General features: G+C 34.9%; 2 protein-coding genes across 3 annotated transcripts; one reads left to right on the plus strand and one right to left on the minus strand.

Moving 5' to 3' along the window:
- Window positions 1-21024: 21024 nt before the first annotated feature.
- CLN3_1 (G1/S-specific cyclin cln3) lies at window positions 21025-73095 on the minus strand. 2 transcript variants are annotated; one of them, XM_012937066.3, is made up of 17 exons: window positions 72785-73095; window positions 72678-72738; window positions 72552-72630; window positions 71637-71702; window positions 71523-71602; window positions 70804-70889; window positions 69985-70057; window positions 67967-68107; window positions 64870-65003; window positions 64351-64520; window positions 61054-61122; window positions 58512-58567; window positions 49424-49517; window positions 44036-44176; window positions 41538-41643; window positions 26884-28005; window positions 21025-21599 (listed from the first exon to the last, which is right to left on the minus strand). In XM_012937066.3, exons 1-16 carry the CDS (start codon window positions 72792-72794, stop codon window positions 27914-27916), a joined length of 1458 nt encoding a protein of 485 aa, XP_012792520.3. In that variant the 5' UTR covers window positions 72795-73095; the 3' UTR covers window positions 21025-21599; window positions 26884-27913. The 2 variants fall into 2 exon arrangements, with proteins under 2 accessions (XP_012792520.3, XP_051065373.1); XM_051216765.1 differs by lacking the exons at window positions 21025-21599; window positions 26884-28005 and having other exon boundaries at window positions 36126-41643; window positions 44036-49517; window positions 64351-64563; window positions 67967-71602; window positions 72552-73095.
- Window positions 73096-75906: 2811 nt separating this feature from the next.
- On the plus strand, window positions 75907-97914 carry MS3_00008423 (uncharacterized protein; the record flags this gene model as incomplete). The annotated part of the gene is made up of 5 exons (XM_012937062.2): window positions 75907-75990; window positions 84099-84497; window positions 87052-87227; window positions 90535-90798; window positions 95954-97914. The coding sequence occupies 5 exons, from the start codon at window positions 75907-75909 to the stop codon at window positions 96006-96008; spliced, it is 978 nt and encodes a 325-aa protein (XP_012792516.1). The 3' UTR covers window positions 96009-97914.
- Between the last annotated feature and the right edge of the window lie 7940 nt (window positions 97915-105854).

A 105854-nucleotide genomic window follows, 5' to 3' on the forward strand; every position in this document is an offset into this window, starting at 1 on the left:
CCTTCCAGATTTTCAATGGTGGTTTAACATTGATCGACCCATGATCTTAATCAAGCCCAACAATCTTCACAACCCTATACTGGTCATCATAATATTAACTAACTAATCAAATGATCCTTGATCCAATATGAAACTTGATATTTTGAAAACTATTCACACTACTTTGATATTATTGATTATGGTATGCATGATATCCTTTTATTCAAGTGATTTATTGCTTTTATTAAAAATTCTGAATCCTTATTATTATTTTTATTACAAGATATTGAATTCTATTGTTAAGTGAGCGAAATAAATATCAAATTACATCTATGCATGAATGAATTGAACTTGGATTTTTTGGTATAATGATGAATTTCTTTCCATGTATATAATCATAGTAACATAAGGATTTCCATTCGTGTGTAAGTTGTGATTTATTGTTGTTATCCGCATTTTCCTACAATGATAGTAATTCATGATGACAATTCCTGTTCAGGCAATTGAAGATATTTATATGTACAGAGTATTGAGTATTGAATTAAAAGTGCTTCGACAGGAAGTTGACTTATTCTTATTCATAATTTTGAAACCATGCTCATTGTTCAATATATATATATATATATATATATATATATATATTTCATGTCAGAAGGGGATTTTGTGGAGATTTTAGTCATTTCAATTGTTGAGATAATGAGTCAATCGAAGCTAGACCAACATGGAAAATCTGGAAGCATTGGACAGCCGTTTCGTCCTAATGTAGTACTCCTTAGCACTGCGCATCCACGACCCCGACTCGTGAGATTCCAACCCAGGACCTACTGGTCTCGCGCGCGAGCATTTAACCACTAGACCATTGAGTCGGCCGGCATCCAACGGTATTAATGTCTAACTTTAACTAATCCACGAAATTGAGCGACACATCCACCATTGTCCAGTGCTTCCAGCTTTACCATGGTGGTCTACCCTCAACTGACTCATGATCTCAACTATTAAATCACTAGAATCTCCACAAAATCCTCTTCTGATACTAAACAACATATTCTCACTAGTGACTGGCTTCAAGATGTATATCCTGAAGTTCTAGTGAGAAGCAGTGACCAGTGGAGCTCAACCTGGTCAGTTGTGAGATAGTAACTCACTGATGACAACGGTGGACGTGTCACTGAATTTTGTGGATTATTTGAAGTTAAACATTAACACCGGTGGATGCCGTCCGGCTTAGTGGTCCAGTTGGTTAAGCAACTGGCGCGAAACAGATAGGTATTGGGTTCGAATCTCGCGAGTCGGGGTACGTATATGCTTGGTGTTTTATATCTTGGATTGATTTTGGTTCAACTCCGCTGATCAAAATATTTAATATCATCTATATAACACTGAAAACAAGACAGAAGTATGTTTTATCCCATCAGTGAATGCATTGTTTACTGTACTGGGGCGTTGAACACTTTTATAATAATGAATGTAACGAATTCACTTATGAGAGTAAAATAAACCAGTGAGTTAGATGTTTATGACATGTTGTGTTTTTGTTTCTGGCTTCTGTCACATATAATTCAATAATATGAAAACCAGAACTTGTACAATTCTGCATACTTCATGTGGAAAGAAATTAAGCGCCTATACAAAGTGATCGGTATACAAATAACGCTACAGTAAGAAGTATTACAACATGAAAGTTGACTACACGTGGACAGTTAAATTACATTGTAGTTAATAAATATAAAGGAAAACTGATCATTTTCAAATGAATATATTTCTGTTTCAAAATAGGTCATTTTATTTATTTACAACTCATATAAATGTTAAATGGCAATTGGAAACGATTGCCCAGGATAGAGTTTGATAGAGAATGCTGGTGGGTGGTCTATGCTCCTCCATGAGGGGTAACAGGCGTAAGTAAGTATGTATGTATATACTTTATATCAAATTACATTAGTAGAAAAACGACAATAGTTATAGAGAGGATAAGGATTTCCATGGGACTAAATGCGAAAATTCTCATAGAAAAGCTTTAAAACACATCGAGATACGTTAGCAGAAGATGAATACATATGTCATAGCTATGTGGTGACAACGATATAAATTGGATAGATTAATAGAGTAAGGTGTGTAGGACTCAAAATAGAACCGAGAATGAAATTAAGGGAATGTGAAATAAGCTGTTATGTAACTGAATGATGAAGAATAGAAGTTCATGCCAAACCATTTACATTGGAAGAACAGAAATATGAGTTCTTGTTCTCATCTCAGAGCCCAATCTACAAAAATCGTGATTTTAAGGATAACTTATTTTCAACACTGAAATTGCTCGTAATCTGTTTATTATTGGATACATTGTTGTTATTTTAAAACCATTTAAAATAATCCATACTCAAATCACTTCGAATTTACTACGTTACACCGATGCCATTACTATTAAAACGTTGAAACTAAACCTATGTACCCATAACGATACAAGTTCAACAAAACAACTGATATTTAAATATTCTACATCTGTGAAGAAATGTTTCGAACTATAGAAAAACTTTTAAACAGATTAAACTAATTCACAGGTTGAAATCATGAGTCCATTGAAGCTAGACCACCATGGAAAACCTGGAAGCACTGAATGGCCGTTTCGTCCCAGTATGAGACTCCTTAGCAGTGAGCATCCACAATCCCGCCCCCCGAGAGATTCTGACCCAGGACCTATCAGTCTCACACCAGGCGCCTAACCAACTAGACTACTGAGCCAGCCGGCATCCAACGGTGTTAATATCTAACTTCAACCAATCCACGAAGTTGCGTCACCGTACACCATTGTCTTCAGTGAGCTTATATCTCACTCGGGTGCGGAATCGTGGATGCGCACTGCTGAGGAGTCCCAGAGTTGGACGAAACGGCCGTCCAGTGCTTCCAGGTTTTCTATGGTGGTCTAACTTCCATTGACTCATGATTTCAACCTGTGAAATTTCTAAAAATCTCCACAAAACTCATTCAGATTAAACTACTATCAGTGATTAAAAGTTTCAATCGTTTAAGAATGAAACTGAATATCCTGGATTCGTTCCCTAAAATAGTCCTATACGTGAACGAGACAACTATCAAGTACTTTTCAGTTTTCATTAGTATTCTAGCTAAGATCAACTAATGATTTAAACGATATAAATTCCATAATCTCTTGACCACCACCTCCTCCCTCTTCATTATTTTCATTCTTTCAATCTTCCATATATGGCATATGTATAATTCTAGTGTTCAAACATCAATTTTTATTATCATCTGGCGATGTATTACGGGATAGATTGACTAGAGCAGTAAAAAGAACGTTTAATGCTCCCAACCTCTGCCTATCGTATTCGACCCGATCGATGGTGATTCCGCAATTGAAGGATAAGTTACCTGGTTATGCCACTTCTATGTGTATCTACGAATTCAGCTGCTCCTGTGGAGGAAGTTATATTGGGCGCACTACCAGGCAACTGAACCAAAGAGTTAGTGAACACCTCCCTTCGTGATTAGGAGAAGGTTACGTCAAAACAATACGCAGCTCGGTTCTATCACACTTGATCGATAGCGGTCATATAGTGGACAGAAACAATATCATCTAACTGTTTATTTGTTTCTCTCAATGATTTCATTTTGTCTATGTAGATGACATAACAACATAAAAATCAATATCTAACATTCATAAAAAAAACAATTTCAATGGAATGAATAACCTTTAAGTATAAAGACAGAGATCGATAAGAGGAGATAGTTAGAGAATTTCACTTTCACAGTAAATGATAATCTATATTGTTTATTTTAGTGTGTACATACGTCTATGTCTATCTTTCCCCCCCCTCTCTCTCCCTATCTCCATAAATAAATATATATATATATCACCCATCAGTTTAATGTTATGGTAATAAATTGAATACATGAGTGAACAATGAAGGACTGATATATATATTTTATGAAAATAAGATTTTTTTTCCAGGGAAATTTTCCAAATGGTGAATAAGCAACTATTTTTTTGGTTGACAGAGTTTAAGTACTTTTATTGAAAATTAGATAGTTAAGTTGACAATAAAATAAATCAGACAATTATTAATATTTAGTTAGGGTATATGAATTTATTAGAAGGGGTTTTGTGAAATTTTTTAGAAATTTTAATAGTTGAAATCATGAGTCAATTGAAGGTAGACCATCATGGAAAAACTGGAAGCACTGAATGGTCGTAAACAGTGGTGTTCAATCAAGTATGTTGTAAGATATCAACTCACTGAAGACAATGATGTACGGTGGCGAAATTTCGTGGATTGATTGAAGTTAGACATTAACACCATTGGATGCCGGTCGACTCAGTGGTCCAGTAGATTAAGCGTTCGCGCGCGAGACTGAAGGCCCTGGGTTCGAAGCCCGCAAGCGCGATCGTGGATGCGCACTGTTGAGGAGTCCCACAACAGGACGAAACGGCCGTCCAGTACTTCCAGGTTTTCTATAGTGGTCTAACATCAATCGGTTCATGATCTCAACCAAAACTTAACAATCTCTACAACCCCCAAAACTGATAACATTAAAGTACACAAAAACAATGTGATTACCACTCTGGATATTAAATCAGTATTACCAGGGTAGGTTAAGTGTAAGCACAAATTGTTTTTGAACGCATAAGGGGGGTTTCAATTTCCGTATAGCCAATACTTCAATAAACCTTAGTATACATCCTTGAAGGCTTTTGTGTAACACTACAAATGCTGACTTGATTGTCAACCTTATGACTAGTCTCTACCAAATGTTTCGCAATAGAGGATGATGTCCGTCTATTCTATGATCTTATTTGACCATTGGAATCCATTTATTTCTGCAGCTATTTTCGGTATGTGTTCACCCATCAATTTCCTCAAGATTACCGATAACACCCTACTACTAATAAATTCCAACTAGCAAAAAACCTAGTCAGTCAGTCAGTAACAACGCGAAACTTTGTACGTACGTACATCAGTTCCAGTTACCATACCACATTAACACAGAGATGCAGTTGTCCATTCAAATCCCATAGTGGTAGAGGGGGTAAGAGTATAAACAGTAATCGGTTACTATCATCTCTCGGTCTTCAACCGCAAAAAAGCTAGATCAAATACGGTTTCTTATTGACTATCTACAACAGCATAACTTCGAAAGTTATTTGCTTATTAGTTACGATTTAAACCTGCTAATCCAATATGTATAATATCAAGTTCATTTAATTTTGTTATCTAATGAAAATATTTACACATTAATGGAAAATATTAAAGATGGAAGAAAATTAGTTTCTATTCTAAGAAAAAAATTGACAAAAGTAATTTACCATTAAAAGCTTTAAATTACTTGAGATCAATTTATAATATAATATATATAGTCAGATACTACTTATATAATATGAAATTTAACTGATGATTTGACATATTCTTTTTTAATATCAGATGGGTTTTGTGGATATTATAGTAATTTCAATGGTATAGAATCTCGCAGGGGGCGAGGTCGTGGATGCGCACTGCTGAGGAGTCACACAATAGGACGAAACGGCCATCCAGTGCTTTCAGGTTTTCCATGGTGGTTTAGCTTCAACTGACTCATGATCTTAACCACTGAGATATTTTTTTCGGTATTGCAATATTCAATTTAAAATTTATGAAATATAAGTACTTTGAAATATTTTATTGATTAATCTATAGTTTACGAGATATAACTTTAAATGACTTGTTTCTGTCCACTACATGACCGATACCGATCAAATGTGATAGAATCGAGCTACTTATTATCTTGACATTACCTTTACCTAATCAAGTAGGGAGGTATTCACTTAGTCGTTGATTCAATCCACAAGGTTTTCTGAAGAAAAAAAACATTTATGTGTAACAAATAATAAAATAGCGACATTAACGGCTAGTAAGAAACTTCTATTCTTGAAGCTGCCATTCAATGGAGATGTAGCTAGTGATGTATTACGTAACAGACTGACTAGAGCAGTGAAGTGAATGTTTAATACAGCCAACCTTTGTCTATCGTATTCGATCCAATCTATGGTGATTCCCCAACTAAAGGATAAATCACCTGGTTATATCACTTTTATGTGTATCTACGAATTCAGCTGCTCCTGTGTAGAAAGTTATATTGGGCTCACTACCAGGCAACTGAACCAACGAGTTAGTCAACACCTTCCTTTGTGGTTAGGATAAGGTTATGTCAAGATAATCCATAGTTTGTTGAAAACTCCATATTTTCACATATTCACTATGGAATGGGACAATATTGATTTGTTCCACTGGAAAATGTTCATAGTAGTTGTTAGATATAGACGAATAAGTGGAAAAAAACAATGTGAAACTTTGAAAATTTATTCTACATTAGATTATCTATATATAAAGCATTTATTAAAGAGTTGGCTTACAGTACATTTCTACTGCTTTACATGTAAGCTTTCACTGAATTCAAAAACTGTTTATATGTAGTTCACTAATTACAAATGGCAATTAACTAATTATGTTCAATGGTTACTTAGTTTCGAAGATGCAGATAACAGATGAGTTAGGTTTTTACTAACCAATGGGAATTTCTTTAACATTATGATAATCATAAATTTTCCTATCTACATAAAGATCACTTTTAGTTACTTTATGTAGAGAGTTAGTTTATCTCAATTGTAACTTATTGATTTTACTGAATATCAAACTTTTTCTGTGCTCTTTTCTTATATCTAAGTTTTATCACTTGATGATTGATGTCAAATTGTCAAATGCCGTATTGTCTAGTTTAGATTAGATCTTGCTTATATTAAAAGAATTTCACTGGTTGAAATCATGAGTCAATTGAAGCTAGACCACCATGGAAAACCTGGGAGCATTGGACGGCCGTTTCGTCCTAGTATGGGACTCCTCAACAGTGCGCATACATGATCCCGGCCCCCACGAGATTCAAACCCAGGACCTATCGGTATCGCGCCAGGCGCTTAACCTACTAGACCACTGAGTCGGCATTCAGTGGTGTTAATGTCTAACTTCAACCAATCCACGAAGTTGCGCCACCATACACCATTGTCTTCAGTGAGTTCCTATCTCACAACAGATCTGGTTGAACTCCACTGGTAACGACTTCTCACTAGAACTCCAGTGCTTCCAGGTTTTCCATGGTGGTCTAGCTTCAATTAACTCATGATTTCAACCAGTGAAATTTCTAAAAATCTCCACAAAACCCATTCTGATGATAAAAGAATTTGATTTATTCATAATTATCATTTACCTTAAGACAAAATGAATCCCATTATCGAGGCGAAGATCATTTTTTAACACAAATGACCTAATTAGGTACAAATTGTGATTTTCTATTTATGATGCAATGTGTTTTTGTTATTGATATATGTTATCATGTGAGCAACTTTATTTGTAATAATCAAGAGTAAATACATTTTCTGTTTCCATATTCTGGTTAGATAGTTTGGGCAAGTTTGATACAGACAATATTTTGATAGGCCAATAACTATCGACTCACTTAATCAATAACATTATTTGGTATAAAACCAAGCTTATCAATAATGGACTCAATAAATCAGTGATTCCTATTAAGTAGATATAAGAGAAATAGAGTTCATTAGATTGAGAATTAAAAAGAAAGTTGTCCGGAATGGAGGTTGGATGGCCTATTGAGTATTACTATTTGTCTTATAATACAATAATCTGAAATTATCATTTCTTCAAAGCTCAATGTACATAGTGTTATATCCAGACAAGAATAAATGAATGGTAACTGTTAGGAATCACTAATATGCGAATATTCTTTTTGTATAACTATTGAGTAACTAGATTATATGTATATTCATATTCCTTTCATTATAAGCTTTTATTTGACTTATTAACTATTATCATTCCATTTACTATTCTTGAAATATTTCCAATTTATTAGTGACAGTTTCTAATAATTACAGACACTTTCTGGCTTGATACTATACAAATGTTATTTTCTAATTTATGGTGTGATGTAATCGGATTTGTTTACATGTAAACCAATTCTGTTTGAAATATATGGTTGTCATAATGGAAGCTGATATTGGCATTAATGACTGAACAGGCACGGTTAGGCATGAAAATGACTAATTAGGACACTAGACTGCTCATACCGGTCAATAAGTCATTGTTGTAGTACAATGTTAAGATAGTATAAGTCATATCACGTGATAAATTAACAGGACAAAAGTCGCGACACTGACAGTTATGGGTAATTCCAAACACTGGAATTGAGAACTGCAGTGAAAATTACACGATGAAATGGACTGAAAGATGGTCTAAAATGGTTGATATAGTAACTTTATTGGAAACTGAAAACGTTGTGGTTATGGAAGTTTAAGATCATGGTATGTTTATGTAAACAAAACAATCTTATTTATTTGTTCATTGATAACAGATCGGCAAAGTAAGAGCAGCATATCTAGAACTGAAGAATATCTGGAACTCAAAACACGTGTCAACCAACACCAAAGTCAAAATTTTCAATACAAATGTCAAGATAGTTCTACTGTATGGAGCGGAAAATTGGAGAATTAAAAAAGCCATCATCCAGAAGATACAAGTATTTATTAACAGTTGTCTATGCAAAATACTTTGGATCCGTTGGCCGGAGACTATTAACAACAACCTACTGTGGGAGAGAACAAACCAGATCCCAGCGGAGGAAGGAATCAGGAAGAAGCGATGTTAGTGGATAGGACACATATTGAGGAAAGTACCCAACTGCGTTACAAGGTAAGCCCTCACGTGGAATCCTCAGTGTCAAAGGGGGACAGGAAGACCAAAGAACACATTACACCGAGAAACGGAGACAGACATGAGAAGAATGAACAAGAATTGGATAGAACTAGAAAGGTAGGCCTAGGACAGAATGGGTTAAAGAATGCTGGTAGGCGGTCTATGCTCCATTGGGAGTAAAGTAAGATAACGGTTAAAATGTAGAAACATGAAAATATGCTAACTTAAGTAACAGAGTGATTAATCATCTAATCAGAGTTTAACTTACAATCTAACAAGTTTTTTTTTTAGAAAAAAGTCTTCGTGGTGTATTTTGATTAGACAAATTATTCTCATCCTTTTTTTTTCTGGTTTCTGTTATTCTTACCAAGAAATTCTCATGGGATTCTAACAAAGAGAACAAAAATAAAAGTACAAAATGATAAGGAAATTAAGGAGTCAAACTGTAAGGTATAAATTTCCAATCTAATCTATCTCTATAAAAATGTTTCTGGCAAAACTTCATTAAGTATTGTTTTGTATTGCATGTTCGTCTATGTTTATTTTTAGACTCATCATTATTCATTATACCACGATCCGTAGAAGTAAATAAATTAATTTCATCAGGGCAGTAACACAACAACCCTACTAGAATGTTATGAATTCACTCATTTTGTGAACTATTGAAGTTTGGAAATGATATGAAGGTAGATTCTTAGGACATTTAATAAATATGAGAAAAGTACAAGACTAATCCATACGATCAGCTATTTATAACAGATGAGGTCGAGCCATTGCATGAAACTATTCCATCAGATTATTAATGTTGGCCCCAGCCGTATTAGTGGATGACATCCGTCTGAGGTTCATATTGATAACCGCAATCAGTGGTTTGAGATTTTAAGGAAATAGTTCAGAATTAGTAACACTGTGATAGATTTATTCATTCTTTATCTTCGTTTAAATGTTCAGCTTCACTATTACTATGTACTTTCTACTATTGGTATTCCCCCCTTATTATGGAATAGTACTTTTCAAAAGCTAATCTTTCCCACTATTATGTCTTACGGCCCTGTCAATTATCACGTGACAAAGTCGCCAGTCAGAACACTGACTTATATAACCTTGTCCCTGTACTAAACCAATGGCATGTCAACCAGAACGAACAGCTTTGAGTCAACTATAAGTCTTTATTGGTCTTCAAAATAGTAACTTCCCGCCTAGCCCAGTATGCTCATTCGTATATTTCAGACATACTTGGTTTATAATATAAACAGAACACACTGCATCACACCATAAAATGAAAAATAATAGTCATCCACCAACAGGCGAAAAGTGGCTACGAGTATGGTAAACTGGAACTAATATAATAGATTGGGAATAAATTAAGAATGGTAAATCGTATAACAGTAGCCAATAGATCAAACGAAAGCTTATGATCAAGGGAATGCAGATACATGCATAATCTAGTTACTAAATAGTTATCCAATAGGAATATATGTAGTGACAGTCCCTAAAGAAGCCCGTGCCTTTACCATCCACTTATTCTTCGTTCGGATATAATACTTACTATGATTGATACTAGTATTTTTTAGATTCTTTTATCATCCATCTTGTAAATTTCACTTCATTTTAGTGATATCATATGATAATTTGTGCTGAAGCTTAATTCCGCCAGACTCAATATTGATTGCGACCTACTGGCTAGAAAAAAATGGAATCGATTAGCACGCATAGATGTCCGCCCAGCATCCCCACGTCCCACCTCTCCTCTCCGTCAACATCACCCGCTACAGCCAATGCCGCTCCACCAGAACATTCCACTCGGAGTCACCCCTCAGCACCAGACAGCTCCAACCGACACTTGAGCACAAAATCACAGAATTACTTGGTAAAATAGAAAATCATACGATAAAACATAATTTGCAAAATGTTCAATAATTGTCTCGGATTTCATTGTTCTTGCATCTCCATACCAATTGCTTTCTATTCCCGTTTTTCCTTTGTTGATCTTCTCAGTCTTCTGCTGCCAGACACTACATTCAAGACTCGCGTTATATACTACTTGTGTCACTATAAGTAGCACACACACACACCACAATTAGACATTAACACCGTTGGTTGCCGACCGACTCAGTAGTCTAAAGGTTAAGCGTTCGAGCGCGAGACTTATAGGTCCTGGGTTCGAATCTCGCAAGACGGGATCGTGGATGTGCACTACTAAGGAATCTCATACTAGGATGAAATGGCTGTCTAACGCCTCCAGATTTTCCATGGTAGTCTAGTGAAATGAAATTAACGACAGTTTATTATTTTTTTTAATGAATAAAAAAATATATCATTCATTAGTCAACTAAATTCAATTTAAAATGACCATAAATAATCTTTTAAATAATTAATGAATGAAACTTTATTTTCTTTTTTAAATGTGAAGTGAAGATTCAATTTCCCCTGAAGTAATAAAGACTAATGAAGAAAAATAGTTGTAACCTTAATATTAGAGATTTAAATCGTTTAAAAAAAGAGCACATGAGTACGTTGAAACAATAAGCTTAATTCTATTGGTTACTTTTTGAACTGATTCAATTTACAATAATTAATGAATATAAGGTAATCTACATAAATTCGAGAGAATAGAATTCGAAGGTTTTAGCTCATTAAACTCTTCTTTGTTTATGAAATACATTTTAAGAAGTTTTAGTGGTGAGATTATAATTTATGGACGAATCAATCAGATACAAGATAATACGTTACGAACTTTGGCGTGAAATTCACTTATCCATTTGGTTAAATAGAGTTTCGGCATTATAGCTGATGTTAGTTCGTGATGAAAATCCTAAATCTATTTCTTAATCTTAATCATCAACTGTAAATCATAGTTTTAATTTCCCACACTAAGTTATAACCCTCATTTGGTTGTAGTTATTAGGCGAACACTCTCAAGGTCACTTTAGTGTGGCTTAAAGGTAGTCCATAAATTATAGTCTCACCATTTTAGTTGATTGGACTTGACTATAGATTTCAATTATCTAATATTAATATTAAATGGAATGCCCTGCATGAACTTACTCTGATCGCCAAATATACATAACATTTTTTTCTTTATAGACATATTTATTAAAAACAACCACTCCTGAACCTTTGTCAGGTCTAAGGATCACAATATCTGACCTGCTTTGGAGGCTTTTTTAAAGCGGTGAAATGGTTAGGAATCAAAATACTCCTGTGTCTGATTTGATAACCGTGAAAGTGGTGGGTAACATCAACAAATCTTCCTTGACTAGGGTGGTTGGAACAAGAGGGTCCAGCTGATCATAGAGATTTTTTAAATTGAACATCTATCGATAGATCAGAAATCTTGGCATGTTCAACAGAGAAATTAAACCCGAGAGATAGAGCTTCTTTTTCAAATACAGAAAGCTTAATAGATGATAAATTTGTTACATACTTATCAGGGTTAAATCGAAATTAATTTCGATCATTATCGTCAATAAGAGATTTCCTTAGCTTTTGTTTAGTAGTACAATTTGTTTTAGCAACCTTTGTACTGCAAAAGCTCATAAATTTAATATGACCTATTAGAGAAATATTCGACAATACACATGATGTATGAATATGAGGTTTATTTGCCCGCAAATGCTCTCACATTGTCACGCATATATAGGAACTGCTAGGGAAGTTCTACCCACTAAATTCTCGCGACACTATTGCTGTTTACGAAATTGAGAGGACGAAAATCGAATGCCCGGTGCTTTAATCTGGTTGGTGGATATAGTGGATTAACATAGGGACGTTGGAAAACCCTGATTCCAAACCAATGGTGTATATGGGCTCCAGGATTCTAAGAGAACAAATGGTGAATGAACCTTTTGTTTGTCACGGAGGTCGTATACTAAAGTTTACTGAAACCTTAGTCATACGAAAATTCAACCCCACATTGTGTATTTAGATAACTATTTGTTCTCTAAATTAAACCTACGTTGGTAATATTAACCTATAGTTATCCAGAGTGATGGGGTTTCAAATTGTTATCACATTATTCTTATATCTCACCCTCCAATTCTAGTCTAGTTGATCTTTTGTATTTTTATATATAAATGTTCTTAACAAGTATATTATGAGTGATCAGATTGTTCGAAATGTATTGCCTAATATATGTTATCACATAGTTCTGATAATCTTTGTCTTCTTGTTTATCAAATGGAACTAAATGCATTAATGAATAATTATTTCAATAGTTGAGATCATGAGTATAATGAAGCTAGACCACCATGGAAAGCCTGGAAGCATTGGACGGCCGTTTCGTCCTATTGTGGGACTCCTCAGAACTGCGCACCGACGATCGCACCTCGCGGGATTCAAACTCAGAACGTATCTGCCTCGCGCGCGAGCGTTTAACCTACTTGACCACTGAGCCGGCATTCAACCAAACGGCTGTCCAGTGCTTCCAGGTTTTCCATGTTGGTCTCGCTTCAATTGACTCATGATCTCAACTATTGAAATTACTACAATCTTCACAAAACTCCTTCTGATAATAACTATTTCATTTAGAGTAATGAACTGATTTTGACTTACAGAAAACTTAGAATCATCTACTTTTGTGAATTTTAAAAGAAGACAAACAATTGGATAATGAAATAATGACAGGATATTAAAACTTATAATTAATCGAAACAGATGATATCAGTTGAAAATTACATTAAAAACTAAATAGTTGTTTTATTGCGGTTTTAGACACCTTCAGCCTATTCTGTCATGTCCTAATGAGGAATTGAATTTGAGACTTTCAAGTCTTGCATATTATGTTTCAGATCATAATGTTGCAATCCAAAGATTTACTTGTTTATATTTAGAAATAAATTTTAAAAACAGGATATTTAGCTTTATAAACAAAGATGAATGATGGCTATTAGTGGAATCCAGTTGGATTTACCTGGATTTCTGTGTTATAATGCTTGTGATTTAATGCAATTACGAGGCAAACTGTACAGGATGTATATATATGCTAATAAGAGACTGGTCAATTGCAGTCCTAAATATCAATGAAAAGATTCAAACAACCAATACAAAAAAGGATATTTAGTTGATTATCCATCTATAATCTAATAACTCTTACGGCTCATTTTTAAAGTTAGTTATTCTACCCAGTTACCGAAATAGAAATAGACAGAATTAGTTTCAAACCTGTTTAGGTAATTGAATCTTATCATATACACTTTATGTTATTAACTATTATGCTTAGAATAGATAGATTACAACCGACAGTAAAATTCTGAATCCGTGTATCATCCTTATGTGTTTCATAGCTAATCAGCTTGTAGTATTGAAATATTAGTAGCAATATATCTATGGATAACGCTAATCTTATTAGACACCTTAAATAAAGATTTAATGCTAAATATATACCGTATGAATGTATATAAGTGACCTTTTGTTTTGATGTAAACAGATTGTCAGTAATTCCTTTTATCTATGGAGGAAACTAACAATAAAATCAGTCTGGTATTAAATTAAAAAAATTTCAAAAGTTAAATAATAAACTAACCAAATAAACAAATTACTTACTTACGCCTGCTAATCCCAATGGAGCATAGGCCGCCGACCAGCATTCTCCAACCAACTTTGTCCTGGGCCTTCTTTTCTAGTTCTATCCAGTTCTTGTACATTCTTCTCATGTTCGTCTCCATTTCTCGGTGTAATGTGTCCTTTGGTCTTCCTCTCCTCCTTTGGCCTTGAGGATTCCACGTGAGGGCTTACCTTGTAACGCAGTTGGGTGCTTTCCTCAATGTGTGTCCTATCCACTAACACTTCTTCCTGATTTCTTCTCCGCTGGGATCCGGTTTGTTCTCTCCCACAATAGGTTGAGTCTTATAATTTAATGTTAAATAATGAATAAGTTATTTAATCTGTGAGGACAGTCCACGGGTGAACTCAAGGAAGCTGTAAGAAGCTCAGAAAGGGCCGAAGATATTTCATCCAATCACCTTTTGCAAGAATATTCTAGAATCCCTACATGTAGCTTCCCGATTGGACAATACTAATAATCTCCTGTATGCGGATCGGAGGAGTGTAATGATGATTTCGTTTCTTACTAAAAACTATAAATACCTGACAATTTTTTTTACTATAATTGACACTGTGTGGAATAACATTTTTGTCACTAGTCTTCTATCTTCTCATTGTGATTGAGAAGAGTTCTAGAGTTCTAGTGCTCAAGTTATACAAAGTATATCAAGAATATAAGTTTTAGATATAACATAATCATTCACACATCAATGAAGGATAGGTCAACTTGAGAAAACCATTCAGGGCATCATTTAATCATTATTTATTGATTAAATTAATTAAAGCTTCAGAAATCGTTTTATTTTATTCATTAAAATCTTTTGTCAGTTTAATTTATTAAATAGTAATGGCTATAATTCATTAAAGAGACTAATTCTAGTCCGGATATTAAAGATAATATCAATGGATCTTAAGTGACTTTGGTCTACGCCTTTCTTGATTCTGTTTAGTTTATGTAAAATAATGTAAAATAGAATGAATAATGCCAATAAATACATACTGACCATGTTAATCTAATTAAAAATATAATTGTCTGAAAAATTGTGCATATTCTAGAAAATAGACATATATATATGATTCTATTGTTCATATAATAGAATAACTGTTTAGGCGCCTAATAGTTTTTATTTCTTGCTTCAATCAACTCGATATATTGTATGTTCACCTATCAATGCTAATGATGGGTAAATGCAAAATAGTTTAATTCCATTAGTCATATTTTCTTAATGACGCGAGACTGATAGGTCCTTGGTTCGAATCTCTCGGGGGGCGGGATCGTGAATGCGCACTGCTGAGGAGTCACACAATAGGACGAAACGGCCATCCAGTGCTTCCAGGTTTTCCATCGTGGTCTAGCTTCAATTGACTCATGGTTTCAACTATTGAAATTTTTAAAAATTCTCCACAAAACCCTTTCTAATGATAATCACCTGCTCACTAGTGACTAACTTCAGGAAAAACTCCCGAAGTTCTAGTGAGAAGCCGTTACCAGTGGAGTTCAACCAGATCTGTTGTGAGATAGGAACTCACCGAAGACAATGGTGTACGGTGGCGCAACTTCGTGGATTGGTTGAAGTTCAACATTAACACCATTGGATGCCGGCTCAGTGGTCTAATGGTTAAGCGCTTGCACACGAGACTGATATGTCCTGGGTTTGAATCTCGCGGGGGGTGCGGGATCGTGGATGCGCACTGTTGAGGTGTCCTATATCAGGACGGAACAGCCGTCCAGTGCTTCCAGGTTTTCCATGGTGGTGTAGCTTCAATTGACTCACGATTTCAACCAGTGAAATTTCTAAAAAATCTCCACGAAACCCATTCTGATAAAAATATTATTGTCTGAAAAATTATGGATATTCTAGGAATATATATATATATATATATATTGTTCATATAACAGAATAACTGTTTGGGCGCCTAATAGTTTATATTTCTTGCTTCAGTCAACTCGTGATGCGTAAATGCTTGTTATACAACATAGTTTAATTCCATTAGTCACATTTTGCTCAATGGAATTTCATCAATTATCTCTAAAAATTATCAATTGGTGAGACGATGAATACTATCCGTATATTAGTTTATAGGGATTTTTTTCTTACACTAAAGTGTGATCCCCATTGAAGTCGTGGATGAGCACTGTTAAGGGATATTATATTATGAAGAAATAGTTATTCAGTCCTTCTAGGTTTTTAATATTTGTCTAACTATGGATAATCTGTGTTGTAAATTATTTATTGATTATCAGTAGTTAGCATGATAGACTTTTATTTCATTTTAAATACTTGAATTTCAGTCTCTTACAGTTCATTCTAGTTTTTTTTTTTCTTTCACAAGTATCAATTTGAAGGTAAGTGAAGATATTGTGTATATACTAAATCAACGTTCTTGCATGAACGGACAGGATTTTTGTAAAAACTCATTGCTAAGGCTTAAAATGCACACAAATGCCCTGGTACGGCCGATGGTGAGGAGAGTCAGCTTTCTCTCTCGAAATGCTCTCAAATGGCATACAACCACTGCCACAGAAGTCCTACTCACTAAATTCTCTCCGCAGGGGTACTGTTCACGAAATTGAGATGACAAAAATCGAATGTTTGGTGCTCTAATCTGGTTGGTGGATATGGATGATCCACCTAGGGGAGTTGGAAAACTCTGATTCCAAAACAATGATGCACATGGGCTCGAGGATCCTGAAAGCACAAATGATGTATAAACCTTTTGTTTGTTACCGGCTACAATGGGACTGCATCTGCTTATGTTGATCCACTGCCTTATGGATCAGACCTTTATGTCAAAGGCTCCGGATGTGGCCCCTTAAGAGAACTAACTACTTCAGTTTGAGCACCCAAGAAGTATCACATCCCACACACAAATCAAGTGACTTATATGGCGCATATGCATTCGGTGCCTCTTTCTACCAATATTTATGTGTTCAAATAAATAAATAAAAACGTAAAATTTGCCCTAAACATACTCAAACCAGTTTGTTGTACAAAAATTTAAAATGATCAAATCTTAAATCATTTAGATTATTTGAAATATAATTTTGAACCTCATGTTTGTTATATCTAGAAGGTTGTTCTTGATATGCCGCGTATAACGTGAGCACTAGAACGCCAGAACACTTCTAAGTCACAATGAGAAGATAGAAGACTAATGAAAAGAATATTATTCCTAGACAGTGTCAATTATAGTTAAAAAAATTGTCAGGTATTTATGGTTTTTAATAAGAAGCGAAATCATCATTACACTCCTACAATCCGCATACAAGGGGTTATTAGCATTGTCCAATCGGGAAGCTACATGTAGGGATTCTAGAACATTCTTGCTAAAGGTGATTGGATGGAATATCTTCGGCTCCTTCTGAGCCTCCTACAACTTCCTCGAGTTCACCCGTGGTCTGTCGTCACAATGTTATCTTATTCTTTATAACTTCCTTTTTCAAATGTACATTAAGCTACTTGATTCAAAACAAAATACTTTCTACGATTAAAACATTGTATATTCATCTTATTTCTCTTTTTAATAAAGAATACAAATTCTTTCTTTTTTGTTTGTTAGAAACAAATGGAATTTTATGCAGAAATATCTGAAATGGGGTAGAAGATAATAATAATAAGACTTAATTAAGTTGATATTTAGCGACTGTATAACATTGGAATCTGTCTTGGGAATAAAATCATTCATTTATTTGTAAACTATTTCAGTTAACTAAAAAAGAAACAAAAACAACAACAACAACAAACCCAAAAAGAACATTAGTGAAAGAATATTTCGAAGAAAAAAGAAGACAAGCGAACGGTGATGAAACATAGGAATTGAAGGCTAATATTTCAATGAAGAATATTCTTTTCGAGAAATTCTATTCAAGTTCTATAATTCATATATATCGAAATTAATAATCCGAAAAAATGGTCAGGTAAAAGGGCATAGTACATCGTTTAAAGCATGTGAATTTAGGATTGTTAAATAAAATACAATAAAACAGTTAATTCACTTGGTGGTGTTTTACTTGTATCTTCCTATTGTTATCTAGGGTTGCAATTGATCAGTCTCATGTTGACATATGAGCATCCTTTGAGGATTGTCTTGATATAACCTTAAGTCACAAGCTTTTTAAGCGAAGATAGATAGTGGCTATCAATTGAATGGAGGACGTGCGTTTCGTCTTATTTGGGACTTGTCAGCTAATGTACCTGCATCGCAGAGTTGATATTCACTCCGGGACGCGATGGCATTTGAAGCAAACGGTACTGGGTTCGAGTCTCGAAGTGAACATTAACTCTGAGATGCAGGTACATCCAGATGACGAGTCCTAACTAGGACGAAACGCGCGTCATCCATTCCACTGCTAGCCACTATCCATCTTTGCTTAAAATTGTTAACATTGATATGATTCATATGGAGTGTTAACTTGAATTTGCATATATGTCAAGTGAAATTTATGATTCATAATCAGATAGGATGAGTGAATTAATAGTGCAATTACAATTCGATCAAATGTTTAGTGGAAACACAATTGTATGAACGAAGAATATTCTTTTCAATAATTTCTCATCAGGTTCTACAATTATAAATCCAAATTAAAAATCCATAAAATTGGCCAGATTTAAGGCAGAGTACATCATTTGGAAATCGTTATATGTGAATCAAGAATTGTTGATTGTCATATATAAAATCAATTCAGATCGTTAATCTTGGGGCTGTTTAATATAAAGTGTTAACTTGAATCAGTTTATAAGCGAAATTTAACTTATATTTAAGGCTCACAGAGAGTGTTTCTGTTAAAGTTCATATAAAAGAATATGAATAAAAAACCCTCTTATGTAATTAATATCCAAAATATATGGTAAATCAATGTTGAATTCACTAGTCGAACTAAGCTAGACGATTACTGAAAACCTGAAAGCACTGAATGGCCGTTTCGTTTTAGTATGGGAGACAGCTATCCACCTTAAACAATAGATGAAGAGTTGAACAAGATCATGGATCGACTGAGATTAGACATTAACACCGTTGGATGCGGGCTCAGTGGTCTAGTGTGTTATAACTGGTGGCCTGTGTGCCCCGTTAATGTATAACGTAACGATACCGCCAATTAGAGAGTAGTGAATTATCGATCGAATCAATGACGCATAAAACACATACGAGCAGTCGAGTCGTGATTGGTCCTACTTCCTGCCTAGCCCAGCCAGTTAAGTCCAGAACACCAATCTCAGCCTCTGCAACATGAATCATTTATTTCAAGCACACTGGGTTTATATACCAACCAAACAGACCACATCGTGCCATAAAATAGGAAACAATATTTGTACAATAGTTAGCCAAATGTGGCTGTGAATATGGGAGATAGTAATTGATAAACAGGGAATAAATCGAGAATGGTAAGTCGTATAATAACAGTTCATAGGTCAAAATAAAGCTCATAATAAATGGGACATGAATATGAATAGTTTAGTCACATAACAATTATACGACAAAAATATACGCATAATATCGGTCCATAAATGGATCCCCAAAGTTACCATTCATTATGCTTATCGGGACGTAACATAGTGGTTGAACATTTGCACGAGAGACCGAAGATTCTAGATTCGATTCTCAAGTGCAGGATTGTGCATGCATATTGTTTAATGACCCCATACTAAGACAAAACGACTATTTAATGTTTCTAGGCTTTCAATAGTGGATTAGCTTACATCAGCTCATAAATTCAACTGTTACAATAACTACAATCTCTACAAATCCCTGTACTAATACTATTAATCTTTGGAAAAAACTTTATTCATTATTTTATAGAACAGTTTGTAAGGTGTTGTCGATAAACGAACTCACCAATGATAAAGTGAAACACCCACCACCATATTACCTTCCTTTGACCTTGTATGACTATATCTTGTTTACTCACCAACCACAATTTTATGCTCACTATAAAACAATATTTGCCTTGTTGATTCATTTTTTCCTATCCTCTAGCTACTGTTCGGTATGTTATTTATGTCTCTGTGTTTTTCCTTTGGTTAATAGACTGTATTGTTTATTTTGTCTACTAACAGTGTTAATTTATTTTGATGGAGTTTTGTTCTCTGAGGTGGATGGTTTGGTCGTGGAGCTTTCATCGTTCTTCTGAACGACATCATCAACACAAACTTCAGGTAGAAGTTAATTTGTGTTTTAGAAACAGATAAAGTAGTTTATCAAGCCAAATAGCTTACTTGTTCTGACTTTGGTTAAACCAAGACTCTGTACTCGACATACTAGAGAATAGTTTAGAGTTTACACCTGTAGGAAATTGCTACCTACACAATTATTATAAAACAGACATCTGTTAGACAGCCAAAAATAAACGAATCCATTAATGAATCATTTCATTTATGATGATGGATAGTTAATTGGAACTAGGAAAAACAAAACACTTGCAATCATGACATTATGTATCTTAACTACATTGTCTGTTGTTGATTTGTTTAACTTGGATAACGAATATCAGTTAAAATGACATAATATAATGATTACATAATAATAGTGTTGATTGTCGAAATTCAGGACACATATGTTTATGTTATCTGGAATTCATTCATTGAATTCAATAAATCGCTTTATATACAGATGTTAATATAGTTAAATTATTTACAAATGAGAATCAGAAAGTAATAATTTAAAGATAAAATGAATTAAAATAAATAAGAATTTATTGAATGCTTTATATTGATTCATAGATAATGAGACTATAATTTATAGACAATATTTGAGCAATGTTAAAGTGATCCCGACAGTGTCCGCCTAATAACTAAAAGCAAATGAGGGTTATAAACCATCTTGAAGAATAAGGATTATGATGCCCTGGTACGGCCGAGAGTAGGGAGAGTCCACTCTCCCTGTCGAAATACTCTTAAATGACCACACGTATAAAGCCTCTGCCAGGGTAGTCCTACTCACTAAATTCTCGTGGCATTTCTGTTGTTTACAAAATTGAGAAGACGAAAGGCGAGTGTACGGCGCTTTGACCGGGTTGGTGGACATGGAGAGTCCACATAGGGGAGTTGGAAAACCCTGGTTCCAAACCAATGATACACATGGGCTCCAGTACCCTGAGGGAACAAATGGCGTGTGAACCAACTGTTGGTCACCGGCTACCATGGGACTGCATCTCTTGTAGTTGCTCCACTGCCTTGTGAGTCAAACCTTCAGGTCGAAGTCTCCGGGACTGGCCCCCAAGAAAACCACCTACTTCGGCTTGGGCACCCAGGCAATATCACAGCTCTCACACATATCAAATGAGATTTGTGTGGCGCATATGTATTTGGTGCCTCCCTGCACCAATATCTATGTGTGAAAATAAAATAAAATAATAAATGATGGTTAAGGTTAGGAATTAGATTTAAGATTTTCAACATGAACTAATAGTAGTTATAATGCCGAAACTCTATTTATCCAAATGGATAAGTGAACTTTGCGTCAAAATTTGAGACCTGTTATTTTTATATCTGATTGATTCGTCCATAAATTATAGTCACGCCAGTTTTGTTTTCATCCCTGTTTATTTTATTTGTTTTTTTTTTAGCTGATAAATAACTTACATTTATAGTATTTCTATTCAGTATGACCGGTCAAGGTTATACATAATGTTTTCAGTATTCGATAACTATATTGTATCCAACCAACAATCTTCATTATTTTCCTATTCAGTCGTTTAAGAATTAATGTACATTGATGTGTTATTATCAATGAAGATTTCATTACAAGTTCTAACTAACACTGTATTAGATTGTGTTATTCAGTATCTTAAACTATAGTAAATAAATATGCTGAAAACTGATTGTTATTAACCGGGTGAAGATCAAATTATGGGTAATTTCTGAGAATTATATATATATATATATATATATATATATATATATATATATATATATTCTTAATGTATAACCATTAAGTAACTAGATTATATGTATATTCATATTCCTTTCATACAATCATCTGAACATATCATTTCTTCAAAGTTCAATGTACATAGTGTTATATCCAGACAAGAATAAATGAATGGTAACTGTTAGGAAGCACTAACATACGAATATTCTTATTGTATGACTATTGAGTAACTAGATTATATGTATATTCATATTCCTTTCATCATAAGCTTTTATTTGACTTATTAACTATTATCATTCCATTTACTATTCTTGAAATATTTCCAATTTATTAGTGACAGTTTCTGGCTTGATACTATACAAATGTTAATTTATAATTTATGGTGTGATGTAATCTGATTTGTTTACATGTAAACCAATTCTGTTTGAAATATAGGATAGGCATGATGGAAGCTGATATTGGCATTAATGACTGAATAAGCACGGTTAGGCATGAAAAGGACCAATTAGGACACGGCTGCTCATACCGGTCAATAAGTCATTGTTGTAATACAGTGTATAGTATAATTATAAGTCATATCACGTGATAAATCAACAGGACAAAAGTCGCGACACTGACAGTTATGGGTAATTCCAAACACTGGAATTGAGAACTGCAGTGAAAATTACACAATGAAATGAACTGAGAAATGATTTGAAATGGTGGATATAGTAATTTTATTGGAGACTGAAAACCTTGTGGTCATTTAGTAACATTTAAAATTACATTTGATAAGTGAGTTCTTGAATGCATAGCCTGAAATCATTTCTACACCTTATCAGATTGGTTAAGACTCTATAATACTAATGCAGTGGATGCTACTCACAAGTATGTTTGTAAATAGTGTGTAGCGAAAAGTGGTGTGGAAGTTGTAACATTTGTCGGTCACAGAGAATAATTTCAGTGAATGAAAGCACGGCGTTGGTAGAACATTTGGAGACCAGTTGAGAAGATAGTTCCGATTATAAAACATACTGGGAGATGTAAATGAACGACTGAATGTTATGTATATGTATTCTGTAATTACTTAGTAACTTCTCGAAACAAATACACATACTTCCTACTTATTGTCGTGCTTTACACTACTAGTCGATCATATATCTTATTTTTTTGACTAATCATAATGAGGTTATAAAAATGTGAAACATTAAACTTTAGAAAAATGGAAATTTTTCCAAGTGAGCTTAATATCATTTTATTTATTTACTGACAATGATTGGGTATGCAATGTAGAGCTGAGGAATAACCAGTAATTTCTGAAGTCAGGCATGAACGGCAGGGAGTAGACTGAAAATCCGATCAATAACAATCAAATATACAGTCAAAACTAAGATCTTTAGTTATTCTATGTTTGTATCAGCAATGATACTTATATGATTATTGAAGTGAATATGTGAAATGATACATTAATAAAAAAAGGGATTATAGTGAATGAAAAGCATGAATTGTATGTAGGATAACTTTACTGAAACTCTGGGCGATTCATGACTGGTTGTATACTGTCTCAAGGTCACAATAAGGTGAAAAATGTAAATGTAGGCGGTTCACTGTGCGTAATCGAATTATTCATCTAGCCAATGTCACCATTTAATATCTTTGGCCGAATTACAACTATAGTTATGCACATATGCTAATGAACATTGAACATAATTCAATTAAGAATATGAACAATTTAAAACCCGGGGAAAATATTTTTGAATGTGAACTGTTGATTTAGATATTCTTTCAGTAAATCTTAATGATAAATTACCATTCAATTCACCAGAAAGGAATATAAACAACTATCTCTTTAAAATGAAAATTTACTTTGAAAATAAATCAAATCTCAGTTTGTCTGTCTAAACAATTCATACATCTAAAACTAACATAAATCTTCACTTGGTATTGTTTGGCTTGAGGTTTAAGACTGCAATTGATCAGTCTGTTATTGGCATATGTGCATATGTCTCGATATTGCCTTAATTCATAAGCTTTTTTAAAGCAAAGATGGATAGCGGTTAGTAGTGGAATCCATTCGCTTCGACCGCCATCGCGTTATCCACTCAGCTACTGAGTGTTAGGTTCGAGGCCCAGAGTGAACATCAACTCTGAGATGCAGGTACACCCAGCTGACGAGTCCCAAATAGGACGAAACGCGCGTCCTCCATTCCACTGCTAGCCAATATCTATCAGTGCTTACAAAAAGCTTGTGAATTAAGGCAATATCGAGGCATACGCACAGTATGCACATATGCCAGTAACAGACTGATCAATCGCAGTGTTAAACCTCAATGGGAAGATACAAGCCAAACAATACCAAGTGAATTTAAATTCACCCCATTACACAAGCAAGTGGCGTTTGAAGCAAGTGGTACTGGGTTCGAGTCCCAGAGTGAACATCAACTCTGAGGTGCAGGTATATCCAGCTGACTAGTCCCAAATGGGACTAAGCGCGCCTCTTGGATTCCATAACTAGCCACTATCCATCATAACATAAATCTTCTTTATAAAAGAAACTTTACTGTAATATCAAGGTTTTGTTATTGCTGGTTTAACCTTGACATTTTTTTCATTTTTTTATTCTCGAATATAGTTGGATTGTTGAATTTCATTGAAATTATGAATCGATCAATTTTAGACCACTATTGAAAAACTGGAAGAATTGAACAATTGTTTTGTCTCAGTATAGGACTCCTCAACAGTGTATCTTCAGGATCCCAATATGAGAAATTCAAACTCAGGACCTTCATTCTTGTGTGAAAATGATTAACTCCACGATCACTGAGTTAGTATCTAACAATGTTAATGTCTAACTTCAATCAATCCACGATATTGTGCGATCATTTTTCATTGTTTTTGTCAGATAACTGCTTCACACCCGACACAGTTGAATTCTGACCGTCCAGTGCTTCCAGGTTTTCAATAGTGATCTAGCATGATTTCAATGAAAAGTTACAATTAAATTGTGCTGTATTAATCTCATAAAATTACATCGATTGTAAGACAGTAACACAATTGCTTTTGATCTTAGTATGGAACTCCTAGTTAGATATTATTGACAAGCCTACACAAAGTTCATCTATGGTACACTAGTCTTACATCAATATTATTGACAGTTGAAGCTATCAACAAAGTGTTCATTTACATTAAATGTATGGAACGCAGGAATTTCAATCAATTTTTCTCGTTCGTTTATTAGGTAAGTTCTACTCTATATATATCCATAACTAACAGCTGCAGATCAGTGATATTTCCACTTTTTCTAAAACGGTTGACATTCACTTGTCACCGCTTCTCAAATGAATAGTTTACACAAAACACTTTATTCTAACAGTAATTGTATTTTCAGTACTGGTTAGTTTTTGTAACAATTTTTCAAATGCCTATTGAGGAATAGAGCAAAACATATACAAGAAACAAGATAAATATTACTGACAGAATTAGTTATGTCTGTAGTAAATCCCAAACTATAACTGAGTTGTTAGATCCTATACTTGATTAAGGCCGAATACGATAAAAAAACTAACGGCATTCGAACGTGTAGAACCCCACAGTTGTGAAATCAGAAGGAGCAAGGGAAGTGAAACCAGTAGGTCCTGGATTCGAGCCCCGCGTGGTGCGGGATCGTGGATGCGCACTGCTGAGGAGTCCCATACTAGGACGAAACGGCCGTCCAGTGATTCCAGGTTTACAATGGTGGTCTAGCTTCAACTGACTCATGATTTCAACCTATGAAATTTCTAAAACTCTCCTCAAAACCCATTCTGATATTGGGTATGAATCAAAAATGTACAGTAAAACATAGGTATTTATAGAAATTAGCGTTAGCTATGACATCAATATAATTCAGTACATCTTCAAGGAGGCAAGTTATTCTATCGTCCAATAATAGCATGTTACGTTGACAGTCTATAAAGGTCTTTCAAGTTCAGATTGGGTAGAAACTCTTCGACGTGCTTCTCAGAATCTGTCCCAACATGAGGTAAATCTAGATCACCAGATTTTGTCTTCCATTTATTGAATAACATTATCACGAGAAATAATATTCCTCAGTTCTATCCTAAACGTGATATTGGATGGGCTCTATCAAAAGCCTCCATCTTTTTATGGTTCCTCTTCGGAATAAATTACAAGTCTCATCAAATTCAAATGGGTTATACATTAAATTACTAACTTTAGACAGTAACGAACTCATTTAACAGATATGAATTTATCGCTAAGGGTTCATCAATCCTCGTTCTTGATGTTAAGAGCTATATCTGTATAGGGCCGTAGATGTTGTTGAATTTCATTGAAATCACAAATCTATTTCAGTTAGATAACGATTGAACACCCGGAAACACTGGACAGCCGTTTACTTACCAGTGTACACCCACGACTCCACAACCAAACCCAGGAATTTCGGTCTCGATGTACAAGATGTACAACTTTAAATAAAATCAGCCCACGAGAGTTCTCAACTATTTTCCATTGTCTGTGTTGAGTACCTTCCTCACATCCAACACTGTTTAACTCCACTGGTCATGGTGTCTTATTGACATTTCGGAATAGAATCTACGATTTTCGGTCCATGATCACCAACAATATAGCTCCTTCCACAATCTATCTGTTTTAAAATGAATTATTTCTATTGATCAGTAGCTTGTATTTGTAGTCAAATGTAGGGCGTTAAACGAATTTATTCGGGGAAAGAAATAGCCATAGAGATATTATGCTTACTTACTTACACCTGTTACCCCTCATTGAAGGGCACAGGCCGCTCACCAGCATTCTATATCCAACTATGTCTTGAAATACCCTTTCCAGTTCTTTGCAGCTGATATTCATCCTTTTCATGTCTGCTTTCTGTTCCCAACGTAATATGTTCTTTAGCTTTCCTCTTTTTCATTTCCCTTCAGGATTCCGAGTTAGTGCTTGCCTTGTGATGCAGTTTGATGATTTCTTCAATGTGTGTCGTATCCGCCTTCTTCGTCTTTACCTAACTTCCTCCTCAACTGAAAGTTGGTTTATTCTCTCCCACAGTAGGCTGTTGCTGATGGTATCCGACCAACGAACATTGAATATCTTGTGTAGACAACCATTTACAAATACTTATACCTTTTTGATGATAGTTGTAGTAGTTCTCAAAGTTTCAGCTCCGTACACTTGAACTGCCTTGACGTTCGTATTGAAGATTCTCACTTTGATGTTGGTTGACAGTTGCTGTGAAGGACATATGTTCTTCAATTCTAGGAATGCCGCCCTTGATTTGCCAATACTCACCTTTACATCTGTATCGGGTCCTCCACGTCCATTGATGATACTTTCTAGGTACGTGAAAGATTCCACATCTTCCAGAGCTTCTCCATCAAGTGTGATCGGGTCGGTGTTCTCCGTATTGTATTTTAGGATCATGCTTTTTCCCTTGTGTATGTTGAAGCTGCTGCTATATTGTTTGTCTTAACCTGCATTTGTTGATGTGTATGGGATAGAATGGTCAGGTTATCTGCAAAGTCCAAATCATCTAGTTGCATTCCACCTGTCCATTGTATTCCGTGCTTCCTTCAGATGTGGAGGTCTTCATAATCCAGTCAACCACCAAAAGAAAGAGAAAGAAGGAGAGTAAGCAGCCTTGTCTGACCCCAGTCCTCACTTGGAATGAATCTGTCAGCTGTCCTCCATGCATGACTTTGTACAAAAGTCCATCGTATGAATTACGTATGATGTTGACGATATTCTGAGGTACATCATAGTGTCGAATTAGTTTCTCGTATCTACACTGATGTATAATGACGAGTTTCATTCAATTGATTGTTTAACGATGATCCATAATGTTCAAAATTCGGTCTACATATATGATGTATGTCTATCATATTCAAAAGAAAAAAGAAAAATGATTATTTAACCATTAATCAATGAACGGATTAGACCAAGAATTTTCATTTCATTCGTACTTTGGAATGTAGCATCTATTTCGGTCGGTTTAACCTTTAAATAATTATCGATACTTTAAAAAGAATAATAAAATAAATTTGGACGTAATCAACATCTATTTCTTTATCTTCTTTTTTTTGGGGGGGGGTATAATAGACATCATTTCAAATGCCAATTCGTTAAAATACAGAGAATTAATATGCAGATAGCATAATACAGAAGACCTTCGTAGAAAAACATTTAGTTGATTATAAGAAAGCATTATTTGTATATTAGGAAAAAAATAATCTTATTAAAGGTACAATATTTATGAAAGTTTATTTCATTTCAATAGTTGAGATCATGAGTCAACTGAAGTTAGACCACCATAGAGAATCTGGAAGCACTGGACGGCTGTTTCGCCCTGTTGTGGGACTCTTCAGCAGTGCGTATCCACGATCTCACCTCGCGAGATTCAAACCTAGGACCTAATATTAATATTAACTTTCCTTAGATAAGATCAAAAAAACTAATTAAAACCTCCCTAATATGTATGATGTAAATATTATACTTACTGTAAATGTAATTAGCTATCTGATCTTATTAGCTCAGTGAATAACGTGTTGGAATTTGAAGTACATAGTACTATGTTCTAATTTAAGTTTGATTATCAACACTGAGATGAATTGTAAATAGGATGAAATATGTATCTTTGATTCTGCTCTTAGCCTCAGAATAATAAGTTATCTATCAATATGATTTATATATTTTATAAATTTAAATAATCTTATTAGATATACTTTTAAGATGCAGAAATAATAATTGCCCTTACGTAGTAAAAGAGGTAATCAGCTAAGATCAATAGATGATTTTAGATTAATACATATTCAGAATGAGGGTTTGTGGAAATTGTAGTGATTTTAATAGTTAAATTGATGAATCGATTTAAGCTAGACTACCATTGAACATCTGGAACATTGGACGGTTGTTTCGTACAAGTATGGGACTTCTCAGTATGCTGAGGAGCTGTATAAATGAAATAGTTTACGACCAAATAGACGTGACATTTGACGATTTTTATTGGAATATAGTCAGTCAATTATAATTAACATGGATCGTAAAAAATATGCGTCAATCCAAGGTTCTATACTACATTAACACGACGAAATAAAATTAATAAGAAGATAAGTAAAAGCGATTGAAATAATGTTACAATAATGGTAAAAATAAAAGCCGAAAACTGAAAATATGAATCAAAAAGACAGAATGAAGAGTATGTATAACGGAAATCAAAGAGTGAAGGATTCTGCTCCATTGTGACTGCATTTAAGTCATCTTACACAGAATCCTTAACAACTGATCACGGTTATCACGCCGACTCCAGTCAGGTATTTTGCATCTATCAACATGGATCAGATCAGAAAACAACAACTTCATATACGAATGTAATATTTTAATTTGGCCGCTCCTAATATTCTTCCAACTTACTGCTACATAACCAAGCATTGACTATCGGGGTAAGCAGTAGTCAGAAAAACGTAACACATTTCCAGATCACCTCGGTCGATAAAAATTTAAATCCTTGTCAGTCGATTTGTAATCGCTGCCTATTACCCTATTCCCAACCTAAAAATTGCTTAGTCAGTCGTTCTATGAAACGCGGAGAGTGCTTAAAAGACACAATGATCGATAGCTGTCGGGCTATGCATGCTTTCCGTCTCTATAGTCACATAATAATAATCAGTGTACTTCTGAGTAGTGCATCGGCCCTCTCGTTAACAGTTTATTAGAGACTAGTAGGGAATATAGAGAGATAACTTTTTAAATGATATACAAAAAACTTTCAGGAAAATGATTTCTGTTTAACTTTGAAAAGATCCCACTCCTTATTTTTCTTATTTGACGAAAACTGTCTTTTATGGATTAAAATTGATCTAATTTATATGTGAAGTGACAAGGTTGATCGTATTTTCGATAGTTTTCGGTGATGATTTACCACGTTTTATAAAAAAATAGCTATCCACACAACTTTTAAAAAATTGACCACTGTTGATAATTTTTACAGAAAAATAATATTATCTACTGAATCATTTGAAAAATGGAATCGCCGATCAGAGATTTCAGTCTCAGTGTGGTGTACGCTACTCATGTTTTCGGATATAAGTAGTATGTAACACCAGTCGAAAATGGAATGTTTGCGAGCAGAAGGTTGAAGAGACGGAAATGAACAGAGAGAAGGAAACTGAAAGCTATCGAGATAACAGCAGAAACGAAGCTTTTAAGAGACAATTCAAATCAGATGTGCAAATGATGTATTGGATGAATGATTTTCACATTGTAGTGAACCACTGTATGATCACGCATTAATCAATAAGTTGGTTTCGTCGACCTGAATCTTCCTCCACTACATTTGATGTCATTGCCAGACGGGAGGTAGAGAGGGTGAAGTTCTGAGGACTCTGTTGCGGGGCTAGGAAAAGAGGGGCTAGTTAGGGTTGTTCGGTTCAGTAAGGTGACGTTGAACAGAGTGTTCTGGCTAGGCGACGTTGATTATAGCAGTTGCTGTCAATGGGGAAAAACGGCAGGTCGTGTGTCTCTTGGGAGAACACGGGATGTAGATGGCTCAGTGGGTCGCTGGAGCGGTGTTAGACCTCCCGGCTTCTGGGTGGATATCGGGTTTAAATAACCTGTCAGGTCGTCGGAGCGCGCCAGCCGACTTGACATTTTGATGGGGAGCGTGGCACAGCGAGCAGAATAACCGCGGGAGCGACCGTGTAAAGTGGGGACTAGTGTGGTGCATGCTACATATGTTAACAGATGTAGGCAGTATATAACACCAATCAAAAGTGGAATGCTTGTCAAGAGAAGATTGAACTGAAGAGAACAGAAAACAAAGTATAAAGGAAGTGGAATGAAAACAAATCTGGGAGAATCATGAAGCATGTAAAGGACAACGGAAGAAAGATATGCAAATAAAAGTATTCAATGTATGGTTTTCATAATTTACTAAGGCACTTTGTAATTTTGCACTAACTTATGAAATGATCACCTCCACCAAATTTCCGTTCCCTACACTATTATAAAACTCCTTATTAAACTAAATTTAAAACCGTCTGTGAATTAAGTCGTATGATATTCAAGTCTACTGGTCAGTAGGACAGCTTCAGTATATTGAATTGATATTTGATGATCTACACTTACCATACTATAGACACTGATGATACAGAACATAACCTGAAAATCCTGGACTTGATCTTATTTTAAGAGTTATGGGTCATTATCCTTATTGAGGAGCCACAAACACTGTTTTCTTATCTTGCTCTTAAAATCTCTCGTTACCAGTGGTGTTCAACTAGGTCTGTTGTGAGATAGGAACTCACTGAAGACAATGGTGTACAGTGGCGCAACTTCGTGGATTGGTTGAAGTTAGACATTAACTCCATTGGATGCCGACTTAGTGGTCTAGTTGGTTAAGCGCTTCTCCCGAGACTGACAGGTCCTGGGTCCGAATCACTCGGGGGCGGGATCGTGGATGCGCACTGCTGAGGAGTCCCACAATAGGACGAAACGGCCGTCCAGTGCTTCCAGGTTTTCCATGGTGGTCTAGCTTTAGTTGACTCATGACTTCAACCAGTGAAATTTCTAAAATTCTCCACAAAACCCTTTTTGATTTAAAAACTAACCATTTAAACAAAATCATTGTGTTTCTGAAAATTGTATTAACTATTGCATACACTTCAATTCATTGTGTATTTTAATCCAAAGTAAATCCAGAATAAAACATTTCCATCGGTACTATTAATATCTGTTGTATATATATAACAGGAATTGTGCTTAATTTAACAATTGATCGATCTATTATTATAGATATGTTTCCATTTACTTGCAATTTCTACTAATTAATTTCATCCAGAAAGTCCATTAAATTAATGAGTATAAACAAGCAGTTGAAAATGACCATATTGAATTATTCACCTGTGAAAAATACTTTGACTGGAGGATACATAGGATTTAAGTATCAGTGTATTATGAATAACAACATTATGTTTATCCTCTAATAAACATAGTTAAGTAACATAAATTGTAATAAACAATAACCATTTTCACCATTAAAATCACGAGTGAATTTGAGCTAGGATGCTGTTGGAAATCTAAAAGCATTGGATGACCATTTCATCCTAGTACAGGACTCCGTACAAGTGCGGTTCCACGACCCTGGAGGTGGGAATCGAACCCAGGTCCATTGATCTCGCGTGTAAACACTTAAGATGTAGACCACTGAGCCGATGGTCTAGCTCATATCAGTTCGTGATCTTAATGGGGAAAATCCTATAATCTCCACAAATCTGCTATGCTAAAAATAATAACTGTGTGATTGCTCATTCTAATATTAATGACCAAATCATTTTAAACATGAATTTCAGGTTTCTGATAGGTGAAATACATCTATGTTTTGAATGATTTTGAATATGTGACACTAGATTATATCTGAAAAGACATCATCAGAAACAATTATAAAATAATCCGTATGTTAGATGGTTGGATTCAGTCCAAAGAAAACCCTTTTTGATCCTGGTTACTTTCTAGTTGGTAATCTTGAGAGGATTGATACTACCCACGGGATTCGAACCTACATCCCCCAACTTCACAGTTTCAAGTATGAACACTAATCTAGTTGGGGTAATTCTAACCTTCTGTAGGGTTAGTCCTTAATGTATATCATACAATTATAGAAGTGACATACGTGTATTAGTGAAACATTTTATCGAACCAGCAAATTTACTGACTACAAAAAAAGGTATTGTAATATTTGCATAAATGGTTTGAACGTAAAACTTTTATCTAATTAATATCAGATGTGTTTTGTGGATATTATAGTAATTTCAATGATTAAGATCATGAGTTAGTTGAAGCTAGACCACCATGGAAAACCTGGAAGCACTGGACGGCCGTTTCGTCTTATTGCAGGACTCCTCGGGAGTGCGCAAAATTGTTTCAAACATGATTTTTTTTTAAAATCATTTTATCTCCAATTGAAATTGTATTCCTTTTTCACGTAAAAATATACATCGAAACAAATTGTACATAAATTCTTGTAATAAATAAATCAAACGTCTATTGAGTGGATCTCTTGAGAATATATTGTGTAGTTGTCAAAAAAATAATTGGTTGAAAAATAATCATCACCCCTATTTTTGAATAGATTGTCAGCTATTGTGAAAATGAAATACAAACCAGAATTTTTCTACATTCAAGAGGTTTCAGTAATTTCAATTTGATATCTATGTTCAACTAAAATTTTCCAAGTCATTATTATTATTATCCATTTGTAGTGCTGTAGCGTGGCGTCGAGTCACCGTTGACTATGATCACCACTACACTGAAAGTACGTGCCAATTACTGTGTTAGATCCCTCCGTAGGCCAAATATCAGGAGGCAATTGAAGGTTGCAGTAAGATGTATTTGTTGGCAATCTCGTAGTATCGGAAGAATATCGAGATCGTCCCAAAGAGTACAAGTGGAACTACTGAGCTTAACCGAGAGCGTGCAAGGTCACAGTCAACGGAGGAATGCTTTTTTTCAGTACAGTTAAACAAATCAGTACAGTAAAACAATCACTGGTAAAATTGGTTATAATATTAATTATTTCCATTATACCAATCGCGTTCTCTTGATAAAAGTAGGTCGCTACACGTTTATGCTCATTAGATTAAGATATAACTTATGTTTGATAATCAAGTTTACAATCCCATTGTGAATAATTCAATACACATTTGATAAGAGACTAATGAGCTAACTAATTTAAAGCGTAATTATATAATTCATTATGGACATTTTCGTCATTGAACTGTCTTGAACTTTTTTCTTCGAAACAAAACGTAAATAGGAATAAAATGTATTTAGTATTAAAATTCTCTATTCGATAGTTGATTGGTAGTTGAAGTAGTGAATTACAGTCAGTCAGGCAGTAACAACGTGAAACTTCGTACGTACGTACATCAGTTCGAGTTGCCATACCAAATTATCACACACATACAACTGTCGATTCAAAACCCATAGTGGTAAAGGTAGTAAAAGTATAAGCAGTAATCAAAAAGTTTAGGGTTTGAAGATGTTATCCAAGGAGTATGATCCAGTGAAATAAATTTGGAAAGAGAAAAAAAGGGATATGAAGAATTCAGAAGATAAGAATTCGGGAGAACATAAAGAGTGAATACACCTGCGCCATTGCAAACGATTTTGAGCAATGTCATTCAAGGTTTCTAACCATCGGTTGCTATCGTCACGCGGATCCCAACCAGGTAGTCTACACCTACCAACATGACTCAGTCCATTTGTCATTGACTCCATGGATTTGTGCCCCTACCTTTCTTCCAATCTAATCCTATGCCATTGAACATCGCACGTCGAAGCAGTCAGTAGTTGGACATACGTAACACGTGTCCTAGCCATCTCAACTGATGAAGTTTCACCACTTCATTAATTGATTTGCCATCCTTACCTAGTACCCGTTTCCTAACAACTGCATTACTTACTCGGTGGTCCCAGAATATACGAGCAATGGATTGAAGACACCTATGATCAAATACTAGCCACCTACGAATATCCTCTACTCTTACCGGCCATGTTTCACTGCTGAGCAGTAGACCCGTCCTTTGGTTTTTAGACAGATATCTCGCCTACGCCATAAATGACCCAAGTTGGCAAAAGCTAGTCGAGCCTTCTGTATCCGTGCTGAGATTTCGTCACACACCAGACCACAAGGGCTGATGAGACAGTCGACACGCTCAACTACTTCACTCCCCTTCATTAGTTCGGGTGTCGATGGAACCCAATTCTGAGGCAACATTTCGCGTTTCGAGGGGGAGAAATGCAATTCTAAATCTTGTCAAATCTAATTCGAAACTGTAATAATGCAATAAAATATGAATTCAGACAAAAAACAAAATACGAACAAATAACCATGCAGAAAAAACAATGTATCCTACCGGTAAATAAATTGTATAAACTAAATTTTAATAAGATCTTGAATCAAGTTAATCCATTCAACATTTCGTTCAGATATTTGAATGAATTATATTTACTTTAACTCCGCCTAAAGCCCCTCTAGGACTACTACCGGTCCCAATCCCGGATAAAGGAGTGTTGAGCATGAGGTTAACGACCATATCCCGTAGAAAATTAACTCGCTAAAAAAACTCTAGCCAGAAAAAATAATTCGAACCATCTAAACTCTGCCTTGGGATTTGAAAGGCCTTCATTTAGAAGAGTTATGACGCCTTATGGTGAAAGTCAAGTTCCTTCAGAAGACATGAGGTTGATGTCCCTTCTGACAACCAGAGCAACCATTTAGGTACACGGAATGCTCGTAAAATGTGGGAGACCGAGAGAGTTATCCAAATTGCTGCAGAAATGAAAAAATACAACCTAGAGGCACTTAGGATCAGTGAAACACATTGGACGTAGGTTGGATCGTGACTTTAAATCTCGAACTATACAGTTAAGTTTTTTGGATTATAATCGATTATTTAATTAGTAAACTGAATAGAAATAGTGAGGATTTGAAGTTCGTAGAATATGTAGTAACATTCTGTATCAGTATGAACTCATAATTTCAAATGTAATAAAATCTTACTAGTTTTAGATTTCGCCAACTCTTTTTATTTCCGAATTATCGACTGTATGTATGTTTGTGTGTGTGCGTATGTATGTTCCTAAATTATATTTCAATTTTTATCGATTGTTTATATTTCAAACTATAGTGTAACTCACTATGAATTATGATTGTGTCCAGGATTGATCCCTAGGAACTACTAAGTAATCTTATATTACAACGAAGTACTTATTTAAACTTCTCTGATACTTAATGGTTAGCTCAAGTTTTTTACAATACAAAATTGTTAGAAAAAGACTTACCGTAAAATAAAAAGACTCATGATCTTAACCATTGAAATTACTGTAATATCCACAAAACCCATCTGATATTAATCAGCATATGCTCACTAGTGACTGGCTTCATGAGGTATATCCTGGAGTTCTAGTGAGAAGTAGTGACCAGTGGAGTTCAACCAGGTCTGTTGTGAGATACGAACTCACTGATGACAATCGTGGATGTGTCGCTCAATTTCGTGGACTAGTTGAAGTTAGACATTAACACCGTTGGATGCCGGCTCAGTGGTCTAGTGGTTAAGTGCTCACGCGCAAAACCAGTAGATCCTGGGTTCGAATCTGGCAGGGGGCGAGGTCGTGGATGCGCACACTAGGACTAAACGGCTTTCCCGTGCTTTCAAGCTATCCATGGTGGTCCAGCTTCAACTAATTCATGATCTTAACCATTGAAATCACAACAATCTCCACAAAACCCATCTGATATTAAACAACAATAGAATCTAATTACGCAACATGTGATTGTAACCAATTATAAGAATTGATTACATAATATAAAACTCGCATCATATATTTCACCTCAATATAAAAATAAATTTAAAATAAGGTCTATTTAACTAACATGTCGCTTCATTCAGTGTAAAATTTAAAAATATGGATTTATTTAAACTAAAAGTTGGACAATTTTTATTCTTGTCTCCTCTAAACAAAATGTTCTTTTTTATGTGAAACAAACAAAACATACAAAAGAGTAAATGAAAGAAGTCCTAAAAGGAAGTCAAGTATAAATATGGATATATTCTTACGTAAATAGTTACTATCCTATGACTTAAAAAAAAGTTTAATAATATAATTTAACACCTTGGTTGTTCCTATTATTCAATTATATGTATGTGATGTTAAGTTATTTAGACTAGTGGTAACATCTCAATTGATAGAAATTTATCACATTGAAGATTAAATATACATCAAATTTATTACTAATCAATGTAAATATAAGTCGGTCTCCATTCAGATAGTTGAGTGGTAACATCATACACTGTGAAGCAGGGTAGTTTGATTTCGAATCCATCAAGGGTATTCACACCGCTTATGATTTCAGAAACTGATTAGTGTCAATTAGTGCGAAACTTAGCTCCATCAGGGTGTTCAACAGGCTACTTTTATCAACCCAACATCAAGATATGGTTCATCCAATGTCAATTGATTGTCAGTAGTAGTCATATTGCAACATCATTGATAAATTTCCATCACCATTAAATACTACTGTGATGTGGGTTGCTTATATTCACATAAGTAGTATATGATGGTGGTCAGGCACAGAATGTATTTCAGAAGAACGTCGATGAGAAGAGAACGGGAATGAAACGCAGTTGGTATGAAAATGCAAAACCAATGAAGTCTGAATCATTTTGCAACAATTGATGAACATTTTGCAAATTAAGCATTTACTTTATGATTGTTAGTTTTTATTAGCAAGTCCTGTAATTTTGTGTCAAATACATCCGGCTATCCCCAATGGTGTTCTTGTTCACTACACTACTACTACTGAGGAATCAGTTTACATATATATGATTAGAGTATGATATTTCATTTGGTCTAAATGAAAGTGGATCAACCACAAATCCGAGTAAATATTTAACGACACGAACTAAGATCAACTTAAATGCTATTGAATCAACAATGAACAATTCTTTGAGATTTCAATAAATAATGAAGATTATCCATCTTCACCAACTACTGAAACAAAAACTTCATTATTGTGTTGATATAGAAATTCCTTATAATATATCTCCCCACGTGTGCAAAACTATTTCGTTCTTTACTACATAATCTTCAATAACTAATTTGTCAAGACCTTAACTACTTAGAATGCTTAATGATTATAACAGTTATGTAAAATTTGTCATTATTTTATGCAAATTTAGAAATTACACTAAACGGTTTGATGTTTTACATATATCTGGATATTTTTTAAAAACTGTATATGAGACTTAAACATCAAAACGATCTAATTATTTTGTAGAAGAAAAAAAACAATGTTGTCTTGTAGCGGCTGTGCTTCGTTAACCAATCACCTTCGTAACCGTTATTATATATACCTCAATGGTGTTTTAAATCAGAAGGCAAAGAGGAGCAGCAACTACAGTTTTATTAGCAGATAGCTCAGAACACAAAGTGGAGAGGGAAACGAGTGAGCCAGCGAGTCGAGTGAACAGGATTAAAGTGTACATCCATATATACACAGTGAAATAAATATATCATCGTATCAATTAAACAACTAATAGTAAAGCTAGCAGAATGAATATATGAGTAGGTAGTAAGCAATTCTCAAGCATACATAATCATACATTCGCAACAATAATAAAGGTCAGTCAGTCAGCTACAACGTAGAACCAGGCACATATATACATCGGTCCAAGTTGCTATACCGCATTAACACAGCAAGATGAACACCGGATTCATAGAAGTAGTTAATTCAATGGTGATAATATATAAAAGATTGAATAAAAGGATATAGTACAGGAAGATAGAATTAGTACGTAGAGAGATATGAAGAAATTTTAATCTCATAATTTAATGGAAGACAGAGAGTGTACACCTTTACGCCATTGTGTTCGATTCTGAGCCATGTCACCAAGAGTCTCCAACAAGTGATTACGATAATCACGCGAATGACTAGGTTCATTAAATATTTATTTATTTTAACACATAGATATTGGTACAAGGAGGCACCAAATACATATGCGCCACACAGATCTCATCTGATATGTATGAGGGCTGTGATACTGCCTGGGTGCCCAAACCGAAGCAGGTGGTTTTCTTAGGGGACCACACCCGGAGACTTCGACCTACAGGTCTGATCCACAAGGCAGTGGAGCATTGTAAGGAAATACAGTCCCATGGTAGACGGTGACCAACAATTGGTTCATACGCCATTTGTTCCCTTAGGGTACTGGAGCCCATGTGCATCATTGGTTTGAAATCAGGGTTTTCCAACTCCCCTAGGTGAACTCTCCATGTCCACCAACCCGGTTAAAGCGCCGGACATTCGATTTTTGTCCTGTCAACAACACCCCCGCCGCGAGAAGTCAGTGAGTAGGAGTTAACAAACAAGCTTAATCAAATTAATTGTGAACAAACTCAATCGCACATAAGTTGCTATTAGTCTGTTTATAAAACATGTTCTAAATTAAATAATCAAAATTGTTTTTTCCCAGAATGTTCAACTAATACAAATATCTTTTTTTTAACGTACTTCACTTATAAGTAACTAATAAATTATACATTAAAGTATTTAGTTTTGATGTACACTAGTTAAATGAAGAATAACGATACCAATCAGTTATTCAACGTATTGAGTATATGACTTGACGAACGATTAGTTTGTTAACAAACAACTCCATATAGAGAGAAGTAAAACCAGAATTATAAAAGATAGTCGAAATGATGTGGTATAATTGAATGAAGTGTTGAAAAAAATATATCAAAAGATTTCAGGTATTGATTAAAATAGGATAATGAATAGATCATTTCGATAATTATCAAAAGCCTTTAAGCCTCAATTATAAATTATATGTTAGTAATGAGAAATAATAATTCCTTTGAGAAATGCATAAAGACAACTCGACAAATTTACAGAACAAACGAGGTAAATATAATAAGACAATAAGTGGAACTTGCAAAAAGTAGTAGGGATAATAAGATCATGTGAGAATTATGTACTGAACATGACTCTTGTATACAGTAATCAGATTTGTAACTGTAAGTTGCTACAATTTTAACCGGACACAAATGTTTGAATAAAATCTACTTTGAACCAGTTGTTTTGAATTTTTAGATGACCTTGAACGACGAACTATACATATTTTACAAGTGATTTATTAATAAATTTATAAAACCTAATTCTGAATTGGATCAGTCATAAACTGATTAATTTAACGTCTGTACAAGAAACTCAATGTTCGTTGACCGGATACCATCAGCAATAGCATTCTGTGGGAGAGAACAAACCCACTTCCAGCTGAGGAGGAAATTAGGATTTCTTGATGTTGATATTCAACACATAAAAAATATCGCTGTAATCTTGAATACTGTTTTCTCCATCCTAATAGGATACCGACCAACATTACAGACATTACCACTGTTTCATACAAGCAACAGCAGACTTTGTGCAGGACTGAAATACTTAAATTACGCAGTCGTTGACGAGTACTCAATATCATGTAATCTTATAATAAATGTTATTTCAATTTGATTAAGTTCATTTTATTTTTTGTAAAAGGATATTTTGTTATTATTGTTCTATCAGTGTTATTTACGTTACACTTGCATGGTATATTGAAAGTAGTAAGGTACATTGTTGCATATAATTTTTTAAATCACAAAATTTGGAAATGTGCACAACTTAGATGGGATTCTTCTAATTTTAAATCTATTTTTCCCACACAACTTTGATAGACGCACAAAACTTCAGAGACAACAGAACAAATGATGTTGAGTAGAATTCAACCAACCAAGTTTCCAAGTACATGACGAATAATCTTTCTTTTGCGATGAATGTGGTTTCGTGAAATGAAAGGAGTAGTTGTGATATAATAGCATACTTTTATACTTCTTTCAAAACTCATTGATCTAGGTAAAACTTGGATGCCATAAATGAGGATTAATACCTGAATGTCAACTTAATAATGGGATATCAAATATTATAGTGACTGTTAGCCGATATATTTGCCATAAAACTTAATCAACCATTTAACTAATAAAAATTACAATTCCGTTTTAATGTCCATTTCCTAAGATATGCTAATAGTTAAGCGAACTACATAATTTACTAATGTCATGTTATTTTCTGTCTTAACACTACTACAGTACATATGTTAAGACTGAATAAAGCAATTTGTGAAGAGCACAAGTAATGGTATCAGTCAAAAAAATTGTAGACTACTATTCGAAATGCTCTCACATGGCCACTTGTATATAGCCTCTGCCAGGGAAGTACTACTCACTAAATTCTCGTGACATTTCTGTTGTTTACGAAATTGAGAGGACAAAAATCGAATGTCCGGCGCTTTAACCGGGTTGGTGGACATGGAGAGTTCACCTAGGGGAGTTGGAAAACCCTGATTCCAAACCAATGATGCACATGGGCTCCAGTACCCTAAGGGAACAAATGGCGTATGAACCAATTGTTGGTCACCGTCTACCATGGGACTGTATTTCCTTACAATGCTCCACTGCCTTGTGGATCAGACCTGTAGGTCGAAGTCTCCGGGTGTGGTCCCCTAAGAAAACCACCTGCTTCGGTTTGGGCACCCAGGCAGTATCACAGCCCTCATACATATCAGATGAGATCTGTGTGGCGCATATGTATTTGGTGCCTTGGATTAGATGATGGTTAGGTAAAATATAACTGTCATATTACGTAATCAAGAAATACATTATTAATAATAATTACTATTAATATTATGGTTATGTTAAAAACATCCTAATCATATGTAGTACAATAATATTACGGTTACAAAACAATTCAACAAGTAAGGATTATTAATTGAAAATGATTTCTAATAAAATACAATCATCAAATTAATATATTACATAACCAATTATGCAAATATATGGATAGGAATCCAGCTCCAGCTACGCCGATGGAATCAGATACAGTTGCCATTGCCATTGCAGATTCACGATAGATCGGAGAAGTCTATAAAGTTAAAAATATATGCATAAAGACATGTATAAAAATGTGAGAGTTGGTAAAACCTCTCTCTTTCTTTATATATCAGTTTAATAGAAACATCTTGCAATGTTTACATGTTGAACTAGGAGAAATGTCTATTACTAAGGTCTACACAAACATAAAATTAGTTATCACTAATCAGTGATCAATTAATTATAAATATCTTAGTACTATAAGTCAGCCGTGGATGAAATAACTAAGTTGTATTTCAGAATGAAACTTGGTGACCAAGGTTTTTAGTTATCAGGGAACATTAACTTCCTGAAGACTTCAGGAATGTTTAGCTAACAAGCATCGATTAGCTCAAAACATAAGTCAATCAGTTGTTTCCTGTCAACTACCTCCAACAGTCAAACACTGAGAGAATAGACAGATTAGTAGAAATTCCACTACAAATTCAGTTGTATGCATTGAAATGGTAGTGTATTTCATTTATGTCATCCTAATGCTAAATAAGTAATAATGGAACATTTTAATCGTTTAAAGATCCCCGTCATATTAAAAGACTAATATTTGAACGAAGAATATTCTTTTCGATAAATTCTCTTCAGGTTCTACAATTCATATATCAAATTATTAATCCGAAAAATGGCCAAGTTAAGGGTAAAGTACATCGTTTAGAGCATGTGAATTTAGGATTGTGATAAACAAAATACAATAAAATTGTTAATGTTAATATGACTCATATAGAATGTTCACTTGAATCTACGTATATGTTAAATGAAATTTTAAGATCCATGATCAGAATAAATATGGGTCAAATAGGGTGAGAGAGAAATAATACTGCAATTACAATTCGATCAAATAAGTAAGACGTAATACGGAGGAATGAATGCGAAGTGAATGAATCATGTAAAGGGGAGATTAATGATATTTAACCAATAGTACGAATAATAATAATAATAATAATAATAATAATAATAATAATAATAATAATACAAAGATTTATGAATAAAGATAACAGGGACAATTACAATTAACTACGAAAGGTCATAGTCAAATTGGGTCATTCAATAGTTAAGATTACGATTGATTAATTGGCCTTGATGTTGGCCAGGGGAGGAGGAGTAGCTGAATATATTTCTTCTGTACGCATAGCTCCAGTTACTTCATTCGGATGGCTACTGCTTCAGCCGTTTGAAGGACTTTCAGTCTGACCAGTTTTGGCAAAAAATTACTTACCTTATAAATAATTGGAAAAGATTGGTTTATACTGGCACTATGACCGGTTTGTACTAAATGGGCCAATATTGAGCTGTTCATCTTCTTCATCAAACCTTTGTTTAATCACGCTGGAAGGTGTTCACGAGCACGAAAATGTAAATTCCTAGAACTTCGACCAATATAACTCGCTCCACAGGAGCAGTTGAACTGATAAATACAAAATGAGGTGGTCATTCTAGGTAATTCATCTTTTAGCTTCGGTGTAACCATTGGGCGTGTAGAAAATACTAATCGCAGTTCTCCGGCGTTAAAAGACTTTTGTATTGTCCTACGTAGTCTCTGAGTTAGTATTTCGCTAGCCGCATCCCCTCTGAATTGTAAACGCATGAACAAGGATTTCTTCTTCACTGTTTGTATTTCGCCTACTTTCGCCTTCGTGACCATATATTTAATTATAAACTTTCTAGGTTAGCCGTTCTCCCTGAGAGTATTATGCAAGGTGGTAAGCTCTTGTTCGACTATATCAGCAGAACATATAGTGCGAATACGGTAGCTAAGGTTTTTGATCAAATTTCGTTTGTACTGTAGAGGTACAAAGCTCAGGAAATTCGTATACTGCCCAGTCCAAGTACTTTTTCTGTTTATATTCCTTTTTAACGATCCATCCACTCTCTTAGTCAAGAGAACGTCCAAAAAGGCTATTCGGTCATCATTCTCTTCTTCAGATGCAAACTGAATGACTGGATGCACTTCATTAAATCGTCTAAGAACCTCTTGCGGCGACATATTATCTTTACAGAGGATGAACGTGTCATCCACGTATCTACAGTAAAATGTGAAGTTGTGAATAATCTTTTTTAGTGGACCATTTTCTAGTTTGGCTTGTTTGGACAACAGGAAAGATTCACTAGTTCTATGTTTCGGCCTAATTGACAAGAACACTTCAACGATGACATCTCAGACTATGAAGCTGAATGAACGAAGTTTAAATCTCACAATGACCACTAATTCCCTAAAGATTACAGGCATAGGTTGCTGAACAATACCAACTAGTAAGAAACTTTGGTTTAGCTATTTGCTTTAGACGATCTTTAACATCGTCAGTTTATTTATTACATTAAGTAGAAGATTTCTTTATATAAGAATACAATACCAAAGAAAGTATTTTTGTCATTATTGCCTATTAACTTACTTCTTGAAGAATATTATAAAATGTGTTAACATAAGTTAAACCACCCAGGCATCCTTCATAAAATATCACAATGAACATTATCCATATATATGGTATATAAGAATAGATCACTTGTAATAAACAAATTACAAAATTCATAGCCTGTTTGGATAATTGAACAAAAAGAAATAATGATAATAGTTAATTATGAGTATATATTTTTTATTTATTTTAACACATAGATATTGGTACAAGGAGGCACCAAATACATATGCGCCACACAGATCTCATCTGATATGTATGAGGGCTGTGATACTGCCTGGGTGCCCAAACCGAAGCAGGTGGTTTTCTTAGGGGACCACACCCGGAGACTTCGACCTACAGGTCTGATCCACAAGGCAGTGGAGCATTGTAAGGAAATACAGTCCCATGGTAGACGGTGACCAACAATTGGTTCATACGCCATTTGTTCCCTTAGGGTACTGGAGCCCATGTGCATCATTGGTTTGGAATCAGGGTTTTCCAACTCCCCTAGGTGAACTCTCCATGTCCACCAACCCGGTTAAAGCGCCGGACATTCGATTTTTGTCCTCTCAATTTCGTAAACAACAGAAATGTCACGAGAATTTAGTGAGTAGTACTTCCCTGGCAGAGGCGTATATAGCCGTTGCCAGGGAAGTCCTATAAGTAATCAAAAGTTATTAACATTAGTCACAATGAACTTGTAGATATTTGAACACTTCTTGAAACATGAATAATAAAATTAGTAACGACTAGTTAGTATATTAATTGAGATTAACCTCAGTATTTTCAATATACATTAAGTATTTTCTTTTATTCAGTAATATTCTATACATTTTTATAAATGAGTAACGTATATTGAAATGAAGTTTTCAGTTGGCGTAGTTATGTATAACTGTATACTATGAATGTGTTAATGTAATTTATAGTTGAACATGTCGAATGAAAAGACATAAATATGGTTAAACATAAGACTTGATGTGAAAATTACACTCACATATACAAGTCATCAAGTAAATGCAGAGAAAAAAAAGTAGTCTTAAATGTTGGATACAGTTCAGCCAGTTTGATTAAATAAATTAGTCAGAAATAAAAAATGTACTTTTGAAATTCTTTATAAATTTATAAAGAAGCACTCATATTATGACTACTTGTTGACTTCGTTCACGTAATTACTAGACTTTTCCAATATCATCAGTTTGGGGATTTGTGGGGATTGTAGTATTTTCACAGTTGAATTCACGAGTCGATCTAAGCTAGACCACTACTGAAAACTTGAAAGCACTGGACGGCCGTTTCGTCCAGTCCACATTTACGATCCCACATGAGAGGTACGAACACAAGACACTCGGTCTAGCGCGTGAACGCTTAACCTCAACCAATAATATTATGAATAAATTGAAATTAGACATTAACATTGTTGGATGCCGGCTTAGTAGTCTGGAGATTAGACGTTCGCACCCGAGAACGGTTCTGGGTTCGATTTCCACATGCGGGGCTATAGATGTGCACTGATGAGGAGTCTCATACTAGGACGAGTCGGCCGTCCAGTGTTTCCAGGTTTTCAATGGTGGTCTAGCTTAGATCGATTCGTGAATTCAACTTTTACAATACTACAATCTCCACGAATCCCCATACTTATATAATTTTGTATGGTGTCGAATAAAATATGAATACTAGGAAAAAAAATGAGGCGATCGTATCAGATTCTTGGTCATAATTAGACAGCTGTCATAACGAATTATATCAATCCTAATGATTGATTTGACCTGAGAAAATTAAGAAAAACATATAGAATCATTATTCATTACATATTAAATATTACTTGTATTCTAGTAAACAAACCTATCAAAAACATTACTGGTGAACTGTTTGGGTGGGATAGGTTCATAGTTATCCTCAGGCGTCAACGAAAATAACGAAGTACAATTTCTAATAAAGTTGGATTGTAGATAATGGTTGAATCTAGAACGAGTATTTAATTCTGCTTTGAACTGGTCAACCTGATGTACTTACATCCTGGTGTTGATGTTTGTACAAATCCTTACAAGCAAAGTTTATGCCAATTGAACAACTAAGTAGCTATCTGGATCCAGTCACACAGTAGATAAAGTATTGAAATTTGAAGCGAAAATTACTGTTTGAGAATCACTGTGAACTTATGACTAAATGGTAATATCAAGGTAATCTACTGTATACATCACTAACATACAGGATATTAAAAAAATGAATTTATCTATTGAAAAGGATATTGGCTAAAATAACGAATTGAAAGGTTCTAGATTAAGTGCCTGACAGGATTGTGATTGCACAACTCAGAGAAGTTCAATATAAGAACAAGGTAGTTGCCCAGTGGTATCTAGTTTGAGGTAGTTTGCTAAATGATATCATTTTGTGGCGTAAGATGTATATAGATAAAACATTTCCACAAAAATTTCGAGCACTAATAAAAAGGAAAGACTTGAAATAAACTAAGATTATTATCCTTTAGTAAGAATCCAGTCAAATTACTTCACTTAAAGCTCTACCATTGCTGCTACCTTGATGTGGTGGTCTGACTTGACTATTGTGATGAACGAATCGAGCTATAATGGCTGTAGCAATCGTCCCGGTAGGTCCTACCATGTCCGAGGTCAAAGTTGTACCGCTGACTGTGCAGAGGTGTGACAGCAGTAAGGTGTTTAACTCAGACAACCGGCATGATAGTGATGCTGCCTTCCCACAAAGGAAGATTGGGGTTAGAGAAGGTTGAACCTAATAATGCCCACTCCGCCTTATCCCACGGATTTCCGTCTCCGGTGGTAAGGTTTCAACAAATATGGAGATAACACAAAAATTAACCACAAAAAACTCGTGTATAACAAGCCCCAAGTAGTTACACCTTGGGCACTGAGTCCATGCCCTCAGGTCACAAAGATCACCCCTAACCCGACTTTCTTTTCAGGTACCTCTAGGAGAACCCTTCTACAGTGTGGGCAACCGGGAAATGATAACCACTCTCATGCCTCTGACAGCACTCCAGAACACTGAATTCATGATCAATCTCCTTCAATTCCTATAATTCCACCTACCTCGACTATCAACCCTAAACTTCCTTCTCAAGTATCATCATAACCAACGATTCTAGTGCGCGAAATACTGTTCCAGGTCTACTGAAACCTCGCTCCAAACTAAACATTGGAGCCTTCAACGTACGCACCCCATGTCAAAACGATCTGCAGATCTCTTTGGCTAATATCCTAGAATTTCGTACAATTGATGTATGCTGTGTCTTCGAAACATACATACAGGATCTTAGTGTGTTCATTTATTTGACCTCATCTAGCGAAAACGGAGAGCCGATGAGATACACCCCCATATATTTGGTGACGCGGTGGCTAGTTCTAGTGGACTGGCAGGCGTAGGCATAGCACTGAGCACGAGGGCAGAACAAGCACCATTAAAATGGATCCCCGTTAACAGTCTACTGTGTGCTGTTCGGCTAAACGGATCTACAAGAACTCGTCAGGATAGGGACACACGTCGTTTCTGCCTATGCTCCCACTGACTGCAGCCCGGATGAAGAGAAAGATGAATTTTACAGAAAGCTTTCTGAACTTCAAAGAAAAACTAAACACTCAGATATAGTATTAGTAGCAGGTGACTTTAATCCCCCAGTAAGTAGCTTAAAACAAACACAAAGATATTTGGGTGGGTATTTTAGTGTTCCGGTTCAGTGAATAAATAATGATGACCGTCTGCTGCAACGGTGTCTAGGCAATCGTTTATTTTTGACAAGTACTAATTTTAGGCATAAGCAGTGACATCGTCTAACAGGACAACCCCTTGCACCAAACCAGCGATGGACTAAAATAGACCATACTGATATCATAGTTGGAGAGGCTCGATATTGGACTGCCGATCGTTCTGGAATACATGCTTGAACTCTGATCAAGCCCTAATACGAGCACTTATCTGCTTGTGCCTCACTGGATGCAGAAAAGCCATATTAATACCAAAGAGTTGATCTCAGAGATGAGAAAGCCAAAGGCAAACTCTAGGAACACCAGAAGTCACACTTAGGCGATTTCGAAAACGAGGTTGACCCAGATATCGCTCAGAAAGATATAAGAACAGCTGTAGAAACAGTAGTGACATCTAGTAGTGATTTTAAATAAAAGGTTACGAAAAATCAGTGGATTTCTGAGACATCTGTTGCACTGATGGATTCTCATAAACTTATCCTATCACGATGAAAGTTAAAAGAAATCAAATGTAGAATAACCAAAAGTCTACGGAACGATCGTGCGCAGTCTGACGATGATGGTTTCTCTTAACTTAAAAGCAGCATTTAACTCTGTAGACCAAGAGGTTCTATGGCAGTGTCTGTCATTGGAAGGTGTACCTCAGAAATACATAAACCTTATGAAAGGCTCTTTACTAGAACATTACCAGCCGAGTCAGAGCTCACGGCAAACTGTCATCTGATTTTGCAACCTCAAGTGGTGTCCGGCAAGGTTGTCCATTATCTCTATTTTTGCCCAATTTTATCGACTGAATTTTCGGGGATTGACTTAGAATACGCAGATGACATAGTCCTGTTTGGCGAAGACGCTGATAAAATGCAGTCTTTTGGTAGCACTGAGCAATAATGCCAGGATTTTCGGGATGTGTTTCTCCCTCTCGGAATGCAAATTGTTACTTCGAAACCGGCCTGAAATAAGGATAGGGAGTAGAGTGGTAAAATGAATCGACAACCTGTGTCTGCTGGGATCACCGGGTAAATAACAATAAGGTTAGACGCATGGTATCAGAGAACGGTGGTAAATCAATTGAAGTTGTGAATCTCTATCGACTGGGATGGTTGGGTTACGTATTACATATGCCCAACCATCGACTACCACGGCACGCAATGCTGACTAGTGTTGGAGATGGATGTAAGAAAGTTAGGGGGGGCAAGACCAAAACGTGGCATCAGCCCATAAAGTCACTAAATTCTGGTCTGATCCATGTTGGTAGGTGCAGACTATTTAGTTGGGGTCAGTGCGTCTATAGTAACCAGTGGTTGGGAACTCTGTGTGATAAGGCTCAGAATCGATCACAATGGTGTAGGTGTGTACACTCTTTGTCTTCCCTTAGACCATGAGAATAAAATTGCTTTATACCTTACTCCCTACGAACGAATTCTTTCTTCCTGTATCACATCCTTATATGCAATTATATATATATATATATATATATATATTACTATTGAAATAACTGACTCCATGAATATGGTGTCCATCATGTTGTGTTAATTAGGCATGGCAACTAGGAACGATGGATATATGTACCTGGTCCTACTTTAGAGATAACTGTCCAACTTTATTTAAAAACAGATCAGTAGTACAAAAAAATTAATGAACTTACTTGTAGCAATGACATAATCCAAGTAGTCTTAAATTGAATAAAACTGACTGACGACCTTGATAAGAATACACCAATTTGATAAAGTACTTGATACCTATATTATTTAAATGAACAACAATGGTAACAACGAAATATCATAGTGAAATTTGAAACGTAACAATATAAACAATACTTGAAGTAAACTATTTTATAGTGGATAGATTGTGTCTAGCAGTGAATGCATGTTTCGTTCTATATGGAATTCACTGATACCAGCTAGATTGTAGTGGTTTATCCTCGAAATATTTCTCATACTTCGCATATCAGTTACTCTGATAATCGTTAATACGCTCATTCCCAGGGACAAATAATTTTCGGAAGACAACTAAGAAGTGGTGACTACAGTTTATTGTAGTACAGCACAGGTTAAACAACTGAAAAGCATACAGTGCAAGAGGATATAAGAATACGGATAAGAATCACTGAACTGATAGAATTTAAGAAGTATATATATACAAGCATTCTAATAGGTCATCAAACGATTTACGTGACTAATATTTAAGCGAGTAAGAGGAGTATGTGTAGGCTATATCAATCATACAATCAAGGGATTAATATGAGCTCGGGATAAACTCCACATTTTAAAGTCATCTAAGTATATCGCAGTCAGTGTTGGGGAAGTTAGATCCCCAGAACTCACTTGGAAAAGGACCTAATTTTGTAATTTTATTCTGATAAGTTGAATTTCTTTGTTTTTGCGCCAAAAGCGCTCTTTTTACCTTCATGTTGTATTTCCCACTTGGGAGAATCTTAAACGCTATTGGTCCGTTGTATCTTTTAGTATGCTATTTTGTAACCCTTCACAAGGACGGTTTTGTACTGTATATATACGTTTTGAATTGTGTCTGTTGTTATCGCTCGTGCTTCTAACGTTTTGCGGAATATACTTCCCTGTTCGGACTTCAACTTCTGTCTCTAGTTAGCGGGGTTGAGACGCAATAGAATATTGGTTTTTGGTCACCAGTCTTTGTTCCGTTCGCAGTCTAAGTGAACTCGTAACCGCTTTAAACCTAGCAGTCAGCAACTGTGATTATGTTTTCGTTTAATTAGTCACTCAATTAGAGATATTTTGGAATACTTTCTACTAAAGAAAGAACTATGTTTTAATTTTTCTCCCATTGTGACTGACTGCCCTACATTTGACATATCCATCGCATAATGATGTGGTATTTGAGCAACCCTAAATTGATCCTGGAATGTTCACCTACTTACTTATTAGGGTTAAATAAGGGTTATATATTAGTGTTAGGATTAGAATCTACAGTTGGACGTTGAGGTTAAAAACTAGATTAAATATTCCTATCACGAACTGACATCAACTATAATACCAAAATGGTATTTAACCAAATGAGTGAATGAATTTTGCGCCAAAGAATAATACATATACGTTTGAAGAAGACATGAAACTAATGATATTGAACAATTGTTCATTGATGTTTATAAATCAGTGTAAAAATCAACTGACACTAATAATTTTTTTTAAATTCTACTGCGAAGAAAAGAATTTTATACCTCTCTATCATTTAGAAGTGAATTAAACAGTATAGTTTTGAGACACAGAATAAAAGTAGCCATCAAGAAAATAGATTATGCCGTTAAACTGGTTGTGATTGAAAAGACTATGTTTAGGATTCCAAATAGACCTAAAAATGATCGGACGATCACGTCGCATCGTACGGTATTAACCAATTTACATGTTTGTTTGGACACATATACAAAAGGAGGAGTAATCGAGCAATAAAATCAAATGTTATGGAACATATGTCCAGATGGCCTTAGAACCACTTAGTGACGAGTGCTCCAATAAACGTGGATGTAGAAAACCATGTTCATTGATAGCAAAGCACATAATCGAAACGGGACATAGAATCTACATCAATGGGACTCCTCAGAAGCGAGTACTCACGGTCCGCATGGGGGACTCGAATACAGTATCCTCGGTCTCGCGCATGGACGCTTATACTCTAGACAAATGAACCAGCATCCAACGGTGTTAATATCTAACTTCAATCGATCTATGATATCACGCGACCTTTCATCCATTGTCTGAGGTAAATACCTGTTTCTACCCGATACGGATTGAACTCCACTGGTCACAGCTTCTCACCAGAACTCTAGGAAATCCATCTTGAAGCCATTCACTAATCAGCAATAGTGAGGCTTTCAATGGTTGTCTAGCTTAAAGCGGCTTATAAAATCAACTATCAAAATGTATGGTTCAAATGAATTACCTTTTTCGGAACGAATTGGTCTTCTCATTGTTCTATTGAAGTATCTAGTCATTTAAATACTAGTGACTAGCTTCAACTTGAATGCTCATAAATCTAGTGAAAAGCATTATATGGTGAAGTTTAAACATCTTAAGAATTAAACAATCCTCTTGATGTTTTTCAATGATCTCCAAGATATATTGAAAAATTAACTGAAGTCAAAAATATGAACCAATGAATTTCAATTGCATGCTAAATAGTACTTTAACTAACATTAGTCTGTAACAAATACCTATCAATTAATTCAAATATTCTTTAAAAACCACTTAAACTATAAAAGTATTATCTTTATTGCTTAAATGACTTTTTGCTTGTAATATAATAAATATCAAGTAACGAATAACAACACTGTACAGTTTAAAAAAAACAATCTTATAAAATATCATCATCTTGACCCAGTTAGCTAACTGACAACATATGTTCTTTTATCAGAGTGGGGGTTTGTGAAGATTGTAGTATTTTCGCAGTTGAATTCACGAGTCGATCTAGGCTAGACCACCACTGAAAACTGGAAAACACTGCATGGTCGTTACATCCTAGTATCGGACTCCTTTTATAAATGAAGGAATATATTCGATCAAAGCAAATCAGTAGTAGGAGGAGGTCAATAATTTACAACAGGCCAATTCTCAATGGTTCAATAGTTGAAAGAAAAAGGAAAAAACGGTTGCCTTTCAACTATGAAATCTCATCATTTAATCTCGCTTAGTCTACATTGACTTTGACAATCAGGTAGTAAGTAACATACAATTAAAAAATATGATTCAATGCTGATTACGGCGAGACTATAATTTATAAACAAACCAACAAGATATAAGATAATAGGTCTTAGATGTTGGCACAAAATTTATTTGTCTATTTGGCTAAATTACTTACTTACTTACGCCTGTTACTCCCAATGGAGCATAGGCCGACGACCAGCATTCTCCAACACACTGTCCTGTGCCTTTTCTAGTTCCATCCGATTCTTGTTCATTTTTCTCATATCTATCTTCGTTTCCCGGCGTAATGTGTTCTTTGGTCTTCCTCTCCTCCTTTGGCCTTGAGGATTCCATGTGAAGGCTTGTCTTGTGTAGCAGTTGGGTGCTTTCCTCAATGAGTGTCCTATCCACTTCTAGAGCTTCTTCCTCCGTTGGGATCTGGTTTGTTCCCTCCCATAGTTGGTTGTTGCCAATAGTGTTTGTCCAACGGATCTGAAGTATTTTGCGTAGGCAGCTCTTAGTAAACATTTGTATCTTCTGGATGATGGCTTTCGTAATTTTCCAAGTTTCCACCCCATACAGTAAAACAGTTTTGACATTTGTATTGAAAATTCTGACTTTGGTGTTGGTTGACAGACAGTTGTTTTGAGTTTCAGATGTTCTTCAGTTGTAGATATTCTGCTCTTGCTTTGCCGATCCGCTCCCTCACATCTGCATCAGATCCACCGTGTTCATCAATGATGCTGCCCAAATATGTAAAGGTTTTTTCATCTTCCAAATATTCTCCGTCAATTGTGACTGGATTGGTGCATGCTGTGTTGTATCGGGGAATCCTGCTTTTCCCTTTGTGTATATTGAGACCTACCGCTGCTGAGGCTGCTGCTACACTGGTCGTCTTCTCCTGCATCTGTTGTTGCGTTTGGGATAGAAGGGCCAGATCATCTGCGAAGTCAAGATCGTCCATTGTATTCCGTGCTTCCCTTCAGATGTTGACGTCTTCATGATCCAGTCGATCACCAGGAGAAAGAGAAAGGGTGAGGGTAAGCAACCTTGTCTAACACCGGTCTTCACTTCGAACGACTTTGTCAACTGTCCTCCATACACGATTTTGCAGTTTAATCCATCATAGGAATTCTGTATGATAGTGACTATCTTCTGAGGCACTCCATTGTGTCGAAGAAGCTTTCAAAGTGTTGTTCTGTCCACGCTGTCAAATGCCTTTTCGTAGTCAATGAAGTTGATGTAGAGTGATGAACTCCATTCCATTGATTGTTCCACAAGGATCCGTAGAGTTGCGATTTGGTCTGTACACGATCTATCCTTACTGAATCCTGCCTGTTGGTCTCAAGGTCGGGCGTCTACGGAGTCATTCATTCTGTTTAACAATACCCTGTCGAAGACTTTTCTCGGTATTGAGAGAAGAGTGATGTCCCTGTAGTTATCACAGTTGCTGAGATCGCTTATCTTCGGCATTTCGACGAGACGTCCTTCTTTCCAGTCTGTTGGTACTTGTTCCTCATCCCAAATCTTGCTGAAGAGAATGTAGAGGATTCTTGCAGTTGCCGCTACGTCTGCTTTCAGTGCCTCTGCTGGAATGCTGTCTGGTCCTGCTGCTTTGCCACTCTTGGTTTGTTTGATGGCCATGCTGATTTCTTCAATTGTTGGTGGGCCAACATTGATTGGGAGGTCTGTGGGTACTGCTTCGATGTAGGGTGGGTTCAGTGGGGATGGTCGATTCAAGAGTTCTTTATTTGGCTAAATAGCGTTTTCATATTTTAGCTTATGTCAATTCGTGATGAAAACACTAAATTTAATTCCTAATTCCTTACACTGGTTTATAACACACATTTAGTCTTAGTTAATAGGTGAACATGTATTACGGTCATTTTAGGTCGTCCATAAATTATCATCTCAATCTGATTACGTAAACTTAGTGAATGAGTTTAAATTAATTAATTAATTTTTCATTGAGTAATTAATTAGTCAAAAAATTAAAGTAGAAATATTTTCATGAACTGATAAATTTTTACTTAATTTTATTAGCTAATTTCTATATTATTGACATAAGATAAATTATTTCATGAACAGAAACACGGCAATCAAATTTATTGTCTTTTATACAATTTTTCATTTGCTTTGAGTCTTATCGATAAAATTTGATCTATTCAATCATGGTTAAATTGTCTGTGTTTTTTTTTACTGGGGATGGAGGGTGGTATGTAATGATTGTAGTAATCATATATCAGCATATAATGAGTTCTAATCTTAAAAAAACACATTGGAAATCTATCAACAGGAAAACAGTAAGAGAAAAAGGCGGGGTAGTGGTTCAATGGTTAAGTCGTTCAACTTTTAGTCACTAAGTTGAACATTCAAGCATCATTTTATCTACTTCAGTCTGAGAAACTGAATTGTACCACTAGCCACAGTCACACTTAAAGTGTGATTCGAAGATAAATACACGGATCTGTACCTAGTAAATGAGTAAATATAGTATGGTACAGTTCAAATCTTAACCAACCCTAATATAGATGAGAAATAATCAAGTAGTCAGACATAGTATAACACGACATAATGTTTAGAAGTATATGAACAAGCAGACAGAATAGCCATAAGTGAGTATATCAATTACAAACTGCTTAAATAAGGTGAGAATTTAACGTAGACTAATATGAATTCATCGGTTTTTATTAGATTCTGCTCAAAACCGTAAAACATAAGATTAAGTAATAAATATTGATGACTGGAAAAATGAAGTAACAAAGATTATTAATACCATATATATGCAAGTGTAAAATCATATGAAGATAGATAAAGGAGACAATAATTATCTAGTATTTGAGAATGATCAAAAATATTTATAGGTAAATAGATTGAGAATGTTGAAATTGTTATATTCGTCGAATTGGATGGCTTAACTATGACAATTTCATACACTTTTTGGACAGCAACAACAATAACATATATCTTAAAAGAAGAAGTTAGTTATTAGAACCTCTCCAAAGTTAGTTAGTAGTTTGCCTTATTGATATACAAGTCTCAAATGACACATTTTAAACTAGAATCTGTCTTATAATAATACACAACACATTAATTAAAATTTCTGAACAGTGACACTTGAATCTGATAATTATGTTATTAAATGTGTATTAGTTTACTAAATACATAATGTATGTTTATATCCTTAATTAAAAATATTTTGATATTTATGAGTTGTTGTCCACTTGATCTAGTAATGCCAGTGTGTACATTTAGGTCTTTAGTAAAATATATTCATTTATCTCTAGTTTAAACAACACTTTCAATGAGCTCTGGGAGCAAATCAATGAAAAAACAAAACGGTATCACTACACTATGGACAATAATAATAACAATTGTTTAGTGTATCATCAAGTATTAAACTGGTATGGTAAGTTAACATTCTATAATAGTAATAATAATAACATGGATAGCAAACAAAAGTAAACTTTTAAACTTTGCTTCTGCGAAAATAATTCATTGACTGTATATATATATATAGCAAAACAACATACAAATATGTGAGAAAACTAATAATAATGGCGATAAAACAAATGACAAAAGCAAGAAATTCTCAAAAAAATAAAATTAATTCATTCTCCAGGTACCTGACTTTGAGCCACACTCGAATTGTAAGAACTAATGATACTATTCAGTTGACTAAGCTATAGCAGATGAAGCGCGGCTCGAAAATGCGATTCAGTGGCTGAAATTCGAACGAACTAATCACTTAATTACCTTTCCATAATTTATATCACGGACTGATTTTAAGCAACCACTGAACAACAAGAAGCACGAAACAACTATTTCATCCTAGTGTAGGACTCCTCAGAGGTGAAGATTCACAACCCGAGAGGAACAAACTCAAGATTTTCAGGTCTAGCAGTATGTTTTTAACCTTCCAACCACTAAGTTCGCTTCCAATAGTTTACACATCTAATTTCAAATAATTCACAATATTGTGCGAACAAATTTCATCAACGTTATTGATAGGTAACTGCTTCATACTCGACGAACTGAATTCCGCGGGTAACAGTTTTTCACAAGGACTCATAGAGTTATCTCGATGAGACTACAATTTATGGACGACCTTTGAACGACGCTCAGGTGACCTTGAGAACGCCTACCTACTGATTGGGGCTGAATGAGGGTTATAAAGCAGTGTGAAGAATGAGGATTATGATTTACAGTTGATAGTAAGTGTTAAGATTGATTTATGGCTTTCATCACAAACTGACATCAGCTAAAATGACTCAATACCAATTGAAGGAACCAACACATAGAAGCTGACCTAATTAGCGGGCACATGATTGTTACTTAGTTGGTTATGTAGATTATCTTGATTCGAAGACTACTGTTGCATCATATGCTTTAAAAAACGTTGATTCACTAAAATGAATCCACAAAAATTCGAGAGAAATAACAAGCTCATCTCCTAAACAAAAGCTTGCCATCACACGTTTCATGTAAATGATTCTCAGCTATGAGTAAAATAATTTGAAAATATCATTTACATCACTTTGATGTACAGAGGAAACAAATATTTTCATATAAAAACCCGAAGCGTAAAAAATACAAAAATTTCTACACTTTTAAGGAGCTCCTGAACAATTAAAAAATAAAAGTCGTTTTTTAAAGCTTTGAAACAAGTAATGAACTGGATTATAACTAGAAGTGGAGTCTAGGAGGAGTGTTTCATCCTGTCTGGTATTCGAGGGCTGAGTGTACCTGGATCCATGTGTTAATATTTACAGAGAATCAAACCTAGCGCTTACTGTTACAAAATCCATCGAGTTATGCACTAAAATACCGAGTTCACATATTCTTTTGAGTCTACAGAAGCTCTGAACAAACAACTAGGTTATGTGTACAATTTGGAAGTTCAAAACAATAGATTTTGTCCAGGATACGATACTATTAATACACAAAAATATGCAAGATATTACACAAACAAATTCATGAGGTGTCTACGGCGTTTACCAGGTCAACATATAGCACAAATAGCATGATAAGAGATGAGACTAGTTCACGGACGAACCAATTACATAGCGAGTCTTAAACTTTGGCATGAAATTTGTTCATCCATACGGCTGAATGGCATTTAGGCATTATACCTGCTTCCAGTTCATGGGAGAAACCTTAACTATAAATCCCGATTTTGATTTCTCACAGTAATTTATAACCCCCTTTAGACTCTAAGTTTAATTTCCTCAGGGTCAATTTGGCGTCTTTTGAAAGTCGTTCATAACAACTAGCAGCTAAGTCAAAATGACAACACTGGGCAGTGATTGAAACGGAGACTAAGAATACAAATGATACCTGTTAAAATTAAATCGAGAATAAATGAGTCCACAAAAATTCCAAATAACTGCTACAACTCCAAAGAAGTTCCAATTACATTAGTGAATAAACTGAACGTCGCAGGTTCATGTAAACGCTTAGCAAAAGAACATAATAAATTGGGCTTACATCAAACATGCTCAAAATAACTGAAAGTGAAATAAGTTACTTAATGTTGATAAGTAGTATACTGTAATATGCAAAAGGTAATCAGTTCAGGAAGAAATGGAGATCAGAAGTGCAAACAGAATTAGCTTAGACACTGAGTCGTTTACACCCATACTAATATCTCTTAAGTGAATAATGTATAAAAACTGTTCAGAAAAAACACAAACTTCCGGGTCTATTAATATGTAATCGATCAATATTTCCGAGGGAATAAAAAAAAACACAATACTCTTAAACTGATTAGTAGCAAAGTGTAAAATACATTCGACTTTCGAACAATCGGTACTAACCTGGGACCCGATTACTCAATTGAATTCAATTCGGCAAGCTAAATGGTAGTAGTATCAAGGTGTGGAGACGGACTATTAGGTACGATGTCACAGGTTCGAACCCCACCACGCTTACTTCCGTTTGGGTAACCGGTTAGTATCATTAGCTGCCTAGACTTAGAATGTGGCTTATACTCAAGTATCTGATGACTGAATTAACTTAGTAGTACGGAAATCTCTTACAGCAAATATCCTACTCAAATCCTTGTACATTTTTACTCACCATCTATATTGTTCTGGAGCAGTTAAACGTGTATTTTGAAAGTAAAGTAATTCAAACTGAAAAAAACACAGAAATAAAAAAACAGTAGTAATAATTTCAACAAAGGAATAATATGAACAATCAATCAGAATAACGCATATAAGCCAAGAATATTGTTTTCAATTAGATCATCATCAAACGTTACTCTAAAATACATTAGTATTTATATGAAAATACTAAACCAATCAAGGCAATTTATGAGTCAATGATCACAATGAAACAGATTGCATAACTAACTACACATAATAGGTGAAAAGGACAAATTGATAGTAAGTGGGCATGTGTACTAGTAATAGTGATAAGTATAATAAAATAACAAAAGTTCTGGTCAATAGTTCAGATGTGGATAAATAAACCTCAAAAAACAATAATCACAAAACATTGTCAAAATTACGCAATGAGAAGTGCGTAATTGATTATATACTGAAGAAAACAAGGACAGGGGTGTTACAAACGTATTCTGAACACATAAACTAGGGGTTATGGGTCTGAATCTCTATAGCTTTTGTCATAAGTAATAGACGAGACCGAACCGTAAGGGGAAATGACGGTGTAAAATTCAGTTTCATTTATTATATGCCCACTGTCAACCAGGTGTGCCAAGACAGAGCTACGTATTGTTTTTGACTGGCCATATCGAAACCAAGTAATAGACAACAAGATCTGACATAAAAGTCTACTTAATAAACTTAACATATCTCATATAAATTACAGATTTAGAGAAAGAATAGTAAAAAAATACATTTATGTTACCGTGACTGATTTTGAGTTATGTTGTATAATCAAACAAGGATAGTGACTGAAAATAAGCAAAGACTATAACTATTGAATCAGTTACTTTACTTGGTGTTGCTATCCAGTGTAAGTAAACAAAATTTCATCCAATAAATAAAGATTGCATAGATAAGTGATCAAATGACGATACTTGAACAATAATAGTTAATTCCATATAGATATTACCCCCAAATGCCCTGGTACTGCTGAGGGTGGGGGGAGTCCGCGCTCCTTCTCTCTCGAAATGCCATCACATGGCTACTGCCAAAGAAGTCCTACTCACTGCCTTCTCGTGGCCGCGTGCTGTTTACGAAAATGAGAAGACGAAAATCGAATGTCTGGTGTTTTCTCTGGGTTAATAGATTTGAAGGATCCACCTAGAGAAGTTGGAAAATCCTGACTCCTAACCAATGGCTCCATGATCCTGAGGGAACAAATGGCGTATGAACCAATTATTGGTCACTGGCTGCCATGAGACTGCATCACCTGACGTTGCTTCACTGCCTTCCGAATCAGACCTTCAGGTCGGAGGCTCCGGGCGTAGCCCCCCAAAATAATCACCTACCCGGACAGTATCACAGCCCACACACAAATCAAGTGACTTGTGTGGCGCACTGAGTCGGCATCCAATGGTGCTAATGTTTAACTTAAACTAATCCACAAAATTGAGCGACGCATCCATATCCATATTTAAATTTGTCCCTAGTTTATTCCACAAACCATAAGCTTCCGTTTGATGTGATTCACTGCCATACCTTTTTCTGTTTCAAAGCTATTATAATTTAAGCACCAACTTTGGTACAGTTTTTTCTACCCTAATACCCAGTTTAGACGTAATTGTATTTTTCCAATTGTTTGTGAGTTGTGGTCGTGCTAGTCATCTATTTATTCACTAACCTGAAGTGGAAGTAAACCGTGTGGTGTTCCGGCTGGCTCGCCTTCTCTCTCTCTCTCTCTCGCATGTCAATCAATCATGTGATAGAACAGTTTTCATCTCTTTACCCAAGGTATTTGCATTCTCAACTCACACACTCTAGAATCAAGGTTAAACCCATTAGCCTCTCGTTTCAAGGCCTTAACCTATATCGAGAAAAATTCTCTCCTGTATATTATTGGGTAGACAGATCGAGGATGCAACACATCCATTATTAGCTAATATATATATATATATATATATATATATATATATATATATATCCTGGAGTTCTAGTGAGAAGCAGTGACCAGTGGAGTTCAACCGGGTCAGTTGTGAGATAGTAACTCACTGATGACAATCGTGGATGTGTCGCTCAATTTCGAGGATTGGTTGAAGTTGGACATTAACACCGTTGGATGCCGCCTCAGTGGTTTAGTGGTTAAGCGCTCACGCGCGAGGCTAGTTCGTGGATGCGCACTGTTGAGGAGTCCCACAATAGGACGAAATGGTCGTCCAGTGCTTCCAGATTTTCCATGGTGGTCTAGCTTCAATTGACTCATGATTTCAACTATTGAAATTACAACAATCTACACAAAATCCATTCTGATAAAATCTATCTATTGTAAAAGAACTTAAAATAAAAGTTATATCAAGGCGATCCGCATAATATGAACATATGTTAACGCAGAACTATTCAAAACTAAGCGCTAAATATCAATAATGGGATAATTCAAAACCTTTATTAACTAAAACTTACATATTTCATTTACATAATATAAATAGTTTATAAATATATTGATACAATTTACTTACCAATGACTGATTAATTAAATATTCGAAGAAATAAACTGAAACTAGGCAAAATAATGAACTAAACATTCCCTATAATAAATAGAAATTAATAAAAAAAAAAGAGATAACAATGATATGATAATATCAGAATTAAATTTTAATTTATTTTCCCGTTGATCAAAGGACTATAATCAGTCAAGAAAATACAGATTTAGACAGAAAATTTTATCTCTGTTTCTTGTATATGTATATTTACATTTTCGAAAAAGATTACAATTTTCGGCTGTATACGAGGTTACTTGTTTTCAGTATGGTCCTGCTAAGATTATGTGTGCTACAGTATAGAAACTTATTTAAGAAATCCATCCGTACGTAATTACTTCCTACACACTCCGAGACTCGAACCCAGTACCGTTTTTTCAAACGCCATCGCGTTATCCGTATAGCTACTGAGTTCAGACAACCACTGGATTGTGCAATAGAGAGGCACAGGTGCATCCATTCTTTATCTTCCCCAAATTCTGAGATTCAAAATTCCCCACAACTTTTTTTGTTTTTATTTCACTAGTTTATATTTTCTTCTCACGCCACACCGTCAATGCCTAATATTTCCTAATACCACTAATATTGTTACTACATTTGCTATTCAAGGATTTGGTCTGACAACTTGATATCTATGTGCTAATAAGATATGGCAACTTGGACCGATGTACATACAAACAGGTTCCAAGTGCGTGACTGATATATAAATAATTTAACCTCTCTATATATATATATATATATATATATATATATATATATATGAGAGGTTAAATTATTTTTAGAAAACTTAGGCCGTTACAAAAATTATGAAAATGATTTTTTATATTTCTATGAATACAAACATTTTCAGCCAGCAATTAGAGAGCCAAAAAACACCCAAAAAATGATGAACACATTATTTCTTTGCTGACAATGAGCGGAAAAAGAAGAGAGGTGGTCAGCTAATGAAATAACACTAAGGTATAAACGACAGATGAATAGGACTGGCATCCGTCAGATCATCATGACCACTTTAGTTGAAGTCCTACGGATCGTGCAAGCTAGTGGCTTCAGACATTGTCATTACATAGATCAGAACAAAGTTCAGCGGAAATCCTATCATGGTTTGTTTGGCATGCTTCATAAAATTGAGACGTAGTCCCCTAACTGCAAGAAGGCTTCCTTGGCTACATTGATGACTGAACTGCATCTCCTTTTAAACACTATTGTCATTCACCAATTTCTTCAGTCATACTAATCTGTCTCCCTTTATTTTTTCTCAATATTATCTTTTATTTTTATGTAAAGCAGATCATTTTTGCTGAAGAGTTGTATCAGAGTGTATGTACATTAAAGAAATAAATACTAATGTCTAACTTCAATCGATCCATAATCTTGTGCAACCCTTCATCCATTGTGTGAGGTGGATAACTGCTTCACACACGACACGGATTGGACTCCACCGATCACGGGTTCTCATTAGAACTCCAGGAAACCCATTCTGAAGATAGTAACTAATGTGCACATGATTATTATCAGTATGGCGATTTTTGGGGATTGTAGTATTTTTAGTCGAATTCACAAGTCGATCTAAGCTAGACCATCATTGAAAACCCGAAAGCAGAAGATGCCCGTTTTGTCCCAGTATGGGACTCCTCGGTAGTGCGCATCCACAACCCGGCACGCTGGAGTTGAACTTCAGACCTTAAATCTCTCACGCAAACGCTTAAGCTGTAGACCATCAAGTCAGAATCCAATGGTGTTAATCAATCCATGACCCATGATCTTGCACTGCTGAGGAGTCCCATACTAAAACGAAACAGCGGTCTAGTGTTTTCAGGTTATCAATGGTGGTCTAACTTAGATCGACTTGTGAATTCAATTAAAAATACTACAATCCCCAAAAATCTCCATGCTGATAACAAATATTAGTCTGCATTTGTGATTCATTAACCGACCAAATCTTTTATATAAAGATGAGTTGGAATCAGTTAATTTGTATTGCTAATGAATGATACGAATAATTTTTAATTGATAATACCTTTTATTACACTGTACTAGCAGAAGAAAACTTGAGAATAGTTTTTAATTGTCTTCAGTAAAATAAATAGGAACGAAACCTGAAGTTTAATATTTGGAATTAATAAACTTACATCACACCATACTATACCACGTACAGATTTATACACATAGCTACAAGTCTTATTCCAAATGTGAGGGACAGTGATAATAGCCGGTTTCTCAATCCGAGATAGATGGGCGGAGTTTGAACCAATGACTACTACAATACTTTATCATTAGACCGCATTTAAACTATACTTAAAGTGCTGTATAATTTTAACTACTTTCATCATGACAAACACGAGGTCTGACGGTGTTTTGTAAAACGATACTCTACAAACCAAGTCTACACTAGCTCAATTGCGAATTTACATTGACCATGAACTACAAAAGCCGAAGTGATGATTATCCACTCCTATGATGGTAAGGTCATAAGTTGTTCAACAAACATTATGGCTTAGTATATCTTTTTCCTTATAAAATCACCATACTAAAATAAAAACTTAATGGTAAACGCTTTTGAAGATAGTCTTCAATTCAAATAATTCAGTTCTATATAACCATGATAAACTGACACCCTGGAATGCTCCCTTCATCATAGACCAATATTACTAAGCGCCATCATAACGAAAACTAAATCATGACAAAGAGAATATTCACAAACAATGAAGTTTCATTTACTACATCAACTCCTAATATTCTTTTTATTTGTCTTATTCAAACACAAGCGTTGGTACAAGGAGGCACCAAATACATATGCACCACACAAATCATTCAATTTGTGGAAAGGCTGGAATCCTGTCCAGTGCCACTCTTCAAGCCTTTGACCTAGAGGTCTAATACACAAGGCAGTGCAACAACGAAAGGAGGTGCAGTCCTATGGTAGCCGGTGACTAACAACCGGTTCATATGCCATTTATTCCCTCAGGATCCTGAAGCCCGCGTGCACCACTGGCTTGGAATGAGGATTTTCCAACTCCCCTAGGTGGATCCTCCATATCCACCAACCCTGTTAAAGCACCGGACATTCGCTTTCGCCTTCTCAAGTTCGTAAACAAAAGCAATGCCGTGAGAAGGCAGTGAGTAGGACTTCCATGACAGTGGCTGTATACGCGTGGCCATGTAAGAGCTGACTCTCCCCACCCTCGGCCGTACCAGGGCATTTGAGAGCAATTCCTATTCGAGATGACTGTTACAAATACATATATATCGAAAACACATTAGAAAAAAACGCACCTTCAACAGCTGTAGTTTTATTTTCCATGTAGGCTGTTGTTGATGCAGAACAGGTAGAGATGAATAATTGGAAACTTGTGAATTGTCATGATAAACCATATTATCTTCATTTCTCAGCTGAATATATCCATCGGAATCAGTTATTACATCATTGTCATTAACAATCTCAACTAAATCGTCATTATGATATACATTTGTAGGAAGAGAAAGAAACTACGTATATTAAATGGATAATACAAGTGTTTGCTATTAAACAAAATATGAAAAATATTCATTGCACAAAGTAAAGTCACTGAATAATTAAGATGTATTCCAGTAATTTCCAAAAAATATGAAATCCAAGAAATATACTTCATGTTGTTTAATGTTCATCAGTAAGAAGTACGCTGAATATATAGTTTCTGTACGCTGTACCTACTGGCATGTAAATCCTGAAATGCACACGTTTTATTGATACACATCTAACTACTTTTTCTTAACGAGTAGTTAAGATAAAATATAAATACTTTTGGAACTTACTGTGCTCTGACTCTTCACTGGTTACTAATGCATTTATCCTCTCTGTTAACATCGTGGAATTGTCCGGTGAAACCATAGGGTTGAAACACAGTCGAAATTTTTCATGATGAGGTCTGTCTAGAACGAAGAAATACCTAAGGGAGAATTGTTTGTAAGTATATATTAGTTGTTTGTAATTATTACTATACTTATTATAATCATTTATAAAATGGCTATCAGAATGTTCTCCGTATTGATAATGTATCCTTAGAACTAAAACTGTTGCAAATTAATAATCTTCCTGTCCTATGTTTTTAAGTAAACAGTGGGATGTAGTGATATTGCATGATTACGGTATATTCCCACTGCATGTGCAGATTTTACTATTCTCTTAAAAAAAGAATCCATATTGTACTCTAGGATTTTATTTCGGATGTAGTGTACATCACTACCAAATCAACTACCTCAATGATCAACATCATACTGTCTAATCGATAAATGTAGAACCATGTGAAATAAAAAGACCATTGTGCTGATTATCAATAATAATAAATGGTAGACATAGATTGGTGCAGAATAGCATGAATTCATTCTATTTCGTTAGGTTTTCATTAGTTGCTTACAACTTATGATATTTGAAGTCAAAGTTATTACAGATAGTGACATACATATAAATACGAAGGTAATTAGAGATGAATATGTGTATCATGACGTAGCGAAGATTCCAATAGAGTAAATAAGGTCATAGTTAATTTTCTTGTTCCAAAGTGTGAGAGGTAAAGTTCCAGAACGTCGAACTAGTAATTAGAAATCATAGAGTTAAAAAACACTAGACGGTTGTGTGATCAAGTAACAACAAACAGATTAATAGTAATAAAGAAGGATATGAACTGAAATAGCCAGTTATGAATTGAAGAAAAATGATAATGATGACTTCAGAAAGAGTTGATATAATGAATGATGAAGTAAAAAAATGTGATGTTACCAGGACAAAGAAAGATTTATTACTTCGTCGTTTTGCATACATAGATCCGGTTTTAGACTTTCGATCACTATCGCCTAGGCGAATTTCAGAAGATTATAACTCGATTGTTTATTACTCACCTTGAAGGACTTCAGTGTACCCACTTGATATCCTATATCGAGATGTCTTGAGATGATACTGTTGAATGCTTTTAATCCACTTAACCTCAAACTTTTTAAAATATGTTCTTTGAATCGGACGTAGGCTCCCCATTCTGTACTACCAATATAACTGATTCGGAAGATACATGTTAATCTGTATACATAGTTAATGGTAACATGTAAGGGATACCTATTGATCTTTGTGTTAAAAAACATGTTATTTTGGACAAGACAATCAGTTTAGCTGCAAGGTAAGCTCCTGTCAATGCAGTTTTTAGTCTTTTGTTGATTGAATTGATTTTAAAATATTATAGGTTGCAAACAGCTGATGAGAACTTAACGAAAATGGATTTATATTATTCTGCACCAATCTTTGTTTTTGCTTTCTTTAACAATAAATTTCTTAGTTCCAGTAGTTATATCTAATAGATGTTAGGTAGTTGGCGGCAACTAGATATAATTTATCATGTTTAATTCAAAATGGGAACTAAAAACGCATTGAGATGTTTGATGATTTCTCAATAGAAAAGGACACTAAATCCAGTTGCTGATCTCATTAAAGTTGAAATCCATGAACTGACTATTTTGGTTACATTACATCTATACAATCAAATGATAGACGACTACTTTTTGATATAAGAAGAGAAACAAATAAGATAGATATCTTATAATAATGTCATATATGTTTGACTTTAAACTAAATGTACGCAGATAATAAATTGAATGTGACGTAACAGACGAAAAAAAAGTAATTTAGTACTTAACAATAGTATTTACGCTTTATATTCTGTGTATGCGTGGTAATCAATTATTTAACTTGATGACCAACAACTTTATATACTGTTCCCGGCTAAATTTAATGTATGAAGGCGAGATATGTGATAGTGTGGTGTGAGCCTCTTATGTGAACAGATACAAATAGTATATAGTGGAATGCTTACCAGCAAAAGATTGGAATAAAGAGAAAAAGGAAGACAGAGAGCAATCGGAATAGCGACAGAATTAGAAGAATGATGGAGTCTGTAAAGGACAATTGAAGGAAGGTGTGCAAATGATGTACTCAATGTATGATTTTTATATTTTACAAAGGCAATGTGTGATTTTCATGAAATAATAAACTGGTTTGCAGTACCAGAGTTTTCACTCACTACATTAGTAGTAAAACTCAATAACTTCAAAGAAAGTCAGAAACGTTTATACAACGATTAAAAGGGTAAGAGAAAAGCATCAAAAAACCGTTCCATTATGCATATACCTTGAAATTTGCAACTTATTTATCAGGTACAAATCTTTGTAATTGGTTTAGAGTCGTACTAGAAATGTGTTAAGGGCAAAGGATACTACCCAGTTGTTCAAGTCGAAGTAGATAGAACGGGACTCTAATCAGTAGTTTAGAGGCCGAAAACTGGACACTTCAACCACTAAACAATAACTGTATTGGATGTATTTTATTAACATTTTTATTATTTCTACTGGACTAATTAGATAGCGTTTTATAAAGGAATAGAAAGGAAGTTCGCCTTTTATTACCTCTCAGTAATACACGGATTTTAACAGAAAGAAAGTGATATGAAAGGCCCTTCTAAACTACTGTTAGAAAGGTTTCAAATTATCTAGTTTTGCATTGCTTTTGTTAACAAATGGTATTTCTAACAAATAAAGAAGTTTTCGATAGACTTTTTTCAGCACATATTATTATCTATCTGGTCACTTTCGTTTTTGATCTACTATTTTTGTTCCGCATCCCAAGGTCATAGTTGTTGCTGTGTATAAGAATTATTATACCGTGACGTTGACTTTTTGAATATCAAGCTTTTCCTGAATTCCTATTTTAAGAAATCAAACACACAGTAGATTATTATTATCAGTGTTTTAAGAAAGCTCCCTAGAAGTACATGTAAATCCCAGTTGCATGAACAGATATTTTTCGATCGTTTGTAATTCAGAAAATCTGTGAGTTATCTTAATATAAAACAATCATATAACAACTTACACTAACAATGTAGTACATGGAACCACAATGACAATACATAATGTAATTTCCGGTGTAGTTATTGATGTCAAACTAACATAATAAAGTGAACCAATCAGACCGGCTGCACCAGTTCCACATGCCCAAGCCGAAATACAAGATCTAGAGAAAAGTTCGTCCACCCCACCCCCAAATAAAAAATCGTCAATTATTTTAAATCACATACTGATGAAATAAAATAGTAATGTATTTTGTATATGAGATCAAAGAGCAAGTTGAGTACGCAAGTAATCAACAAACACAAAATAATTGATAAGGTGACTAATGAGACAAAGGCGTATAGAATCCCTAGAGTAGATAAAACCCTACGTGTTTGTAATACGATCATTAAGCTAAGTGATTACTCCCGTTTTTATGAAGGATGGTTTTATGACTCCATGTAAAAGATGTTTAAAAATTGTTAAATGAATGAAAAGAATCCTGATCGACTGAAGAAATGTAATAGTATGATAACAGATCGCAATACTGGATCATTATTGCAAATCCCAGCACGAGCTGACATTAAAGACAATATTATTAGCCAAGAAAATAGGTGTTTTTACTTAATAAGATAACTTACTTACACGCAAACTGTTGACAAAAAGATGAACGTGATTAGATACCATAGAAGAATGAACGAAATCAGTTTTATAGGTCACGTAATCTTCAATGAATTATGATCTGAATATTAGACCAAAATTTTTGTCACCACATCAATATTACAGTAAATTATGACTTATGTCAGAAACTTAGACGTAGTCTCAAACGAGTGGATTTTACAAGTCAACTGTAACAGTTAATTTAATCTACACCAATGGTTTACATTGTGATGTTATCTGACTGAAGGTAGTCAGTAAGAAACTCTAGAACTATGTTTCGTGATGGTTGAGGCTCATCAACAAGGTTTGTCTGGAACCTCGAGGGAACAGACTATTTTTTTCCAAATACGAATACATGTCACCCATCTTCACGGACTGAGATGATGCCAGTGAACTACTCCAGTCTCGAGTAACTTTTTACAAAAGGTGTAGGTAATGTATAACTACAGGCATCAAAAACAAAATATGTTACCAACTGGATTTCATTGTCCAGATGGCATGTATGGAGTGGACTACGAAAAACTATGGCATTTTGACAAATATCAGAAATCTGTAAGTTTTTAAACGTGGGATCGCCGATGGACCTTGATAGACAATAATCTCAATGAAGCGTAAAACGAAACAATTTGATTCAGTTTAAAATTTGTCATTTCTAGAACTTCAACAAGATTTTCACTTGCTAATAAGACCAGGGAAACAAAGCCCTCAAATGCCCTGGTACGGCCGAGATTGGGGAGAGTCAGCTCTCTCTCGAAATGCTATCACATGGTTACGTGTATACAGCCACTGCCATGGAAGTCCTACTCACTGCCTTCTCACGGCATTGCTTTTGTTTACGAATTTAAGAAGGCGAAAAGTAAATGTCCGGTGCTTTAACAGGATTGGTGGATATGGAGGATCCACCTAGGGGAGTTGTAAAACCTAAATTCCAAGCCAGTGGTGCATGTGGGCTTTAGGACCCTGAGGGAACAAATGGCACATGAACCAATCATTGGTCGCCGGCTACATTGAGACTGCGTTTCCCACCGTTGCTCCACTAACTTACAGATTAGACCTACAGGTCAAAGACTTGAGGAGTGGTCCCTAAGGGAACCATGTGCTTCGGTTTGAGCACCTGGATAGTATCCCAGCCCTTACACAAATTGAATGATTTATGTGGCGCATATGTATTCGGTACCCCGTTGTACCAATGTGTACGTGTTTAATTAAATTAAAAAATACGGTAAATATGGAATATAAATACATAAGCCAAAGCCCTCCGCAGCTAATGTCTGTCCTCAGCTCGAATAAACAAGGGCTGAGAGAAGAGTTTACGATCCAATCTCGTAAAAAGAAACCCACTAAGAAGTCGTTAGTCAAAGAAAATCGATTAGATACAACGTCGAAAGCTGATTAGCATACTTGTCAAAGAAAGCTACCATGCTTAAGAAAGTAACATCTCCGATTCCTGAAGATAAACTTGCCGACACAATCCCTAAAAATATTTTTCAGAAAGAAAGGAATCAATTAACAATGAGTTAAGATCATAAAAAAGAAATATGACAGTTTCTAGTCGGTTTAATTAGTTATTTATAATCTATTTCACTCATCATTATTACAGAATACACCACGATCCACACTCACTATTCGCATATGTCAATAGAATACCAAATATGTTCATTATCTTCAATCTCATAAAAATCGTATTCACCACAAGATACATTTTATACAATATAAGCAGATGACATACATTTTCAGAAAGGGGTTTACGGATATTGTACATAATATATTTTACTAACGCGTGAAATAATATAGCACATAAATTTTGTCTTGGATGTTACTGCTAGTTACTACCAAACTTTAAAAAACACTAGTGATTAGACGGAAACATTGAGGCAACTAGCTCAGGATGCACGGAGATAGGTCCGCTGCAATTCTTAGCATCAACAACCCTTGGAAACAAAACAATTTCAGTCTGCCTATTTGTTCCTTAATATTACAATGTTTCAAAACTTTTATGATACGTCGAACAATTAACATAAATACTTTCTTCATTGATATTATTCAATTAATCAATAAGAAAATACTATTATCAGTAGTTTCAGCCAGTAAGTTATGACTAAAGTAGGGCTAATAAAAACATACTTTTACGAATTATGTTCCCTACATGATCTTTTGCTCAGATCCCAAGTTCGAAAGAAACAAAAATTAAACTGATCACATTAAGCCGAAAATGCTTACCAAAAAGACTCGTAGAGAAAGACTGAGAAAATGAAACCATCAGAAAACTATTAATCGCCAGTAGGACAGCGCATAAAACTTTAAAGCTAAAAAAAAGAGATCGGCAGGCTGTTAAGAGCAAATATCCCCCAACAAGCAACTTACGTAGGAAGTATCTAACTTATTATAAAATGAAAAACTAAGCAATTTCAAAAGGACCTGCTAAACTTAAATGTTACTTTCTAGATTGAAGCTAGACATAACAGAAATTTAATGCGACTGTCATAACAGCCGAAAGCTCACAGCTACCGGATGCTGAAACATATTTTATCGTACATTAACCGTAATAGTTAATACAATCTCAATAGATACTACAATCACTCTCACTAAGATTTTAACTGATTAAAAGTAGTCGGTAAGAAACTCTAGATACTGATAGCTGGAGCTTGTCAACAAGGTTTGTTTGCAACCTTAAGGGCATTGATGCTCTCCGTTGGATTCGGATCGGTGTCACCCAACTTCATAATATGAGACGTTACTGATGAGCTATTCCTGCCATAACTGACCTCTTTTAGGAGGTGCAGGTGATTTCGTGTCGCTCAGACTAGTGAACGCAAATCGACTGGACAAATACAATGATTGTGACCGCCCAATGATCACGGTAGATTATGGATTACTTTGCATGTTCAAGGAAACTGGATTATAAGTTAAGGTTAAACTGCTTTAAAGAAAGGACTTACTGGAAATGAAGTTTTTGTATGAATATTGGAGAAATAAACTTGAAAATCATACTCGGAAGTATATCTGCCAACAGGACACTCTATAAGAAAGAGTTAAAAACAACAAAAACATACTCCCGTCCCAATCTTTGTACAATTTATGTGATATGTACTGACGTTCGTAGTGAATTCGATCTGTGACTATGAAATGAAAGGATAAGAAATATGAAGTTGACTCGAAATTAGTTAACAAGTATTATTTGCAATTGGTTAAGAAGATTCAATACATAGTTTATATATCCTACTGTAACTACATTTTAAAAAATCGCAGCTGAGTAGTTACGAAGCTTTCCGGTTCATTTAAGCGTAAATGAGAACTTTTACGTTATGCTGCTGAAAAAGTCCGCTAACACTAAAAGGATTAACCACTTTGCAAAATCAGTATAAAGATGATCTGGAAAGACGAACTGACTTGTTTCCTAATCGACCAAACTTTGTCAATGATTGAAATTAGATCCCGTGGAATATATATTTTGAGCGTGTTATTCGTGTCCTCGAATTAGTTGGGTTAAACTGAATGACTCCAGTTAGAGTAATTGAAAGGAAATAATTTCGCTAATAATCAGATCTTTATATGAAATAGTTCGAGCTAAATTTCTTGCCAGTTCGGGCTTAAGGGTGTGGAAAGGATCAAAGGCGTAACGGTCCCAAGTCTGAACCCCACTCAATCAATCTCATTTTAAGCTACTGGATAGGATCACTAAGCCTCATGAGCAAATAAGGACATAAACGTTTAAGCTTAAAAAAAGAGAGATATATAAACGTCATCATCCTCCACTAAGTAAAAATCTAGCTAGGGAGATAGTGCATCGGATTTGTATACACGGCTTTGTAACATAATTAGTAGTTTGTGACGGATCACAATACTAAATTGGATGGGAGAGGTTGGACACAATCTAATTATCGTAGCATTCTAACAAATAAAGTACTTTCAACAATGACTTCACTGAGACAACAAATCATAAATACTTTCGGAAAAAACCATCTTACATCTTTTTGTTTTCGTATAATATCCACAGCTGCACTTAGCATAATAACATATGAGAAATTATTACCCAAACCGAAACACCTGTGACGGATTTCCACCAAGTTTTATTTAAACGATATATTAATTACCAAAATGCTAAGTAACTCCGAAGTTTCCAATGATTGCAACGGTGACGATATCTGCAACACTCTGAAAATTTATTTTAAATACCGTCACACATCGAATCGGCAACTACCACTCGGCATCTCGGAATAGATATATTATTTATCAGAGAGAAGTGGATGCACAAATCACATAAAATATTGGAGACAAGTGGATCAATTCATGAATAGAAAAGACAAATTACCCCTAAAACGTGTGAAATTCGGTAGGAACAATCTTTAAATAACAATTAACGGTTTGGTGGTTAATATCAGATACGTATAGGGGCATAAGTCATCAGAGTGGAGGCATCAAACTGAACTCATTAAAACTTGCGCCATTGAAACACGAAGTCAACAAGGATGCTCAGCGTACGACCTTGAGCAGGTTTCAAGTCACCCTGCACATTTTAAGCCAGTGCAATATCCAATATCGTTGGCACGTGTTTGCATAACCCGATCGTTTTCTTTGTGCTCGCTTCTTATTGTCCGGTGGGTTGTGGTATAGCTACTTCACTGCACATATTTGAGTCAATTTGATAGTTATTCTAAGATTTGTATATCTTGTGGTTTGAACGAGTGCGTCTGTCTCAGCAGTAGAGATGCCGGATATCAGCAGATATCACATTACCAGACAATGGGTTGACTGGTTGCGATGTAAAAAGTTGTGAAGTTTATTTGAATGCCAAAAGTGGACGATTGTTCCAAGAAATAAATAAATAAGTTAAATAACTGGCAGTGTGTGGGAGGACGGAATTGAAAGAGGGAGAAGGGGAACGGAACCTACAAACAAAGGGATGAGAAGTAGTTATTGATGTACAGTAATGATAATCAAGGTAATTTATTGAACATACATGAGACATAGTTGGTTCAAGAAGCTGATGGTAATCCATGTGGTTATGCGCTTGTTAAGACATCTGTTAATGCTATCCACTGATAGTGATGTGGTTACTGTGGCTAGGAAGACATTCCAAACGTAGTAACTCTTATTGAGACAAACTGAAAGAATGCCTGGGTGTTTGCTTTTTGATGTGCGATCTTCCGAGGGTTGCCTCGAGGAGTGTGGTGATTATTCTCTGGTCATAGGCTCATTTTGATGTGGCTTGGCGTCATCAATATTTTGTGTGTGATCATCAGATCACGTCGTACTGTTCTGTAGCTCAACGATAATAATGCCTATTTTCACAGATTGAAATCATGAGTCAGTTGAAGATAGACCACCATTGAAAACCTGGAAGCACTGGACGGCCGTTTCGTCCTAGTATGGGACTCCTCAGCAGTGCGCATCCATGATCCCGCATCACGCGGGGCTCGAACTCAGGACCTACTGGCTTCGCGCGCGAGCACTTAACCATTAGACCACTGAGCCGGCATCCAACGGTGTTAATGTCCAACTTCAACCAATCCACGAAGTTGCGCCACCATATACCATTGTCTTCAGTGAGCTGATATCTCACAACAGACCCGGTTGTACTCCACCGGTAACGGCTTCCCACTAGAACTCCAGGAGTATCTCTTGAAGTCAGTCACTAGTGAGCAGATGATTATTATCAGAAGGGGTTTGTGGAGATTTTTAGAAATTTTCACAGATTGAAATCATGAGTCAGTTGAAGCTGAGGGGTCCCGTACTAGGACGAAACGGCCGTCCAGTGCTTCCAGGTTTTCAGTGGTGGTCTAGCTTCAACTGACTCATGATTTCAATCTGTGAAAATTTCTAAAAATCTCCACAAACCCATCCTGATAATAATGCCTATTGTTGAAGTCTGTCCTTCGAAGGTCCATGTTTTGGACACATAAATCAATTAGCTGCCCGTCTCTGCATTTGATCTAAGAGATCTATATGTCTTTTGAAGAGAGAGAGCACAACGACATGTGGATGTGTGGATGTGTATGTTTTAATTGGTGTTAAGAACAATTCTGAGATGACTGCGCCAAGTTGTTTCTGCATAAAATGGAGACTTGCGTTCCCCTTAGTTGTGTAGTGGCATTGTACAGTAACCACACAATCCTCAAAGATGAACACGAGACAACTCGGAACATAGATATTCAATATTTAACGCGGAGAAGTGCCTAACGATGAAGAAGGTGCGAACAGGGAATTGAATGAATTGGAGTTGATCGAATGGCATGGCTCGGCCATGCAAGCGTGGTCCCTGCTGAATGTAACCTTATATCTTCTATTCGTATTAAATATATTGTTCTTTCTCTAGCCTAACCTTGTTCTACATCATGTATTGGTAATTGATACGATAAAGTGAGTTGGTGTAGTCGATGGTGTGACTTCCACGTAAGATCTTATAGATTAGGCAGTTATATCATGACAAATCTACATTTTTAGAATTAGGTCTATTATTAGAGCAGTACTAATATTATAGTAGACCATTATTTCGCAGTTATGCCTCCCGTGTCTAATCTTGTCGTGGTTACAAATCTGAGACAATAGGAACCGAATTTCTCAAAGGATGCTAGTGCTTTGTGTCGAGTAAGGCAGAATGTTCATGACATGACATTTCGGCAGGTTAGGTTTTAACCCATTGTCTAATGCCCATTCTTCTATTGTTGTATAGCACTTTTGAAGCTCACGTGAATAATTTTCGTCTCTTATGGAAATTCAAACCCTTGTATCAACTCCATAGGTCAATACCGCCTAGCTAACTTTATCTAACAGGTCCTTGATAGAGATCAAAAACAGGAGTGGGCCTAAATTTGTGTGGTAATTAGAATTACGCGAAGTGATGCGCTAGCTAAGAATTCGCGAAATAGGGCAATTTAAGGCAGGTACAAATAGATGGACACAACTGAACATATTATATTCGGAATTCGGAATCGGCGGGCAATCATGTATAGAGGTATTATTAGTTCGTTGTTCCTTGCGCAACTCCTGATGTTGACACCTTTTGACTTGCATGTACTCTATCTAATTTGATACGAAACACACTATTCTCTAAGCGTTTTTGAAGTCAAGACAAATGTCGGTAGGTGAAACTCTTGGTCATGAGAAATAGAAGTGGCATCGTGCCAAAGGCTTTCTACGAAATCAAGAGACATCACACGAACCGGTATCTTACGTTACCAGCAGGTCGTCAAGTTCTCACATACTGTGGGTAGATTGGACTCATGAGACCTGCTTTTCCTGAACCCGTGTTAGGTGACGTGCAGGATGTTGTTTTTACCCAAGTATTCCTCCATTTGTTCATTGGTCAGTCTTTGGACAGTTATGCTGACGAAAAACGTATCCCATCCAACATCCAATCTTTGCGATCACTTGCATGAACCGATTGATTTCTTTGATCATGTCCATGTAAGTTCGAGCTTGGCATCCCTCAGAGGAAACTTTCCGTTTTGCCCGTCTCAGGCCTTCCGTGCCTCACCTAAGTCCCGACGTTGTCGTTCCAGGTGTTTCCGGCTCGATGAATGCCGTACAAGATAGCACTCTGAAGAATATAAGTCACCAACTTCCAGTAGTTATTCACCGTCGTAGCCATGGGGGGTGTTGAAGTTGCTTCTCAATGGCCATGTAGTGTAGCGAAGGTAAAGAACATCCTTACCATCCTGACGTACCTCAGTTGTGACCACGTTTTATATGTTTATGCCACTATAATTGCTACCTATTTGTGTTTGGAGGTGAACCTCTTCATCTAGAAGCGGGTCATTTAACAGAAGGTAGATCGGCAAACAGACGTATGACTTATGTCTTATGGATTACTGACCAGCTTAAAATTCTGTCAAAGCTTGAATTATCACTGACGTCAGCTTTCCTAATAATTCTGACACACGTGACTTCTTATGAAATGGTTGTTACGCTGACATGAGCGAAGTGTTTAAATAGCAATTCACTTTATAAATGAATACATAAAATCTCAACCTACCGCACTTTTGTTGTACCTATAGAGTACACTGTATATTTCTCAATGAAATTTCGCAGATATATATCACACAAATAGCTATAAATATCTTCCTAAATACGAGGATTTTCTCCACATTTGCTTCACAAATAATTTCCACTTTACGCTGCCCGGAGTTTTGTACACTAACAGTCCAATTTACTTTTTTCATGAACAGCATCGGAGGCATGCCTTTACGGAGAACAAGGATACTGAGGATTATGTGATAAGAAATATACAAACCGCGATAAAATGATCTTGTATGTAAGCCTGACTGTACTAATAGCACTCTGACTGTTACATAACAACTTTGAACCACAGAGTACCTTTACAAGAGAATGGAGTAATTCATCATTACTGCAAAAGCAAGGTACGAATTGTTGTTGAAATAACTGAAGGAGAAAAATGACGCCTGATTATCTACTGTTTGTTCCTTACCGAAAAATTTCTGTTTTTCATCCCTTGTCTCTCAGTTCCAGACATTTTGCATAAATATAAATGAAGTTAATCTAGGAATGATTTCTTGTACCAGCATATAAATATCGATAACGTACATCTGTATAATCTAGGCTGTGGCTGACATTGATATCTTCGCCCGTCCCGTCTTTCAACGTAGCAAACACGTGTTCACACGTCGATTCACTATTCCAAGCCATGGACGCAGGTTGTGGCGTTGTTCACATGACGAGTGCAAAGTGTTTATCTAGCCTTTTCCGTATTCGTGTTGAGTTAACTGAGTCACAAGGTCAGTATCAACATGAAAGTTCAGGGATTAGTTCCAAACATCGTGCTTAATCTGGTCTTTTTTCGATTCACACTATTTTTCACATCTGGTTTTTATACGTTAAATCCAAAGTCCGAAGACAATTCGGGCGATTTTCACTGTTTCACAAGATGATTTGCCATATTTTTGAAGTGTCATAATATGTATATATTTTCATCTAATGTAGCCATACATATTGTTGCGTATAACCAACACTCCCAAACCCGTTTTGATCTAAGACACTGAATAGCTCCACACGACAACATACTAACATGAGTGTGTTGGTTCAGAGCGAAGCCTATAAGATTCAGTATTAGTTTTCGTTATTACTATCGCCGTCACATATTTATAAATATTAATATGCTAACTACAGTAACCTCCTGTGAAGTCTATATAACTTCCGTCAGGTTCTTAACTAGTTTCATAAGTCATGTCTCGGATTTTAAATTTATTGACATGTATTACTAATTTTTATATTTCTCATCAACTCACACATTAAATTAGTTTACACATATGTCATATTACACTATCACTATGCCATTCGAGTTCGGCTGTTATTTAAACCGTCCTAATATCCTCCGCTAAACCCACCACAGCTCTCGCAGATGTATGAGTTTAGGTTTGTGAGTTCGGCTATCATATTAGTTGTATAAGAAAACGTTTCACCTAGTTAAGACCATAGGTGAAAACAAAGCCACTTCATTAAGATAATAAAGCTTTTCATACAAGTGCTCAACACATTTAAACCTGGCCTTAACGTAAGGAATATTTCTACGTCATGATTTGTAATAAAACAAGGTAACTCGGATTCGTTAAAATTACACAAACCCTCCCGAATTTCTGACACTTGAGAATCATTAAGCGTGCATATATTTTCAACCACTAAAAGTACTGAGCATCTAAAACAACTTTACCTATTACCTACTAGATAATACGAGAACAATACAATAATTATTTATTCATAAATATTTATGGATATTTTCACAAAGCATTTTCACGACTTGACATTCACGTAGCATGACCGATGAACTTGGTGAAACGTTTGATAAAAACTGTGTCAAGAAACTGGCCGATAATTACGATTAAACGGTGCTGTCTTTTTGTGGCTACTTTTATCTAACACAAATGGCTGTGGTATATTTTTCTATCAGTCGCTCAGTCGTAAAACATATTAGAACCTCTTCAATTTATTTGGTGATCTAGCGATAAAATAATTAGTGTAGATCATAGGTGTAAAGAGTCGAGCGAATCTCCCACAAACTAAAAATACTGCTGTCAAATTTACCCCAACAGAGAAGGAAATTCGCGTCATTATCATATAAATAAGTCGGGAGTTGAGCATCCCTCGTATACAGCCTATCCTCTTTGATGAGCAGCAATTACCGTTTGTCATCTCGTAAAGTTTTATTGATTTAAAAGCATCGTATAACACAATCTAATCTATTTCTGTGGTACATAAGCTTAGTTTCTCTCAAAACCTCGTAATCATTCTATTTCGAATAAGTCGATTTCGGCCCTGTAGCAAACTATATTCTTGCAACTAACTTTCATGCATCATCAACCTGTAATTTTCACTATGAATAATTGGCTTATTGCACAATAGAACATTGAGTCAAAAGCACATCTCTGGCGGACACCATGTACAAAAAATTACCGCATTAAAATAATTTTTTATAACAGTTCGTATGTATTGGTATTGTTAATGAATCCTATGATGGTTAAGCAAGTCGACGAAAAATCGTCGCAAACAAAATAAATCGTATAACCATATTGTGACCCTCTTCATGGTTGTGTTATGTGGAATTTGTAGTTCATGTTTGGAATCTATAGCCAGTGAGAATATCCAACGGAAACATGAAAACATTTATTTTTATAATTGTCGTTTAGAAAGTTGCACTAGACGTCGTGCCAGTATTGTATTACCAGTGAATGAACTTGCTGTAAATGTTAAATAAACGGATTTTCGAGTCATTGTTCGTTATCTATTTCTAACTTAACAGTTTGGGACAGTTGGTTCTCTATAAGGATTTCGACATTCCTACCATGGCAGCGGTTACACGTCTATTCCTTTCGTTAGCCCACTAGTGCATATGCAATTGGAAATCAAATATTTCAACAACACACCAGTGTAAACACCAACTGATCCGTTGGTTTCAACCAAGCATTGTGTTGTTAATAACATTTCTATAATATTGATTGCTTTCGTATCTGTAAACATCAAATGCTCTCAGTGTTGATGCATTAAGTTATTGCTATGCATTTAAAGGTGGCCTGTTAAAACCTCTTCATACTAAATCTTTCTTCATTATTATAATTCCATTTTGTCCAACTCTCAAATAAGCTTCATGTGGACCTTTATTTTAGGCGTGTTGGAAATCCAACCAAACATTTTGAAATTATTGTTTGTGTTTCCAGATCAGCTAATATATCTTTCAGTTTATCAACACCCGAGGGATCTCATGGCAACGTCCGGTATGATAATCCCACTTCTTTTCGTATCGAATCAATGCTACGATGATTCTGATGAGGAGCAGTGATCCTCAGCTACATTATAACTGGGAAGAACTAGTTTAAACACTGAAGGTAAGGAGGAAGTCGAATGTGGTGAACGCTGGAGGACTGAGCCGGGTCAGCATAGTTCGTCTATGCAGATGTGGTTACCCTATATAGCCTCATTTTGTATCATATTAAATCTACTGCTCAAAAATTTTGGATTGGATTAAGTGTTCTGGCATAAAATATAAGTGCACTAATACCGACCGAGCACAATTCTACGAAGTCGGGCGGACAGGGACAAAAACATCGGCCGTGATCGGCCGTAATGGGTGTATCTAAGTGGTAATCACTTCTTAGTTGTTGTTCTCTTGATAAGAGCCAAAACCAGCAAAAGAGATACTGCTATGAAGGTGGCGATAAAAGACAACCCCAGGACGACTACAACAGTTCCCAAGAAATGAACAAAGTTGATGCGTTTAGGGTAAATATTGTGACTCTATACATACTCGAAAGAATACTTTGTGTTAGATCGAAACTAAGGTTTGAACTGCAGCGTAACTGTCTAGGTGGGTTAGATACGCGCCCTTGCCCGGCTGAAACCAAAAAAAGTAGTTGGGCAAAATGATGGTTCTGAAATTCATTATAAACTTAAATGTACATTGTTACCTAAACAAATATGACCACGCAGTTGTTCAACCAATAACTGTTCAATCAATCAAATCTAAATCTCAATAAATAAAGAAGTTGATAAAGGATGCGAGAAAATTACCAATCTCAACAAAATAACGTTATTCTATCCTGTCTGGATAGATCACACACAGACTAGTTCAAAAGATGATATTTGGTTGCTTTATAACAGTGTTTCCAACTCCGGAAGAGTGCTTCGATTCGCAATCAAAAATGCACAGTTCTAGGCAATACAAGCAACACAATCAAAAGGAGGAACAAACCAGTATGGCTGCCGCCAAGACTAAGCATCAAGTAAAACAACATAAATGCAGTGTAGGAAGAAACATGTAAACTTAGTAAAGGTGTAAGAAAAAACTATAATAATATACAAATATTACCAACTCAAATGGAATCAAAAAGAGTGACAAAATGTACAACTAGGGGAATCAATAGGAACAAACTACGAGTGTATACATGGAGGGATTTTCACACACAAAACATTCAAAATAGATCTTACACTTTGTGCAAAAGACTTTGTTCCTTTTGTTTCTCTTCCCCTGACCTTTAAAATGAAATGACCGATTTCATCCATTTATGTACAGTGAATCAAAATATCGGAAAAATTTTATTTATATTTCTAAAAACCTGCGTCTGGAAAAACAAACGGAACTGTGCAGCCGATTAATGTCAGCAAAGTTTGCGCAAATATCTCCCTTTGTTGCGACAGATGCTTTTTGCTTTTTGACAATCCTGATTCTTCGTTGCAGAATGGTTTGTAGCGTGGTGTCGAGTTGCGATTGACTATGAACACAACTGGAAGAAGACTACGTGCCAATTAAACCAGAAGGCGGAATAGAACCAAATTTATTTAATCGGCAATATCGTGGTATTGAGTGAATACCAAGATCGTGCCAAGAATTGGTACAAGCAGAAGCAGCAGAAGGGAGTACGTGCAAGCAGAGTCACAAACCGCGAAAAGCAATGGAGAATAATAATGGAAGCACAATATGTCTGTCATTAGCACAGTTAAACAAACGAGCACAGCAAAAAAGTCACTGGTACACTTGAATATAATAATAATTGTTTTCATTAAACCAATCGTGTTCTCGCGATAAAAGTAGGTCACTACAGGACCCCCTCGGTGGTTGCCGCGACGTAAGTCGGTTAATGGTCGTAACCGTTCTAACGCGTGTAGGATGAAACGACGGTAGAAGTTAACCAAACAGAGGAATGCCTTCTGTTCCTTGAGTGAGGACGGCACGTTTTACTCCTTTATTGCTCGCACTTTGTCCTCGCAAGGCAGAATATCCTCTTGCTTGATGACTTGACCCAAATATATTATTTCTGGTTTACCCAACTCACACTTGTCCGAGTTGACTACTATTCCATTATCCGAAAGGCGTTGGAATAATATTGTGAGATCTTGATAATGTTCATCTACGTTTGATGATGCGATTAGCATGTCATCAATATAGACGTGAACAAAATATAGGTCTCGTACAATGCTATCGATAAACCTTTGAAAAGTTTGAGCAGCATTTCGTAATCCAAAAGGCATTCGTAGGAACCCAAACAAACCGAAAGGAGTCGTGATGGCAGTCTTTTCGATATCTTCAAGAGCGACTGGGATCTCAAGATATGCTCGTACCAGATCGATCTTAGAAAAGATAGTCGTGCCCTTGAGCAATGCCGTGATATGGAATCATTTATTACGCTTGGTTGACTAACATTTATGTGATAGTTTAGTCATTGTATCAGTGCAGCATGGTAGTACCTTGATTCGGTGACTTTATTATCTGAACAATGTTAAACGTCTTTTTAGGCAACTACGATAGCTCAATCCATAAACACAAATACATATAGCAACAACGACTATGACGGGTTTAGTGAAAGTGTTAAGGAAGACTCAAATGACCGTAAAAATTAAAGGGTGAGGAGACATTATGTAACTCATGTATAGGCCAGGTTAACATGCTGGTTGGTGAAGAATGTAGCAATTTACAAATAATAAACGGCCAAAAAACCTTTTTAAAATTGAGACGACTTGCGGAACCGCAGTTTAGAATATGATGAGTTATAATACAGACTTTTCATACGAAGTTACTGTAGTTAGCTTGGTGACATTTCCAGGTATATGGCAATGGAAATTGTAACTAAGAAATGTCAACTAATATTTGAATCTAATATTCTTCGTTTGTAAACAGCACACTTTTCATCTGTAGTGTGTAGTATAATAAAGCTATCAAATATATCTTATGTTAAGAACATTTTTGAAGTGGTTTGTATTAAATTTAAAAGCTAAGCTAAGTGAAAATTTTTATATGTTGAATACCAAAACATTAAATAATCCAGAAAAATAGTAAAAATCGCTTAGATTATTTTCAGGAATTAGATCATTCATTAGATTTAACATATATAAGAACAGCTGCGGACTTATAACCGATAATAACCCTAGAATATTTACTAGCGGTGGTATTTTATCATCCCTACCACCATTATTCCTGTCATTATCGTCCTTATCACATGTCTGACCATTACAACCTTTTCCACTTCCACTTATCTGTTGTTATTGGACCTTTATTTGTTTATGTTGTTTACGTAAATTACTTATTTGCTTGCTGCGACCGTTATGTCTTAGTTCCTTTACAGTCTAAGTTTTTAAATATGCATACTACCACCGTTTAGTGCTCTATCTGTCAACGTAATAACAGCTGGTTCTAGCGGCTTCACTACCACTGAATAAACGCACTAGTTCTTCTTGCAGGAAGTATAAGCGACCGCTCAACTATCAAATTTACTTGCATTAGTGCACTGTGGTAGTCAAGCTACTCACACTGAATGATACCAAAAACTAGGGACTATGTCGCGAAACGAAGAAAAGAGCTAAGATGAATCAACGAGTTCACACAAACGTATCACGAATGTACCGAGTGCATGTATCACAAATTATTTTTTGTTTATATGTCCCGAATATATGAACTTGTGACTTCGTCACTCGTTTGGACATTGCTTAGTGATGTGCGTTGAGTAGCAAGTAGTTATTTTTAAAACAGGCCAAAAGCGGTTTTCCAGAGTTTTTTTCAGGATTCTGTGTCTGAAGCGTATGTTAAAATAATTATTCTGTCATCTGATAGGTTGTATATTAAAGTAATTAACACAGGTAATAAACATATCTTTCCCATTATACCTCTGCAATATAGCTTAGGTATATTGGAAAGATTGCCTTCACCACTTTCAAACCTCAATCATCAACTGTAAATTATAATTCCAATTCCTCACACAGGTTTATAACCCTCATTTGACCCTAGTTGTTAAGTGGACAGCCTCATGGTCGGTCTAGCGTCGCTCAATGATCGCCCGTAAATTATAGTCTCACCAACATTTTATGCATCAAACCTTGCTTACTATACTGAGACAGAAATGAATTAAGCACTCTCATTTTCTAGAAATGCTTTATGATCCCAGTTACTTGATAAGTAACATTTCAAATGCAATAAAGCATTATATAATTAATATAAAAGTCCCGATAATTTGCTTGACTACTGTGTACCGTGTAGCAGTAAAACTGCTCATGAATCACCATTTTCTATTTTTTAGATGTCTTTGTACCCTTCTCTCGAAGAGTTAAAAGTACAGTCTATTATTGATAGTCAAAACAATGGACCTTCAACTCCGCAGTCTGACTGTCAAAGGCCATTATCACAAATTAACCCCACTCTATCTGGAAATTGCAATATGGATAATAATATGTCTTCTTACAACATTTGTGGTAGACCTGTTACCTGTGTATCTACAATATCTGGCATTTTTCCTCAATCTGGTATGGGCTGTGGGGTCAATTCAATGTCAATTGCTCCTTTTACACCAAGCGGAGCGCTTTGTCTACCGCTTCCAGCACCATTTGATTGCGTAGATATAAAACCAGGAGTTAGACTTGTTACTCTTTGTAAAAATGAATTCGGTAAAGTCGGAATTCAGCTTAAAGAAATACAGAAAGTGAGTTTCGAGAAAAATGTCCCTACATGACCTGTGACATCTTCATTATCTTAAATGTTATATTTTTAGGACTAATTAGCATTGATAATTAGGAGTAAGTACAATGCAAAAATGTTATGTCTATTTCTATTTGACAAAAACAACACGTTAAAACTTGAAATATTCCCATGTATTTCGTGATCCTTAATAAAATTCGGATTATTGAAAAACATATGCTTGGTCTTCACTAAAACTACCTCATTTTATCTTGTCACGAATTGACATCTTGAAGCAAAAACAAACTAGCCATACTGTTAATTCGTTGTCATTAAGTCATACTTTCTAAATGGAGGGAAGACGCACAACAATCATAAAGTGTTCACTGTTAAAAACTAGGGCTCAGTAAGTCTAGTTTCTATGACGTAAATCTTAGGATAAGTCAAATAGTTACATCTTTAGGACTAAACTGAAAATGACGTGCACAGTTATATCGACAGCTCCTCTAGTACAAAATAGACTGTAAATGTTAAGATGAAACAAATTACAGAAGAACGGAAATAAACAAAGATGAATATAAAGTTAACACATAGATCATTGCTTGAGAACTGACCATTACATAGTTATGGGAAATGATCAGGGCGTACTATTAAATTCGGCAACAAGGTATGATCATGACGTTGTTTCTCTTAATAAAAAAATCAGTTTTAAACGTTGATGCTCCTAAGAAATGTTCCTAAATTAGTTCTTTATGGTGACCTTAGACTTTTTGACATTTCGCCTTTCTCTAGGAACTTGATTTCTTTATACATCTTTTTACGTATATAGAAAACATTATCTAAAAACCACTCAATGTAAACAAAACTAGATATTGAGTCATTTGTTACTAATGCGTTTGATAATTGATCTGTCTTAGCAAATCGAACAATTTTTTAATGAACTGTGGTCAATAAGTAAATATATTCTGTACATTGAGCGTAACTGAGAAGTCTCAGAATAAACGGATCAAAATTATCTTTAAAATGTCATAGAACACATAAATAAGCAGCTTGTCTTTACAAATGCTCTACGCAAGTACGAGATTTAATGTTATAGACTATACGTTCTCAGAAATACTGTACTAAAATTTCATATAACGAAGACAATTTACTTCATTAGATTATTCAGGTTAACTCAATTTATTTGAACTGTGGTACAATTAGTATGTATTTTGATAAGAAATTGCTTTTATTTCTACCGTTTTCAAATTTTTATGCTGTAACGCAGCTGCAGCATAATGAATTACTAGTCTGATACGATATTTCGTAAAATTGGAAAATATTTTTTCATGATTAAATTTCCGGTTACAATGAATTAGGTAGATCAATGTATTTTTGAACCCAAATCAACAGTGATTAAAGTAACCAGGCTTACATAGATATATTTTGTGCACAGATTATTAGCTGAAAATCGTGATGGATATACCTTTCGTAGCCATTCCAGGTACCGGGATATCTTGTATATAGTGATAACTTCAACTGGACCACATGTCAAGTAAGGAAAAGGTTATGAGGCTGTTAATAGAAGAAAGTAAAGATACAAGTACCCTATAAAAATAATGGTATTGTTATTAGTAGTCACATCAAGTATTAGGTAAAAGATATTCAAGTGCATGAGTCAGTATGAACTAAGTCAGCTGTGAAAATGAAGTGACTAATGAGTAAACTGATCAAATATATGGAAAAAAGTAATCAAATATAGTAAACTCACATTCTGAAATGTCAATATTGAGGGGAGAAAGTACATTAATGAATGTATCAAACTAAAACCAAATATGTCCAATAGCAAAGATGATTAGTGACCTGGTGCACCTAAAGCAGCTTCCCAAGGAATAGTAGGATCAGGTTGACGTCTTGAATTTATGGTTCGGGTGGGTGTGTTTTTACTGTTCGAGATAATTAAATTTTATCTGCTTCTAACACTAGTTTGAATGCAATAGATTTTCAAATTATTAAGTGGTGTTTAGTTTACTGTCTGTTCAGACCAGATGATCTTAGATTAAACTGCCTTGTGAGGTGAACTACATTGTTCTGTGGCTTCATTTGAAGGTACTTGGAGGCATAAGACTTTAAATGACCAGCACAATTCCCCTTCAGCCTCACCTTCAACAAACATGTAGTAAATCCTGGTTATCGCTTCCAAAATTCACACTGATTTGAGTAATTTATTGTTTTGTAATCATATAGATGTATAAATATAATAGTATGGCATAATGCATATGTTATTTGGTGTTTTAAAGCATATCCAAGGCTTGTGAAGACGTCTCTACTGAACCAGAGTCGTTTTGCCGAAATTCTTAAACGCTGGGTTTTCCGTGTTATGTTTATTAAATGTAACAAGTATCTTAACTTAAAAATGCCCGAGCTTCAGTTTTAGTGTAAATCTGTCACTTATTGTTGTGGTTATACTTAATACCCGTAAAGCGTTTGAACTGTGGCTAAAATGTCCAAGTTGTGATTAGCTATATGCCTCGTTTCATGGTGCGCAAAAAACATATACCAGACTTTTATGCTTTCAGTTCTTTTTTTCATTTCAATAGGGTATATTTGTTTCATTTGTGGAAGGATTTTCACCAGCTGCACTTGGCGGTGTGCGTTTTGGAGATCAAGTCCTGGAAATTAATGATATTCTAGTTACAGGTTGTTCAGGGACAAGATCAATGGAAATATTGAAAAGTTCAACTCCTAACAACATAAAACTTGTATTACGTGACCGGTAAGTAGTATGTATGCATAATATCAATATATATATTTGTTTTCTATTTATTGCATTAATTGGTAGATATAACATGTCGTTGTGTACACACATTTACTCCTGTTTTGCCCAATATGAATAAGTTTTATGGTAGATACAATTTACTTCTCAATATAGTATAATTTTCATGGGATAATTACAAGATGTTTTTAAAAATCCCATTTGATTACAAGTTAAAATATAATTGAAATACATATCACTATGAAGATTGTCATGGATTATTTTGTCGAATAACACAACTTTTAATTCATCAAAGGCTAATGTAGATTAAAAAGTGAAACAGAGCAAAGAAATAATTGTTTCGAACGAATTTTCCTTGAAAACTCTACAATAATATGTAAATATAAAATATATACATCTGGTAGTGCTTTGCTACGTAAACTTGACTTCTGTATTCATATGAAATATGTACATTCTTTTTATCTTAATTATCATAATAGTCAATATTCGAGTGAGTTATGAATGAATGGATTAAACAACTTTATTTTCTTGATTTTTTTTCTTAATTTCTGTTCTCTTTTTGTTGGTGAGTTGTAATGTTCACTTTATTATTGCGCAATTGTTGTTTATATCCAATTTCTGATCAATCACACTCTACTTTCCTCATTTTTGGGCAATAATGTATTACCATCTGCCCTTACCACAGTTAAAGTGTAGTTATAGACCACACTCAGGAACTTGGTGAATGAGCTGATTTATTATTAATATAGATGAACCGACCAATGGCGAAATATTTAGTGTATAATGCAACAGATAATTGATGTCGTCAACTGATGCAGATGCAATGAGTATTTGTAAATTTCACTTGTCATTTAGTTACTATGTAATCATGTTTTCTATGTTCTACTTTTGTTTTTAAATATGCAAATACCACCCCATTTTATAAGTCTCAACTATTTATTTTGTATTAATTTTCACTTTTTATTCCATTTTTTCTCTTCAATATTTATAGTTAATTCTACTTAATTGTGCAATTACATAAATCTTGACAAATTACATTGTAGCACAAAAAAATATGCCAAATTTTCATTTGTGTTATTCTACCTGTTAACTTTGGTTCTTAAACTAATCGATTAATAATTCACTTGGTATTGCTTTTACTTGAATCTTCCCACTGATGTTAAGGACTGCAATTGATCAATCTCTTATTGGCACATGTGCATACTGTGCGTATTGCTTCGGTATTGTCTTAATTTACAAGCAGTAGCTAAGTGGATAACGCGATGGCGTTTGAAGTGAACGGTACTGGGTTCGAGTCTCGGAGTGAAAATCAACTCTGAGATCCGGGTACATCCAGCTGACGAGTTCCAAATAGGACTAAACGCGCGTCCTGGATTCCACTGTTAGCAACTATCCATAATCGAATAATGTATTAAATCGATTTTTCTATTTCTATAGAATTTAAGTTTGTTTACAACTAATTGCTATAAAACATGAAAATAATCTTATAATCTATCTTATTATATATGATATATGTCAATATATAGCTTCTGGTGTTAAACAATTTATAATTTCAAAAGACAACTAAAATGTCAAAAATAAGACAATTTTTTATCAAACATAATACTCTCTTCCCATTGAGGATTCAAGGAATATGATAATGTGATAATGAAGTTGAACATACACCATTGAATACCGACTCAATGATCTAGATATTAGGGGTTTTTACGTGAGACCTAAGTTTCGGTTTTGGATCCTCGGTGATGTCAACTGCTGATAAGCCCCGTACTAAAACGAAGCAGCTATCTAGTGCTTTAAGGTTTTTAATGTAGGTTCAACTTTGGTTGGTTTGTGATCTCAATGATATTAAATAATCTCCAAAAGCTCCTATACTAATAGTAGTAATAATAATGTATACTAGGAATTGAAAATGAATCAGTGGAATTAAAAAGCGTTGATTTTTACGCCGATCAAATAAATAGATCAAAATCAACTAACATATAGACCGGTGATTAATTATTACATAATTATTTAAAGTTTATTAATTATCTGGTGTACTTATTTGTATTCAAAGTTTGAACAATCAAAGTAAATGCAACATCGTTTAAGTTGTGTAAAATACTTCTTACCAAGTTGCAAATCTATAAATAATGAATTAGAGTTGTATTTATTTAATTTATTAGTATATGCTACTTGTAGAGATTGTAGTATTTTCATACCTGAAATCAAGAGTCTATCTAAGTTCGATCACCACTGAACGGCCGTTTCGTCCCGGTATGGGAAACCCCAGAAGTGTTAGTTCACAATCCTGTATATGGGAATCGAATTCAGGATCTTCAGTCTCACGTGCGAATGCTTAACCCCTAGACCACTGAGCCGGCATACAATAGTGTCATTGTCTAACTTGTTTATCGAACTGTTTCTCTGTGTTGATATCACTTTTTTTTTATTCGTTGCTCCTGTTTGTATTTCGTGTTTGAGGAAATCGTATCTCTTTATTCGGTTTGGATAGTGACCGTAAAACAATTATCTAATATGTACCCAAAAAAATAAAGATTCATATTTTATTGAAATTATTGACACGATATTCCTACGGAAGGATTTCTGAAAAGAAAGAACTGTTATATGCATGTCTTATAGTTAAGCCTGTCTACCACTTCACAGAACTTGTAAGTTCCATCAGTTCCAATAAATTGACATTTGACAAAATTTCTTCACAGATTTTGAACGCTAGATAAGGATGGGAAATAGGTGGGAGAGGAAATGAATTTTCATTAATTAAGATGGTTAGAAAGTGCTTTGTGTTTGCCCAACCACTAGTTATTTAGAAACATAGTGCTGATGAAGGTTTAGGTTGAAAGGAAACTAGAAACGGTCTAATTAAAATGTGGCATCAGTCTATGAAATCGTTTGCTATTGATTCGAGCCATGTAAGTAGGTTCAGACTATGTAGTAGAGGTTCAAGCTATTATCATCATCATCAGTGGTTGGAAACGTTGGGTAATATAGCACAGGATCGATCACACTGGTACGGATATATTCATTCTTTGTCTTCCCTTAGGTCCCAACTATGGAAATCACCTTATACTGTCATTATTTGACAAATTCCCTTTTTCTTCTCTCACCATGCATTCTACGCTTGATGTTTTCCACTACCCTTAATATTGCTATTATACTTATATTACTTTACCGTCCCGATATTACTGATATAAACCGATGCAAATACATGCATAGCTCTATATTTCGTATGAATAACTTACTAACTGTTACTGTTCACAATTATAAATATTCTAATTCTTTCCATTCATTAATCTTTTGCTTACTCTAGTCCATTCGAACGTGTTATTACTGTGCATAAAGATAGTTTAGGTGCAATCGGTGTACATGTTCGTAATGGTTTAATTAAAGCAATTGTTAAAGACTCAAGTGCTGCACGTAATGGTTTATTAACTAATCATCAAATTATTGAAATTAATGGACAAAATGTTGTTGGTTTAAAGGATAAAGATTTATTACAACTGATGGAGGAATCAAAAACTCCAATGAAAGTTACGATTATACCAAAGACATTTTATGATAAATTAACTAGAAGGTAAGTTTTTCCTTTAAAACATTTACTTGCTTAATTACTTGCTATATATATATATATATATATATATATATATATATATATATATATAAAGTTAAAGAAAAACTACGTCTGAAATTCAGTCTAAACATCAACACCCAGATAAGGTATGTGCATTCAGCTGACGAGCCGCAAATAGAGCGAAACTCTCAAGCTAGATTCTACTACTAGCCACAATACAATTTTATTATTCATTATTGTGCCTTTCCCTTTTTCTTAAGAAAAACAACCAATTTGTCTAAAAACACTTCACATCTGGTGCTTTACAATAATACATTTCAGTATGTATGTATATAATACGTTTCGTCCTGTTTTGCAGTATTTTCATCTAACTTGATAATTTCAAATAAATTTATCACTAGGTGCATTGTCTATAGTAATATACTTTTTAATATTGAAATGAATAGAGGGCATTACTTCTAACACTTCGGAATTCAATGTAAATGACTTTACAAAATTAATACACAATGATGTTTAGAAATGTTGACAATTTAATTTTTTATTCATTGAGACATTATTTATATATTGCTATTTAATTATTATATCCCATGCTCATTTGATTGATTCAGTGAATGATATATTTGTTTGTTCAATCATCCTCTTAGATTGTTACATTTTTTTTAAACTGTAATTTGTACTTTACAAGAACTTTTGTCTAAATTTGATCGAATAGTTTCACAGTAATAAGTATTGAAGTTAATGTTAGTTAACGATAAACAAAAATAAATAATCTCCAAATCTCGTACAAACTTTCTACTTGAATTATTTTCATCAAAAATAACCGACTGATCTACTAAAGGTTAAATTTGATTCCTAAGAGTTTACCTTGTTAAAGAATTATGTATGGTGGATCGTAAAAAACATTTAGATTTTGTTCATTCGATTATAACTTCTGGTCTTCCCGACCGTTGTTGCTATCTTGACGTGATGGTCGGGCTTACCTATCGTGATGAAGCAACCGAGCCATACTGGCTGGAACAACCATTCTTCAAGGTCCTACCATGTCAGATAGGTCGGTTGAAGAGCTTTAAAACTAAAAGCAACAAACCCAAGGTCCGAAGGCGAAGTCGTACTGCTGACTGTACAGAGCCGTGATAGCAGTAAGGTGTTTGCTTCAGACAATCAGCATCAAAGCGATTCTGCCTTCCCACAAGGAGGGCTGTGGTTAGAAAAGGTCAACCCTAAAAATGCACACCTCACCTTATCCCACGGATATCCATCTCCGGCCGTAAGGTCTCAACAAGTACGGAGCTAACACAGAAATTACTCTCAAAAAGGTCGTGTGTGACCGACCTCAGGCATTTGTCCCTTGGGCACTATGGTCACGCTCTCAGGTCACTAAGACCACCTATAGTCCAATTTCATTTTCAGGTACCTTCAGAAGAACCCTTCCACGGTGTGGGCAACCGGGAAGTGATAACCGCCCTCATACTTATAACAGCACTCAAGACCACTGTATTCATAATCAATCTCTCTCTTCAATTCCTATTATTCCTCCTACATCGACTTTCAACTCTAAACTTCCTCTTTCGGCTTACTCCTCAAGTGTCACCGTAGCCAACGATTCTAGCGCTCAAAACACTGTCCCAGGTCTACTGAAACCTCGCTCCAAACTACACATTGGAGCCTTCAACGTACGCACCCTATGTCAAATCGGTCAACAGGCTTCCTTGGCTAAAACCCTAGAATCTCGTACCATTGATGTATGCTGTGTCTCTGAAACACGCATACAGGATCTCAGTGTGGTCATTCACTTGATCTCACCTCTGCAAAACGGTGAGCCAACGAGATACACCCTCCGTGTATCTGGTGACCCGACGGCCAGCTCTGGTGGACTGGCAGGTATGGGCATAGCACTAAGCATGAGGGTGGAGCAAGCACTGTTACCAGTCGTTTAACTTCTAGTCTTAGCCTACTATTAAGTGTGCTCTATTACAGAGAGCGTTCTGTCTAAAGGCAAGTACATGAATCTGTACATAGCTGTTAGATTATGTTATCAATTTCGATGGTATAACTGGAAAAATGATGAGGAGTGTATTGCTTTTTGTCTTCAGTTCTGGAAATTATTATTTGAATTAAAGTGTCTGTTGATATCCTGTCTGTAATTCATTCTTTTCCTTATATTATTCACTTCAAATGCCATTGCGTTATCCATATAGCTACTAAGATTAGATAGCCACTAACTTGTGCAATTTGTTTTTGTATAGGTTGTTTGTATTAGCGACTGATCAAATTACCAAATAATGAAGCATACTAATATTTTTACTTGTAAGCGTTTACATTTCTCCACTTGTTAACGTTATAGATCTTAATTAATCAGTCACTATTGACACATGGGTATCTTGACGGCATTGCTTATATATTATTATTCGGACACGAGTACTTATGTACAGTTGAATTACGGTTAATAGAATTCATAATTAGTGTTTCATCTCATATGAAATTTGCGACATTGTGAATCGAGCTTAATTAATATGAGAAACATCGACACTTTGTAGCCCATCAAATATCAAGTGAAGAAATCACCAGTTGGAATATCAACATTTATGACCTTGTTTTGTGTTAAATCAATAATGCATCAAACAGCACTGACAATCTCGAGTCAACTGTAACTCTTTATTGGTCCTTTGTTTAGTAGCTTCTCACTTCACGTAGTCCGTTCAGTTCAAAAAACAAATATCAGCCTCCCCTATAATTTATCGTATAATTCTTTTTACTCTTTAAAATTCTTAGTGATAACATGATTCTATTTTAGATATCAGTTATATTATTTATTATTTTTTTATAAAATTAAAATATTTTGTTCAATAGAATAGCAAGTAATAAATTAACAATGATCGTAGAAATATCTTGTTTAAGAGGATTATAACATATAAAGACTAGACCATTTAATGAGAGCAAAACACAATTATACAAGTATCGGGTATACTCTGTTCCTACTCTTTCTCTCTCTGCCTCTCTCGTTAATCTTATTTAAAACATATCTGATTATGAAAGATGGATTAAATTAAATGATTTGTTAGGCATGAAATTGCATATTTTTGAATGTTTGTGTTGTTGTTATTGTTGTCTAATGTTTTTTTCCAAGAAAAATTTGTAATTTAAAACATTAGGAATGAATCAATTTAATGATTAATAAACTAGGTCTGTTGTGAGATATCAACTCACTGAAGACAATGGTGTACGGTGGCGCAACTTCGTGGATTGGTTGAAGTTAGACATTAACACCATTGGATGCCGGCTCAGTGGTCCAGTTGGTTAAGCACCTGGTGCGAGACTGATGAGTCCTAGGTTCGAGTCTCGCGAGGTGCGGGATCGTGGATGCGCATCGCTGAGGAATCCCGTGTTAGGATGAAACGGCCGTCCAGTGCTTCCAGATTTTTAATGGTGGTCCAGCTTTAATGGACTCATGATTTCAATCAATGATATTAATAATGTATTGTTTTGTTTTAACATTTTAAAAGCTCAAACTATTAACTATAACCAAAGATGGATGTTGGCTAACTCTGGAATCCGGAATGCGCATTTTGTTCTACTTGAGACTTGTTAGCCGAACGTACCTACATTTTAGAGTTGATGTTCACTATGGGACTGAGAATCAATATTATTCACTTCAAATGCCATTGCGTTATCCATATAGCTACTAAGATTAGATAGCCACTAACTTGTGCAATTTGTTTTTGTATAGGTTGTTTGTATTAGAGACTGATCAAATGTAGTCCTAAACATTAATGGAAACATTTAAATAACCAATACGAAAATCAGTTAAACTACTAATATTTTTAGGTAAACTTGAATAGTAACTAGTAATAAAACCCAGGACTCATTTTTTCATTCTAATGTACAATTTTCAATTGAATGTACCTACATTTAAATGTTGATGCTTCTAATGGGACTTAAAACTGGTGTTTCTGTTTCAAATGCTGGATGCATTATCCATTTAGTTACTGAGTCCAGGTTATCATAGTTTTGTGCAAAGGGGATGAATCATTATTCATTTCATAGTGATTTGAATCTTTTGATTCTTAATATTAAAGACTGCAAATGATCAGTCTCTTTTGGTTTATGTGCATTCTGAGCGGATTGTCTTGTCATTATTACGAAGTGATATGTATCTTTTAACAACTTCAAAGCTTTTCTATTACAATTGTATAAAACAATGATTAATTTAGTGGATCTAAGTAGTATAGTGTATTACATTTATTGTTAAACAGTTAAAGTTAGTTTATGTTTATGTAGTGTCAGGTGATTATTTTATCATTGAACATATTTATGCGTAATTTAGAAATCTTTAATTATTAGATATCTTGGACTTATAGCTCATATGGTGGTAAAAATTAATGAATCAATAATGTTTAGTTTAAGTGTAATTTTCCAATTGAATTTCTAATACCTGAAGAGTTGCAAGTTCTATGCATTATATTATGTTAAATCAGTATAGAAATCTGACAACAGTAAACTTAGAATGATAAACATTATGATTAACAATAACATAAACGTGGTATCATTCTATAAAGAGACTAACTGTGGATTCAGTCATGAAAGATAAGAAGCTATAAAAATAAGTAGAACTTGATATGCTCGTTCATAGGTTGAAGTTAAGACAACATATTAACACAGAGAGATGTAACATAAGTAATATTCATGCTAGTGGTAGAAGGATACATTAAGCATAAGATATATGATTCGGGGAGAAAAACATGAATCTATCGAATAAAATTATTTTTTAAAGGTAATTTAGAAACTTCAAACTTAATGGAATACAAAGAGTGAATGCACTTGTCCCCCATTTTTACAAATTATCCAATATGTCGCTCAACAATCCATCCAATGGTTATGATAATGGTGAAATTTAAAACTAGATAGTTTGAACTTACCTATATGGATTACTCTAAATGTTAATGATTTCAAAGAGTAGTAAAACGTTTCGGTTTGGCCGTTCTTAGTTTTCGTTCAACCTACTCTTTCACCAGTCATCTGGACTTATTCGAGTAGGCGGTGGTTAGGTATATGTAATACATTTCGTAATCATTATAGTCAACAAATATTCATTACCTCATTATATATATGACAATAAACATAATTTATCAACTGATTTCTTTTCATTTGAATGTTATAGTCTTCCAACTGGACAATTACGATTACAAATGGATCGTTCATTACCTTTTGTTTAAATATACATATAACAATTACAGATATTTCTATTCAGTATTTATTTTCATTAAATTAACAATGTGATAATGATCATGATAATGATGTTATGATCCGAAATAAAACGATGGATTCATTGAGATTTATCTTCCTTACTGAATTTGTTCGTGAACAATTCAATGATCTTCTTTCACTTATTTCCTTTAGTTTATTCTTCAAAAAAAGTGTTTCTATATGAATTATTTTGCACGATTGTTAACAATCATGTTAGTAATAATGGGTTGTATTAGGATAACACTGATAATTGATTATAGTTAACATTGAGTACAAACATACTCAAGTATTATTACCGTTATTATTATTATTATTATTATTATTATATCATTTCTATAGTATTCATGACAAATAAGAGAGTATTTTTCATTTCACTATTTGCTTATTTATTCTTGATTTTTCCATTTTTGTAATTTTTCTGTTCATTAATCTAAGTAAATTATCATTGAGTTATGATTTAATCTTTCGATTAGGGTTGTTTTTGAATTGAATTGAATTCACTAGTCGATTTGAGCTAGATTATTGCCGTTTCGAAATCATGGATGCGCAATGCTGAAGAGTACCATACTAGGACATGACGGCGGCCCAATACATTCAGATTTTCAATGATAGTCTAGCTTAAATCGACTTGTGAATTCAACTGTGAAAATACTAAAATCCCCATACTGATTTTATTCATGTGCTCACTAGTGATTAGCTTCAAGATGGATTTCCTGGAGTTCTAATGAGAATCTGTGACCAGTAGAGTCCAATACGTGTGGGGTGTGAGACCGTTATCCACCTCATACAATGGCTGAGAGGTTGCTCAAGACCATGGATCGATTGAAGTTAGACACTAACACCGTTGGATGCCAGCTCAGTGGCTTCGAAGTTAAGCGTTCGCACACAAGACCGAATGTCCGAGTTCCGACTCCTACATGCGGGATCGTGGATGTACACTGTTGGGTAATTTCAAACTAGAACGAAACGAACGTTCAGTGCTTCCAAGTTTTCAATGATATACTTTTATTATCTTGTCATACATTATCATATTCGTCAGTGACTTTTTGCACAGTAAATTCTGATTACATTCAATAATCGGAATTCTGTTTCATTTTAGTGAAATTCATCAAATTCTTGTAACATTACTCTATCGAATCAGGTTAAAACTATCTTTGTACATTAGTCGAAGTAGCGTGGCTCATTGATTGAATGTAGAATTGAATTTTCTGTTATGTAACATAAACCTGTTATAGTAAGAGTTATTCATTCTTCTTATCGAAAATTAAGTCTATACTAACAAAGGACTGGATTATCTCATTGTTGATATTTAGGATTGAATTTTAATTAGTCTTTGTTAACATATGTGCATTTTGTGCGAAATGCCTGACGATAAATAGTGAGTGGTCACCAGTTAGAAGTTAGCAGTTCCAGAATCGATATCTGAATATTTTTTATTCTTTTCAATGCATATTACCTGCCAGCCAGCACGATGTCTCTGATTGTACTTTTTGTAACTTATACAGCAAAATGTCGTAAACTTTTCATAAACGCAACTGAATAGGTTATGCGATTAATAGATATAATGACATATTAAAACAAACAAAATACAGATAATTTGTTGAAATATCTATGTGCCAGGAACAGGTAGCCCAGATATTCAAGCAGGTCACCAAAGAAGCGTACGATGCAAATATTGAATAAGTTCGATGGCTATCTGAACCTATCGACTTCGTGAAGTTGACGCAAATGGTACTCTATTCTAATTTCAGTGTAAAAAGAATTAATGCTACAATCGAAATACATTTAGCTGACGAGTTCGAAATAGGACTAACAGCGTCCTCAAATTGTACCATGATCCATCTATTCTATTAAACCAACTAAAGAACTGAACTGACTAGAAAAAAAAAAGAAATGCTAAAGATGATATAACTACTATAAAAAAGGTTAAGTAGTGTATTTTACACATTAGTGAATAACTCACATTGAGATTAAAGTAAGCCTGAAGACTTAAATTATATCAGAATGGAATAAGGGAATTGTGTACCTGATAAAAAAGGAGTTGATTATCATTAAATTAACAAAAGGGGGTCATACATTTTTATGGCCAAATATCATCTATCATAGAAATACATGTTAAATGAAGTCGTAGTTTACTTGAAGTCGACTTGACACTAGACCTTAGTATAGTTGTTAGATCTAGTTTAAAAGATGTTTTACGTTACTTTATCATCTTTGTGTCTTAACTGATTTCATTCTTAAATCTAACTAGTAACAAAAGTATACACAAAATTATCTAAAAATCAATCATTTTGTAAATAAATCTCTTCATCATCTACCTAAACAAGTTTTTATGGTAACATAAAATCAAGCTGATTATTTCAACTGCTAGTTACCATCCATCTTTGGGTATAATGCTTGTGACTGAATGGCAATATTGAAGTTATCTATACAGGATGCATATATGCCAATAAAAGACTAAACATTTTTAGTTCTAAGCATCAATGAGAAGATACAAACAATCAATACAAAATCACAACGTTTATGTAGATATTGATGAAAGAATTATTGGTAATTATCATACACATCCCACTTAGACATGAATAATTTGTCCGAACGGCTCCTTTATTTTATCGTGTTGTAATCCTCAATGTTATTTAGAGAAAGGTAATAATGAAAATGTAATAAATGAATCATCTACTTTAGTAGATATTACTTACTTACTTCACCATGAGGCGTCATAGTTCTCCTAAATGAAGACCTTTTAACTCCCAGGATAGAGTTCAAATGGTTAGAATTATTTTTTTCTGGTTGGCGTTTCTTTAGCGAGCTAGTTTTCTACGGGATGGGGTCGCTAACCCCATCCCCAACCCTCCTCCTTTACCCGGGTTCGGTACCGGCAGTAACTCTAGAAGAGCTACAGGCGGAGTCCTAATATCTACATGCACATCAGAAATTAATTTCAGAATATCTCTTCTGTTTTCAGTTCACATCGCAGGTTGACTTTAGTTTGATAACTAATGAAAATCAGGAACTATTGAACAACTACTTCATTTTAGTATGGAATTATTTAGCTGTGTTGATGTACGACATCAACAGGCAATCGAACTCATAAACTTCATGTTTCGCAGTGAGAGCTTAATCTTTAGAAAACGGAACCAGTTTCTAATGTTTGATGCGTTAAATTTCAATCAGTTATTTGATCACTTTACAACTGGGCAACTTTCTCATATTCGACATACCTCAACTCCACTTGTAACGAATTCTCACTATAATTACATGAGTTATCTCTTGAATCGAATTGTTTTTATTCATCACAAACTTAACAAACCTCATAGTGATTACTTGTAATTAAAAATAAACTTAAACACAAATGAATGATAACAATTATATGATAATACCATGGTAAATTAGCAGTAGATCAATACATATATTCAATGAAATTAATAATCACCATGTGTGCATATTTAGACAAATTTAGTTACAATACACAAACAAATTCGCATATGAAACATTTTCGGTACTGTTGCATGAAATATAATAAGTATGGTATATACTATATTTATATATTTGTTCTAATGAAAATATTCAACTAACTTCATAATTCAACTTTAATATGAATCAGTAATGTTGTCTATATTCACACTTTATGATTATAATATGATAAAAGGGGGGTACTTCATAAATTATTAACAATATTCCATAGTAATCTATTTAAGTAGGCTAATTTATTTGTATCTAACACAATATGTTCCAATATTTTACAGAAATGTTATCTAATCAAGTTGGTGTTACAATGAATCTGAAAATACTGGTAACTCAAAGATGAATAAGAAAGAGGGTGATGATAATTGAACGGAAACGTTATCCAATCATATGAAGCGTTAAAGGATTTCTAACTGGAGATTTCTAAACTGGATACTGAGAACAGGAGAAGTGTTTGGTATTAGATTGTGATATGATCTAGTGAAAATGTTTGACCGAGTACAATCAACTAGCATGTATTTGTTTAACCTAATAACGTCGGCATCATCGTCAACTACCTATAATAAAATTGATTTTAAGGAATCATATACCACTAAAGTATTTTCCCGCTGATGATATTTGATGCAAAAAATGTTATTATGGGTTTTTAGAGATTGTTGAATATTTATATAAGTCAGACAACCACTGAAAACCTGGAAGCATTGGGTGACCGTTTCATCTTAGAATGGGACTCGTTAATAGCGTGTATCCACAACCCCACGTAACGTCATGGATTGATTACAGTTAGAGTTGCATATAATTTAGTTCCTGTTCAGTGGTTTGACGATAAAGCGTTCGCACCCGAGACCAAAGTTCTGGGTCGTAGATATATACTCCTGAGGAGTATGATACAAGGACGAAACGACCGTCCATTGTTACTAGGTTTTTAATGATTATCTAACGTCAATCAGTTCGAAATTTTAGCAAAGCATGTTTTTGTAAGTATGCAGTAGAAAAGTACAACCACAAGTCTTTCGGTTGTTGGTAAAAAGTAATCTGAATATTTGTAGTTAATTTCTATGATTAAGTGATAAAATAGTTGTAAATTCATTGTAAACTACATATTGTTAGACAATATGGTTTATATTTATAAAGATTCACATTTTCTCGTTATTAACTTTCATACAAAGGATGAAGTTACAGATAGGAGAACAGACAGTACATAGGTGATATATATGGATTGCCTGATAGGGAAGCTATCTTGGTATGAATATAAGAATACTAAAACCAAGAAGTTATGACTTTCAAACATTTACAGTGAAGTTTAGATTGATACTTTCTAAAAAGAACGATAAATACAATAAGAAAAAGAACGGTGTACAGAATATGTAGTTAAAAATAATTCAGACTGATACGTATTAACATGTTGAATATATTGATAGTTGTAAAAATAGAGAAGTAATATTATGGTTTTTGTTTATCAACTTTAAGAAAAACAAGGTCCTATAGTTCAGGCATCAATAAGATGACGTAAGAGATAAAAATGGGGTTAGACTACAAAATAAAGTTAAAAAGGGTTATTTGATTACAATCATAATTATGATATCAGAGAAAGGTATATCAAGCTATCATTACGTACATATAAGCCAAGTGAGGAGTGCTTGATAACGATTTCTCGCTGAAAAACTCGATGTTGGTTGCTTTTTAAATTATTTTGAAGGTATAACTGGTACTAAATCTATGTCCATTGTCCAACAGGTGCTTAATGATTGTTCTTGTGAAAGCCTATGCCTGAAAGGCATAGGCTCACTAGGACGTGTTCAGAAGACGTGGTGGGAGCCCTTTCATATGTCTTATATACTTGCTACCTAAGGTATGTGGGAATTCGTATATACACTTGGAGGTGAGGTCGGAAGAGAGTTGATCTACCTTTGAATGACTTATTAAATATCTGGTGTTATGTAGTTAAACCAAATGAGGTTGTGCAGAGAATTTGTAGCTCAGGTGAATGATTTTGGTGGAGGTTTGTTCTCTGAGCTAGATGAATTGGTCGTGGAGCTTTCATCATTATTCTGAACTACATCAAATCAATGAGAGATACAATCAAAATAAACAAGTAAACAATTACAGGTTAAAGATCAACAATAACCAATCAAGATCAAGGTCTACAGGACAAGACGTGAGCCATATGTAGAGAAATTCAAACACTTCACTTCTACCTGAAGTTTGTGTTGATGATGCCGTTCACAACAACAATGAATGATCTGCAACCAAACCATCCAGCTCAAAGAACAAAACTCCACCAAAACCAAATGAGTTACAGAAAAGCCTCTTTTTGGTGCCACACTGATTCATCCGTCAATTCTTTCTGAATTCCCACGTTTTGTGGACGAAAGTGGAATGAGTACTGGTTTTTTATTGACAGTCGGTTATTTATAATCTTTAGAATGTTCCTTTCCATTTTTTTCACAATAACTTTCTTTGATTATCTATTTTTTGTGAGTTTTTTTGGGATGATCACCGATGTGCCACTTATTCTGTTGTTTGACACATAGTATCCTGTTATATCGCGATGCGAATAGTGAATGATAACTGTTGGGATCTATTTATGGACCAATACTGTGCGTATATTTTTATCGTTTAATTGTTAAGTAACTAAACTATTCATATTCATGTCTCTCTTATCATAAGCTTTATTTTAACCTATGAACTGTTATTATACGATTTTCCATTCTTGAATTATACCCAGTCTATCAATTACTACCTCCCTCATTCACAGCCACATTTGGCTAAATCTTGTACCAATGTTGTTTTCTATTTTATGGTACGATGTGGTCTATTTGGTTAGTATATAAACCCAGTATTTTTAAAATACATGATTCATACTGCAAAGGCTGAGATTTGTGTTCTGGACTTAACTAGCTGAGCTAGGCAGGAAGCAGGACCGATAAGTACTCTAGAGTGTTCATACTTGTTTTATGCGTCATTGATCCGGTTGATAAATTACTGCTCTCTAATTGGCGGTATCATTTCTTTATACATTAACAGGACACAGGGAACAAGTTATAACATATCCTAGCTATATTATTAATAATTAAACATGAAATATATTTTCAGAAGCGGTTTTATGGCGATTTTAGTAATCCTTATAGTTGAAATCATGAGTCAATTTAAGCTCGATCACCATGGAAAACCTGGAAGCATTGGATGGCCTCCTCGTCCTATTGTGGGACTCCTTATCAGTACGCATCCCCGATCTTGACCCCTGCGAGGCTCGAACCCAGGGCGTATCAGTCTCACGCGCGAGTGCTTAACCTGTAGACCACTGAGCTGGCCGGCACACAACGGTGTTAATGTCTAACTTCAACTAATCCACGAAATTGCGCCACCGTATACCATTGTCTTCAGTGAGTTGATATCTCACAACAGTCCAGGTTGAACTCCATTGACCACTACTTCTCACTAGATTTCCAGGAAATACCTCTTCAAGTCAGTCACCAGTGAGCATATGTTGGCTAGTATCAGGAGGAGTTTTATGGAGATCGAATCTCGCGGGGCGGAATCGTAGATGTGCAATGCTGAGGAGTCTCATACTAGGATGAAATGACCGTCCAACTCTTTCAGGTTTTCCATGGTAGTCTAGCTTCAATTGATCAATGATTTCAACTTATGAAATAAAAACTATTTCCCAATATTCAGTTTTCATTGTAATCTGAAACAGCTTTATTTATATATCATAAATACATTCAATATATAGAAACGACAATACATCATATAATGTATCTTATTAAGAAAAAAGAAAAAAAACATACGTACTTTTTTTATCAGATGATATACCTTAGTAACCAAAAAAAATATTCACTTTAAATGATTAAATTAATCCAGGCAATTCATTCATCAACAATTACCATATAATATCTATGAGGCAAACATTTCTTATTATAACTGAACAATTCAGTATTAAAATTAGTATCTATGTATTACATGTGAATTTATTGAATGTGATATAAATTTGACATTTGAATCATTGAAAATTTCATTTGTATAGAATTCAATTGATAATTGGTTCCTTACATAAATTAATCTGAGACAATCAAATATATGAATAATAATAATGATACTACTACTACTACTACTACTAATAATAATAATAATAATAATACAGAAATAGAAAGACTAAAAATAGAAACTAAGACATAGTGTCAATTATGTCACAAGTTAAAATAAAAGTTATTCACAATTAAGGAATCCAATTGTTAATTGTCATTAAATCCAAAATGTGCTTGAAAAGATACAAAAAATAAATAAATAAAATGCAACTACTTCAATGAATTCCAGTAAGTTTCATTTGGTGAGTCACTCACTCACTCACTCACTCACTCACTCACTCACTCACTCACTCACTCACTCACTTACTTACTTACTTACTTACTTGCTTACTTGCTTACTTGCTTACTTACTTTTCTGATTAGCGAATTAGTTTTCTACAGGATGAAGTCATTTACCTCATGTCTAACCCTTCTACTTTATCAGAGCTTGGGACTGATAGTAGCTCCAGCTGAGATCCAAGCAGAGTTACTTGATAAGTACAACTGTATATTATGGTTACTTAATGAGTTAAAGTCTAAAAATTGTCAATATAGCTCAAAGAAAATATGTATTTGTTTTGTTTGATCTTGACTACTGTCCTATAGATATAAGTAGTGTTTAAAAATTTTAATATTTTCAACGTCTATAACTGGTCTGAAAAAATAACATAGGCATCAAAATACATAAGTTACTAAACAGAATGAAAGTGGTATCATCACGTTAGTTAAATTTGAAACTCTTTAATAATTACAACAGTTGAATTCATGAGTTGATCTAAGTTAGACTTCAATTGAAAACTTGGAAGTACTGGATGGGTGTTTCCTCTTAATATAGGACTTCTTAGAATTGCATGTCCATGACACTACATGCAGGACTCGAACCTAGAACCTTTGGTCTCGTACGTGAACGCTTAATCACTAGATCACTGAACTGGCATCCATAATAATGTTTATCTAATAATATACAAAAAATTATACTTAGAATAAATCAATTTTATAATAAACACATTATTGTCCAACTATTCATAAATTCAATAGTTGAATTCACGAGTCGATTGAAGCTAGACCACCATGGAAAACCTGGTAGCACTGGACGACCGTTTCGTCCTATTAAGGACTCGTCAACTGGGAGTGCCTGCATCTCAGAGTTGATGTTCACTCTGAGAGTCGAACTCAGTACCGTTCGCTTCAAACGCCATCGCGTTATTCACTTAGCCACTGATTCCTAATAGCCACTTGCTTGTGCAATACGGTGGAGTTGAAATTCACTTGGTATTATTTTACTTGAATCATCCCATTGTTATTTAGGACTGTAATTGATTAATTTCTTACTGGCATATGTGCATACTGTAAAGATTACCTCGATATTGTTTCAATTCACAAGCATTATGAACAAAGATGGATTCCACTATTAGTCATTATCCCCTAAAATAGAACAAAACGCTCGTCCTGGATTCCACTACTAGCCACTATTCATCTTTGCTTAAAATGCATGTGAATCATAGAAATATCAAGGCAATACATACAGTGTGCACATATACCAATAAGAGATTGATCAATTTTTGTCCTAAACATCAATGGAATGATTGAAGTAAAAACAATATCAAGTGAATCTACTAAGAATTAACTCATTACCGATCAGTATCAAATAAACATAATTATTTTTATTGTTTTTAATAAAAAGAAAAACAAAAAAAACTGAAGTAATAATCAATTAAATTAATTTTTAATTGAAATCATAAACAATTAAAAAAAATAATCATCTGTTAATTAATTAGTAACTAATCTATTAAGTGAAAGTTACATCTCACCTTTAGAAAATAAGTTTGTTGCTAACCAGTTATTATTGATTTAGAAAGATTTTTTTAGAAAAAAAATGTAAATATATGAAAAATGTTATTTTATCTGTTGTTTTTTTTCTCTTTCTAAAATTACATTATGAACTCTTGGAGAGTTAATCAGTTTAAATAGCATTGTTGTAAGTGATAAGTTCCTAGGTTTGAAACTATCACGAGTTCACTTAGTCTACGAACGAGAACAAAGACCTAATGACCGAAAACCAGTAAGCTAACTTTTTGATGCGTCCCAGCCCCACTAACTAGAGAGAGAAGTCCAAGCTCGGAATGGGGAAGTATATTCTGCAAACAGCCAGAAACGAGCGATAACAACAAACACAATTCAAAATATATATATATATATATAGTGTAAAACCGTCCTTGTGGAGAGTTACCAAATAATATACTAAAAGACGCGACGGACCAGTAGCATTTAAGATATTTCCCA

This window comes from Schistosoma haematobium, chromosome 6 (assembly GCF_000699445.3).
Source record: "Schistosoma haematobium chromosome 6, whole genome shotgun sequence".
NCBI lineage: Eukaryota > Metazoa > Platyhelminthes > Trematoda > Strigeidida > Schistosomatidae > Schistosoma > Schistosoma haematobium.

What these genes read in the sequence shown, in the direction of transcription:
- CLN3_1 (XM_012937066.3), bottom strand. An exon ending in CCATGTACTACATTGTTAGT is followed by an intron (nt 65,004 to 67,966) that starts GTAAGTTGTTAT and finishes ATTCTCCCTTAG; the next exon opens with GTATTTCTTCGTTCTAGACA. An exon ending in ATTTAATTAATCAGTCATTG is followed by an intron (nt 58,568 to 61,053) that starts GTAAGTAAATTG and finishes TGTTTTTTTCAG; the next exon opens with TTTGAATTACTTTACTTTCA.